General features: G+C 36.9%; 2 protein-coding genes and 1 long non-coding RNA gene across 5 annotated transcripts; 2 read left to right on the plus strand and 1 right to left on the minus strand.

Moving 5' to 3' along the window:
* Nucleotides 1-500: 500 nt before the first annotated feature.
* On the plus strand, nucleotides 501-85,502 carry cntn3a.1 (contactin 3a, tandem duplicate 1). 3 transcript variants are annotated; one of them, XM_042004884.1, is made up of 23 exons: nucleotides 501-967; nucleotides 10,431-10,568; nucleotides 18,489-18,621; nucleotides 20,763-20,938; nucleotides 29,055-29,150; nucleotides 39,591-39,794; nucleotides 40,302-40,404; nucleotides 40,534-40,718; nucleotides 43,374-43,513; nucleotides 47,676-47,808; nucleotides 49,811-49,961; nucleotides 56,506-56,633; nucleotides 72,057-72,229; nucleotides 74,502-74,619; nucleotides 75,045-75,203; nucleotides 75,423-75,572; nucleotides 75,924-75,994; nucleotides 76,486-76,720; nucleotides 77,047-77,162; nucleotides 78,683-78,869; nucleotides 79,731-79,843; nucleotides 83,338-83,506; nucleotides 84,114-85,502. In XM_042004884.1, exons 2-23 carry the CDS (start codon nucleotides 10,514-10,516, stop codon nucleotides 84,203-84,205), a joined length of 3,087 nt encoding a protein of 1,028 aa, XP_041860818.1. In that variant the 5' UTR covers nucleotides 501-967; nucleotides 10,431-10,513; the 3' UTR covers nucleotides 84,206-85,502. The 3 variants fall into 3 exon arrangements, with proteins under 3 accessions (XP_041860818.1, XP_041860820.1, XP_041860819.1); XM_042004886.1 differs by having other exon boundaries at nucleotides 47,679-47,808; XM_042004885.1 differs by lacking the exon at nucleotides 501-967 and adding an exon at nucleotides 7,559-7,604.
* On the plus strand, nucleotides 64,927-70,857 carry LOC121652230. The gene is made up of 3 exons (XR_006012578.1): nucleotides 64,927-65,004; nucleotides 67,897-67,901; nucleotides 70,847-70,857. It is a non-coding gene; the product is annotated as an uncharacterized LOC121652230 (long non-coding RNA).
* Nucleotides 85,503-87,944: 2,442 nt separating the features above from the next.
* Nucleotides 87,945-133,325, minus strand: si:dkey-178k16.1 (band 4.1-like protein 1). The gene is made up of 23 exons (XM_042004368.1): nucleotides 132,865-133,325; nucleotides 118,208-118,296; nucleotides 117,732-117,881; nucleotides 106,715-106,819; nucleotides 105,372-105,414; nucleotides 105,174-105,249; nucleotides 102,800-103,018; nucleotides 102,602-102,689; nucleotides 102,356-102,508; nucleotides 101,219-101,316; nucleotides 100,373-100,548; nucleotides 100,023-100,267; nucleotides 99,433-99,471; nucleotides 98,434-98,472; nucleotides 97,562-97,717; nucleotides 94,238-94,288; nucleotides 92,385-92,786; nucleotides 91,666-91,887; nucleotides 91,487-91,546; nucleotides 91,170-91,256; nucleotides 90,979-91,059; nucleotides 90,403-90,525; nucleotides 87,945-90,296 (listed from the first exon to the last, which is right to left on the minus strand). The coding sequence occupies exons 2-22, from the start codon at nucleotides 118,277-118,279 to the stop codon at nucleotides 90,409-90,411; spliced, it is 2,679 nt and encodes an 892-aa protein (XP_041860302.1). The 5' UTR covers nucleotides 118,280-118,296; nucleotides 132,865-133,325; the 3' UTR covers nucleotides 87,945-90,296; nucleotides 90,403-90,408.
* Nucleotides 133,326-144,179: the final 10,854 nt, after the last annotated feature.

Genomic DNA, 144,179 nt, shown 5'->3' on the forward strand with positions numbered 1-144,179 from the left:
CATTGTATTAATGCATTAATCATAAGATAGGGATAAGGAAAAGGGGGAGTAACTAAACTAGCTTACCTAAAATTAAACTAAAGACGGACCTAATCAATGATTCGTTTAAATGAGAAATTATGGAAAGGGGTTTTTAGTTACTGGTTTCCTCGTGGATATTGTAAGGCTAAATAATTCAGAAAAATGGTAAGCCGTTAACTAATAAGCCAACTAACTTCTGGTATGCTTAAAAGTAAAGAGTGCTGTTTTTATAGCCTAAATCCAAATACCCAAATGCAAAAAAAAAAAAAAAAAAAAAAAAAAAAAACAACAACAACAACAAAACGTCAGTGCAGCATCTTGAGAACAGAATGATGTCTAAACTAGAACAGTGAGCTATCATTGTGGTAACATCACCAGTGTCATTTGGAGCAGAGCAAAATGTGGTATGATCTTTGTCCCGTGTGCGCCGCTGCTGCCGCGCGCACGCAGCCACTTATCACAGTCTGATCCTCATGAGCTGCGCTCTCGGGTTGAAGACTGATCTCAGTCAGACCACGAACGCTTTCTGCTTCTAAAATGAATGAATACCATTCATAGAGGAAAATGTAAACCGCCAGTAGCGCAACAGTCCTGCTCAGACACCACAGCTCCGGGATTGGTGTGGACAGGACTTCTGTGTAACTACGTGTCTATGTCGGAGACGTGAGAAGGAGCAGGCGAAGAGACTGGACGCTATTATTCGGACTCTAGATAAACTAACTGAGGATTGGGAGCGTGCCCAATACCAAGGGTGAAAAAGCAAGTGGCGAGTTTGGGGCCATTTGCACGACAGCTTCTTCTTCCGCACTTTTGAGGAGACGAACTTAACTGTCGCTCTGGACTCAACGCTGATGGGAGCTGTTGAGCTGAAGGAGTGAGGAGATGACAAACGTAACATGGACACACTAAAGGGATCAATAACAAACGTCGCAGGAGATGTAATCAGGTAAACAATTAACCTATTTTTTTCAGTTGTCCGAACATTCCTGCTTCAATTACTGCCTGTTGTAGGTACAACTTCCACTTATATAGCATCGCATTTAATTACGCTACACTAAAAACAGTCTCAAATCAATTACCGACACAAAAGCAGTCATGATTTGCTTTTTTAATTCGCTCTCAGAAGGTACAGCATAATGCAGCACATGCATGTTTCCTGTGCATTGTCTCTTGCATGTCAGAGTATTTTCTTTTTCCATTCCTACAAAGCCATGCGTCAATTAAATAGTCTGCTAAGGCTTTGAAATCTCGTGTTTTTTTTCTTCTCCTTTCTTTTTTAAGCTCCCAGCTGAATTTAACCGCAATTTCTCATTACCGATAATAATATTTTCTGCTCCCTCTAATTGCTATGACCATCCTTTAGAGCATGCAGCTTTTTCGTGAGAGGGCACAAATCCACCTACCAAGTCTTTCTCATTTAAAACCTCTGGCAAAACTCATTGTCGCCTGTGATCAACAGGGGATTGGATTCAATCCAGTCTCATCATCTCTCCCTTTCTTTATTTCACCCTGCTTGATTGGTGGCCCAAAGTCCTTTTGACTCTGCTGGAAGTAGTTATTCTCGTGGAATCAAGTGTCCATATGTTTGAGAGGAAGCTTATAATTTTGCAGTTAAGTCAATTGAGAGTGGCTCTTCTGTGACTAATCACTCCTTCCACTCGAAATGCTTTACAATTTGTGTCATGTTGCTAATCTGCTTGCAGATGTCTGTATTTTATTTTATGCTGACAAAGAAGCATCTGCATGTTACCAGGATTAAGAAAAAAAAAAAAAATATGACTTCCCTCAACTTAACACAACTCAGGAGTACTTGCATCACATACTTTTTGTATTGAGATGCTTGGAATGGTCCAGTTACTACACATCTCCGTGGGGAAGTGTGATCATGGATGGACATGTTTCTGATGGTGTCAGTGGCTCACAGAGGGAGGTGGAGGGTGAATGTGGAGTTCATAGCCCACATAAGGGAACCCAGGCTGCATGAGGACAAAATCTGTGACTGAGGATAGCTGATGCAGGAATAATAAGTACATTCTGTCAGGTGGGAGAAGAAGGTCTGAAATTCTGCTTTCTTAGCGGGTATCATGTGGTTTCTGTTTTAGTTTTGTGCCATTGCTGTTCATCCTTCTTTACATGTAGAAACACAAGGAAAGCAACACCTGTGGATCTTAAATCTGTGATTTTTTTTCCAGATATGTGTTATATATGTGTGTAACAGCAGCAATACTAAAACCAAATGAGGATGACATCATGCTCATTTATTGCTTAAATAATTAAGATTCAAACTGGCAGCATTAATTCTCATTGGATCAGAATGAAGGTGATTTATGATTTGTTAAACTACCTTGATGCATGGATACATACAGGATGCTGTTATGCTTGTGTGTGTGTGTGTCAGATTTGCACATCAGGCATTATAAGTAAAACAACACAAAATTGCTGCATGTGGAATACATTTTGTGAACTTAGTATACCGGAACTGAGAAATGTTAGACACTTACAAGCATGTGCAGTGAAGGACTACGCTTGTGACACATTTTCCCATTAGATTAGATTTAATGGAAATTGTATCCAAAGATTTGATTGGTATTGTATTTTAGTGTATTTTCATTGTTTGAGGTTTAACCACCTAACAAAAAAAAAAAAAAGCAAAAATCTGAAAAAGTATAGATTAGTAAGGTTTTCCTGTCTAAACTTTGACACAGTGTTGTAAATAACTTGCATAGTAAGTGTCCAAATTTACATATTAGGCTTACAATGTGAATGCAGGCAGGAAGAACCTCTCAGCATACTGAGTTGCACTTGTCACAGGGGAGATTGGGATGAGTGCTTTGGTGGAGCGCCCCTGGTGCAACTTGGAGAAATGAAGAAGCTGGCATGTGTTATGTCATGCCTGCGGCTTGTGTACTTAGATCAAAACACTATTAGTCTCTTTGTCTTGTGCCACTATTTGAGGTAGACTCTTGGCTAGGGAATATGTTGGCACCGCCAACTGACTCCCATGGTGTTCCATTTGTGAGGAAGAGAAAAAAAATGCCTTGGCAAATTAAAGCTTCATCTCAAGAAAGTTTGAAGTTTATGCATTGTACGTGCATAGATTCTTGAAGAGAAAGAGAGGGAGTTAGAGCTGTCAACATTTGTCTAAAGTTTTTTTAGATTTTATGTAGAAAATTGCACAGGAAATCACGCCATCTTACTCAAATGTATGAAAACATAACTTGGTTTTAAGGGAGAATGTAGAGGTTTCTCAATAAAGGCTGAATCATATACCAAACTTATAATAGGACTATGTGTTGCATGGCAAGAAACTGTCTTGCATAATTAAGTATTTAAAAAAAGACAAATGGCACTGAAAATGTGCACTACCCAGAGGAAAAATGCCATCACATGCCTGTTTTTACTTGCTAATCATAGCATGCACACATTTAGCATAACATTAAATTGTCACAAAAGTGATATTGCACAACAATTACACGTAAAAAAAATAAAAAAATTACAAAATACATTACATTACAGACTGTAGCCCCAGATAACTAATCTTCAGCCCCATAAGACCCAATATTATCCAGGGACTTTTCATTTAAATTGGTTGTCACTTGTAGTTGGTTAGAGTGATGTCTTAATATACTACACTTAGCTTAAATTCAATATAGGTATGATTACAAGCTGCCATAATATCACAAGAATGCTGCCCAACGTAAACAAATTTAGAGTAAAACATTTACTTCTCACATTTGCATGAACTTAGAGCATGTGAGCTACCAGTCAAAAGTTTGGACACAGTTACTTATTGAATTTAATGGGAAAGCGTGTCCAAACATTTGGCTGGTACTGTACTTATTAGAAGATATAATGTGAAGGTAAAAGAAAAAAAAAATGGCTAAACAGCACTTTAGAGACTGTACAAACATGTGTCACTCAAAAAACTGAGGCATGAATGCCTCCTTAGATATGGTCAACACATATTACCAAAATATTGAACATTTAGCATCAAAGAGCCTATGAATGTGTAATCCATATGTTACAATTAGGATTTCAGTATTGCCGTCACTCATCTAAATCTTTGATGCATGTGTGCAATGGATCAAAGTGTAGAGGATTAGGAAGAAACTTCACATTTCCTACTGCTAGTCTCAACTCAAGCATCCACAGAAAATAAATTTTAAATGACCGAAGGCGCTCGGAGCTGTGAGATGAGCCACATGTGCAGGAAAACACTGATCCAGCTGGTGTCTGCAGATCAAGTGAAGTCACAGCTCAGGTGATTAAAGATGCAGCATTGTATGCTATTTTTCCTGGTCTTGTCTTGTTCCTGCAGAGTGTGGAAGTCTGGGTTCATTCATGATTCAGAGCTTGTGGGGTGGGTATAAGTGTGTGGGATGCTCATGCGTTTTGGTGTGAATTTTATCTTCATCTGAACTCTTCAATGATAGGGACCCGGAGAACCCTTCTATTAATACATTTTTGAGGCCTGAAAAATTGATGGCAGCTGAAAGATGGGGTGTAGTGGAGAGGGTCGAATCAGCTGCCATCACTGTCAGCTTATGTGCCTGACTGAACTACAATCTGTGGTTTATCAACTTCAGCTGGTGCTGTCAGAGGGAAAAAATGACAAAAGGTATCACTCTGACAACAGTGAAATTTAGAGGAGTGCTTTGTCTCCAGCAGACTGTACTTTCTTTAAAAGCAGCTGCATGTCCTTAAAAGTCAAATGAAATGAAATATTCACTTTTACATCCATATACACTTGAGCTTGTCATACAAGCCAATGATTTGCTTAGATCATTTAATCTATTATTAGATTAGCTGATGAACAGAAAATATAAACAGGTCCTGATTTTAAAGCTAAATTGCAAAACAACGAATGACTGTGACTTCTCAAATGTGAATTTTAGGTCCTGTTTTTAATCTTATGTGTAAATGTTTCGTAAAACACTACTCTCAGTTTTATGAAATTGTATTTTGAATTTCTCACTGATTTGTAATGTGTGGTAGATTCTGCTTTTAAATAAATGCTTTAAAAAAGTGAAAACACTAGTTAGTTCAGGCCCTAGAGTGATATATATTTCTGACATATACAGAACACTCTACAATAATCAAAGAAAGAAATGTCAGAAAATCATGACAAATGCACATCAGCCTGAAGTCCTAAAGCAAAGCTTTGCTAGTGCTTATTTTATGTAACAAACACTAAAATATTGAATATATTCCATTCGTTGTAACTCAGAAAACAGCTGGAAACTTTACATTTTGTTTACTTGATACATAATTTAATTGATTTTTAAAAGTGATACTCATTAATCTTTAAAAGAAACTTACACAGTAGTAAAGTTGTCACTTAAAACAGCCCATAAGCTTTTCTCAGGTCATACTGGTCTTTGGGTTTTCTTGAATAAGTTGCTGTAGTGTACATAGCTCCACAGTCTGGTGTCAGTTTTTGTCAGAAAAACATGATTTTAGCTCCTGACCTTTAACACCCCCCCTCAAGAAAGACTGATTGGTCAGAAGTGGCTGAGTTGAGGCATGCCAGACTAGCAGCTGCACAGGCATCACACATATGTGTGTCATAGTGACAGTGCTAAGTTTACTTATAACAAAGCTGGTACAACTTATATTAATTTACATTTAAATTTCCTTTGAAAACACTTTTCAGTTTGACGTGATAGCCAACTTCTGCTGTAACTATGAAAATGTTTTGGTTGGCCAATCAGATGTGCAGAACAACTAAGTGTCATGAGCTGACCAGTTTGGGGAACAGACGAAGTCAAAATGCCAAGTCAGCAATAGTGAAGAAGTGTTAGAAAATAAATAAATACATAAATAAACACAGCCAGTGTCACGGAAGACTGAGGAAGTTGACGGAATAAAGAAACAAAGCTAATATTTATATTTTATATTTTACAAAAAGGACAGCCCCATGGTGGAGCAAGTCAGAGATGCAAGTAAAACAATTGGTAGTATATACAGCCCTGCAATGAGAACAGGTTGATACACAGGGGTCAACTTTAGTCTGACCTGGAACATGTCACTGCTTCCTGGTTCCACAGAACCAGAAGAAGAAGACATGTAGAACTGTTGTAATTTGCTTTTCCGAAACCAATTTCTGTTAAAGAAAAGAAAGACAGAATTTCTTCTTCTTTCCTCTGGCTTAATTTAACATCTAAGAATACGATACCACCAACAAAAACTAACGTCTCCAAATTTGGAGAGATTACATGTGCAATTTCCACATATGGTAAACATCTGGAAATTATTATTATTATTATTTTTTATTTACACCTTTTGATGTGTCACATTATTTTTACAGGACAAAATGTTTTCTCATCAGAAAAAGAGCTAAGCTGATGTTCCTATTTACAAAACATTTTTTATATTTATGTGAGAAAAAAACTCATAATTTGAAGGACACAAGCACATTCAGCACCTTTTATTAGGATGACTGGATGTCCTCTTTTACCTGGACATGTCCTCTTCAAAATCGTATGGGGGTTTTGCCCTAACCTGGCAAAATCCTGGATGATATAACCAAATTTCAGATATGTTGACATCGGATTTGTGTTGCACTTCACTCCCCACACTGGTTTATCATTATACACTCTCAGACTGGTTGTCGTGTCACAAGAACAACAGGAGAGGGAGCGAGAGAAGGTGTCCGCAGCTTAGCAACGATTAAAGGGTTTGTGCTAAACTGCAGACAGAGTGTGGGTGTGGAACCATCTTAAAGTTAGCACCAATGACTGCTCATCAGCACGAGGGTCAGTTAGCAGTTTAACGTCTTGAAACCATGATCCACTGCCAGATGATTGATCCAGTGCAGTTTTTCTTCTGCCCCAAGTTCTCACATTTAAATTGTGTGTCCAAACACTTTGGCTTCTCCGTGTTTCTTCACCGTTTCTCCTGAGAGAAATTGTTTGTGGAAAGGTTTCTGGATGGGCAGATAAAGACTTATATAGTTAGTTGACACAGATTTAATTCGAAATTGATTGTTTTACTAATGTTACAGAGGTAAATAGGATTTAACTTTTACTATAACATTACATTATATTTCTAAAAATTAGCAGCAGCACTGCTTTTCAAACAGTGTTTCTGTTATTCTGAAGTGTCCAATCTTCAATGGAGCTACTTAAAAAAAAACAAAAAAAAAACAGTAACTATTTCTGTCTGCCATATAGTTCAGAAATACCCTCAGTTTAATCTATGCACAAAAGCATGGAATGGGTTTGTAGGTTATTAGAAACTCTTTGTTCATCATTCATAGAAAATCAGAATCATCAGTTCAAACTGCTGACAATAATAAAAAAACAAATTCTGCAAAGAAAACTATTCAAAGGATGTATATATCTCCTATCTTCTCAGCTGTTTTGCAATCTAAATATTCACATCTCCCAGCAAAGCTAGTGTATGTCAAAGTATTCAAATTAGCAGGTAAAACATGTCTTTCGGAAACTGACTTGTTCTGTCATTTTTTAAGCTGAAATATCTGTTTAATTAATGAAAATGAGTTATTCATCATAATGCTTTTCCATCACAGGGTCGGCAGCAGTGAAATCATTACCCAGAAGGAGTGAAAACATATGTGTACAGTACAGTACGTCATTTATTGCATTCATTCTCTGTTTCATTCAACATTTATACTATCTGGATTTGTAAAATCTTCTTTTTTTTTTTTTTGCTGTTACATTTAAATGCAGCTGAGTTTGTGTAGATTGGGGCAGGAAGTGCTGCAGCCAGGACTGCCATTTCAACCTTGATCATATTCCATTTTTAAAAACCATTGGCTCTTTCAGAAACATGAAAGAGGTTGGAACTTGAAAGGCGAAGTTTGAAAGCTTTTTCCTATCATTAACTTTCATCTCATACAGCAAACAAATGAGAGAATCAATTTGTGATGAAAGAAGTCATTGGTCTTGTCACTACCACTTAAGGCCACAAGGGTAATTAATTTGTATTGAGTAGGAAGTCTTATACTGACGTGGACACTCCCTGACTCCCCTAGCCATCATCTTAGTGCTGAGCTTGTGTGGATCAAAAGGATTTTCCTTTATCCTTCCCCACCAACTCTGTTGTCTGATGTGTTTTGTCTCAGGGCTAGCAGAATAATAGAGATCAAGGGATTGCTGTTAGAGGCCAACATATACCAGCTTTTATGAATGAGGGGTCTTTGAATTTCACACATCCTAGCAGAGATCACTTGCGTTGCTGTCAAGGCTGGCTATATTAATATTAGATAACCGGGCGGTAAAACATTTGCAAGGCTGACTAAACAATCACTTTAGGAGTTTTTTTGTTTTTTTTTCTTTCACCAGTGTGAAAAAAACACTGCACAAACAGGTCAATCTGCAGCCTAAGATGTCACACACTTTAACAGTCGAAACACGATCAGTATTTTTAATTACTATGTGTAATAATGTTAGACACCATACAAGCATTGACTTAACTTTCCATGTTTGCAGTCAGAAAATAATGCTTAGCCTTATTTTTAAGGCTATTAATTTTCTGTGGAGTAATTTATTCTCAGAGCAATTATTCCCCTCAAAGGCAGCGCGATCTAAAAATATCCAGAAGCACAAGACATGATTTGAAGGATTTTATGTTTTCTTGTTAAAAGCCAACAGTTACTCATGACATTTGCATCCTAGTTTTGCAAAATAAGTTGGAATACTAAGGTGCCACTCAACCTAATCTCAATAATGAGATTTAAAGGGAAAAAGTGTTGACTTTAATATTGTGGTACATGCAGGAGGAAGAGTAATGTAGACAAGCGTATCGGGGATGTGGCTGATGTATCCATATAAGCTTCCTTATGCTTGATCATGCCCTACAGTGATGCACAAATAGGATGCATGTCTACAACTGCAAAAGTATGAAAATGTAATCTTTGACTTGTCTGTGTTTTGGGGATTTTAACTTGACAAACTATACAGTGTATTCCTATTAATTTCTTCTTCTCATTTATTTCTTCATGCTGCTGGTGTGTAGAGAAAACTGGACTATTAGTCACTTAAATGTACCGGGGGGGGGGGGGGGGGGGGGGGGGGGGGGGGGGGGTCAGCTTGAGTAAAGACAATGGCTAATTTCTCTCTTTTATCGTGTTTCACTCTTTAGCCAGCCTCCCATAAGCAAATACTTACCTGCTGCATTATCAGAAAGACTCCATAAAAAGGCTGTTAGCATTTTATTATTTAGCCAAATAATTAAACAAATTGAAAAAGAAAGCACATTTGTTTATTTTAAAACATTTTTGGGGACCAAGTTTGGTTCATAGCAGAGATGAATTACAGTTTAGTGCTTGAGAAAATCAATTGTGAGTCTCCCGGGGGACAGAAAATGGGCTTGAAATGTATACAGTCAGCTCTTTATGTCAGAAATACACAATCCCTCCAGCTCAGATGAAATCTAGGATCCAGGACAGTCCTTTATTACATGTTAGGGACATGTCTGACAACCAGCCTGTGTTTTCTTTTGTCTCAGCAGGTTTGAGCATCAGCAAGCAACCCCATTATGTTACAGGCATGATCCCTATTATGCAATATTAAGTGCACTAAAGCTAACTGTGTAGCGGTGGAAGTGTTCACAGGATGCAAAGTGCATTGAAGAGTTGATAGTAAATTTCATCAAGACCTGTTGCATAAAGATTAAATCAGTTACCAACGTTTTTTGGGTCGTCAGAATAATAATGACATTCATTTTATGTCACTGGCTTGCACCTTAACATTCCTCTTATGTTAGTTTTCTGTTACCATTTCTTATGTTAATGGGTCGGTTTTGACCCGTGTCTTAAATCAGCTTTAAAATACAAAAAAATTTATTTTTTATCTCTTGTGTCTTCTGGATGATACTCCACATTGTCTTCTTCAGAAAGCCACTCATCCATATTGCTTTGTTGCTCATTTTTCAACAAAAATATTATCCAACCTCAGCTCACTGAAAATGTTCTTCTCATTTTTGCATGCTGCAAATTAGAGATGTGCACTCTGCAAGTCACCAGTTCTTCACTGAAAGCTGTACATGTCCATCTTTCTTTGTTTTGCTTTTGTGCAGGTATATTAGAAAACAATGCAAAAACAGAATCCTCTAGGTGGCAAATGACAGGGAGAGGAGCTGGCTATCAATGTACTGGATGACAGTACACTTACGATTTTAGTTTTATAATCTACATTATTTTTACACCTGGGTCAAAACAAACCCTAACAACACAAAGGTTATAATTTCAACAAGCGTGTTTTAAAATTCAGATATTTTTTTTTTTTTTTTTAATTAAATAGAGGTTCCTGACAAAGTCTAAAAGCCTCAGCGCAGTAGAGGTGCTGACCCTAACACAAGAGGAAGGTTAAATGTCTACTGTTTTAGTGAAGCTGAATGCTCCAGTTCTGAATTTTTTATGCTTCCTTCCTCCTTTTTGTTTATAGAAAAACGGTGAAACTGCTGGAAAAGACAAATCCAAAATTCTACACACCTGTGACTGAGCCTGTACTGACCAAAGACCGCTAAGATGGAGTTGCTATGGAAACTCATAATGTTGCTGTCATTGGTAGAGCATCTGTCAGGTAAGCCTCCAAAACATTTGCTTTTTAAATTATTGCGTGAAGCTTATGAATTCCTTTTGTAATGACATCTTGGCCTTTGGGTGCACTGGTGCACTTAAAAATCAAATGAAAAATAAAAAGTTTTATGTATAACAGCACCCAATTTCACAACGGTTAGTAATGGTTCACAGTGTTCTCTTTAAATTACTGGCTCAAGGCAGAAATTTCTATTTCTTTAAGTTGTGCAAAGTAAGTACCTCTGTTTTCGAGGCAAGTATGCGATTGGAAAGGAATGAGGTAGGTTTCCAACTGTCTGGCAGTTTAACATGCACTCATTCATTTTAAAGAGCGTCTTGATTGTTTCCTAATTGAGATTCTGCTGGTAGCGGTACAGAAATGTTGCCATTGATCTTGCTTTTAATGAGAGACCTAATTTTCCTCCCTTAGAAACTGTTCAGGGTCAAATTCAAGTTCTGTTCAGAATGTCACATTCTGAAGCTGAGAATAAGATGAATAAGTGCTTTGTTCCACAAGCACAGTATCTTCAGAAGTGAGTAATCTTTCATGTTGCCTTTCTCAAAATCAGCAGCCCCTCCTCACAGCTAGGATGGAAAATAATTAGCGAGTGTGTGGGCCTGCGACTGTCACTGTATGTATCCATTTGTGCAAATACTTTCTCTTTTTTAAAGTACAACAGTGTGTCGGCACCTAAATTTGCATACATGCCAATTAGCACCACTTATCACTAAATCCGCACACATCAGTGGATGCCTAATGAGGCTTTCCTCAGGGAACTGTGACTCACTATTGAATCACAATCTACACCGTAATTCTGGATCACATATTTTGTCCTAGCGTTTAGTTAAATACACAGATGTGCAGATGTCTTTGACATTCTTCAAAATCAACCTTACATGAGCGTTTTATTTAAGGAAAGCTGCAGCTATGGGTTATTTAAATCTGTCTGTTCAGCCACAAAATTCACTAATGTCATCACGAGCAGCCAAAACTACTTCATAGTTATCTATTTAAAGTCATTTAGTGCTTGACAATGGAGCAGAGGGCAAATCTTTTCTGAAAAAACATTGTGTTGCACAGCACTTGCCTCACCTCCTGAGGCTGATACTCACAGCTGAAACACAGAGTAACTGAGCATTAATATTCACAATACATTATATGTGCTCTGCTTACAAGATAAGGATAGTGCAATATAACAGTAGAGGTCTACAGCCTCTATGTCCTAGAAAAAAACATGGTAAGCTTTAAATATGCAGACCTGCAATGCTGAGTAGAGAATGTACAGTATGAGTGTGTTAGATGATTATTTCCTTGTAGGTTATTTATCTGGACTCTGAGGTGCTGCATTTTTTTTTCTTTTCCAAACAGTAGCCATTGGCTGTGTGGGAGAGTGCTAGTATTGAGGGGAAGTCATTCCCAAAGAGAGTTCATGTGAAGTTAACCACCTACTCTCCTCTTTCTCTCTGAGGGCCTGAACAGCCTGAGGCAGAGGCGTGTAGTAAATGTGTGAATGAGTGAGTAGAGCAAGAGAAGAAAAAAGGAAGGGATGGATGCTGTTTAAGCTAACTTTTATCAAACTGGTAAAATGGCTTTGTCTAAAAGTTATTATTATTATTATTATTATTATTATAGTAGTAGTAGTAGTAGCAATAGTAGTAGTATTGGGTATCCCTATTAGCTACAGCTCATAGCTGCTGCTATTCTTCCTGGGATCCAACCCATTCACAAATATTACACTAGTAATGTAATGTATGACCAAAAAAAATAGCTGGAAACACACACACACACACACACACACACACACACACACACACACACACACACACACACACACACACACTCACAGACACAGACACAGACACAGAGAAAAGAAATACTATAAAAATTTACGTCAGTATAAATTAGTTGTCCAAAACTAACAAAAAGAAAAACTCAAAATTAAATAATTTCATCACCTCATTTACATTTTATAGCAGCCAAAAACTCACATTGTGGATAACCAATGTGAATCGGGATCTGTAAGTATTACTCTTAAAATAAATAAATAAATCCTTGTCCTTAAATGCCTAGCCAAAGATGGTCACTTTGATCAAGGATAAAAAACTGCCTTTTAAAACAAATTTTATTTATGCCTCTACTTATTCCCAACCAAGTGCATTGGTATTATCATCACAGACTAAAAGGCGTGCTTTTACCGCGCTCTGTATCCTCGTGTACGAGTCCCAGAGATGAGCAGAATTTCTAATATTGACTTAAATCACTGATTCATCAGAACATGGCAAAGCCCTTTAGGATTCCTTTAGAAGGATTTTATTTAAACTCTGAAGTTATGGAAATGTTAAAACATGGACCATTTCTCTGTGAATATCGCTCCCATAGCTGGTTACTTTTTTCTTTCAACAAGGACAGAAGAATGCTCTGATTTAAACGTATTTGCATTTACACTAGTGCTGATTAAAGATCTGTAATAATTCATTAGTGCTGTGTATTGTTTTATGTAAATATGGTCCAATACTTTAAATTAAACAGTAAATTAGCATACTTGCCAGGAAAATTAAACAATTTATAAATTTTGGGGTTTGATGCATGTTATGTTTGTGTGCATGAGTGCATGTGTGTGTGAGAGAGTGAGGTTATGATCAGTAACAGTATGCCAAACTATACTATGCACTTATTATAAAAGTATGATACAACAGTAGAAGAATCCATCTGCTAATCTGGCCTTTCCTGCAATTACTCTTCACTTGTTAAACAGATTTGACACTGCAGGCAGCTAAAAGTAACAAGAATAAAATGAATTCATTTAATTAGCTATTCCCATTTATGGAACTGGATCTGTTTCCCTAGTGACCATAGTATTGAATACCGTGCACACAAGAGGTTATTGCAGATCTTATGTAATATTTACAAAAAATATGGCGACTTTCTGTCACTGTTTTTCTTTGACATGTTTAATTATTATGATGCACTTTTTAAAGCAAGCCACACAAATATTTCAAGCACTAAGATGAGATATGATAAAGCCTATATGTTCCTGGAACGACCAAGGCCCTCCATCTGCTCTGGTGTCACTGTTTGCCACTCCTGAATGAGATCCTGTAAAGGTGTACCTTATCAGTCTGGACAGAGGGGAAAGATGCTTTAAAGAGCAAGATTGTTTTTTTGTTGTTTTTTTTTTTTTTTTTTTTTTTCTTGCATAAAACCCCTTAGCTAAAATGAATGGATTTGGGGTCTTGCAAATAGCCAATACTTCCCCCACAGCTTCATGTGCCTGTTTATTCATGCTGAGGTAAGCTGGAGGAATTCATTTGCTGTCAGCTAGTATTGAATTTGAGATTAGTTTTTATTTCTGCCTCTAAAACAGCTCCCTCTGCCTTCCACTTGCTTCAGTGCTGAGTCTTGTGTTGTCAAAGGTGCCTCAGAAAGCATACACATATCACCATCTGGCAGCTGGGGACAGATATTAGCAGAGGCAGCCTTTTTTTTCTCTTTTTTGAACGCCCTCTCATAATGACCTCCATTTCTGGCCTGTGGCATTGTGTAGTCTACTAACTGTTAGGTTTACAGATCAGTCCGCTTCCCTTACTTTTTTTTTATATCCTCTTGGTTTCTTGGACCTGTCATCAAATTTCGGCATTAATTCTTTATCTATAGTTAACTTTCTGTTCCTTCCCAGCAATTCCAAACTGGCCAGTACATCACCAGCCACCCCAGTAAGGGCTGTATCAAGTTCAAAATATTTATTGTGTTCTATAGTGACATAATAGAAGTATTCTATCGGCACTGTTAGTGATAAGTATAGGGTAGAGTCTATTTGATTCCTAAGGTGACAACAACATGTAAGATAGGGGGGACTCAACTATCATAACTATGACTATTCCAATCTAAAGAAAGTCAAACATGTTGTGTGTGATGCTGGTGGCCCAATGAAGTGCAATGTCAAGTTGAAGGATGGTCCCTTTTTGGGGGTCATGTCCTTTAGAACAGGTCACTTTGATTGCTGAAGGGCTTTGGTTTTATTCCCCCACAAAATGAGTCATGATTTCAGATGGTCAGTAGTGTTTTAATAGGAAACGAGCAGTTTATTTTTCTGTTGTCCATATACCTCACAATACATTATATGTGGTGCTCAGCAAGTATAGCAAAAGAGTACACCTATTAGCAAAATGTTCAGCCCCCACTGCATTGAATTCAGCACTGTGTTAATAGATGACTGTAGATGAGTGCGATAAAAAGACATTTCCCAATGTCTTAGGCCAGACTAAGGGATTCTGGTATAGTGTGCAGCATCTCAATGTTTGATTGCACAAATCAAGGTGAAAATTACTCTGCACTCTGCTATACCTTACTTAAATTCTTGTCAGAGAAAACAAAGTGTTTCACAGAGTTTGCATCAGTTTTAGCTGAGCCCTGGGCACAGCCCCTGAAGCTCAATCCCTTCTTAATATTAACCCCGATAATACAAGTTACCATGGCAGAGATAAGGTCATTGCAGCAATATCATAACTCAGATTACACGATACAACCATATATGTTGATCCGTTTAAAATCAGCTGAATATTGAGTTTATGTTGTTTATGGATTGTTTAGGAGTGTGACTAATACAGAGGTTATGTAAACTATTCTGACAGGCATGACCCAATGTTAGTTTAGTTTATTAATGTTAGTACAAATATTGTTTATACATAAAAAATTAATTAAAAAGAGAATAAAAGTACAACAAGAAATAAAAGTGGCTCTTAATAAAAAAAAACAAAACAAAAAAAACAAAACAAAAACTCATAATTAAAAATGAAAAAAGGAGTAGGCAGAAGTAAGAACTATGCTGTCACAGACAGCGTCTTCCTCGCTGATGAAACTCTAGGTGACCCAGCTTTCCACCAGCATTTATGTGCACCATCTACACACAAAGAAGTGAGACTCTTGGAGGTGTAGAAAGAGTCTCTAAACTCCTTGAGCATTTGTAAACTGATCTAAATGTAATTTGGTCTGTGTGTACCAGGCAATTCGTTCAAACATATTTAACGATTTGTATGCGTAGAACACTTTTTGAGCATGAAACTGTTAGATTCATGGGGCTGAAGGTAAAATATTTGTGTTAAATATTAATGTTTGTGCATTTTTATAATTTATGTATGTGAAGATTTTTTTGTGTAATATCTAGATTTTTGGGTTTGCTTTTAAAATTACATTTGCAAGTACCCAAAGTCATGCACAAAATGGTTTTTAGGGTTTATAAAACATGTATTACACATACCCTAACTTACACACAAATTAGTTTACAAAGTTTGAATGAGGAATTACGCACAACTAACGTCAACTAAATCTTTTCATTTAAATGTTTTTTGGAGAGTTTGTTGGTTGTTTGATTTTAGATGTGAGAGGTTTTGCAAAAAAATCAATGTTTTTTTTTTTTTTTTAATCAGGGATTTAGTCCATTACAGTCTATTAAGTTATTATCCCTTAGATTTCTAACAGTGTCTAATCTGTTTAATTTGTTCTCCTTATGAATATGGTTTATTTAATATTCATAATTTTCCTTTTCACATTTTCTCTGCTTCTGGCTTTTGCAAAATCATTTGGCAAATTTGGACCTACACAAATTTGGAGGTGATCTGGATCACCATCGGATCCAGGGAAACTTTAAAGGATTCTTTACTATTGTGGGATGGGGATAATTATGCCATTACAGCTTCTAACTCATCAGATGATGCCTAGAATCACTGACAAAAAAATAAAACCATTGGTGCCTTTTACAAAGTGAGTGTTTAGTGTGGGGCAAATTTTAGATGGATTTTGTTTTTCCTTAGAACATTTTCACTTTGATTTAATCTTATTTATCATATATTTAAACAAATGTGTGAGATTAGAGAAAGTCTAAAAAATGGAAATGCAAATGTGCCTCAGGAGGGTTTTTTTGTTGTTGTTGTTTGTTTTTTGTTTGTTTTTTTTGTTTTGTTTTGTTTTGTTTTGTTTTGTTTTGTTTTGGTTTGGGTTTTTTTTTTGTATGTTTTAGCCCAGTCATATCAGGACACATGGAATTGGTGTGTACATTTTTCCAATAGGTAGTAGTGTCTTGACATTTGGATAATAAAATGTGTAAGCCATAGCCAGTAGATCCTTGCAACTGTCTGACCTTGTGTTTTATGTTGTGTTGACCTAATCATGCACAGTAGAAAAATAAGGTGAGTAAGGTCTTAAACCAGCAATCTTTTACAGAAAGGATTAGTGCTGTCTGGTCTTCAAGATCTACATCCTGCAATATTTTAGATGCAACCCTTCTCCAACTCACCTGAATCAACATTGCACTTTCTTACAAAGGGACATTCATGGAAATATAGGATGTTGATATGCTGACGAGTCAAAATTTTGGCTGCATTTGTACAAGCAAAACAGTAATTTGACTGTGTTTTTGAGCCACTATTGTGATTCTGTGAAAATAGAACGACAGCTGTTTCATGGTTTGCCTGTTCTGGTAATCATGTCACAACCCCTCAAATTTATTGGCCATTTACCTTCAACAGCTACACAATGATGCTTCAGCATCCAATGATGTCATAAATAATAATATATAAAGCAGAAAGACCAAACCAGTACTTTTGTTCAAACACTGATGAATGTTGACTTTGTTACTGAAATCATCTATCATTTTCAAATGGCACAGTGATCCGTCTCATGTACGCCACAAGTTTTATCATCCCGCTCGGTTGTGGACAGGAGGTGTATGGATCTGTTTTAATACAGATTGTACAAAAGTCCTCTTGCAATCAATCATTTCTCATTTTTGCTTTAAGGGACACTTCATGTAACAAAGATTGTAGTTAGGCGGCCTTTCATTTTTGGAGCTTTCTCTGAGATTTATCCATTTGGAGAGGAATGATCAGCATACACGGTTCTTTGTCAAACAACTTTCAGAGAGTTATTTTGAGTCATGAGGATAAATCTGCATGTGCCAAACTCCAGAGACTTGAAAATGATACCTGCCTCTCATGTAAACTACTTTCCCTACCTGTAGAAATTTCCTACCTCTGTGCCATTGCAGAGATGCAAATCCTTTTTTATTAAATCCAAATAAATTCTGCTTTCATCTCAGAAAGAGATGTTTATTGTAATGAGCTGTTGACTACCCAGTGGACCACTCTTACATTCTTACTCATGCATTTTAGTGTACCTTTCTGATTAACTGGGAAATGAATATCACTATAGATATGCTGTCTTTGTTGTTTTTCTTTTTTTTGTTGTTGTTGTTTTTGGTGTTTTTTTTTTTTTGTTCTTTTTCTTCTATTAAAAAATAAATTAACAATGCACTGAAAGTATTCAGGGAATTTCTAGATATTATGCTAATTTATCTATTGTGTTGTGTATTTCTTTCATGCAAAACAACACTTGATTAATAAGTGGGATAATAATAGTCCATGTACATGGAATGCATGTATGCACGGATACTGGCAAGGCCTAATTTCAACAGATTTGCAAGCAACACTTGATTTATTTGCAGTGATGTATCCAATCACTGCATTGCAGTACAAGAACTAATCTCAACTTCTACAAATTTAAATCATTTAACCTGAGGTCTAACTGAACTTTTTCTGCATGGTGGCAACTATACAGTTTGATCTTTACATTCAAGTCATATGAAAGTTAGGAGATGATTACGCGGTACCTCTGGGATATGTTAAGTTTTTTTATGACTATTATGAAAAATTCTCATGGGTTCATTCAGCTCACATGGCAGACAGATCCATTCCAAACGGAGATATTCAGAAAAGTGAATTACTCTTCTCATGTGGTGCACTTTTTCCCCCTTTGGTCCTTTTTCTGTTAGCCCTTCAATATCTGCTTTCCAACAGAGGAATGTTTAAAGTGGTAGCCAGGCTCTGCAGTACATCAAAGCTGATGTAGTGTTGTTGGTTCTCTACCCAGGAAGTGGAATCCTGCTGAGGCCTGTGTTCACCAAACAACCAGGCAGTGTGGTGTTTCCCATTCAGCCTGGTGAGATTCGTAGAGAAGTGGTGTTTAGCTGTGAGGCCCAAGGACATCCTCTGCCCTTCTACAGGTAACACCCCCAGACATGACTTGAAGCACACATCTTCAGGTAATATCTCAGAACCTCAAACTGCAATGTTTGCACTAACAGCCATTTTGGGCTAAATAAACAGCTTGGAGAAAAAAAATGGGATATGTGTACCATATGGTATGCTGCTGATAACTGGCTGCAGTGCTTAGATTCGCTGTCAGCCATAGTTAAATTGAGAATTGATTAATTTAGTGGCCTCTATTATTGGTGTATTGTGTATTAGCATTAGCTGCAAAGCAACGATCTGCAGGGTTTGCTTTGAGAGTTTCCTGTCATTTGTATCATTGACCAGTAAAAAGATCAAGTGACCCAAGAGAGTTATGCATTAAAATTCTATCTTTTAATGATGGAGATTTGTTGATGAAGAAAACAACAGTAACAAATCAGAGATGATGCTACAAAGCTTTTCTCTCCATATCTCATTTGTAAGCACCACTTCTCAAGGTGCACACACACCATGCCGCAGGGAATCTGATTTTACAGTTATTACTGCAGTATATAACAAACATGATGCAAATCAGTTGATTGACTAAAAACAGTTCTCACTAGTTGTTGTTCAGAACTGGTCTTGTGCAGTTGAGTAGTCCTCCAGCAACTGTCTCGGGCACAGACTGGTGGGTTTGTCTGCCACGACATCGGTGACAAATTAAAAAAGATAACAAGCAATGATTTGCATTAAAGTGCATTAGCTATTAATTTATTATCTGTCACATGGGGCTAACTGTTGTGCTTCTGTCAGTATAATTAAAGGCAAATTACAAAACCAAGCATTTAATGTGTATTAGGTTGAAATGAATTTTTATAATATCATTGTATCCAGCTGGTAATGTGGCTTGAAGATCCTGGATGTAATGCCTAATGGATACAAATTGAAATAAATGAACTTAATCTAATGTAATGTTCTCAGTTTTCTGTTTCTGGATTTCTTAATACTTGACTAGTTGCTCTTTTACTGTCCATAAAATACCACATTTTAAATGTAAAACAGTATTAGTTTAAATGTGTTATTTGTTCTGTTCCTTTTAAGTTTGGCTTCTGAGAGCATGACCAGTGTCATATGGAAATCCATTTTTATTTTAATTAGCTCTTTAATTATAGCAAGAGGCACCAACTGTAGCAGTCTGCATCTCAGATTGATGACAAGCTGGACTGATATTTAGCTGGACTCGCTGTGAATTTTGTTTAGTAAATAACAGTTACGTTTTCTTGTTTTTTTTTTTTTGTTTGTTTGTTTTTTTTTAAATTACCTTTTGGTCCTTGTGAAATTCAGTTGCAGACCACCAGATGCTGAGGGGGTCTTGACTGGTGCCAGCATAGGCAGGTCTATTTCAAGGCCCCCAAGGACAAATCCATTTGTTTAAGACAACCCAGCAACCCCAGTGCCATATGCCAAGTTGTTGGTGTGCCCCCTTGATTTGTCTCATGTGGGGCTCTTGGACCACTTCCAGCTGTGATTACTAAATCAGTCTAATCAGCCAATCTGCTGCCATAAAGTGCTTCACTGCATTTGTCCTCCCCTTCTCTCCATCTTTCATTCCTGTGCACCATTTGTCTTTGTCCAAATCCTTCCTGCCGAAAAAAGAGCATGAGTCAAAAATAGAAAACCAGTCGCAAGGGCGATGAAACTGATCAAGACAAACATAGTGGACATAATTTGGTGTTATTTCAGACATTAGCACATTTGCTTTATCTTTGCTTGTTTCTTCTCAGTTGAAGTACTTAATACTCTGACATAAGACAAACAATCTCAAAAATGTTTCATTTTAGCCTAGTTAAATATATCTTTATACATTAAAAACTTTCTTCAGGAGGAGTTTAATTATTTGGGCTTGTATTAAAGTATTTGCTTCACACAATTTATAGAAACTTAACCTGATAACCAACAAAGTCTGTGTTAGATTAGTGTTCATGATGTGCAGTAAACCAATCAAATTGCAGGGATCCTACATGTAAAAGTGTGTTGCTGAAAACAGTATTGATACTGAACACAGAAATGAATTGTTTGTGCATAAAGTTGACTCTGTGCGAAGCTGCTGTGTTTTCATAAGCACGAGTTTTTTTGATACAGAAAGTGGGAATGCTGTAAGAGTTTATTTATTGTCATGTGCTTTTATTTACAGGTGGAAGCTCAATGACTCTTTCATCCTGCCCAGCTCGGGATCACGTTACTCTCTAATGGGTGGAAACTTACACATCAGTCAGCTGAATAAAGAGGAAGATGTTGGTGTGTATCAGTGCCTGGCATCCAACTCCTTTGGCACAATCATCAGTAGAGAGGCCAGTCTCCATGTTGCCTGTAAGTTCATGTTATGTTTTTTTATTCACTGCCTGTTAACAGATCTTAGGGCCACAACACGACCTGTCCAGGGTGTACCCTGCCTCTCACCTGCTAAATGCTGGGTTACGCTCCAGCTTACCCGCGACTCTTAATGGACAAAGCGGTACAGTTAATGGATGGATGGATGGAGGGCCACAACACACTCCAGAGGGGGTTTTGTTTAACCTATTACATACCACATTGCCTTAAATGATGCCATTTGAGTCTACACTGTTGTGATCTGACTAATTTTCCAACATGTATTTCTTTTTCTTCAGTAAAGCATGTAGGGAAGGAAATTTTATGCTGCAATGTAAATAAGATAAATAACATCAGGGTGTTTAGTTTTAGTAATGTTTAGTAATACAAGGTCAAAATATAAACCTACTTCAGAGGAAATGTAACTTTAAATGACCAGGTTTCAGGGTTTTGGTCACAGGTTGCATGGTGCAGTTGGTAAGTGAGGCCATTCACATCTCAGCTCTGTGTCTTTGCGTTGGAATATAGAGGAGTTTATGTTTTGATGTCATCTCATGCATGCTAATATATTTCTATGTAAATGGCAGCTGCAATTTAAAAGATTAAATGGAAAACTAAATCACAATCACAATATTTGCCAGAAAATCACAATTTCTTTCTTGAAATTGCAGTTTTTGCCAGTTCAACCTAATTTCTTCTGATATTAGTTCAGACTTAGTTTTAGTTTGAAAAAGTAAAAGTTTATTGATAATCAGATGTTTCATGGAAAATGATTATTATCAGACTCAATCTTCTACTATTAATAAAAGACACAAGAAGACACAAACAGATCTAAAGATACAACACAAAGAGTTTTTGTGATTTTATCCCTTAAGCTTTGGTGTTCCTAAACTTCCCATGCCTCTGTGATGTAAACCATGTAACTGTGTGATTTGCCTTGAGAAGTACCACATACTTAATGCTTTGCAGCCTTCATCCACCCTATTTTATAAGACCTCAGTCTAAGGTATTTCTTACAGCAAGGTGAACTTTAGGCCTCCACTCTTGATGGGCAGCCCATATCAAATGACAGCTCTGATATCTTTGAACAGATGGTGCAGCTAGATTAAGTTCTGATGTCTGTTTCTCTGCCACAGCAGACACAGCAATGATCCTTGGCAAGAGAGCATCAGAGAAATCCATCTCATAGCTATTTGGTGCTTCTTTGTCACAAAGCAGCATTAAATCTTCAGCATATAGATCAAATCTGTATCCTGAGCTGCTCCTGGGCTGTTAATCATATTCACATTTCCTATCAATTTTTGAGGCCTGTTCTGGACTGTATGTCATTGTGATTGGTCTCATCCATTGCCCGGTCCTGACCGGAGACCTGCTGCTTTTGTCAACGGATGAGAACAAGCATCAGTGCTGATGTGTCATATATCTTATTTATTGCTTTTGGTTTAACTTAATTAAGTGTGCTGTGTGATTGAACGGGTCTCAGGTCAGGGGAATAACTCATGGAGGTGCAGTCTGCTATGAGAGTTAGTATCATGTCATTTGTAACAGACTCTGACTCTGGGGAGCTAAATATTCTTTTCAAATAACAAGGGGGGCTTGCAGCTCTTAGTCTTGTAATAACTGGGAGACAGAGACCAAGGTGAAAGCCATTAATGAAAAGAATGCAGGGATTTAAAGTAATACTTTACTGGTAATCATTTCAGGCCTGCTAGGCTAAAACACTTGCTTCTAGGCACAGCTGTTGAAAACAAAATGTGGAACTGTGATTACAGTGTTCTTATTATTAAAAACACAATTTTAACACCTTTAACAATGTAATTTCAAATTGTCAATTTATTCATGAAAGTCCTTGCTGATGGTGAACAAGATCAGAGTCTTTGATTTGTGCCGCCTAATGATGTTCCATATCAAATTTGCAGTGCATGGATGTGTTGTGCTTGAATAAGAATTAAGATTACATTTTTAATCCTCTGAAAGATGGATGATATGATGGTTTCTGTTACCATCTGTTATGGGCTTAATACTCTAAAAGTATAAATGTTCTTGATCCTGTTGACAATACACGCTGTTAAAAGGTTTCCCTTGCCCCCAGGGAGAGCTGGAAGGAATAATCTAGTTGTTTATCGAGCATCAAGCCAGATTGGGTTTCCTAATCCCACAGGATTTTTTTTTTTTTTTTTTTTTTTTTTTTTGGCAGCAAGTTAAATGATTTCCATTGATGCAAGATGCAGCTTTATACAGCAGATTGCCAGGCCTGCAACATAGGCAAAGTGCACCGGATGCCTGTCCTAAGGAAGAACAGGCTACAGCTGAGATTGTGTGCTACTAAGAGAGCCACAAGGGTATCACAGTGTTTAATGATGGGTGAAATAGCTGTATTTATGATAGCAATGCGGGATGTGCCTCCCTTGCATCTTGGTAGCCATGATTTCTGATGAAATTCAATCCTGTATTTGCACTTACTGCTTTTTGTGTACATTTATTTAGTCGAAATAATATCCTCATGTCCTGGACTTTTTCATTTCCATCAGCATTTTTCTCTTTGTTAATTGCTTTTGACCCAACCAGTTTGAACCTAAAGTGTATCTCTGCAATTTGGTTGTCAATTTATCTTTTAGGGGGAAATGTGGTATCTGACTGCTGCTCTTTGCGGTGTTGTAATTGTTAAGGGTTGCCAGCACTGCAAGAATGAGGCCTGTGGGATGTTGAACAGTCCCCAAAATTCATGTGTTGCACAGAAGTGAGAAGAAAAATTATGCAGACATGGATAAAAAATAAAAAAAAATAAAGAGAAAGCATTTACAGTAATGCTTATTACAGTTATTATTTCACTGCATATGTTTGCTCTCATGGGGTAACTTGTTTACTGTAACCTTGTTGACATAAATTTGCTTTAGTTTTTTTCCACATATACAGTATTAATGCATATTATGCAGCTGGTGGTTTTGTTTACACAGCTTTGCTTCATGATGAATAGACCCCATTTCCACAAATATAGGTTCTTCTTTTTTTTTCTTTTTTTTTTTCAAAATATGTATGCAGAGTAAGAAGCGATATTACATGCTAAGCATATTTACTTACCATGCTATAATCACATAAAATCTCCTATTGGTCAGCTTACATTGGTGAATATTTAAGAAGAATGTTAAATATGAAGCAGCATAATGGAGAGAATACAAACCAAGGCCAAATCATTTAAAAGCACGTAAGAAAAGTTTTAAAAACTCTTTGTGTCTTTTGTCCAGTGGCAAGGTGATAGATGTAACCACATCATAAAATGTCCTCAAGCTCACATTCTAACAGAATAGCCTCATTCTGCTTCTCTACAATTGCCTCTCATTCATTACAGAGTCACATTGGACCAGTTAGCCCAAAAATGCAAATTCTCATCCAATTTCATGGATCTGAAAGCACTCAAAATAGCCTGAACCTTGCCATGGAGAAGCACATGGAGGTGCAGAACTGTGATAGGCTTGATAAAATAATCCACGCCGTGCTGAACAGCTTGGGTTGTCAGGCATTGTTGCCTTTTACTGTGTCTAGCTCATTTATGTCCCACTCTACACCAAAGGAATATTGATCAGGAGAGATTCACTCTCAGTGTGACTTGAGCAACTTTGTTAGATATTTTTTATGTATGAGCTAAACATATTTTTAGAAAAGATTCTGTGTAGTTACTGATTACATGAATCATGTAGTGACATTGTAACTGCGGTAAAATCTATATACACACATTTTTGTTTGGGGCAGTGCTCTCAAATCCGGTGAAAATATGAATAAGAAAAACTAATTTTAATTATTATTCTGGTAACTCAGAGGATGAATCTTTATATTGAAACAGAGTTGATTCAAAATATATATTAATGTTTAGAAATTGTTCACTTTAGCAGCTGGTTTATTACCATTATCACAAAAGATACTCTCAAAGATCTTTATCTACCCTATCAAATATTTATAAAGTCACTTAAACATTGATATACAAAACCTTTAAAGGCAAAAATCTGAAAATCTTAACCAGTCATTCTTTTTTATTCAAGGGAAAAACAAAAACAACTACAAAAAAAAAAAAAAAAAAAAATATATATTCTGGGAGTTTTGTTGTTCCTTGCATTTTTGTGCCGTCATACAAATGATATCTGGTGGCCAGGGGCAATATGTTTTCTGGTATTCAGGTGCTTCATCCTCAGTGCAATAGCAGTGCTGTGTCTTTGGAAATTTGAACTCCAGAATGAGCTTGTTTTGGTGATTTATCCCTGTTACCCACATTGAATTTCATGAAATCTGTACAAATCTTAGATACAAGAATAAATTAATAAAAAGCTACAAACATGCATATCAGCTGTAAATAAGCACAGAAAGTGAGATTAGCAGTAGAATTATGTGTGTGTTGTTTGGTGTTACAATATTTATAGGAAATGTGAGCATGCATGTTTATTTGTTGTCTTTGCTGCTGATTTTTTTAACAAGCAGCCAGCAAACAATGTAAGGATGATGTTAATGAAATGAGGATCATAATCATGTTTTAACAGGTGCCTTTTGTCATCATTTGCCTTCTGTCAAAAGCAAACGATGCTCCTGACAAAGAATTTCCAAGACCTTTCATTGTTTTTCATGTGAAAATGATCATTTTGCTTCTAACAGATTTGAAATGAATGAGATAAACTTTTCTTCTGCTTATAACCTGTAGACCACAGCTGCAGTGGCTCTTTAAATCAGATTATATTTATTAACTAAATCAGTGTTTTCTGTTGAATTTTATGATCATAGCAAGGTTTTTTTTCTGTGTTGCAGCTACCTTTACTATTGCCCTGTCTTTTCTCAATAGAAATGGCAGGTGAGATTTATGTGTATTGCGGAAATTTCTAACCATATATTACAAATGTAGAAGAAGCGAAGCATAATTAAGTTTAGAAAAACTGCTTGTTTCTACATAAAGGTATAGAAAGAATATTTCATGGGAGAGACCTGTTTTTTATGTGTTAGGAAAATTTGAAGATGATAGAAAAAGGAAACCGTTCTTATGTGTTAAACTAAAATTAGAGTGGAATTAAAGAATCCATCTAATAAATATGGGAATACAAATGATCTTTTGGTACTTAGTAAAATGCTAGGTAAATTTATGAAGGAATGACATCCAAAAGGAAATTTTTTGCTGCTGCTGAATTTTATAAGTTATTATTAACAGTTGGGAACTCAACCTATCATTACATAAAGAATATATCGAGGATTAAAGGAGTGATGACTCAGCAGGATTTAGAAAAACGTGCCCATGCATCTATCTTTAGTAGACTGGACTACTGTAATGCTGTCCTCACAGGTCTCTCTAAAAAGTCCATCAGACAGCTGCAGTTAGTCCAGAACGCTGCTGCTTGAGTCCTCACTAAGACCAAGAAAGTGGATCACATATCCATATCTTCATATCACATATCTTCACACTGGCTTCCTGGCTGTCAAAGAATTGACTTCATGCTGTTAGTTTACAAAGCACTGAATGGTTTAGGACCAAAAATACAGGATCTTCTGGTTTGTTATGAACCAGCCAGGAACTATTATTTCTTTCATTTTATTTTATTTTAGCTTTTTCTATTTTCATTTAATTTATTCTTAAAGCTTTTTAATGCTTCATCTGCATCCTACTGTAATGCTTTTAATTACCTATGTAAAGCACTTTGAAATGTCGTGTACATGAAATGTGTACAAATAAACTTGCCTTGCCTTGCCAAGACTCCTGGCCCTTGTACTGTCTTTGGCTGTACACAAGGAAAATATGACCAAAGAGCAGTGTCCCTGCAGAAATATTTGGCTTTTCTGCAGATTTTCTCTCAATCTCTCTGGGTTTTTAAAATCTTGGGGGGATAAATGCCAAAGCTGTAATTTGTGTTTAGTTCATAATTTTGCTTCTATATCACACAGGTTTGATAAAGTGAAATATTTTGGTGTTTTTGCACTGATACGTCATATTTTAATTAGTGGTGGACAATGATTAAAATTTTTAATCGCGACTAATCACATGAAATGTTGTGATTAATCACATTTTTACACCCAAAATATAATTTTCCTTTAAAAGAAGGCCTACTGCTACATGAAGAAAATGCAGTAAATTTTGGTTTACAAAGCTAAATCAGGGGTCTGCAACCTCCTGCTCCGGAGCCACAATACATGCCTAAAAAAGCTAAACAACGAACTTATGTTTATATATAGATAAAATAACAAATGCAGGTCTTTCTTTAACAATTTTTCAGGTTTTTTCATGGAATAATTGCATTGAATGTCCACAATATAATGACACTAAAAGTACTATAGTACTATAATATATATATATATATATATCATTTTTTATTTTTTTTTTCCATTAGGTAGGAAACGATGGCCTTGTTTTTATTTACACCTAACCTAAAAATAGAAATAAAAATGTGGTTATTTAAAAAGGACAGCACAGAAAACAACCTTCTAAACACAGAAGGAACAATATCTGATGAATACCAGCTATCAGATGAACAGACAGAAAGCACAGCTTATAGATTGCGAAGTGAGATAAATATTCACAAAATGCACAATAACTTCCATCCATGCACCTTTAGTGTTTCATTATCCTACAAATTCTTTTAACTTTGCGTTCTTAGCTTGACTGTTTAGCTTAACCTCTTTCACCTGCACCCTCCTCTACTGGAAGTTAATGGGTTAACATCTGGTTTTACAGGTGTAACGTCAGGTCTGTAAATGTAACTATAATCATGCGTGGTATTCACTGAAAGTCCAGTTAACTTATACCCACCAGGATAAATCCCCATTTAGCTAAGAAAAGAAAAAAAAAAAAAGTGTTTCTTATTGTCTTTTAGGATCAGTTTCCACTTTTGACAGACAAAGCGAAATGTCAGTTCTTTTTCATCTTTCTTAAGTACCAGACATAAAACATCTCTTTATTTTAATAAACCCTGCTCTCTCCTAATTACATCAAACACACAGCTGCAGCAGGACCACACATGGAGGAAGAGGCATTGGACTGTAAGCCTCTACATGTGGTTTCTCTTTGATCAGAGCCAGTAAGCAAGAACTATCAGAGAGAAAAAGACAAAAAACAAAACTGCGTTAATGTGTTAAATTAACAGCATTAATTAATTAATGAGTTAACGTAAATAATTTTAATGTTTAAGCAGGACATCACGCTTACGCACACACTGAAAATATTTTTTCTCTGTCTACATTTGTAACTGCTCTCTCAGTTTGACAAAAAGCATTTATATAAAATGAGCTGCCTCACTGAAAGAGATGTAAAGATGTCTCGCTTTCCCAGTAGGACCCCAGTATATTTTTTAAGTCTGACTGGCACAATCATTGATTTAACTTGGCTACTAAAACATCCACACAATCTGTCTCTCTCTACAGCTCGAATGAAAATCATTTAATCATCTATAAATTAATTTATGAAGTGACATAGGAGCTTTTTAATAATAATTTATGAAGCGAAAAAGCATTTAAATGTGATGATATAATGCTTCCTTTACATACAGTATTTTATTGCCTACAAGATGTAATAAGATCATGAACTGTTATTATTTTGAGGCTCATCATGCTGTGCTTGTACACGGATGATGTCAGTTTTGCTGTCTTCTCCCCTGTTTGAAAATTCAGTTCTGATTATGTCACATATTTGGTTTCACTGTATGCAATATCTCCACCAGTCACAGCAGGCGTAGCAAAGTTTTTAAGGTTTCTGTCTCTATTTACTTATTTGCTTTCTCTCAGCAGGCTGTCAACAAGTAATCGGTTTCCATATAAATGATGTTTCACTCTTTGTCATGTAATTGTTATTGGTCTTTGTGCAGTGAATGAAAGACAGAAAGTGATAACAGTATGCTGTTCCAATTAAATTCACTCATGTGTGACTTATGCTTGAAGAATTACTCTCTGCTCCAGTCAGAAGTGTTTAAGACTTTACTGCACAATATCTGCATTTAGGTGAACATGTTATGAGTGCTTCATGACGAATACAGAAAACTTCTGCATTATATTGCAATCTTTGCTTAATAACTGTGGTTTGACATAAGCATTTTGTGCAATATATAATGTTTGCGCCCAATATGTTTCTTTATTGCTTTTGTGTTTCGCTCAACAGATTTGGAGAATTTCAAGACTCAGAAAAGAGGTCCAGTGAGGGTTCGCGAAGGTCAAGGAGTGGTCTTACTGTGTGGTCCACCCCCTCACTCTGGAGGTAAGATAATATGTTCATATACCATCATATACTACATGCTGCAGATTTGTGTCACTGAAGAGACACTATTTGTTTTCAGAAATGTCAACATTGTGTGGTATCATATCTCCTCATCTGACTTCTTTATCTGGATAAAGTCGAAGTCTTGTTTGAGCTTTTGTATGTGAATCTCCTAGCTGTTTGTGTTGTTGAAGTCAGCAGAGTGAGTCATTTTTACTTTGGGACACTCGGTCCTGTCAGCATGATTTTCAGTGGGGGCGAGGAAAAACTTTGGCATGCAGACTAGAGATGATGTCTTCTGCCAGGGCCCTGCCAGGCTGGGTAACGGAGCTTCTCTTTGAAGGTGCATTGTTTGCCTCACAAACTTTTTTATCAATGATGTTATCAATGGGAGTTAGAATCCAGTGCTATTAACACCTACACAGGGGTCTTAAGATGGGCTTTTAGCCAGCAAGGCTGAGTGTAATTTTCCACTGTTGGAGAGTATGGATGGCTTGTTATACTGCACACAGCAAGGGGCAAGTGGATTTTTTTTTGTTTGTTTTGGTTTTTTTTTCTACTTGAAAGCTATTGATCCCAATATGTGGTTTGTGAAATGTCTTGTTGGGCAGTTTGTATTGTTAGTAGAAAGGGAGATTAATGGACAGACAGGCATGTATACAGATGTAAAGAAAAGTGTGTTTGGAATTTTAAAAAAGTGGCTAAGGATATTATTAATTTTACAGTGCTCTTGAAAAGTAATGAGTCAATGTTTCCACATTTTCTGTTAAAAATGTGAAAAAAGTGATTTATATTTATTTATTTTTCTCAAAAGATATTCAATAGTTAACCAGTCAATCACTGAATCATTTAACTACTGACTGAACTCAAATGAGGCCAACAATGACATTGTATGCACCAGTATTAGTTATTATTACTTTGTATTGTATTACTATTAATTTATAACTTGCAAACGGAAATCACAGTTACATGCAAGCTTTATAGTTGTTCTAGATTTGCAGTGCTTTCTTCAAAATGTAACTGTGAAGTATTTCACCTTGTGTTGAGGATCAAGCCTGGAACTATGTGTCATATACTACTTTGTAATAAAAGTTTTGGACCTGTTTTTTTTTGCAAGGTATCCTCATGCTAGCACTTGTCAGTGTCAGTGATGTTGGGCTTCGAGTGTCATGACAGTGCTCAAAATAGTCCTGTTTTAAAAACTCTGCATGCATCAAATTAAATTCAACAGTGTATTTGACAAGTTGTGTCTACTGTCTTTCTAGAAATGCCGTTGTTGTCAAAGCAATTCAGCTTTCACCTTTGCTTATTTAAATCATTTCAAAGTCGAAATTGGTTCCTTTCTGTCATTGCTTCAGAAAAAAGAAAAAAAAAACTGCATTCTGTCAAAATAGGAATATTTTTGACCAATGAGAAAGAATTAGTCAACCTTGACTGACTATAGATGTAGATAGATAGATGTAGATAAGTGAGCACACATAAAGCTAATATCTAATTCATTTACTTGGTATTAATTTTTCTCTAGTCACCTGTAAATTTTCTTTGTTTGAACATAAGATGGTTGTTTTTAGGTGCAGGACAAAAAATGCTGCTGACCTTGTGCAGTGACAATAAAAGTTTAATCTCGTTTTATGAATGCCTTCAGGCATGTAAATTACTTTTTTAAAAAATGATTGGACAAGCCTTGAGTTTTTGGCAGAGAAGAAGAGGGCCCAGACTGCACCATCACTGAGGAAACAGGCAGGATTTGTGCAGCGATCCCAGTTGTTTACTGAATCATTTCTTCACACTTGTACTTTCCTCCAATACATCTGATTGAAGGAGCTAAATGATGGGGTTGTGTAATTGCAGCTCCATAAGAATATTCATGTTCATTTCTCATATTATAACCTCATCACGTTTTCTACCTGTTTACGCTCAAATGCTTTCTTTAAAGCCTTCTGCAGTGACCCATTAAAATTTCAGCGTTTTGAACACGCCAAAACCAGTTTTAAGCTTCAAATCTTTCCAGTTTCCAACTCTAAAACTACTTTCTACAGGGTTTCAGCAATTTTAAGCAATAATATGCTTCTTTAGGATTGCAGGTCACATTCATTTCAGCAGAAGACATTCACACAGCTGTTACACAGGAAAAGCTATTTTTAGTGCTCCGTGTTCATATACCATGTCTGGTGTATTGTGTCTTCTCAAACCATGCAGCACATAGGAATAATCTCAAATACATGCAGGTTTCAGATATTAAACTGTAACACAGGAGTTATTGGGCAGTGAATTTAGCTGCTTTCTGCTATTTACTACTACTTCTACTTTTTCATTTCAACTTTAGAAACTCTTCTAAAAAGGTTCCAGCAGCAGTTTTCAGCAATTTATGCCAAAGCTTCTCCTTCTTCTGCCCATTTCAGTTCAGCTATTTAGCATGAAGTTTTCTCCATGACGTTCCGCAGGAACAGCAAAGACTCATTTCATTTCATTATATTGTATTTTATCTAAATATTGTTTTGTTGAAACATTGATAGATTGAGGTACTCATAGTAATAGCTGAGTAAAAATCAATTTTCACTTTCTGCTAAAACTTATTCTGTCATTAAAGGGGCAAAACGTGAAATCATTTCACTGCTAGGTTTGCTGCACTGCCTGTTGACCAAAACACAGTGTCATGAGCCACACTTCCCTCTCTCTCTGCTCTCTGCTCCCCACCCTCGACTCGACTTGTCTGCGATTAAATGTGCAAACACACTCATCAAAACAATATCCTCACTTTGTGGAACATGGCAAAGGAATTTACAACGTTTGTGTTGTTACTACCTGTCCAGGAGAAGAGCTAGCTCTGACTCAAATTGTCGTCTCTTTAGCTCTCAGTGCTTTCCAATTTGGAAACACAAACCCAATGTTAAGCTTGGCTATGTCCCTTGCTTTATCTGACAATTTCTTCACCAACGACCAGAGGTAATGTCGGATCCTGGTCACCTGCAGGTGAACAAAAATATGAGTGGCCATTGCTCGCTTAGGGAGGGAGGGCCGGGGGGTATGAGAGGAGAGAGGAGGCAGTGATTCATATGAGCGTACATGAACACGCAAGCGGACCAACTGGTAAAAGCAGGGCTCAAGATCAGCACAGAGAGACAGTGTGTGACGTCATGCTAGAGATGAAACACCTCTAGTTCTTCTGAATTTCCACTTATTGCTACTTTAAGATCAATAAATGTACATTAAATTTTTGTTTGTTATCAGGTAAAACATAGTTTGTATTTTCATTTTATAGTGTGTGCGCTTTGGGGGAAAAATAACCAAAATGAAATTTAATTCACCTCTTTTAACTATTTGAATCATCTGTTAGTTTGTCTTCACTCTTGTGGTGTGTTATTCTTTTGGTTGCACAGCTAATGATATTTTTATGACTACAGCTGGCATTATTATGGATGATTAAATGTACTGTGTTACTTTTAACTAACAGCTGATTAGACCTGCAGGGGTTCCTATAGTCTTCTGCCTTTGTTGCTGTTGTCATGCTATAAGTGGGTTCCATTACTCCATTTAATTTGAAATAGAAATAAAACGTTTCTTATTACAAACTCATTTTCATAACTGCAGAAATTCGGCCTCTGATGCTGAGGTTTTGAAAAAAAATAAAATCTGGTGCTTCTTTGGTGACTTCTTTGTATATGTAGCAACATTATACTTCAAAGATGTTAACCAAGATGTGTGCAACAGCATGTTTGGCACAAAAATCAAAGATTACTGAAGATGTTGTTTTTGTCCTGCGAACAATGCAAATAAGAGTTTTCTTTTGTACTTCTGTAATTCTGTCTTTCATTCATTACAAATGCTTATATGAAAAAGTCCAAACTCCCATCAGACTTCCTTCTTATGGGATTTAGATCACTTGGGATAGCAGCCCTTGAGGGACTGTTGTCAGTAACACAAACTGCACCTGGCCTACATCTGTCACATGCAGTCTCACACAAAGCCTTTAACAGCTCATGAAAAAGTAATAACTACACAGTAACGTAGAGACAGAGAAGACCTATTAAGTGGTTTGCAAAGATATTTCTTTTACTTTTTTAATTTAAGGCAAAGCACAAATTCAATGCTGTTGAGCCACATTAACAAATGCTTCAAATCATACAAATAAAAAAAAAACCCTTGTCATTTTATACTTGGTAATTTACCTGGATTTATATTGATTAAATGACTGGTTTTTTAGGTGCTAAATTTTACAGGATAAAGTACCTACATTCATTGTAGGACACTGGAAGCAAGCCTGGTCAGAGTCCAGATAGTTGCTTGGGGGCAGTCTCATTTGGTCCATCTCATTTCTCTCATCAAGTCCAAATTTATCATTTTCACAATGAAAGTACATATGTCCTAAAGGTGCAAATCATTCAAAACAACGACTTAAGAGAGAGCAACTCAGATCTATATCACTTGTAATTAACCTACATTGACTTTTGACTCTGTAATTCTCTGTAGGACTCAATAATTCTTTCTGATGTAATCACTTGCATCACTGATGATATCAGCAAATAAATGACAATGCTACTTTATTAGCAAACCTAAATTAAAATGCTACAGATTAAGACTGAACTCCAGCAAAGTTAATAATTTAAGATTAACCATGAAGTCTTGGTCACTTGTGCTCATGAGAATCCTCAAATGCTGTGGTAAAAGTAACAAAAGAAATTTACACAGATCATTATTCTGTAAAGTAAGAATAGCGGTCTTCAGCTTCTTCTATGCTCTAAACATCTGTTTGCCTGTGCAGGGTTGCACAGGCCTGGATGCAAACCCAGCAGGCATTAAATGAGAGGTAACACTCACCCACAACAGGTCAAAATACTGCTGAAATAACTCCAAACTGATGCCATGGACGTTGTCAGGTACACTAAAAAGATTAACATAAAAGGCTTTTTAATGAATGTTTAAGTCATAACTAAGATAAAAACAAAATAATGCAATGCATGATCTTTTGTGACATTATAGAAAAAGAGGTATCTCCAAAAATCTGATATCTATTGTAAGAGCTTCCAGACTGTCAACAATAATTTTCTTTGGGTGAATGGTGAGCACTTACTGGTTTTGCTAAAATTCATTTCAACTGGGTCACTTAGGTTTCCTGCTGTTTCATTATACTGAAGAAATAAAGGCAAAATCAGCTATTGTTTGACTGGGTATTAATACACTCAGTGCTTTCATTTTATCTGTGTTGTGATGGAACAGATCTATTCAATGGAGACCCAGCCCCATGCTAGAAATGACCTGTTTTTTTCCAATTTGGTTTTTTTCTTCTTCTTCTTTTTTTACCTGCTGCTGTCCAGCATCATGAGAGCAGAATGATGATCTGATTGCCATGTTTTGCCAAAGAAATTTGCTTTAAAGATGTTTTTAAGATTCTGCTGTCATCAAAAATGACTCTTGTTGATGGAGATGTTGATCTTGTAAAGAAGCGGTGTGGGATGAATCATCATCAGTTTTGCATAAATGCAGAAAGCCTCAGGTTGATTATATCTGCCACAGTCAAGAACACGAGTCTTAAAACATGAGTGATTATATTCCATTTGATCTAGCTGTGCATATACCGTAATATTATAAATATAGTTTGATTATTACAGATATACTAATTCACTAGGGATGGAAAATAAGAATAGAGCCGAATGAAAATAGCATAGTAAAGTAAAAAGCTTTGTTAAACATGACTATGTTAAGACAGTTGTTGTCATGTTTTACTTTATTTAAAGCTCAATGGCTATGTTGTTGTACTTATATAGCGCTTTTATCCAAAGTGCTTTACATGTACATCACATTCACCCATTATGTTGTTGCAGACCTAAAAATATGGGTGCCGACATTTAAATTGGCAGAAACTAGCCGCGTTGTGAAAGTCTCACACTAAAGATGTTTTCCTTTGTGGTCATTGTATTGTTGTGCATGTCTCTGTCAAATAAATACAATAAAATTCAAATGTTTTGTTGACATAAACAGTGATGGGACATAATTTATGAGTGGTACTGTAATGTCACAGACAAGGATCTGCTCCCACTCCCCTTTTAAAGCTTCCAACATCCCATGCATGATTCAGGAAGCCATTATTTCATCGCAACAACACTTCAAGAACCCCAAGATATCTGCAGGATTGTGCTGCCAGTGTGCTCTAAAACTTTAACGCACCTCAAATTTATACACTAATGAAAATGTTGTGAAGTATCCAAGAGAAGGTTTGACTGACTTCTTGTCATACTTCTGTGTTATACTGTAGTTGCGTTAGATGTTGGTCTGTGTCATGTTGTGCTTTGAGATGGACTGAATGACTGAGGTTGGTTCGGGACCTAATGCATCTGACCTCCTTCCACTAATGGAAAGGGGCCTTTCAGATTTACTCAAGGCTGAAATCACTTGTTTTCTCCGTACAGTGCATCTAGAACAAAACAGAGGCTGCCTGCTGGCTAGTAACAGCACACGTAGCTTGCAGGGATTTTCCCATGTGCACGACCTAGACCATTTCATAGAGTGAATTTGTGTGTTATGAATACAGATTGGAAGTCCTGGTTAATGGCTGGCAGGGAACACACTTGCAAGTATACACTTTGACAAAAGCTGTGCATATACTTTTCTTTGACACACACTTGCGCATAAATCCACTCTTGATTCAGCATGTCCTTGGCCTGTCATGTTCCATTTCTCTTCCCCCCTCTCAGATCATTAAGTGGAAATTGATGCTGCCTGTTCATTATACAAGAACTAAATGGAACCACAATAAAAATCTGCCACTCAATGTCACTCATGATTGCATTATTCAATTACCTCCCGTCCACAGAAGGCTCTCAAGTCAATCAAATGCTACTATCAGTGCTTTTCACTTCCTATATCCTGTTTCCTGTTCCCCAACATGAATTTTTAACAAACCAATTAGAAACCGCTTATTTGTTGTTGTTGTAGATTGTCGTGCCTAGCACCTTTGAAAGATATGGTTTCAAAAACAAGCATTAAATATAAATGGCCATGTAAGGGAGTGGGTGGGGGTGGTTCCAGATGTTCCCTGTGTGTGTTGAACTGATCAAGCCAGGAATTATATTGATAAATCAGAGAAGCTGGAATGGTAGCAGAAGTAACACAAACACTAAACTTTACTTCAAGAGAATCAAAACATTTTTCTTAAAGTTTGAGCTTCAATACATTATTTATACTATGCACCATTTTTACCCTTCACTTGTAGTTGCTCTCATGACCAATAACGGTCACAAATTCTTCAAACAGAAATACAGCCCATGCCTGCTTGCAAGCAAATTCACCACAAGGGCACATTTAGTGGAGGAGGACTGTCTCATTTTTAACACAGCAATTAGCAATAAATCTACCCTCATTTACATATTTTCTGTTTTTTTTTTTCTTATATTAAAAGCAACCCATCTGTGTCAACTTGTGTTTCCTTTAAAGCACTTTCAAAATTCATGTTTTTATAATAGCAGCCTCATCTGACAAATTTTCCTTTCAAAATGTGCAGTGAATTTGTATAAACTTGTGTACATATAGTCAATTTTTTCTCACACATAGCTGTACATTGCTCAGAGCATGCATAACTGAGTTACATAAATAAGAGGTAAATTAAACATTTAAAAGCTTTACTATAAAAAGACAAAAGCAGATATTGACTGAATTGTAAGCTGAAATGTGAAATTGGATATGTGAGGAAATTTGGCCATTTATGTGCTATCAATTCATGTGACAGAGAGACAGTTTAAATACTTATGATATAATAGCACCAGTTACGAGGCTGTCTGCTTCTGCCATTTAAATTTGAAAGTAAAGTGCTCCAAGTAAATGTTTCTGCACAAAAATATTTGTAAAAATATCAAACTGAAAAGGAATTACATTGCATCTCTTAAGTGTCTGTGGTAAAATGGATTGCTGCTTTGGGACCATCTTTTAGGAGGCTGTGAGTGTGACGTGAAATTTAGACATGAGATTCAAGCAGTTCAGAAGTAAGAACATCTGGATATTATCTCCCATGTTCATGTTGCATGTTTCGGGATGGGTTTATGTAAAAATAAAAAAAAAATAAATGTTCTATACTGGTGCAAAACTGGCCATCCAGTGCCAAGAATGTTACAGTTTTCTTGGAATAGTTTATTTCTTTTTTTTTCTTGCTGACGTTAGTGAAAGACAGCAGGCTTTGCTGTTTCTTCTTTGTTATGTCCTCATATTAGCCTGCATTTTTAGCTTCTTTTTCTCTGTTTCCTTTGTTAAATTGAGCATATTCAGTAGAATTAGGTTGTTTCTAGTGTTACACCTTGTTCCCCCAACATGCAACAGTTATTTTATTAATACTAAAGCGCAATTTTGGTCAATTAATAGCCACTTTGTTTTACAAACTAAAAATATTAGGATTTTGGAAAAGAAGAAAACACTTGCTCTACTGTAAATGCATAGGAATATTTTATCACACACATCACAGGATGTCATAGCTTAGATTTAATGTTCCTAAAGTTTACCTAAATTTCAAGATTAATTCAAAAGTTTTAAAAGAAATCCAGGCTATCAAAAAACAGACTGAACTGTGCATCAGAGGGATGCTAAAGTTTACTGGCAGGAAAGATAAGGTGTCAGCCTGGCAGAGTGTAACTGATGGAATGGTGAAGTAGTAAATTAAGGGACTAACGAGCAGAGTTGGAGCAGGAGTGAGGAGGGGTGCAGCAGGCAGCATGCTGGTGGGAGTGTCTGAGACAGCAAACAGTATATGACCACAGCAGGATGAATTAAATTTGCACAAGTGTGACACAAGTTCTCAATGTTCTGATTCACTTTCTGATTCACAAGGTTGCAATATTATGTCAAAACCCAACATCCTCCCCCCTTTAGAACAGAAGCGAAGACTACTGAGTCAGTAGATGAGTGTCGCTCGCATCTCAATTACTCCCTGCACTATAGTGCAGAGTCATCACTTAGACAGGTTTTTACCAGCGGCTAAGATTGCTTTTGGGACAGGGATGCAGTATGGTCCAGAGCAATCTATCCTTGTGTCAATATGTCAAAACACCATTGTTCCTTTTTATAATGTTGCGGGTTGATAGCGTCGAGCTTTTATGACTGCGCTCCATGTGGTTGGTAGGACCGGGAGTCTTTCTCAGAATCTTATTATCATGGATGATGAATAGCAGTCAAGGCAGTAATAAACTGTATAACACGATCTGTAAAGCATTAGTTTTATAGAGCAAATCACAGTTTTGTTTTTTGTTTTTTTCCGTGAGCAGGAGCAGCAGCAGGAAGTTTATTTCAGTGTCCCCTTCTGTTACATTGCTACTACAAACAAAGATCCTAACTTTTTTGTCTGTTATAGAAGGTATACAAAATAAAGAATATTAAATAAAAATGCATGAATATACTTATTATTCTTAAAGTTTATTTTATTTGGAGAATTTCTTCTCAGAGCAAACAACATACCCTTCTATACAATGTTTTCATGCCTAGCAAACCTTCAAATTCACAAATATGCCACTAAATCTCAAACATTGGTCATATTTCATGGGGTATTAGTTTCTTTTCCTTTTAAAGTGTGAAGTGCATAGGTATTCGGTGTCTTAACTGCAGTACACATAAGTTAAGTGTTCAGTTTTCACCTAAGCTGAAGGCTATTCAGTAGGGGGCATGAGAAGGGCAATTTTTTGACTTTTAAAACACTCAAACTAAAGACGATTGAGGACCTTTACAGTGTCACTTCTGAATCAGACTATTTTGCAGCATAGATATTCTGCAAATGATAAAATGTATATTGACAAACTACTGTGTGATGCAAAGTGACACCATGTAAATTTCCATGATGCAACTTTTCCTTGAACTGCTGACATTTGAGGTTTGAATTATTAAGGACTGAGAAAATGTGGCTCTGTTCATGGTCTCCTTCTGATTAACTTATAGCTTGACTTCCCTGTCAAGACTCATTTCTGATTCACCAAACAGAAAGTGCTCTGACTGCTGTCTACTAAAGGTAACACACTGATTATTTAATATTACTACTTAAAGTCTCTTTAAGTTAGGGGTGTTTTCAACTCGTTTTCAGCTCCTCATATTTCCAGACCATAAGTAGAATAAACCATCACAGAAAACACCACAATATTCCAGCTATAAATATCTACTTCTCTGAAACGCCAATTATTCAAACTTTCAGCATCCTCACTTCAACAAAGTGGACATGAAACTTTTAACCATATTAAGGGCATTTATCCAAAACTGAGCAGGAGTAATTGCTCTTCAATTATAAATAATGTTTTTAATCATGGATGGATGGCACTCAGTCCAGTCTACTAATTGCTTTATCCCTTAGGGTATCCTCTCACACTGAAGTGATGAGACTGCTGATGAATCCCACACTGTCTGTATGATGATTTATAAGAACAGCATGTGTTTTCACCTGTTGCCCTCATCTATTCTCTTTGATTTTGTTCACAGATCTTACCTTCACATGGATCTTCAATGAGTACCCATCCTTTGTCATCCAGGACACTCGCCGATTTGTCTCCCAGAAGACAGGCAACCTTTACATCGCAAAAGTGGAGCCCTCTGACGTTGGCAACTACACATGTGTTGTGACAAACATGGTCACCAAAACCAGTGTTCAAGGACCACCAACACCTCTAGTCCTGCGGGTCGATGGTATGATGGAACCACCTCACTGAATACACAGAAAGTATAAATGCAAGCAGCTTTGTTGCTTTTAAAAAGAAAATAGAATTTCTAAATCACAGGTGGTGGGACTAATTAGCCACTGCTTGGCAAAATAACAAGCTTAATTTAACTAACTATTGGAGGCGAGTTTAATCATCTGTACCTCATTTCATGACTGAAACTTGGATCATAAAAATTGTAGGGGTTTTGTTTTTTGCAGTTGTTTGGTTCATGTGTGCACTCTCCTTTTATGGAAGATAATTAAACTTTAAATTACAATCCCAGCTGTGATCTGAAAGATTAGACTCAAGAAATTTTCCCTAAAGCCCCGAGCACATTAAAAAAATAAATAAAAAAAAATAAGGAGGGATCTCAAAGAAAGTTCGAACACACATATATCTGTATCATATTTAGAGCCCTTCTGAATACCAATGTTTTTATAGAGTTTTATGGCCTTGAACTGAACATGAACAGGGTTTTCCTTTGCAATTCCAGGTGTGATGGGTGAATACGAGCCAAAGATTGAAGTGCAGTTCCCTGAAGTTGTCCCTGTCGCTAAGAGCTCGACAGTCAAACTGGAATGTTTTGCACTCGGAAAGTATGTTCGTTGTTTTGTAACACTAATGCAAGCTGTTTGGAAATGTATAGAGGTCAATAAGCCCAGACCATCTTCACTATTATTTTTCATGTTGTGGCCTTGCTGTGTGCTGTATTTTCTTACCTCTAGCCCAGTGCCAACAATCAGCTGGAAAAGAGTGGATGGTGCCTCTTTTGGCAGGAAGGTGGACATAAATAAAGCCAGTGGAGTTTTAGAGATCCCATATTTCCAACAGGAGGATGCAGGGATATATGAATGTGTAGCTGAAAACAGCAGAGGAAGAAACTCGGTTAAAGGAAAACTTTCTTTTTATGGTGAGTACTGTAGGAGGATGGTTTTCCCGACTTTGATCTAAAACCTGTCTTGCTCCTTTACCTCCGGTCTTGGGTATAAAACCTTGTCAGCATTCAGACTCTCCGGTTTCCTCCTAACATCATGAGCCGTATAGACTTTTAGAAATCTTCTAACCCATAATTCACAACCCCTTCAGTTTTAGTATTTTAAAGCATGATCTATGATCTAAGAATGCAACTTTGGTGTAAGTCTAACAAAAAGTTTTATTTGTTGTCATGCAATCTGTAGCTTTTATTAGTGTCCATATATAACTGCATCAAATAGTGGTATGTGGTAGTAAATTAACCCATTGCCAATAGTTTATTTCTGACTAGCTCTTTTTGTGCCAACAGCTAACACAGGGCCAGAGGCTTCACAGATTTACACCTCCTCTCAGGGAGAAGTCATTTTTTCCCTCACCAGCACTGGACTTGTGGCCCATATTTCGAGAAAGCTATTAATGTCCCTTGATGACTGTTTTTTTTATGGTTTCTCTCTCCATTATGTTGCAGTTTATGCATTGATTATATCTTACATCAAGGCCCTTTAGGGAACTTCTTTACTGAAATCAAATTCAGAATATTCTTTCCTGTGAGGAAGGATGCCTTTGATATGTTAATACACATTTTTGTGGCACCTGGAAGTGAGATGAAATGCACACAGTAAATGTAGATGAGCTGAGGATTAAACCTGGTTTTCTTGAAGCAATATACCATCACAGGACCAGAAATTCCCAACTTGAAAGGCTTAACACAAAGTAAAATGATTATAAGATGGTCATTTCTAAGCAAATTAATGATTTTCAGCAACCTTTTTCTGTCACTGTCTTGATGCTAAGTTGTTCAGCCTCTTCTAAAGCTGTGTGGAAGTCATGTTTCTCCTTGTAAGATTTAGGCCTTGTCTCATCTCACAGCCTCACATACTGACTGACTGCCAGGTGATAAAAATCTGTAATCTCATTTTAAAGTCCCACAGACAGGAGCTGGTGGGACATCCATCAAGTCTACAGGAGAATAGTAGAATCAATATGGGGATGTGGTGTTTGTAAGAGCCAAACGCAGTACACGTGTGAATGGTAACTGAGGGCAGGATGTTAGTTTCTCTTTTTGATTCCTCTCTTAATTGTCAGTCTGCATTCAAGGGGATTTAAGAAATTGGTCAAATTGGTTAAATTACACCATAGTCTAGCAGTTTACTTCTTTTTAATGGGCTCAGACAGAATTAGATTGACTTTGTAGAGAAGCCACAGCAGGATGTCCCCATTTCATTATAGGAGCCTCATTTCTAATGTTGTTTACAGGGTGTCATGTAGTACAAGTTTGCCTATAGTGCTGCATTGTCAGTATAAATGTATCTATAATACCAGACAACTTGTTTTTTGACATGAAAATATTATGTAAAATCTTTTAAACAACATGTGGCTGCTAAAAATTCTTTTCCCTAAGCTTTTTTTTTTTTTTTACCTTATTTGCGTTTTTTTGTTTGTTTTTTTTTTTCTTTTTAAGAAGAAAGCTCCCCAGGAAATACATGCAGCACGCCTTAATGAAGACAGAAATTTTAAATGTAATTTATCAGCAAAAAACAATTAAAAGAAAAACAAAATGTTGCATACATTTTTCTGTCATAAGAATCTTAAAGGAAATGGCAGCTAATTTATTTTTTTTTTATTACTTGTTTATTTATTTGTTATATTTTTAATTAATGAGTGGAATATTTTTTCAACCTAAGCTTATATTTCTGCTCTGTTCAGAGGTCACAGAGAACTGTAACATTTTCCATGGGATTAAAATCCAGTTGTAGGATAACAACAATGTCTGAATTGTGACATTATCTATGACTTCACCGATGCCTAGCAACAGGGGCGACACCATATGCTCCTTCTATGTGCAGACAAAGGCTGGCTGAGGGTACTGTTGTGAGAGCTACACAGAGCAGGACAAAAAATTCTCCAAACTCAACTTTGCCCTCGCTTGGGTCCCTGGAAAGCTGTGAGATCTGATGGAGGGTTGTCAAGTGGAAAAGAAAAGACAGACAGACACAGAGTCTTTGATTTATAAGTAAGATTACATTGTTAAAGAAGCGCAGCTAGGCAAGCAGACAGACTGTCAACTACCTTTGATGCCCTTTCCCTTGACCCTGGCTGAGCTTCGTGTGGGTCCATAAATCTTCTTTAACTATTTTCAGGGATGTAACTCATATGACAGAAAAAAACACCATCATAAAAAAGAGGGATTTTATTAACAGTGTTCTGGTGATTTGTGTGACAAAAAGCAAGTATAACCTGTGTTATAAACTTATAAGATAATCAGTAAAGCTGATTACTGATTTAGATTACCATAATTAAATGTCACACTGCTTGTTCCAAATATCAGAAATAAACCTTGGTGTGAAGCACTCGCTATATTTTACCTTACAGTGAAACCTATTAAGTTTTTATTTTTTTTATAAGTAGAGGTCAGCTTCAGGTTTATTGGAAGTAGATTAATGACTTATGCCCTTGGATGCTTCTTTGGTGGACTATTTGCCTGCTTGGATGGTTCATTGATTTATTCTAAAACTGCTGCATTCAGATGTTACTCAAACATATCTGTAGTGTTACAGTGTTCATTTACAATAAGTGATTTGTGACCTCACAGCTCCACCACAGTTGATTGAGAAGCCCCAGGATGTTCAGAAGACCATTGATGACACTCTGGTTTGGGAATGCAAAGCCAACGCTAAGCCCAAGCCCTCATACCGCTGGCTGAAGAATGGAGAGCCTCTGGACCCCATGGAGGTAGGGCTTTTTATTTTTCATTACTATTATTATATTTTAAATAAAAAAATCCAAATGTAAACAAGATAATACTTCTTTAATTTCCTACTACCACACAGCACTGTTCTTCAACAAGCATATACACATTAAAGATGGCAAGAAATAAGCAGGTTTACAAAAGAGTAAAACATAAAAGATGATAAAATGATGTCTGACAGAGTCACATGATCATGTGCAACAGATATCAGATTATCATTAAAAAGTCTTCACTCATTATTTTGAGCAAAATAATCATATTTTGTCTGTTTCTCTACTAATCACAAAGCTCCACTCAGTCTTGTAATCCAAATTTGCCTTCATATCATAGATCCACAAATCCTGTCCTCACTTATCCTTTAGTTTGTATAATTTTTCCACTAAAATCAGCACAAGTTTCAGTTTTACAGGTTTTTATTTAAAGGGCTTCACCACTTTTAGCAGAATGACAATAATATTTTATTCATATATCAATTAAGTAGTCCAGTTAGTGAAAGTAAAATAATGTTTAAGATGAAAGAAGATGAGATTTCAGTATATTCAGGGCTATTTTTCTCAAAAGAAAGTGTTTGTTTTATTAATTTTTCTTGAAATCTACAAATGCTTCCAACTCATAGGCATGTACTTGGCGAGAACATGTCACTTTGAAATGGCTGTATTTGCTTGGGACTAAATTTGGCATCAAAAGGGCGCTTGTATGTGTTGGGGGAGGGTGTTTGCAAGCGTTTTGCAAAGAAGCCAAAGTGATGCCATTTTCTGCCTGTCATCAAACGGGGATTTTGTCAACAATTTAGTGCTCAATCTCTCCTATCTGCTCTCTTCAATTTGATCATTAAGTCTTTTCTCTCTGGGGAAGATAACAAAAAAAGTACCTTGTCATTTAAAGTGCATTTTAGATTTAGGCAATTTGCTTTGTTTTGGTATATTGCTCTACTAGAGTGAGCATGCTTTCTGTCGGCAGAGTGTTGACACTTCAGTCGTGGAGTTAGGTTATGAGCTTAAAACCAGACCACTGCTTTGTTGTTGGGCATCTGTTTAAATGGGGAATTGTTATTCAATATTTGAGGCACTTTATTTGTAGAGCTGAGTGGTAATGCATAAGCACTCAGTAAAACTTTTTGTTCCTTACTGTGCTTGGGTTTTCCACTTGGAGGTTGTACAATGCAGCTTCTGTAAAGGCAGCGACTCAAATTTTAATCTGGATAAATAGGTGTCATCATAAACATTTCCTCTTTCTGTCATTTCCCATTCAGTTATTGTGAAGAGCTCACAAAGGTCAATTCTTCTATTTGCCACACATCCTGAAGCACTTATCATCCCACATGTGCATCTCTAGCATTGATTTGTAAATAACGTAAAAATTCCTTTGGCAGGTGGCCGAGGTACCATATTCTCTGCATGTGGCGATATTAATGAGGTGGGGTGTTACCATTTTCAAAATGCCACCGTCAGCCGCGGCAACAGTAAATCAATTTCCAAACCCAAAGGTCAGCAATGTAGAGAGAAAGGGAGGAGGAGAAGAAGGCCAAAGAGGCCATTTGTTATTCCTCATTAGAATGGATCAGTCCTCCTGTCCCCCTCCCTCGCCTTATCTTAGCATCTCTGGTGCGCTCTTTCTGCAGCTCCCTTTAAAGCCTTTTTCTCACAGATTTAAGTCTCTCTTCACCTCATTCTTGCTCCCCTGCATGGGAATTAAATGGCAAAGAGGAGGGCTGTCACTTCAAAATGTCACCCCAGCAAAACAAGAACCCACTCATGCCTGTATTTTTCCAATACAACTCCAATCCCCACCTTTAGTTAGGTACAGTGTGAGTTTTTCCCACCATTGACCTCCAAAGTCTGCAACTTCTGGACTTTGAACTTTTGCACAGTTCCTGTTTTTGTAGAATTCATTCAGTCCAGCTGTTGCTGTAGCATGATTACATATTCAGCATACATACCAAGTGACAACAGAGCTTTCTATGATTTGCTTTTTTACAGCACAACTTGATACAGTACTGGTATCAGAGTGAAGCCACGCATAATTAAAGATGGTAATAAAGCAGACGAATGTCTTCAATTATTTGAAGTGTTAAAGAGATTGTGATTAGACCTCCACTGAGTCTGAGTGTGTTGAGAAGCTGGTATTTGTGTGATACCAACCCATCCATTTACCCAGATGCTGTTCATCTGTCTCATCCCCCTGGGCTCTTGCACTTCCTAACCTAAAAAGGACCATCTTTCATCTATTCAAAGTCACTATGGCTCTGTTCTTTCTTTCTATTTCTTCGCTATTCATCACTTTCTTTTTAAAAAGCAAAGCATTCCACCACCCAAAAATAAAAAAAGAGAAAAAACAAGTTCTTTTCTACTTGGAAACTACTTAATCTATTCTCACCCAGACCCCCTCTGGCAGAGGCCATAGCGAAAACTTAACCATGCATCCATCTGACGCATGTTTGAGCTGGCCTAAGAGGGAAATGTATTTAAGTTCTTCAGCCATGTCACTAACTAATGTTAAGGGATGGTCCTTGTCTTTTCAAGTAACTGTGCTGTAATGACTCTAGATGACAGACAGACTGGTGGCAGGACCCTGTGGACCACTTTGTCCGCGACATTAAATGTCCCAGGTACACTCAATGGAAAGATCAAGGGCAAGAACAATGAGTGCTGTCACACTTAAATTGACGTAACTATAAAAAAGAGCAGAACGCAGTGCCAAACCTTGTGAAGGTCAGAAGAGCACAAAGAAGAGAAGAACTTTTTTCAGATTTTTTAACTGTTCTGTTTGGGTCATTTTGAAACAGCATGCATTTATTTTGAAATAAACAGCATCACATGGTCAGCATATATTTTTTCTCTCTTGCTACCCTGTGATACTTGCTGGGCTACAAAACAGCCTCCAGCCTGCAGCTTCTTCCTAACTATTTCCTCCGAGGGTTGACATCACCCATTGTTTGATAATATCTCAGTGCTATATTAAGCAGAAGGTGGTTACATTAAGTTTCTGTGGGCCTATTAAGACCACAGAAAATTAACAGTGTTTCAATTATAAAACCCCCAAAGGAGAGAAAAAGTGTGGCTAAAGCTTGAATTAAATCAGGCCATTCATCAGAATGAACACACTTGGCATAGTAGTACTTAAAATGCCCATATATAGACCTAATTATCCACCATGCAGTGGTCTAAGGCTCATATTATCATAAAGATGTGATACTGTATTGACACTAATTGGACTGCTTTCACATTTCTTACAGAAAAAGGCTAATGAATGTAAATGTGTAAATAAATAAAATACCAGTCGTTGAAACACATTTGAAGTAAAAAATGAATAGATAGAACTGTAGGACAGTTCTATTAGTTTGGTGGTATATAAATAGTCAAAATGCTATTAAAAAGTATGTTTTTATTGTAGTAAAATATAACTGTTAATACCTAAGAACTTATAATAATTTAAGTGACTTAATTTTTTATTTCACTTTTTCAAATCCATTTACAGAAATGACACATAGAATGCAATTAGACACTAGTAGTAAAAAACTTTTAATACTGTAAGTATACTTTCAAGTACCTACACGTATTATACACCATTGGGAAGCTAAGATTCTTTAGATTTAATTATTGTATACCATTCCAGACTACAATCAAATATGTATATTCAGTAAAGACTTATTTCTGACCAGTCACCAATGCCATGTATCTTTGAAGTCATACTGTACTCCAGTAGCAGATGATACATCAGCAAGGGTCCAGTAGAAGTAGTCCAGCAAAATAGTAGATCCACTTCAATTCTTTTATCCATAAAACTCATTTAAGGTGAATATTTTTGCACTTTCTCACTAAGAGCAACTAGTTAAGAGTCAGGTCTTCTGCAGTCTAGCATCATATATGTTGCATGTGCACAAAGTTGCTAATTTAGCATGTTGCTTAACAGTTTTTTATGAAAAAACAGTTTTTATATTATTATTATTATTATTATTATTATTATTATTATTATTATTATTATTATTATTATTATTGTTGTTGTTGTTATTGTTGTTGTTGTTTTTAATTAATACATAAAAATTTACCAAGAACACTCTGTTGTTTTGTCTGAATAGTGCATCAGTTTTCATTTTCAGTGATTAAAGTATGTTAAATGGATGCCTTTGCATGTGTTTGTCTTTAGCAGGACAGAATTCAGGTAAATAATGGAGTGCTGACATTAAACAGCTTGAATATGGCTGACATTGGCATGTACCAGTGCGTGGCAGAGAACAAGCATGGCCGAATCTTCAGCAACGCTGAGCTACGAGTCATTGGTAAGAGCCAACACAAAAGACTTTGATGAGTTCTCTAAATTTACTCTAAGTTACATGTAAGGCTTCACAGCATCTCTTACACCCACAGGCATGTTGGCAGAACATTTGCTACACACGTCTGCAATTTTCCATCTGGAGGATAACATTTTCTTCATCTAGCATTGCTTGTTTTATTTTAAATTACTGCTATATGTAAGGTTGCCCAGTACAGATGATAAAATGACCAAAGGGATGAAAAATTTAATTCAGTGTCTATCAACAATTCTGTTCCCATCAGTTTTCATAGCATCCTGATATTAGTGTAATGATCAAGTCACTTAATTTGAGTCTGTAATCAGACAAATGTGTTGACCACATCGAAGCTTAAAGTTAGATGTTGTTTGGAACTTATTGTGGTAAATCTGTCTGATTAAATTATGCCTCTGCCATCAGAGAAGAAAGCAATCTGTTTATGAAAAACCAACAAGTATAGTTATATGGTAGATACTAGCCATGACGTGTGCAGAACATCATCTTCTGCTCTTCCTACCAATGATGCACCTATCACTATAGAAACATTTAGATCTTGATTCATCAACCACATTCCTTTTTTTCTTGCTATACATTCCAGTATTTATGCTTTCTAGCAAATTAATACTTTTATCTTTGGAAAAGAAGTTTTCTTAAGGTTACAGATTAATTTAGTACCAATACCTCCCAGTTCTTTCCAGTGGGGATAGGTTAAATCCAGGTGTAACTTTTTACTTTTTTTTATTTTTTTGCCCGACGGTGGGTTTTAGATTGTTTGGCCATTGTTGCTGCTTATGGTTTAATAATATACACAACTTTAATGATGTGCAGCATTTTGTGCAGCTCCTGTCTTTTACGAATATGGAACCAGTTATGTTATTTACTTATTCATTCACTTATTTTTATACTTAGCAATTAATCAACTAAATCATGTAATGAAAAAGGGTAAGGATCGGTACAAGGTACCGAAGGTGTTCATTGTATCAGTACAATGACAAAAAAAGACAATAATTGATTTCATTAAAATATAAATCTATGTGATGAAAAGATGTATTTTAAGTTCATTTTCTCATTTGCAATTCTGGGGAAAATTGGGGATCGACCTAGCAACTATCCAGTTAAAAGATGGCCCCTCTGAGTCTTTTGCTACAGCTGGCCCTAAAATCTTTACAGTGTCTATTTAACCATTAAACTTTTAGCTTATAGTTGAATGTTTATTTCACATGCTTCTCCACAGACTGCAACTCTGAATAAAAGCAGCAATAAAAAAATACATGAAGATCAACATATTTTATTAAAAACTATAACTCCTCTAAATCCCACTTTAAAATGTGAGTTCATTTAAATTCCACCATGTATGATAAAAAGAAAACTATGAGATCTGTCGGACATGGTGCTGCAGTTTTACATGTAGGGCCACAGTATAATGATCTGTGTAATGCATGTGTGTATCATGGGTTTTGCTTTGTATGCACATGCAGCAACATACACTGGCAAGTGCTCAGCCATGTTACTGGCATCTGGCTGTGTGTATTCACTTTGAAGAGCTTTTTGCTGAGTTGGTGCACATACAAAACAGCTCCAGACGACAGTGCATTAGTAATTAAGGCCTCAAGGAGCGGCAAAAGCCTTGTTTAACATTCTTTCATTTTTGCTTTAGAGCCCCAAAGCACAATTCTTAATGCGTAATGTCCTTCTAAGGAAAATTCATGGAATTTAAAAACCACCTTTTTTTAAAAGAAATGCTATTTTGAAATAATGTACCATCTTTGTTTTGTTGCGTTTGTGAGTCTGTCTCTGCATGTGTGAAAACAAAATCATATCTATGTAAAAAGAAAAGGATGTGGACATAGTGACCTGCATCTTTTAGGATGCTCCTCCATGGTCTTCCTTAAAAGCTCTACTCCGTTAGCACTGTCTGTCAGTTTAAACTTGCTTTTTTTCTGTTTTCCTCACAATAATCACATCACCTTCCTTCAACTCTTCCCATCAGCCATTGCTCCAGATTTCTCCCAGAACTTGTTAAAGGCTCAAACTTTGGCCAGACAGGGTGGCGACGTTCTTATTGAATGCAAGCCTAGGATGTCTCCTCGGGGTGTGATTTCATGGAGGAAGGGGAAGGAAGCCCTGCGAGAGAGCCACAGGTACCAGCTTACTTTGCATAGAGCTGTTACAGCACTGTGTGTGTGATAGTTGTTTAGTTTGTCTGCTTTACTTGCAGAATAGTATTTCATCGACTTATTTTATTGTACCCTACTTGATATTCATGATGACAAACTGGAAAGAACAGAATCACAGTGTGACACAATATAATTTGCATTGCATAACAGGTTCTGCACTCCAGCACTATCCCCGTTATCTACATTTCTTCCCTGATCTCCATTATACTTTGCTCTTCTGGCTGTGTTCAGAGCTGGTTTATTCACTGTTTACTTAAGGTTATTGGGCGTTCCTAGACTGCAGCACATGGATCGATGCACTGATCCATCAGCTCATTAGCAGCATGTAAGGCCTGGAGGGTCATTAGAGGACAAGGCAGATGGTGATCCAGACCACCACTGAGACTTAAAAGAAGTGGACGAAATGCCCAAAAGGACTGATCATTGGGTAACTACAGAGCATACGTTCTTTCGTGATAGCAGTGGCGACACCAGGGATATGAGCTGGATGCCTTGTTTTATTAGAAATCAGGTTAAACACAGATCAATGCAATGGCCCTCTGTGCTGACAGGAGATGGGAAAGAAAAACAAGTAATGAGATGAGAAGAAGCCAATCCTTCTCCTGAAAACATAATTCAAGTTAGGATAGCAGTATCTATATTGTCAGTGACTGACAGGGCTTCATACTGTTTTATTCTCTCATTCCAGTAACAGGGATTGATTTTCAGATATGGTAAAAGGCAGCTTTTAAACAACCCATTCTTTATTTGTCTGACAATTTTTCAAAGTGAAATGGAAAGATCTGCTGAATTGTAGGATCACCCACACATATAGTTCTTCTGATAGGTCACCATTTGCCAAAATTTGCTGTTGTCACAGCTCTCTTAAACACGGAACTAGATTAAACTGTGAAAAAGAGAAACATTCTGATGTGCTGCTGTGTTTTAATTGTTGATGTGCTTTTTGATGTGGGAAATTGTTCATTTACAGATGTGCTTTTCTAATCTTTCATTGTATAATACAAAGTGTGGTCTATGCAAATGACTCACTTTCTGTTTGATAACATCTTTATTTTTAGCAGAAATGTAGCAGCAGGAGGCAACGTGCACCAGCTGGCACATGCAGTGATTTAGTGGGGGTCCATATTTCTCATTTGATATGAGATTAATTGTTCAACAGGCTCAGCAGCTTTTCCACATCTAACCTCTGGTATATCCATCTTCACCACAGTTGGGGTGCCACAGATTTAGTTATGTCTCACCTCAACTTTCCAGACAACATGTTTGATAAACTGTTTGGTAAAACCAGGCCAAGACATCTTGGTTAAAGGAGTGAGATGTTTTATTGTGGGCTATCAGCTGAATCACTGCCAAGATTATATGTTGCAAACACCTGCTAAATGTTAAGCTCGGCTTGCTGATTTAAAATCCTCTAAAGTATGGAATGAGAAATATGTTCATGCTACAATGTGTGGTATCAAATCCATTATAATAGCAAGATTTTCCATTTGAAATGTTCAGCCTAATCTGAAGGGAATGAGTTGGTGCAGCATGTTAGGTTGCAACGTCTCTCACAAGGCTGTTCCCTTGTTCCTAGGTTGTTAACATTTACTTCCCTCCATTTCAAAACGGCTATGCTATTACAGCGGGGGCACATTACTAACCCATCCCACTGGCTCGACTAAAGTACCCATAATTCTTTCTAATCTTCCAGGGATAAAGTCTTCAAGGATCAGAAGTAGGAGAAAACAAATCACCCATGAACAAGGCAGAATCTGATTAGTTAATGAAATCTTGCAGGGGTGATACCTACATCAGCTCATATCCTATGCATGTATAACAAGATAGTCTTGTAATGGGGTTTCTGGGCACTTAGAGTATGCAAGGAGGTATGAGATCAACGCAGAAGTGCTGACTTTAATTAAATTTTACTGCTGACCACTACAAGCAATTGCAAAAAAAAAAGGACATAAGAAACAGCTCTCAGAATATTATCATTAAACTGAACCAATGTGTTTAGATTATGCTGCATAGTTTGCATTACATCATGGTGTAATGGGAGTCAATTTATAATCTTGGTTTTAAAACAAAGGAAATTTTTTTGTTGTGTTGCCAAAACAGAATGTGTAGATCTAGTGGATGCATTAAGCAGCACTTGAGAAAATTGCATGTTTTTTGTATAATATACTGACTTAATTATAGAATCCTTCTTAAATGGTTAAAGTAATGTTTTCGTATGCAGCCTCTCTGTTTTTGTTGCACCATGGAGAGACTTTTAGATTACCGCCAGTAGCTCACTTTAATACCAGCAAGAGAAGCTGAGGTAAAGTGCCTGTTTACTCTATTACACCACTCTGGCTTTTATGTACCCCACAAATTTCACCAATACCTTAATTGCTTTAGGGCAGGCTTAGAGAGAAACGGGATCAAGGTGAAAGCATTTCTGATAGATAATGTTTCTAACATCTGTATGTTGCACCTTTCCTTTGTAGCTTTGGTAAGGAGAAAGCCTGAAATAGGCCACTACACAGTTTAATGGCAAGTCTTGTCCCTTTGACATCTCATATCAGTAACTCTTTGTTATAGCCCATTATAAAAAAATACCCTGAGTTCAGTTAGGAGAATATACGAGTAGCTTTGTGTAGAAGAGGAACTGTAGAAGCAACTAATGTATTCTAATTTTTTCAGCCTTTAAAGTGATGCAGGTCATTTTTGGTGATTTTATGAGGTCCACACTCCTTGAAGGGATCTTTTAGAAAAAATATTGAAAGACTCCATCACACAATAATGTGCAGTTTAACAGATAAGGTGGGAGGTTCCAGTTGGGATTTCTAGAGCAACTCATTTATCAATAGGGTAATTAATTTTTAAAGATATGGCTATGGTCAGGAGGTTGATAAAAGGCAGCATTCAAGCTAGCTGACATCTAATATGATCAAATTATTATGACCTTTCTGACTGCAGCAAGATTTTTCACTCTAACTTCCCTTCATAAAAAGAGATGAAGCTGCAGCATTTTCTGCTTTTCATTCATCAGAAATGTCAATAAAACATTTGTCCTACAAGCACCAAATGTTTATACATATTTCATTCAAATAAATGTGTTGTGATTTATTTTTCTGTGACTAATTACTCTTCAACAAAGGTACCACATGGTCGTCATCACAGATATCCTCTTTTTGAAAGTTTAAACTTTGAAATCATAATCTAAGTATAACGAGCTGATTTAATTTTGCAGCTTCGTAATGAATGTCTATGCAAAGTGATAATCAGTTAAAGAAGCTGTGATTGTCGGTTTTGAGTGTAATTTGTTATTTATTTATTTTTTTCTTTGTTGGAGTTCTTTTTTTCCTCTTATCTTCATGTTTCCCCCTCTGGGGAGAGGTGAACTGGTGGACACAATCTTGCTTCAGGCCATCTCTGCTTGTCCAATACTTTGATATGACAGCTTAGGGTTGTTGTGTAGCAATAATCTGTCCTGGCTCAATTATTATACATTATATCTGCTCTCCTGAGGAAATGCAACAGCTATACAATCATTGTGTCACTTTAACACACTTAATAATTAAAAATAGAGGCACCACCTATAGAGGGAAAATTATATAGTTTAAATAATTAGACAAATTAGTCTCTCAAGCTAAACAGAGTTTTTGCTGGAATTGACCCTAGAACCACACAAGGAAATCACAGACAACAACCTGTTAAAATAATCTGAATAAACTATTTCACAAACTACATAAGATAAAATATGAGCATTTAAAGCATACATAGAAAATATGTTATTGTGATGTTCAGCCAAAGCAGTGGAAAAGTGTAGGGAAATCAAACATGAATTAATTAAAATTTGGTGTTAATTAATATGGGGGATAACGGTACACTAAAATTAAGCTAAAAACAAAAACATAAAACTGCTGGTAGTAAATTCTCCAATAAAAGATTCTTAATTAAATAAATATATCAGACGGAGTCTTGCTGCTTTGACAGAAGATCAGACACGGCTTAGGTTTCATTTTGCATCTCAGTGTTTGGATTAATGTTACAAATGTTTCTGTTTCTTCATTCCCTTATCTCGGAATATCAGATTTAGACATTTGTGAACAAATCTGTAAGTTTTATGTTGTTGAAATCATTAGCAGTGATACACTTACAGAAACACTGATCAGTTATTTAAACAGGATGAAATAAGATAAGCAACAACAAAAATAGGTGAATTTAAAGCAAAGCTATAAAATATGATAAAAGGCACATATGAAACATCGTGTAAATCTTGCTGATTTCATCTGTCTGTGCTTCTTGCATCGATATAACTATTAGAAAGGAGACATATTGATTAGACTTGACATTACTTGTACACTGGTATGCAACCCCCATCATATTTCCACAGGTTAGTTGATAACTTAGGTGATAAGCTACAGTTTTGGTTTGCGTTGATCAGCTCATGAATGGCTCTACTGGCAGATTGATGAGGAATGTTTCTCAGAGCCATTTTTAAGTTGTCTCAAAACTCCCGTATTCAAACCAATGATTTAGTGGCAGACAAAAGTGTTCTCTGTCAGGAAAAGCCAATCCTCTGGTCATCAATTTAAAATCCAACTGTGACATTTGTTGATCGATAAAATTCTAAAGCATGGCGTCTCAGGTATGTGTCTCTTTTTGCTGGGTCCCTTTCTTCCACCAGCATCCGCTACAATTGAAACAATTAATACTTGTTTAAATGATCCATGCTCTCTCTATGATGGAAGATTTTTTTTTCAATATATTTGCTTCCATTCTGAAAGCAGAAAGGATCTAACAATGTGTCAGTTTATGAAAAGTAAAATTCCTTTGACCAGCAATGAATGTCAGCTAGGAAATGTTTGATGTCAGATTTCAAGAAATGTCAGCCTGCAAAGGACTTTGGATTTTCATTTTATTTGAAATTTTCTATTTAATAATGAACTCAATAAGCAGTCCAACAGTATGAGTTATATTGCTTTAATAATTATTAATAATAATAATAATAATAATAATAATAATAATAATAATAATAATAATAATAATAATAATAATAATGTTTTATTACATTCTATTAAACTTTAACCTACGACATATCAAAAGTAATAACTCAGCACAATAAATACTATAAGAACACACAAATGCATGTTTTTATGGACTTTAAAGTATAAATAAGGATTAAACATGTTTTAGGTAAGTCCTAAAGAGACAGAATAAGGAAATATGTTTTCTAAAACACGTAAAATGTCCTTTTAAAGTGAGTACTAAACAACAAATTGTGAACTGTGTGTATTTGAACTCAATTATTTTGAAAGAAATAAATTAAATTTATTGAATTTATGCTGTGGTTTCATGCTAAATATGTGCACAGAGCCTTTGACACACCATATTGTCAATTTTTCTGTTTTTCTTTCTTTTTTTCTTTTTTTTTTTGGCATTACATTTTTGGTCAGTCACCTGTAACCTTATCATCCATTCCTATTTTATTAAGTGTGTATAAAAGAGTTTGAACCTCAGTAACCAAGTTTCCATTTAAATGTTTTCTTTTATGCACCTTTTATCCTTGACTCTGTATTAAAAATGCAACATGGTGAGAGTCATTGATTTCTTCTTTCATGCTACATTTGCCCATGTTTTTACGAAATTGTTAGTATTAACATGCTGTAAGGACCCTTTTACATTTAAGAGTTTTGATGCTCACAAGGTGTGCATCAACATGTCTATTAGTTTTCTTCTTCTCCATCTTCTTTGGCATCTTCTTCTCCTTTTCCTTCTTCTTTTTTTATTATTTTTTCTTCTTCTACATTTTGTTATTCTTCTTATTAGCTGTAAGCAGTAATTGGGTATGACATTTTCTGACCTAAATTTAAGGTTAAGTTGACTTATTTTAGGCTTTGTTAATTGCTTTACTAAATCCCCCCCATGTATTATGTGTGTTAGTGTCTCCTATCCATCATGTAGTATTAGGGTGTCTGGTGCATTTGTGTGTGCCGAATCAATATTTCGCATAATCCACTTTAATATCCCCCATTAATTCAAAAAGACTTTTGTTCCATAAAGTGACTTTGTGCTTTCCTTAAAGCAGCACTATATAATATTTTGACTTTAAAACTGTGCTTCTGACTTGTTTTGATAGCACAGTGACATTTATTATGTACACTCCTGTAGCTGTTATTACCCAGAAGCATCCAGAAGGTGAAAAACTGCACTTTACAATGTTTTCTTTTTGTTGTTGAGAAGTGCCCTGCAGCATCACTTTACTGCAGCATTTCGCTTTACGGTTCCTCGTCACACACTAGCAACTGGATATCAGTTTAGTAGTTTGGCTTTAACAACTTGCCTGTGACAAATCAAACGTTTTGCAATGAGCTTCTGCTAAAGTTATTTTACACTAACCCACAATGAGTAAATTAAACTTCACTGATATCAACTCCAGCTATGGGTTTAAATGTTTTAGGACACTGTGTATTTACAGTCCATGTATGAAGGCCAATAATCTATTTCATTCATCTTTTCTTTTTAATTTTTTTTACAGAGTCACAGTGTTGGATAATGGAAGCCTACGGATATCCAACGTTACTAAAATGGATGCAGGACTGTACACTTGCGTAGCCAGAAATCAGTTTGGAGTAGCGAGCAGTGCTGGGAGCCTTTTGGTTAAAGGTAAGCTAATTAACTACATCTAAATGTACGTGGCACACTTCCACGGCAAAAAAAAAAGCTGCCATGCCTTCAGAATTATGATTTTTTTTTCCAGATGCTTACATATGTGAATTATACTGTATGAATGGATCCATTTGAACATAAAGGATATATTTGCACACATTTATGGACCATAGCAAGAGTGTGAAATTATACTCAGGAAATGTGACACTGCCCTGCAAATAACTTAATTTTGAAAAACGAACAAGTCTCGACTTCCTGTCCAGTTCTGCTGCAGCTCATGAGTCAGTGGTGGCAAAGAGGTGATAGAGCGGAGTAATTCTCACATGTAAGACCAAGGAAAATATTTGTTTTGGTCTGGTCAATTCATCTTCCACAAGAAGCTTCATTCGCAATGGGGAGGGGATTACTGGGAGGGGTGGGGTCTGTGTCTTTATGTGCAATGAACAATTGACCCAGTTACTTTATATTTAACATGACATTTTGTCTGTGGCAGGGCTGGGTTGAGCATGCGGTGGTGGCCATGTCTTTAAATGCCAAATGTGATGTATACATTTTCACACTTTCTCAACACCTCGATTAGCTGTTCATTAAATAAGTCTCATAAGATGACGAGTGGGGGAGAGAAGAGTGGTAGGGCAGAGCAGGAGAGACCAGCAGGGAAGCTGTGGCGGACTTTCTGTACAGGAGAACATAGAGCTCTTCAGAATCAAGTGTTGCAAAGCCCTCCTCCACAGTTTCCAAAACTCCTGGAGGAAACCCTGCCTGTCTTCTGCTTTTGACCTCACACATAGTATACTATTCTGTTTACTGTCTATACTCCATAAATAAACTTCTCAGCCTATATATAAAACAAGTCAGTTCTGGCAGTGAGCAGTTTTCACTAATCCTTTGGTTTAATGACTCAGTTTTGTTTTCATTCTGTAGCTGCCGTTTGCTTTATTCCAAGATTAGTTGTACAACTTAAAATGTTATTAACTTAGTTCAAGGTAATTTAATTTTAACATCAGTCACAGTGTACTAAATGTTGTGTAGGTTTTAGCACTGACCTGCTGGGATATGAAAAGGGCACCCATGGGAGTGTCCTCTTGTTCTTGTCTTGTCTTGTTCCATGGATGGATCAGATTCATTCTGGTGCGTCCAACAGAAGTTTGATTGGTTTGGGATTTGTGGAGTCTGGAGGCTCAGTCTAGAGCTTTGGCTGGCTGTTGCAGTCCTTGAGTATTTTTTAAAAATAGTTTTAATGATATGATGGGCTTTGTAGTCCTGCTGGAGGATTCTGCTGATATGGGAGTGCTTTTGCCTTAAGGTGTGTACTTGGTCTGCAACAATGTTAAGGTGGATGGTAAATATAGCATCTACTGTATATGGATGTGAAGAGCTAAGGTTTCTCACCAGAATGTTGCATTGTAAGGTAATGACTTGTGAACCCACTGGGGGTTCAAAATGGGAAGGGTCAGGTGAGGAGGTTCTGCAGGGTTGGATGAGATTGTGATAGCTTGATAAAGCATTGGATAGGTCATATTGAAGTGGGTTCTTTCCAGTTCTTTTAAAGAGGTGGAAAAATCTTTGCCTTTTCTTCCATACCTCCTTCATCTGTTGTATAAATTTATGAGACATATTAACTTTAAAAATTGATAATAATAATAAGCAAGGCTTTCTAGTCTCTTATTTTAAGTGGATACACAAGGTAAATCTATTGTTGCCTATGATGGGATCATCTTTGACTACATTTTTAAAACAATTATTATTTATTTTCTGCACTGCATAATAAACTGAATTGGACGTTGTTAGAACAGTTCATTTCAGCACATTTTTTTATGATTTATGTTATTTTGTTTCCCTTAAAATGACTAGTTTAAATCATGCTTCACGCAGCTATGGGTAATATATCTCCTCTTTTAGACTTTTTTTTTAGGAGAAGCTTACATTTAACTAAATTCTATGTCATTTTTCTGTACAAAATATCTGCCTCCAAGTGAGCAAACTTATATTTAGAAAAAATATGCCCTAGAGGAAAAGCCCACCACACAAAGATGGCCATTCTGCAGGCGACTCACATTTGCCAATAGGTTCTCAGCATAAACTATGAAAATGAGCACCATGTTGCAAAGTGTTGCAACAGCTTTCTGTACCATCAAAGCTGACAACAGAGGCGCCCATGCAGAAATTGTCTGTGGAAATGGAAATATGCATGTCTGTCTGAAGAAGCTACACACTGTTAAGGGCAAGAAGAAGCAAGAAGAGCTTGTTTGAAGTTGATTTGGGACTTCAAGCAAGTCCTAAAAAATTAAAAATAAAAGGGATATTGTGAGTCTGAAAGACAGTTTTAGAATAATTAAATTCTATTAGGATGTGTCTAGAAGAGTCTGACAAAGCAGTGGAATATTTATTGTGATATTTCACCGTAGATATCAACACCACACCTTCCTTACAGCACCTCCACTATAGTTCTTGAGAAAGACATTAAGTTACATTAGATTCAGTAGACTACTCTTTTCATTGTAAGCAGCTATCTCTTAGAAGTTTTCCTTCTTTTGAATACGTGGCACTTCAGCTTCAGAGTCATGTTTTTAAATATTTACAAGCCCAGTGGACACTGCACAGCATTTTATGATGGTTTTAGTGAACTGCTGGCTACAATGTGTGTAGATTTTGACTGTGTAATTATTGCTGGTGGTTTTAACATCCATATAGACAACCCTCAGGACAAAGGGACTAAAGACCTGAGTAACACTCTGGACAAATTTGGGCTGACTCAGCATTTAATAGAGACCACACACAATAAAGGACACATTATAGATTTACTGATTTTAAAGGTTTAGGACATTTCAAAGGTTACTGTGTGTGATGTGGGCCTGTCTGATCATTTCTGTGTTTTCTTTGAGAGTTTGATTACTGTTCACACAAATGTCTCAATGAAGGTGATCACAAAACGGTGTATAACTGAAATCAAGAGTGGGATGTTTAACCAGGTTTTCTCTTTAACACCTGCACTGTCAAGGGGTTCAGTCAATGAGCTTGTCTCTAGTTTCTAAAATCTCAAGTGTTATGGATATTATTCCTCCCACTAAGGTCTCTGGAAGGAAAAAGCCTCCATGGAGAATTTCCATACTATTGAAAAAATAAAGAAAGATAGTATTGCAAAGCTAAGTGCAGATGCAGACAAACAAATCTACAGATTCATTTTGACATTCATAAACAGAAACTTCAATCTAATAATTTACAACTAATGCAAGGAAGTCCTATTTCTCTGACATTATTAGAAAAAACTGTTATAATGCTCGAGTCTTATTTGCTGCAGTCGACAGCCTCTCCTGTTTCGATAGCACTTTAATGTTATTCCACCAACACCTGCAATGAGTTTACCAAATTTTTCTCAGACAAAATCCAGAATATCAGAATATCAGAACCAGCAGCTGGTTCATCAACAGCAGGTTCAGGAAATATACTGTGACCATTGCAAACCAGTTTAAACACCGTGACACAGTTTCATCCCATTAACAGCAAACATCTGGAAGGCATACGTCAGCTGAACTCCTCCCCGTGCTGTTTGGACATCCTGCCCACAGGTTTTTTCAGAAAGGTCTCAAAGGCTATGGAGCCAGATCTTTTACAGATTGTGAACTTGTCTTTAATTTCGGGCATCTTTCCAGAGCTGCTGTAATCAAGCCTCTGCTTAAAAAGAAAAATCTAGACAAGACACAAATGAACAACTACAGGCCAATCTCAAGTCTTCCTTTGGAAAACATCATTGAAAAAAGCTGTTTTTCATCAGCGAAATGACTTTTTAACACAAAACAACTGCTATGGTGTCTGTAAATGCGGTTTTAGACAGTACAACAGCACTGAGACTGCTCTGACCAAAGCGATACATGACATATGTCCACAATATATTACTCAAACGACTGGGAACTGGGTGGGGTTCTGTACCAAACTGTACTAAGCTACTTAATGAATCAAACCATCCATTAAATAGCTCTCTGGCTCTTTACAAACCTGGTTCAAAACATGCTTAGAAAACAGGAAGTACTTTGTCTCATTAGGTAACTTTACATCTGAGCAGACAAGTATTTCAAGTGGAGTTCTCCAAGGTTCCATCCTGGGGCCTCTTCTGTTCGACATCTATATGCTCCCACTGGCACAGGTCATAAAGAAAAACAAAATAAGTTCCAATAGCTACACAGATGACATGCAGATTTACAATGTCAGTCCCATACAGGCTCTTGATAAATGCATTGAAGAGATCAATGACTGGATGTGCCTGAACTTTCTTCAGTTAAACAAAAACAAAACTGAATGATTGTCTTTGGAGCCAAAGAGAAACAATTAAAGGTCACCACAGAGCTTCAGTCTATACACTCAAAAACTTCCAAATCTAGGTGTATTGTTGAACTCAGGCCCAAATTTTGTAAAACACATTAAGGGAATCACAAAGTCAGCCTACCATCACCTTAAAAATATATCAAGGGTAAAAGATCTTATGTCACAGCAGGACCTGGAAAAACTAGTACGTGCGTTCATCTTTAGTCGGCTTAATTTTTTTAACATTGTTTTTACAGGTCTGCCTAAAAAATCAATTAGACACCTGCAGAACTTTGCTGCTCGAGTCCTCATAAGACCAAGAAAATGGACCAGTCTTTTCATGGCTGCCTGTCCGTCAGAGAATAGCCTTTATAGTTCTGCTGCTGGTCTATAAAGCTCTGAATGGTTTAGGATCAAACTACATCAGTGACCTCTTGATCCAGTATAAACCTGCCAGACCTCTCAGGTCATCTGGAGCTGGTTTTTTATCAGTTCCCAGAGTTAGAATCAGACATGTAGCAGTTTCTATGCTCCACATGTCTGGAACAAACTCCCAGAAAGCCTCAGATCAGCTGAAACCCTCAGTTTATTTAAATAAAGGTTAAAGACCCACCTGTTCTCTGCTGCATTTGAATAGTTTTTTATTTAAATGTTCAAATCGGCACTTTTTCTTTTAAGCTTGAATTTTTAAACATGTTTTTAATACAGTTTTTTATCTAATGTTCTTTCTTTTTCTTTTCTCTTTTACTTTTAATTTTAAATTATAATTCCCTTTTTCCTGATGTTTTAATGTCTCTGTAAAGCACTTTGAATCATCCTATCATTAAATTGTGCTTTATAAATAAATTTTACTTGCCCAGTGAAAAAGTTAATAACACATTCAAACAGTAAAAATATCCAATTTTGAAATTCTGGGAAAAAAAACATCTGGCAAAGAGGAAGAAGGCTTTTCAGTTGTTAACAAGAATGCAATATGAAGTCAACATTGACTGATCTGGTGACAAAGAGCAGACAGAGAATGTGAATTTCACTGACAGTGGTAGCTGTGGATGAATTTATCTACAGTGACCTTGGTAGAGATTTAAACTGAATGTATAACAAAGCAGATAAGTGGATATTTGCAGTATAAGTCTGTACAAAGGAGCTACAGACATAAGAGAGGTAGTGTTGGTATGCAGGGATTGGACTGCACTGTCATTGAGGAGAAATTGCTGTGAGGGCTGATAAGGTTTTCATTTTGGTTCCAATGCTGTTTCTGCAGCTGACAACCTGGGAGGTTTTTTATTCCATTCATTTACTTATTTTTTGGTGTTGCTGTTTTTTTTTTTTTTTTTTTTTTTTTTTTGCAAAGATAAATTAGGTCGTGGGAGAATTCAGGTAGGAAATAGATCCTGTTCAAGACAAAAACTGGCCAAAGATAATCAAAGACTGAGGAGTAGCTTATATTTTAAAAGATGTGGATCTGCAGATTTTTCAAAAATTACTGATCCCCCATATAGAAAAGGTGCTTTTTATTTTCATGTATTGATCTAGCACTATAAAACAATAATGTTTAGGATCAATATAAAATAATCAATATAAAATATGAATTATTACTATTAATATCTGGAAACCTCGGAGCACCACCAAGCTTTTTCTCTTAATGGAAGCATGGAAAACCATTAAAGTCCTAAATTAATTAATTAAATAAATGAATTAACTAAACTTAATCAAATCAAATCAGTCTCAATACGCTAATTATGCAAGTTCTTGTTCGAAGAGAAGCCAAGGCATGATTTAAAAGAAAAATCACAAACAACAACTAGTTAAATAAATGTGAATATTTATGAATTAGTCTACATAGTACATAAGATAAATATTAAAGGTAATGTTTACAAAAGGAAGGTAAGCATAAATCAAACAAACATTGCAAATGCAAGTGGTTCAAACCAGACTATTATGGTAAGGCAATGTAAAATGTGGAGCAAAATGAAAACAGAACAAAAATGAATTAAACTGTGATGTGAATTTATGTAGGAAAAGGACAAAAGGTCTGTTTAAGACGGAAACCTACCTCAGCTCCTGAAAAAAGCAAATTAGTTCACTATCACCGATTCTGTGAGACAACCAACCATACTTCTTAGCAGTTAAGTCGAGAGGAGACTGGTGGTACTCGTCCAGTTCCCTTTGGACTGAGTCGACCTACTTATGACTGTTTTTGATGAACAACTCTGGTGCATAGAGGAAGCCTTGCTGGTGGTTGAGTTCCGTCTAAAGCTCCCAGGAGGCCAAGGGTCCGTCAAATGTGGCAGTCCGCAGGTTTTGAGCCTGCAGTCTAAAGTGTCTACAGATGGTGTATAGTAAAAGGTAGCTGTTGTGTTACTCATGGAGGGATCGCAAAAGATCAAAAAGTCCAGCTTTAAGAGTCAAAAAGGGAAACTAGCGTTGTAGCTGAAAAAGCTCACAGTTACAAAAATATAAAAAGGGAAAAACATTAAACTAAACAGAGTTTAACTAGTTACAAAAGAAAAAGAACATAACAAAATCGGAGATTAAGCATGTGCAGAGATGGATTCTGCACCTCGGGTTTGACCATGTTCTTGATGAACTTTTCCTGTCTAAGCAGGCGTCGTCATGCATGTTAAAATGCAGGTTCTGCTTAGTTCCTACATTCTTCATTCTGGTTCCGTTTCTTCAACTCTGTGTGAAAAGAGCAAATAATCGCAAGACAATAAAAATGAAGAGAACAGTAAAAAGTGAAGAAAAGAAGTACATGTCTGTGGGCAACTTCTGAGTTGTTGGAGGCAGTCCACTCCCACAGTGTGGGTTACTCTTTCCAGCCAATGAGAGCAGGCTCTGGGCAGCTTGGCTAGAGGTCAAATAATCTTCATGAAGATTTGGTTTAGTGTTAAACCTTTCTGATTTCTTTTGTTTTGAAGTATCATATAAATATTTGTAAACACATCTGTACTTTATAAGCTGTTAAAGTCATTAAGTGATGTCATTGTTAAACCATTGATCAACCATTCAAGCAGGATAGATAATCCATATGTGATTATATCAACAATGCTATAAAACATTAAAGAACAAGAAAGAATGATAAGGCTCAGAGAGTAAATGGATCAACTCCCATTGATTAAACATTATACAAATCCTGATGACTTGAATGGTCTTCGCTTGGCTGAAGGAGGGCAGCGATTTTTGCCTCATCACGCAAGTTCCATATAAAATGAATGGAGAAGGAGCGACGTCGCCTCCCACGTGTCAAGGCCATTACATAGCCAGAAGAGAAAGTCATGTATTTTCCAAAGAAGGTGAAGACTGGATACCAGAAAAAAAAGAAAGAAAAAAACATACGGTAAGAAAATGAATTGAGGATCAGCAGCTTCTTTTTAATTTCTTAGAGGACAGAGGTGAGCAACTAACACACAGTTTGAGCTGATAGCAGCAGCAGTTGTCTGTAGGCAACATATTAGGAATAATTTAGGGACAACACATTTTGATCACAATCAGAAATTCATCTATGTTACTACAAATCATTTGACTTTACGGACCTTTCGATGAAAAACAGTTCCACTTTATATAGATATTTTAGCCCTTTCCTAGTGATAAATCATGACATATTTTATATCAATTGATTCCTTGTAATTGGCATCATGTTATCTGAAAAACAGAGTGCACCAGACCCTAAACTCTGTAATGTTAATAACAAATTATCTACCATTATCTTTTTTTAATTAATAAAATGAAACAGGAGGAAAATTTCCCAACTTTAAGGCCACAGTGACTGATGAATAAGTCAAGAGTCTGATTATTATAACCCCTACTGTTGGTGCTTACAAGGCAGGAGGTGCAAAGTATGAGTCATGTATTTGTTGGTGTAGCCTAGCAAAAAACAATCATGTAGCAGAGAGAGAGAGATTGAAGATTCAAGTGAAGAAATGGGAAGTGGAGGTTGCTCTAAAAGTAGTGAGGAGGTTGAGGAACCTGAGAGAAGCCATTTTGCCATTAAGAGGTTAAACTCAGATCATATTTATTATCTCTGTCTTATACAATGGGAAAAATATGTGTGAGAACTATTGATCAAGTCCAGATAGGGGCCCACCAACAAGGTTTGTACATAGGGCCCAGGATTTTGTGCTATGCCCCTGCCATTGATCAACTGGATTTTTCAGTAATAATAAAAAAGGAGCAATTATTAATTTCTAACTCTAAATCATTGTTATGTGATTAGATTGAAAAGAGAAGGATCTCATTAATAAAAACTGGGAATCACCAAACCGTAGCAACTTTCCTTTTTAATGTACCAAGTACAAAATCTTGCTCAGTTTTTGCAGGTTTTTACCAGGAGGCTTTTGAAAAACACAAGTGCCTCCAGCCTTAAATAAAGTCTTAATAACTTTAATTCCTAAGAAGGAAAAATGTATAACAAATCCTTCCAATTATAGACCCATTAGTCTTCTCTGTGTGGATTGTAAACAATTAAAATAAAGACAGTGCTTTATCTTAAGTCCTGTATCGCATTGTACACTTTCAGGGGGCTTAATAAAGAAATGGGTCTTCCACAGACATCATAAGAACATTTGTTTGCATCTAATATGTCTGAGCCCATTTTTAAAAAAGTGCCATGTCCTTAGATTCTATAAAGGATTACAGTTAATCCAATTTATTGGGATTCCTCCTTTCCATTTTGTCTCATTCTGTAGCACTGGGTCACACCCGTAGTGGCAGATCTGATTATACCTCTCCAAAGAAGGAATTTTGTACACAATAGTATATCAGGATCCTTTCTTGACAGCATAAGACAATTATTTTAAATTTTATAAGCCCCCATCCCCCACCATTTTAGTGGTTTCCCACAGTTCTCCTCTATTTACACAGGGGCATGCACGGCTACACATTGAAACAGTGTTGATTAAATGATGGTATTTCACTGGTCAGAATTCAACCATAATACAAATGATTTAATGATATGTTTTCAACATTTATCAGTCTAACCAAAGATCAACCATTTTCACCCTAAATCAACATTGAATTTACATCTTCTGCTAATTGGGTCTGTTGTTCTCAAGCTAAGCAAGCACTCATGTTTCCAGGCTTTTTGATTTTCCTAAATGTGTACACAAGCATCAGTTTGAAAGTCTGATCCACCTCAGCTGGAAGGAAATTCATTACAGACTTTATCTCTTTTTTTATCACATTTTTAGTTCCAGGAAATTGTCATCTCCGGTCAAATACCTGCAAGTACAGACACACACACACAGAAACACACATACACAGAATCACCTTCCTTTTACTTTAAAAGTTATTTCATTCTTTAAAAGGATAAAGGAACTAATCCTCTGTAAGCTAAAAAGCTGCTATGCAACATTAAAGCTTCTGTTTTTTGTGTTTCCTCTCTTGTGTCTTTTCCTGGTGGAAGTCTTTTCCCCACTGCTTCCCCCCTCTTCATTTTGATCTTCTGTTTGAGTTGGGATACAAAAAGATTTACTTTCCAGAACATCACTTTCAAGAAAATATCTCACTCTGTTGCTGGTCCTACCTCTTATACATCCTCTTTCACATTTACCTTGCCTGAAATCTGTCCTACCAGCATCCTGCCTGGCAACAGCAATGTGAGCAGGTACAATCCATCATACAAGATATTACTGACATTCTTTAAACAGCTTCAACAATTATATTTTGTTCTGGGAACCTGATATGACACACTAGATCTTTTTATTCTTTGTTTGTTAGATTTTTTTTTCATCTGGGAAGTTCACTGTAAAAACATTTTAAGATAGGGCAGGCATTTTTATGAAAATGATCCAATTAGGTGAACCAAGCCAAACTATTTGTCAGTCACTTGAAGCTGCTTTTTTTTTGTTGTTGCACCTTAAACTCACCCACAGCTACCAATTACAAATAATGACCAGTGTCGGGTAGTAACGCGTTACTGCAATGAACTAATACTCTAATGCATTACTCTTTAAACAAAGATACCGCTACCATACGGTGTGTTACTTCGTTACTAGCTATTTTAATACATTTTGTCCAGCAGTTGTGAGCTTCTTCCTGTTTACTGCGGTACGACATGGACAGTGTTGCTCGGTCCGCTTGTTGAGCTTGTTTTCTGTGAAGTAGCAGGTAAATATTTTCACTCGCGGGTTGAGGCCTCTCTGCTTCCTTCGTATAACCCTCCTGATTCTCTCACAGCTGTCCACAAAGCAATAACCCCTGGTTGCAGAACGGAAACGTGAATGCAACAATCCTTCTTTTCAGGGGCTAATGTCTGCTGCCCCGTTACCTTGGTTACCGCAGGTGTCCGAAAGGGCACGCCCCTAACGTACTTCTGTACTTGCTAGTATGCCCACGAGTAACTAAGGAAATATGTACACAAAAATAACAAAGTAAGAGAAGGATGCCCAGACAATGCCCAAATGTTCACATATATAAATATCAGTATGTAAAGATATGATACTAGAACAATACAGAAATGGTTTGGAATAAAAATATTATTATTATTATTATTATTATTATTATTATTATTGTTGTTGTTGTTGTTGTTATTACTGCATGACTCAATCATTGTAATTAATTGTTTTAAACTTATTGATTATATAAACATGATAATATTATCATTACTATTATTATTACCATTGTTGTTGGTGGTGGTGCAATTATTATTAATGTTTAACTCAATGACAAAAATATATTCTTTATAGTATATACTGAATATTTTTAATATTACTATTGTTTTATTATGAGATTATGTAATGCCTAATAGTTAATGATGATGTGATTATGGCATAAATTGGATAGTTTGTTTTTCTTCTACCCAACTTTACAATAAATAAAAGGCCATTTCACTACTTGCGATGACATCCATAGAATTCCCACATCGTAGGGTTGTCTGCATCAAACTGCTTCTCTGCATCCACCTACTTTTCATACTTTTTATTTTATTTTGTCTGATAATAAATCTTAGGATGTGAACTAGTCATGGTGTGATTCCAAACTCTTAAATAACAGTTCATTTCTTGACTTTATTCACTTCAGTGTGGTAATCATTCAGAGGTGTTTCTGGCTGACCAGTCAGAGTAGAAACAAACTAACACATCATCTTTCACAGCTATTTCTTTCAATGGCTCCACATACTGCATAAAAACTAAGAAATGACCACAAGGGTTGGTGAGACAGATGCCTTGTTATGATTCAATTTACAGAAATAACAACTTTCTTGGAATGAAAATTACATCAACAAGATGAACTTGTCACTTGCTAATTATTAGTCAGGGGAAATAAAACAAATAGGATGTTGGTTGACTGACAGTGGCTGCGGGTAGTGAAACATGAGGCTCATTGCCTTCATGTGCTGCAATGTTTAATTCATGCGTTTATTGCACTGTGGCTTATAGCCTTGCTTGGTTTGTTTAAGATTTCAATCCATTTAAATCACACACTTCTGCAGAGCCAGGCATTTCCTGGGTCCTTTTAAAAAGCAGAGTCAACAACACTTCTCTATTAAAATACCTTTTGGTGATTCCTTTTTCCTTTTTTTTTAACTACAAATCATTTTATATTGAATCCCAATTAGTTCTTTTTTCTTTCTCAGCTTATTTACATTTACAGTTTAATATAACAGTATTAATATATATTTATGTTTAGAAATCTATGCTAATTCATTAACTTTGTAACAGCTGAAAGGCAATATACATCAATTTATTTAGCATATTTAGCTTTTATGTACATTTGTACAGTAGAAATATAGATATTATGTAATGTGTGATTAATCTAATCATCACTAAATGCTACCAGCTACTGTACGTCTTATAGGACTTTGTATCAGCAATCAGTATTTGACAAAAAAGGCTATTTGTATCTGTTGGCGAGGACTGTTAACTAATTAATATGTAAATTTATTTTAATCATTTCTTCTGTCATTTGATTGTTTAGTGTATCTGAAGTTAAACACTGAAAAAAACACTGTTTGTAAAACTGTAGAAACCAGACAAAATAGATGCAGTCAGTAACCATTTGGTGGACATAGAGATCTATTACAGTTTAAAATGAGTTTTCTGAGGTTAAGAAAAAGATAGAAAATATATCTAAAAGATAATAAATGTTGTCTTTTATTATTTATTCATCATCAGACTACAAGCACAAAACCAAATGAATGATAATGTTAATGTTATAATGAATATTCTGGTTGGTTACATCACTCCTGGTATGTCAAACTGATTTTTACTGAGAAATTATTTCTGTTTCACTGAATCTCGGGTACGTTGTTGAGGTTTCAATACATCACTATGTTGACATTAGTTATAATGACACATCTTAGCAGTTCCTTTGCTAATACAAATGAAGATATCTGCATCTATTTAAAGCAGTTTCTGATTAATGTAGTAATATAGCTCTTTCTAGTTATTTGAATATATGATGTGACACTCTAGGTAATTTGGGAGCCCACAACTGAATTCTTCTCCAGTCACAACAATAAATAAGCAAGTTTACAATTGTAAATAGCAAGTTTTGCAAACACATTTTGCAACTAGTGCAAACTTTCCCAAGACTTACCTGGAATAAAATGCCAAGGCTAGTCGGTTTTCTAGGGGGTTGCAAGATAAACAATCTGGCTTGTTTTGACAGAGCTGAATATAGACCTTTACTCTATCTGACATGCTGCATTGGCTTGCCTGTCCATTAGATGCTTATGACATGCATGCATAATTTAGAGTGGAGTGGTTTATAGGCCTTTCAGCCGGAGAGGAATTTTCTGAGCAGCACTGCTGTTGAATGAGACGTCCAGCTGAGACGACCAAGAGATTATGTTGATGTGCACCACACAGAGGATGAAATAGGATGTTTTTTTTTTGTTTTTTGTTTTTTTTTGTCTCACACTAACAAAACAATTTACGGATGTACAACTGAGCTGCCATAATGGGGCTGGAGTTATTCTTTTTTTCTCTTTCTCTGTTGTTAGAGACTTTCAGCCCCCTGCTTTAGTGAAACTCAAAGAAAGTGATGTAATTTAAGGTTGCTGCCAGGCTCAAAAGTAATTTGCTTGGTTAACTTCTTGGATAGGATTTTACAAAGAACGCAATGTAAGGGTGGAATAGTTAGGTAATTATGCACCAAAGTTCAGACATAAAATATTAACTAACACTTTCATTTTGCCTGCATTACTGCATTTGACTGCATAGACAGTCTTGAGGTTATATCAGTTCTAATTGCATTAATCCATTTAATTTATCAGGTGGCAAAAATATGTGGTTGTCGCATGGGAATTCCTTCCTGATATTTTGAGCATTTACAGCAGCATAACAGCAATTTGACCTTTTTTTTTATTTTTATTTAACCTTTATTTAACCAGGTAAAAAAATGTTTGAGAACTAGTTCTCATTTACAAACATGACCTGGCCAAGAGGCCCCAGCAGGAATAAATAACGTACATACATATAAACAGACAACTGTGCATACACAGGACCACAATACAACAATACAATACAAATAAAAAAAAACGCAGAGTGAGTACAAATATATAAAAATGAAAGGGGGAAAGGGAGTAGAACACAGTGTATAAGACGGATTTATGTGAGAGAAAAAGTAGTGGGTAAATGTTTGTATATAAGGGCGAGTCAGCATCGTCAGCAGGAACAAGTATCTACAATAATCTGTTGAAGTCTCTGTCTAAACAGAGAAACAGATATCAGAGCTGGAAGTTTGAGAGTGTTCTGCAGTGTATTCCAGTCATATGCAGCGGCAAAGTGGAAGGCGTTACGGCCAAAAACAGTGGCGGTTTTGGGAATGATGAGCTTAATAAATTCGGTTGACCTGGTGTGATAAGTGCTGCGAGCGAGGTGGAGAAGAGATGAGAGATAGAAAGGTGTCTTGTGTAAGATTGACTTGTAAATAAAAAGAAACCAATGATGGAGTCGCCGAGTGTGAAGGGAGGGCCAGCCCACCAATTTATAGAGATCACAGTGGTGGGTGTGGAAAGGGGCGTTTGTGGCAAAGCGTATGGCTGAGTGGTAGAGAGTGTCTAGTTTTTTAAGGGCTGAGCTTGGTGCCATTTTATAAATGATGTCGCCATAGTCAAAAATTGGGAGTAAAGTCAGTTTGACTAAAGTGCATTTGGTTGCGTAAGTGAAAGAGGCTTTATTACGGAAAAGAAACGCTAGTCTGGCTTTTATTTTGGCTTGGAGATTATTTATGTGGGTGACGAATGACAGAGATGAATCCAGCCAGATGCCCAGGTACTTATAGGAGTTGACATAATCCAAAGCCGTGCCGTCTAGGCAGGTGAGTATTGGTAGGGTGTCAGCGCCAGTTTTCCGACTAAAAAGGATGCACTTTGTTTTACTGGAGTTGAGGCGAAGGTGAAGGTTGTGGAAGGACACTGCTGATACATACCTTCATGGTATGTATCCCTTTCAGCAAAGCTCATTTACACTGCTGCATGGATTCATCCATGATAATAAACCACAGCATCAAGACATTTTCTCAGCTTCTAAGCCCGACGGATCAAAGAAAACTGGTTTAATTATATCTGTATTTTCAACTGCTCTCATCTATCACAATTTTATTAGTCAGAATGCAAGATGTTTTGTTATGATTTTTTTTTTTTAATGGCAAAATGACTTACTTTTTAAGGTCTCAAAGGTTGTGTGTTGGTGCAATTTCTTTTTCTAATGGACAACAGGGACAATGTGAAGAAGGTGTTCTCAAGTGAAATGAACATGTTTTCTCAAGTTGATAATGATTACACTGTTTATGTGGTACAGTTAAAACCTCAAAAAATGTGGAAGTTATATCTTCAGCAGCGTCTATTCCCCACCACCGTACTGCATGTTTGCTATGCTAATCTGTTATGGCAGTACAACCTGATATGAGAAAATCTCTCATTCTATAGAGACTCTTGTTATACCTCTTTTCATGTTGTGTCCATTCAAATTGGGAAATATACACAGACTGTGGCTCCTTCCATAACTTCCACTGAAATAGGCTTAAAGAATATTAATGGAGAAGTGCTGAGTGTCTGCATTACTGAATGCCATCACTGTGACAGACTCATGAAGCCATCAACATTATGTCTGTCATGTGAAAAGGGCTTAAGATGACGTGACACACCCTTTCTAAATATATATTCTCGGTTTACAGAGACAACTGTGATCACCAGTCCAGCCGGCTACCTGGATGTGACGGTGGGGGAAAGCGTCGTGCTCCCCTGTCAGGTTTCACATGACCCAACTCTGGACCTCAAGTTCACCTGGTTCTTCAACGAGCAGCTCATCCATTTTGGAAGCCACGCATACTTTGAAAAAGTTGGAGGGGTATGTTTATCCATGTATATCTTGCAATTGACAATAAAGTTTAATTTGATTTGAATTGTTCCTCTTAGTTTCTTTCAGGTAAGATCTTATATAAGAAAAAGTTATTTTATGATTTTAAGTTGTTTAAGGGCTTTAGGACTAGAACTGGTACATATGGTCATGAAATGGAAAGTAACATTTCATGAGATTAAAGAGAAATATCTCTTATTTCCTCTTAAAGAAAATGGTGTCTCCTATCGATGGCCATGACTCTGCTTTTGATTTTACCACAAAGAGAGCTTTCTACATGCTGAGAGAAAGTTAAATCAAAGCTCAAATGAATATATTATTTGTATTAGAAAAAACACATTTCCTTTGATGTTGTTCATACCAATCAAAACTCTCCACATACTATTTACTATAGCTGTTTTAGGGAAGCAGTTTGTCCATTATTAAGATAAAATACTGCAGAATATTAAAGTGTCATTCCTTCTAATCTTAATTTTGGCTAAAGGTGTAACACATATTAAAATTAATTCTACAGGTTTGATCCATTTCTTGCTCTTTTTACTCATTAACAGATTAAATGTATTCACCTGGTTTGTTAGTTAATAATAGAATAAAATTCCTCCATTAACAAAGGCAGCAAACAAGGAAGCCACAATGCAGGATAGTCGTTTGAACAGGACAAACAGTAATTATCCCACCCCTTCTCTTTCTCTGGCATGAGAGAACTTTATAATTGTCTGTTGTTTTGCATTAAACTGAAATATTAAATCCTCATCTGGCACACTCTGATAGCAGATCTACACTCTACCGCACAGCTGTTAGCCAAGTGATTATCTGACCTCGTCATATTTTATGGATATTTTGTAACTCAGCTCTGCAAAAACTTGGATGTTTTGCTAATTTAATCATTTTAGGCGATACATCTTTTTTAAATAAGGTTGCTCTTCACTGAAAGTTTGTGAACAGAAACTGACAGGCGCTGAGGATGGAAATCTCATTTCAATTATTGAATAGAAAAGTGGCTGAAAAATTCATTGAATATTTTCAAAAGGCCAGACATGTTATTTCATTGTTATTTGATGGCTTGCTGCAAACCTAATCAGTACCTAATAGCTGTGTATGTGTATATATGTATAAGAACCACTTTTCCTTTGTTAAATGTTAATAATTAAGTTCAATTCTGTTAAAAGCTTCTTTTTCAGATGTAAAATTAGACCTTATACTATGATTGACCTGAAAATTGTGCAATGTTGTGACATTTAAATTATAAATGGCCATACAATATTTTTATTTCTGACATTTCACGATTGATGCTGATTGATATTCAGTGAATCATATTATGGGTTCAAAGCAAAAAAAGCTTCAACATGCAGCAGTGGTGAATGTGAATAATCAGCATAGCTACTGTGAGGTCCAAATACTGTGCCTACATACAATTATTAATTTGATTTAGATAAAATGTATGCTTCTCACTCCAGCACAGCATCACCCAAAAAGAGTCTTTTTTTTAATTCAGAGTTTGAAAATAGATGTTGTGTTTTAGATCTTAAATTAGTTTTTCTACAATCTGATTATTGGAATTTCTATTTATCTCATTTTAATCTAATTCCTCTTTGACAAAATTATGACAGCATACCATGGTGTAAGGACACTCTGGACAAAACAAAGAGTTACATATACGTTCTAAAAATGTCTAAGATGCACGCTGTATATGATCACTTTTTTTTTTATAAGACTTTGTCATTGATTGAAGCTTTTTTTTTCCTGCTGCATATAATCCGTTCTATCCCAGTTATACTATTTTAATGATGGCAGGGAGTTTCAAAGAGTGAATGATTTGGAGCAACTGAATTTTGATCCCCATAAAATGTCCCTGATTATACATCAAAGTCCTTATAGAGTCTCTTTCTTTGCTTCACAGCTCCTTACTTTTACAGATGAGGCATCAAGTTAACATTAGCTGTAACTTTAAAGTTCAAAGTTAATAATGTGTTTGGCATTGAATGGCTGTCTGTACAGTTAATGGAATCAAGGAGAATAGCTGGGATAAAGCTGAAAGAGCTTTTTTATTTTATCAAAAAGATCTGTACTCAATAAATTTGTGTGTCCCTGGACTTGGGTTGTGTTCTTTGTTCTCTCCCTTAATTAAATTAACTGAATGGCAGCAGAAATCACTAATACTTGTTTTTGCAGTCATTTTACTTTTGCAACTTTGCCAATCTACTGTGTTTTTTCCCCTTATTTCATCATTTTGTGTTGTTTTTATTCTAATTTGTACCAACAGCGTTCAGCTGGAGATATTATGATCCGTAACATTCAACTGAGGCATGCTGGGAAATACACATGTGCCGTTCAGACTAAAGTGGACAGTGTGTCCATTGCCACAGATGTGGTTGTCAGAGGTAAGGATGCCCCATTTCAGGCATTAAATGCACTTAATGAGTTGGGAGGAGAGAAAGCCAAGTGATAAAAAAAAGACTAAGAGAAACGACAAGTGTCAACACATCTGACTTAATGAGCCTTACTAATGCTTACAAAGGCAAACTTTCTTGTTGTGCACTATGTTATAAAATTAATAAGGAATATAAACAAAGTCACTCATGGTTAATAACAATTAAACAGTTGTGTGTCTTAATATACACAATCTACACACAATATGACCACAATTTATTAATAGTTCAGGAAAGGAGAGATCTCTCTGTGTGTCACATTAGCTCCGAGCATGGCTCAATCACTCTGTGCCGCCATCCTCCTTCCTCTCTTCTTCATTAATCTCAGCAGTATTTATCATTTTCTGTGTGTGAATTGGGATGAATAATCCTTTCAGGTCCTCCAGGCCCGCCTGTGGACTGCCGGGTGACTGAGATGACTGAGACCACTGCCTCTGTATCCTGGGGACCTGGATTGGACAACCACAGCCCCATCCTCAGCTACACCATCCAGGCCAGAACGCCTTTCTCTCTAGGCTGGCAAGCCGTTACCACAGGTAAGCTTCCTTCATCTTCTTCATGAGACTGCATATAAGTTGCTTAAATTAGACATTTGCCGTGTAGATAAAAAGAAAAAGAGTGTGTGGGTGCGACTGGTATCCTGTTCGAATATCACAAATGAGATGACAGTAAATAACACATCAGGAGCTTGGCTAGTTGTCAGTGGCATGTTTTGCATGGCTGTGATAAAAGGTTATCTGTGTGATGTCTCTCAGTTCCCAGACTGCTAAGGGGGAAGCAGCTGTCAGCCACTGTCGTTGAATTGAGTCCCTGGGTGGAGTATGAGTTCAGAGTTTTAGCAACAAACGACATAGGGACAGGAGAGCCCAGCAAACCCTCCACAAAGGCCCGTACCAAAGAGATGCGTATGTATCACACACTTCTTAAATTACAGACATTAACACAAACCATTTTAGGTTTGTACACATGATAGTTATAATCAGTTTCAAGCAGTAGGTACATCACTACAAAGAGTTTTATTACAAGTACTGACTTTTCATTGGAACGAAGGATGATGGAACACTAAAAACAGATGAGCAGCTGTGCATCACAGCTTCAAATTTTTAGAGCCTCTCCAACCTCTTTTTTATCTTTATTCCAAGTTTTTATCATCTGTCTATCAATTAACATAAAGATAAAGGTTAGAAACTTCATTCTCCATGTTGTAAGTTGCAGCTACAAGCTACAGCTAAAACTATAAATGTTTACCTCGTCAGTTCCCAGAGTGACCCCAGCAAGGGTGAACGGAGGTGGTGGAGGACGTTCAGAACTGGTCATTACTTGGGAAGTAAGTATGAAAACATCTCAGTATCTGTGATGTTAGTTAGATTTTGTTGTTTGAGTTGCATTTGTGTTCCATATTCAAGCACATAGGGTTTTTATTGAAGAAGAAACTTAACATAATTCTACTAAATGTGCCTGTTTATATTTAGCGTAGCGAAAATAACAACAGTAGTGTAATACTGGATGTTTAGATTTGGCTGTTTGTTTTGCTTTTTGCCTTTTTGTGTGTCTGATATTAATTTGGTTAAGATTAGAAAATACGAGGAATATTTCTCCATCTTTGTTTGGATTTTTTTTCTCCTCTGTATAAAAACACTGAATCAGACAAGCTAATGAACTCATGGAAAACTTGCTTGTACAGAAATGTGCTCAGCACAATTTCTCTTAATGTTCTGTTCCAAAATGCAGTTTTTATAAAGGTATTAATATCTCTAAGGTCAGTCAAGCTTGTGTCTCTCTTGAGTCATCCTTCTGAATCATCTTATACCCCCTTAGCCCGTCCCTGAGGAGCTGCAGAGCGGTCCTGGATTTGGATATGTGGTGGCTTTCCGCCCACTCGGAGCACCAGGCTGGATGCAGGCTGCTGTCACATCCCCAGATGCTTCTAGATATGTCTTCAAGAATGAGAGCATCCCTCCATTCTCCCCATACCAGGTTAAAGTTGGGGTTTACAACAACAAGGGAGAAGGCCCTTTCAGTCCAGTGACCACTATCTACTCAGCAGAGGAAGGTTTGTGTGTGCAAAGATCCAGCAAAGCATGTCTTATTTTAGCTTTAGACTGTAACAACAGTCAAACAACAGACAAATTATATCTGCTAAACCAAATCAAGTGAAGATTAAGATCAACATGCTTGAGTCCTTCATCATTCTCCCATTTAGAATAAAGACATAATATGAAACTATGAAAAAAGTAAAGCTATCTTTCCAGTGAAAACTTTTCCTCATCTAGTTTTATAGATAAATTGGATAAAGCTGCAGGATATTAAATAAATCATTAAGTGAACGTGGGTGCAGTGAATCCATGTATTCCTGATTTTTCTGTGTGTGTGTTTCAGAGCCCAGCAGAACTCCGGGAAGGCTCAGAGCGAGGAGTGTGTCAGCATCTGAGGTAGAGGTCACCTGGAAGCCGTTGGCTTGGAGCAACAACCGCAGACGCATCCTGGGCTACGAGGTCAAAGCAGCAGATGCCCACACAATCTGACATGAACAAACATAATGAAGAGTGCCAACAGCTAGTGGCATTATTATTTCATTTAAATTACACTATATGACGGGCCTCCATGGTTCATACCAGGGCCGGTTCTAGGAATGCATACATGAGGGGGCAGGCATAAATTTGAAGGGGGCATTATGAGTACATACTTCAGCATTTTCTTGTTGTTGTTTTTTAAGTGTTTCTTTAACGGAACTGTGCTGTTAGTGGAGTCCAACTTCAAAGAAATGGATTGCACTTTGTCAGGCCTCTACTCTAAGACCTGTCCAGCTTGGGTGTCCCACCTGAAACCAAAGCTCCTGCTGGTATAGCTCTTAGAGTCACTGAGGCACGCAAACCCCCTGACCACAATAAGGTGGCAATCCCTCAGGGGGGGAACAGAAAATATCAATAACAAAATGAAGTAAGAAAAAAGAAAAGAATGATCCATTATCAAAGCTTTAACAACCAACAAAATAACAATTGCCCTATTGGACAGCCATTAGATGTCTAAGCATTTTGAATAAATTTGAAACTAATAACAATAAACTCAACTATCTGTGTGTTTGTTTCTGTCTGTATATAGACCATAATGATTAAAGAATCATAACTATCAAGCACAACAATAACAGAGCAAAAAATTAAACCCCCTACCAAAATAAGGCAGTGAACCTTCAGGGGGAAATAATGATAATAATAAATGAAAATGAGTAAAAACTAAATGATCCTTCATCAAAATTTTAAGAACCAACAAGGCATACATGAAGCTCTGAGCTGAACTGCTGAAAGCAGCGGGAATGTAGAGTGAAACTTTCTGTTATTTTTTTCTTTAAACTAGCATGCTGAACTAAAGGCTGGGCGGAGCTTGAGGGGTCTCATATGCGCAGCTCGTTTTCCCTCAGTCTGTATTGTACCGAGGAGGCAGTCACATCTATGGCCCGTGCGTGATTGATCACTGCTCCTACTAACAGGCGTAGACACGTTTAAATAGAACAGAAACAAACCCCAGTTGACAGAATAGATGCAATAAATACGTCTGTTATTATAAGTATTTATTCAGTATCGCTACAACACATTTAACAGAGCTTTACTCTATAAGTTTTACCGCTGGAGCTCAGCAGCCGCTCTCTCTACGAGGGGGAGAAATATGACACCGCAAGATCAGGCTGTATGTCAACTCATTTGCATACTAAACACTGATTGGTTGTTTTCTGTGGTGGTGGGAAGGACTTGTTGAAGACAGTACAATGGATCCTGTGAAGCTCCGACACACAGAGTTCAGTACAGAGGGGAGAGAGCGTTTGGAGAGATTTGCCCATTTCGGCGCATTTGATTGAGGGGGCAGAATGTTTGTTTGAGGGGGCACTGCCCCCTCTTGCCCCTGCGTAAAGCCGGCCTTGGTTCATACTCACATTTGTATTGTGGGGGAGCAAGCAGATTTGTGCAAGAAATCAGACGGAGTGATGATGAAATGTAACCTTGGAATCTCTTGTTTTTAGCTGCGGTACTGGGGAGAGAAGGAAAATCAGGATGCAGCAAGTGTGATCAGGACTGTGGGGAATAAAACTTCAGTTCTCATCAGGGATCTGGAGGGCAGCAGTACCTATTACGTGTCCCTACGGGCCTATAACAGCGCTGGAATCGGTCCACAGAGCACCATAGTCAATGTCACTACTAAGAAACCACGTAAGGACCCCGCTTACAGAGACCCTGTTAGAAACTGACAATATCCTTTTATGTTTCATTTTCTTTGTAGTTTCTTTTTCTTCACTTTGCTCTCACTTTAGGGGCGTAGACCATTCAGTACATATTAAATTAATAAAAGTAGGATGTGTACTTCTCTTTCTGTATCATTGTTATTTTTTTACATTGTGTCTCAACAAGTTGTTTTACATAGGTCTAACTTAGACCTAAACTCTGTTAAAGGCTTTCTAATATTTACAAAGCCACTGGTTGACATTTTTTTCTGAGCTATGTAATTTACTGTATCACCATGTTTATATAATTTACTTTTCTTTCTTCTTGCCAGACATGTAGCATCATTTATAACCATTTTTAAATGTAACTGCCAGTTTAATTTATTGTAACTGAGTGATTTGACGTGGAGATCTAACTGGTGAAAGATTTTTCTTCTGTTTTTCATGACACACATGCATCAATCATACTTTATGGTGTCTGCAGTTTGGGGGCAGTGTGTATCATGTTGTCAGTGTGCAAATATTTCTGCAAGAAATAATACAAAACAGGATCTACTTGTCATAACTCAGGCATTGTATATGTGAATAGTCTAAAAATATAAGAAGTTAGGGTTTTGTTATAATATAATACGCATTTTATCCACCCCCAACAATACCAGCCAAGCATATGACTGTTCTCACTCCCCCACATACATTTGTGAAGTCACTGCTTGCTCCTAACAATGGAATAATAAAGTGATAATAAGAAATCTCCTTCATGCAGTGTTGGTTCTGGATTGCTTATTGACTGGACCTCCTGTTGTTTTTCTCCCCCTGCTCATATTGTCCTACCCTGCTTGTCATCTTCCAGCACCCAGCCAAGCGCCAGTCAAAATCATGTGGAACACTTCCAATTCCAAGGTCATCCTAAGGTGGGACCAAGTGCACGCCCTGGAGAATGAGTCAGAAGTCACAGGATATAAGGTAAAAAAAAAGAAAATTTAGACCTCTTTTATTAAAAATGAATGTGATGAAATCACTGCAAAGGTTTGTCATATATACTAGAATAAAACAAGGAATAGCAGACTCATACTTTATGTGAACACAATGTAATTTACTTTTCTTTTCTGTCTTGTATTTTGGCCAGTTTTTACTTTTCAGTGTTATCATGTATTAAGCCATGTTTTTCATATCAAAAGTTTGTGAATTGTGTAGCCAAATACAAAGTTAAATGTTCATGCGCCCATAATGTTCTTTGAACTAGCAAGCTAAATAATATCTCCTTGAAATGTTTCCAGAACATTTCCAGATCATCACAAGTAGTAGCCTTTTTAATCAGATAAGAGAGACATTCAGGGAACATTTAATAGGGCTTTCCTTCATTCACATAACATTAGCCTGACCTTCAGCGAAATTTCAAGAACCCTTAGGGGTTCAACTTAAAATGCTCCTTTGTGGTCATACATGGCTCCTGACATAACCTTCCTATAATATTATGCAGAACTTTAAGTGGCATTAAAGAAACCTTTTTTGGAGACCTAAAGAAGTCCCTAAATACCAATACTTATACTTAATACTAAATACCATTTCTTAAAATAACAGACACTCAGATGCAGACAACTCAGTAGATTCAATGTGACCTTTCAAGAGGTCTTTGCTGACAGTGCAAAATATTGTGCACAAAGACCAGTCCAGCACCATGAAGAATTAAACCAAGAAACAAGGCAGGATTCTGGCAAAGGACTGAGGTGAACTGAGCTGGGGTTAAAAAGCCCAGACACCGTGTAGCAGCAGGAAGATGCTGGCCTGGAGAGGAGCCAGAGTAGGGATAGATGAGCTGGAAAGACAGACAGGAGCTAAAATGACAAAAAAAAAGCAAGAAAACAAGAAACCGTGCATGCACATTGCCACATTTACCTTATAAAACATGTAAAAGCAAAACATCCTCTGCTTTTCTGCTCTTGTAAATTATTCTGCTGATCAGAATGTTAAATGTTTCAGTTGTAGGCATGCTGGAGGCTACTGGATATCTGGTTGCACTAATCTAAAATAAGATAATTGATCATAGCATTTCTGTTTATAATGGTATACGTTATATCTCTGAGACTGTGGGGAAAAGTAATCATTTGAAATCACTTTGTTTGAAAATGTCCTTATACTTATCAAGGTTCCTGTGAAGGTTAATTATGACTCAGTATATTTAATCAAAATGTCTGATAAACACACTGACATTTAATGATCAAACCATGGAGGTGTCTACATAACAGGCAGGGTGCCATACATGACTTAGATAATCAAAAATGTTGCCTCCTGTTATGCACCTTACATCTCCACAAAACTCCAGTTATTTAAGCTTGAGCCTATTTGTTTATGTTCTACCCAAACCCTCCTGCCTTCATGAAGCGTTCTTAACATTCCTGTAAAATTGACTTTACATACTTTTCACTAGTGCACATCAGACTTATAGCTTCTTTAAATTAATGCAATTTTTTAGTTGTATTTATTTCACCCAATACTCATTTGCTGTCATAACTGCAATATTCCTGTCATGTAATTTTTCTGTTAATGTTTAAAGTTAAATACAAAAATTTTCATATTCTTGTAGAATGATGGAGCGTGACCTGTTGCCAAATGGTAAAGGTGCTTGTATGTTTTACACTTTATTATCACCATGATAATATTTTCTTATTTCCAAAAAACTTTGTGCAGCTTTATAAAGTTGTAATGTGATCATAAAATAAATAAGATGTTATTTTGTGAAATAATCATAAGGGTAACTTTGAAAGCAGTATTGTCATAACCAAGGTCTTCCACTGGTTCTTTCAAACCAAACATGGCAAAATCACTGCTGCACTCTGAAGTCCATTATTTTCAATGGCTATAATGATCAATAATCCCAGCAGGTTTTTGGACCAAGCAAAGCCCATTTGAACCAAAGTGCATAGCTTGACAAGAGGCATCCAACCAGACACAGAAGGCAAAGTCGTGTGATATAGTTCACAATTTGGCAGTTGTAGGAGAAAAAAGATGTGTTGATATGTAGAAAAAGATGCATTTGTGATGCTGGTTACACACTGTTTAGACTTCACAAAGACATGGGAAGTAGGACCCGTTTTGAGTGCTTTAAGAAATTAGTCATGTAATTTGATTAAACATTTATCACCATCTAGAATAGCATGAATAAATTCCCAACTATTAGACCAAAGAAGTGTTTCCGAGGAGCCAGTAAGTTAACATGATTTTATTATTTGTCTGTTAATACTTTTAAAAAATCCACCAATATAAAGTGCTTATCATGTGAGTTTGGTGTTTTGACATCAAATGTATAGCTTTTAGTCTGGAAAGATGGATTATTTCACTCAAGAATCCGGCCGCCTCACAAAATAAAGAAACTGCCTCATTTCCAAGTTCTCTAACCCAAATTCCAAGTAATTTCAGCCAAAAGAAATCAATAAAGACAATTTTTCTTTAAGGGTGTTATCACCGAAAATGGAATATTTGCGTGGTCATCTTCTCTGATTTTAATATTTGATTTCCTTCATAAAATTTAATCACCAACTCATCTCCTTTTTGTTTTATTTTGTTTTTTTGTTGTTGTTTTCTTTTCTTTTTACATGAAATAAATCATGTTACACCTTATGCTGCTTGGTGTAAGTTTACACATTTGCCTTGTTTAAAATGTGTGAATGTGTAAATCAGCTCCTGCTGCAGCTGCTCATGCTTAACTTTACTGAGATGATGCCGTGTTAGCAGACAAGTTCTGTTGCTGATGGTGGATAAACCCCAGCTCTTATGAGTTTTCCTCATTGGTTCCTTTGTTTGTTTACATATTAAATGCTGTTTGTCAAGATGCATATGTATGAGACCGTCTTTGGAGTGCTGCTGTTCCTACACAAAAATGCTATAAAATCAACTATATTACGGAGGGCTTATATGTTTTCGTTCATATAACAGAGCTCCATTTGGACATTTTAACAATCCAACCATGTACATTTTCAGTAGATGAAGTAATGATTCATGGGATTGTATTTCAGTGTTGAAAAAACACAGGGACATCAATTCACTGCCTCCGAAACTGAAAAGCTGGACATTTGTATAATAGACACTTAGAAGCACCTCGCATTATTCCCACTACATTAAAAATGTCCCTTGGAAGTGGATTTTAGTGGATGTTAAAGGTGCAGGTGCATCCATAATCCATTTTCCAGTAGAAAAAAATCAGGACTGATGGATCTCTACACAGGCTTTATCTCTGTTGCACCCGCTCCTCTGGTGATTCATCACAGTCAAGTGCAGATACCCACAGCATAAGATTCATCCTTGTTAGTTTCTGAGACAGCTCATTCCATCTCATAGAACTGGAATTCACACTTGGATTTTCTTGCCAGTGTATAAGGCAAGCTCACCACTCATATGATGCATTGTGTGTGGAGTGACTTTATGCCATGACACACACTTTCACACTCTGTTTCCTGCAGGTGATGTACAGCCAGGACAAACACAGCCATCCCAGTGTGGTGGAGACCAACAGCACCTCCTTGGAGCTGTCGCTGCCGGTCAACCAAGACTATGTGATCCAGATTAAACCCTTCAGTGAGGGAGGAGAAGGCATCAGCAGCCGCCAGATAACTATTCCTAAGGTTGAAGGTGGGACAAGTTTTGACACATACAAATATAAAAACAATGTTTGTCTACCTGCAGATATCCATACACACAAATTGTGCTTACTTCACATTTAAGTAGTCTTATCTACACCTCTATTGGTTTCTAAGTTCCCCCAGTACTTACAGGAGAATAAAGAAGACTTTATAGCAATGAATTAAGTCACAAGTGAGAAAAGGCATGCAAATACTTAGAACTCAACTAATCCAACAACTCCATTTAATAGACACATTATCTCTGAGTGAGTCATTTTGATGATGAATATATATATAAAATATATGTTTTATATGTTATGGATGTTTCTCTTGTGAAACTGTGTTTCTGTGGCTACTTCGCTTGCCCAGTTCTTTAAAGCCTCCATAACTGAGCTTGTTGTACTACTGCCATCTACTGATATTCATGTGTACTCACCATGCTGTCCTACTGAATTAGTTGCATTATGTTGCTGTTTCGTGACGATCCATGTTTAACCTTCATGTTCCCTAATTCAAACTCATTGAAACTTTTTTTTTTTTTCATTTTAGACCACACCAAACATTAAAAATCTTTTTTTTAAAAAATAGTTGAATTCTGTTTTAATTATGTTTTTCAGGCTCCATAGCCATGGGAGCAGCTCCAGGGTCCTTGGCATTTTCATCGGTGAACCTTGCAGCCCTAATCCTCACAGCCAGAACGGTGCTATGACAAACATGCAGACACTACAGCTACCTATTCAGAGGAAAAAACACCAGGTCAAAGACGACACAAGGCCGACAGCTGCGTTTCAACCTGCTCCCTCCCCTACCCGTGTCTTTCCTCTTTGCTCCACAAAGAGGTTTCTGTGAGGAAGATTTTTTTCCACCACCTTTCTTAAGAGGTTACTGAAAGAAACCAGTTCTTTCAGAAGTTGCTTTTATGGAACTGAAAGGATGCCGTGATTTGACTGACTGCAGTCTCTTTGACGATCCACCTCCTTTTCTAACCAGCGAATATTCTAATTTGGTTATGACCTTGGAGGATGCATTAGGACATTTATATGTTTTCTCTGTGGGACTGTGTGGGTTCTGTTAAAAGGATAAGTACTGTTTGTACCACTGAACTTTTCTTCAATGACTGAATTTAAACATAACTGAAAGCTGAGGGGACCCAATTGTGTGTTTAAGTGGATGATGTTCGGTTTGAGCTTGCTTTATGACAGGAAGTGCTGCTTCTTTTATAGGAAACTGCATCATCTGAGAAAGAAATCCAACTGGTTCTCATCCCTGCCCCAAAAAAATATAAATAAAAAAATTTAAAAAAAAAAGAGAAAGAAAGAACAAAGAAAAAAAGTGTTAAGCCTCATTGCTTTATGACAAACCATAATTTGGGACCTTCCTGACTTTGCCTGGATTGTATTGGTATTTTTACATACATGTCACTATTAAACTGACTGAACCAAAGGAATGAAGACAGCAAGGTTCACTTCAACCTGTTCTATCATCATGAAAGGTAACCTGTTGACCCAATGTGTGACTTCATTGTAAAACAGCTAACCCATGTTGATAGTCAGTCTCACCTTCCTCCCTCATCCACGATAAGTGTGTAACAAAGGCACGTATGTATGAAATCCTCAGGTCCCAAATGCGCCTTAAGTCTTATGATTATAATCCATGTTGTGATTATTCAAGAGAGGTATTATTTATTTCCCTTTCCTGTTTTCCGTTTATCAACATTGTATTTTGGTTTTCTTGTGATTTTTCACTTTTACTAATTTTTAAATCATATCTTTGTGTGTTTTGGCTCAGAACAAACAGGCTTTTCTCTCATGTCTGTCCTGATGAGCATTGTAACTCAGTAAGTGACAGTGATTTCTGACTTTTCTAACATAGCTCATTACAAGTAGGGACATTTTTTTGCTAACAGTATTTCACTGTTTAGCATGAGATTTGTCTGTGTATGTTCTTTGCTGAGGGTGTTTGAATGGATGAACCTGCTTTTAATAAAGATAATGCCATTTTCCTCATTTTTTTTCCTCAAAGTCACAAGTGGCTACAAGATTATGTAGTAGTGAACCAAGTCCTGCTTTAAACAGGCTGCGCAATTTCACATAAATCTTTTAGACGGCTGGGTTTAATTTTCACATTTCTAATGGAGCCCTGTAAAATGTCGGTTCAGTATAAAAATCATTAATCCATTTTCCACCACATTTTATTATCTTTTTTTACCCTTAGTGGTATTTATTTTACAAGAAAACTAAAAAGCAAAAACATATTTTAGTTGTAGTGCTCCACTGGTAACTAATAAACTTGCATCCAAGGCCTGGAACACACATAAAGATTATCGAGCTGTTTTTGTCCTGATTTTGCCTCTTCCCAACCAAGGACGACAAACACCTGATTATTTTGGAACTTATAAGATTTTCCTATAAAATTACTACTTTGTCTAAGGGTGTTTAGAGTGAACTTGTCTCAATAATCGGTTTGGAAACAGGTTGTGGCCGACAATTGGAAATATTAAACATGTTTAATATTTACCACAAAATATCTTTATGCGTGTGAGGAAAGTCGACGACTCCTGAGCTGTGATTGTGTGGATTGTGACATGAAACGGAATGTAGCCAATCAGAGAGCGAGCTGACTGGGGAACAAGGAAGGATTTAAAGTCTGTCTTCTTGCTGTCTCCAGTTTGAGTTCTGGCTTTTTCTGTTAACAATAGTTGCAAGACCACCATCATTCCCTCATCCTGTATATCCTCTTCCATGCTGGGTGTTGTGTTTTCCAGGTGTTGCTATGTTTCTTCTTCTACGTTTCTGTTAGATTACATTTGGTCACGCAAGATTTCTGGCTCGGAGGACTAGATTCTAGCTCAGTTGCAGGACAGCATCGTTATGTGTGTGTTGTTCTGTGATGAGATTATCAGAGCACACCCCACACAGTATGATCAAAACTTTTACATGCCTGATTTTTTCTCCCCATGTGTGAGGTCTCGACCAGATAAAAAAAATCTCATTAGATTAAAAAAAACTTCATGTGTGTACCAGCCCTTAGATAATAATCATGATATTTAACTTGATGTCAAGGTCACTTATAAAAATACGTGGCCAGAGTTCCGCTGAAAAGATCATGACACTTTCCTAAAGCTGTTAGAAAAAAATCATCCAAACCACTGAAATCTCCTGCATTTTCTCATATTTGCAGTATGGTGATTAAAAACAGATGCAACCAAAAAAAAGTTGAGGTGTCTATGATGAAATCAGTCACAGGTGAGCACCTTGTCTGAACTGGTGGAAACCCTGCAGCACTAAGTCTCTGTCCTCTACCCAGCACAGAAGATAGAGGCTGAACAGTCCAGCTCTTTTTTAAGCTAGGAAGACTGTGTTAAGTGCTTATGCCAAACTGTACTGCAATCTTCAGTTCAGCTTAAAATGACAGGTGTGATTTGGCAAAGCCAGGAAAGTTCATTTTAATTTCCTTAAGCCATTTTGTTGCACACCATCACAGTATGTGACTAAGCTTCTATTTCATACGTCAGTAAGAGAAAAGAACAATGTTTATTTTTATTTGTTCACTACTGCAGATTGTGAAAAGAGATACTTTAAACGCAGGCAATGCCTGGAAATCTATGCAAAAAAATTGCAAGTTTAATTCTTACAAGGGCGTTAAAACAAAATGCTGTATGACTTGATTCTTATACCCTTTCAAAACGTTGTGGGTGCTGAATTAAAATACATAATTAGTAATGAACAGTAACTTAAAAGGGCAGATCACTTCTAACATACCTGGGAACAATAACACTGAAATATATAACTTCACTTTTATTAAATCGGGTATTAATGCACATTATGGTTTGTGTGATTTGTAAATCCAGATGCATATTTTTTTAAATGGCAAGATGTACCTACAATTTAATACCTGCATATAAACAGTCTTATTTAAATGCATCGGCATTTATAACAAAAAGGTTTTTTTTTTCTTTCACATGGTTGCAAACTACAGCAGCTTCACCTATAATCACTATTGAGGACGGCTACATATACACACATAATTTATAAGAGAGCAAATGTTTTACAGGGCCCAAACAGAGGGATTTACTTCTTGTTAATTTCCCCTTGTCTTTATTGATTTTTGAAGGAATGCAAGAACAATGTACAGCAAAGACACAGCACCAAGCAATGTAGAGCAGCAGAGCAGAAGAGATGAAGTGGAGGGGGAGAGGTTTAAGGTTCAACCACAGGTCATCCAATCAGAGTATGACAAGATGTCACAGCAAAGTATCTGTGATTACTCACACTCTGCTTATTATGTGTCAGGCGTTCTTGAACAGGTCTTTTCTGGACATTGGATTGGGTTCTTTTTTCCTTACAGGTTGATCTGAGGAGTTTGGGGATTATTTTTGCCATTTAATGAGGGATGGTGAGGATTCCAGCATGGTATGCTCTATGCAAAGCTCGCTTCTTTTAGGTAACTGGTGCCCTCTAGTGTGCATCAAACCAAAGGCCATCTACTACTTCACATCTTTACAATCCACCAAACCGCACCAAATAAAAAGTACAAGGTGTGCATGGTATTTTTTTTTTTTGTCTTCTTCAACCTTCTAGTTTGACACCCACTTCCATCATTAACCATCACTTTAAACAATTTGGAACCAAACTCTTAAATACAACAGGAGTTACACTAGACATGTAAACATTGACTGTAAAATTTAGTTTCTAAAAGCCAAAGTTATACCTCAGTATTACCCTCATAAACTTGGCATGACTGTTTGTAACATTGTTTTTATCAATTGAATCAACTGAATGATGCTGAATATGTTGATTTGTATATAAAATATGACTTTTGCAAGTAGACAGAAGAAGTGTTACTTTTTTTGTTGTTGTTTTATATGTTAGACAACATATTCAGAGGGGATCCTTGTCATGCTAAGTTTATGTATTTGACTCTCTGGCACTTTTGTAATTAAAAGTTTGTTTATATAAAGTTATTTCTTACAAAACTGGTTTTTACAATTTGAATTCTACCTTAGTTGGCACATTACATGTCTGTGGCATCCCTCTAACAAGCATTTTCTAAATCCCACACAGCTAAAAGTTCAAAGATGTTTTTCCTACTTTATAGCTTATTTATAAGTACGTACTTTACAGAGTGCTGGAATAGCTCTGATGCATATTACCATTTCAGTAACTTGAATAACAAATTAGTTGTAAATTAACATAAAAAAACAGTAACTACAACAGTATGTGGCTCTAACTGGGCACATTACTGTTCCTTCACAGACAAAATTAAATGAAAAGCAAACTGATATGTTCAGATATATTGTACAGCACCGGTGCCCTTAAATCAGATGAAAATACAAAATGGTTGAAACAAATAGAAATAACAACTTCAGCCAATGCTTCATTATTGGGTTAATAATACAGGGATTTTAATATTTCCAATAATTGTCTGAATCTTATTCTTAATTTCCTCTCAGCAAACCTAATTTCCTTCTACTAGTCAGACTTCAGATTGTGAACAGTTCAGCCTCTGCAGCTTACATTTTGTCAAAGTGTTTCTATCATGATCCTGGAAATATTCTGGATCAACATCTATTTTACTTGATTCCAATCCAATAATGCAAGAAATTATCATGCAAACGTTTGCTGAAATATTACTTTTACTGATACAACTGGGGTGTAGGCCTACTCTATGTATTTACCGCACAAAATGGTCAAAGTGGCATTACATCCAGCTGAACTCTGAAAGCATATCTAAAAGACTGGGAGAGGATGGAAACTGGGCTAATTCTGAGACATGGCATGCTCAGAAACTACATTGCCACCATTTCAAATAAATACAACACATACACTCTTTGCAACAGCTCCTAATATCACCTATAGTACTGTATATGCATATCCTTGCACACTTGCCACCCACATGTCAAAGTAAAACACACCAAACAGAAGAAGTATTAAAAGTGAAACAGATGAAGGGAAGTATAGTGATTGCACCTGCTGAATGAGCAACTTCAGAGGACAATGATTCTCTATAATCAATGCAACCTCATCGTGCAGTGAGATGGAGTAAAACAAAGCTCATTTGTTCATCTGACTTGCTACGCAGGAGGGAAAACTATACTGAAGATTTCTAATTCTTCTGCTCTCATTAAACCCTACCTCACTAGATGCTTCAACAATATTGGGGCTACATTTAATGAAGTATTTTAGTCATCAACAAAGTATAAACAGTCACAGCAAGTTTGTCCAGTAGGTTTTTTTTCTCTTTTTTTTACATATAAATCAGGGATCACATAAGACACCCCATATTCCTGATTTCCCAAATAATGCATTCTACCTAGGATGCATGCCTTCATGACAGATGACCTTGGATTGTTCCACAGTGAATGAGGATGCAGATTATCTAAACATATCCCTTCTACATTAATTCCCTTTGACCTTTAAGGAATACTTAAGCAAGTTGTTTTATTATAGTTACCCTGAGAGATTTGCAGGGAATTTCGTTGGATTTTGTCTTTAATTCTTGCAGATGTTTGGATTTCTGTGGCAAGTTATTGACCATTTAAAGACACAAAAGAATGTTTGTTTGTTTGTCTTTTGCAGCTTCACTGTGAAACAACGCTGCTTCATTCTGAATGCATTCGGGTAGATGCTTGGATAAAAATAAAATGCCAGAATGTGAGAGTAGTCCTGTTTCAGCATAAACTTGGACAAGAGGTTCCTTCAGAGCTCTGCTGGCAGTCATCATTTGGGATGGTGGGTGGCAATTTCAAGTCGGGTACTGACACCTGTGGTCCAAAGGGGGGCGCTCTTAGCAAACAAAGACTAAAGAGATGAAGAGAAGACAGTCAGCCATAATCAGTGAAGCTTAAAGGATGTTAAAAGAGTCCAAATAATGGAGAGGTATTAACACTAAGAGCTAAGATGCCACCTGAATCTACGATGCACCATGTCGATCCTCAGTGGATGATTCTGTTTCCCTGACAACAACTGCCTTGGTCACCTGCATGTCTGGATGTTGCTGCTTGGCTTCCTGTATTGCAATAGCCAGAGCCTGCAAAGACAGATTGAGCTATGTCTTGAATTAGATTTAGGCCAGACAAAAAAATAAAAAATGTATAAATAAATAAAAAATGAATGCAGTGTTTAAACCTTCATAGTGTCAAACAGGGCCTTTCAGCTCCTGTCAAATTCCATTTGAAGTTTCTGTGCTACATTGTAACACAAGCGAAAGTACAGTGTTTAATGTCTATAAATAGAGCTGAAGTGACAAGTCTTCTTTATATTTGTCTTTAGAGCAAAATATTATCACCACTTTATTTAAAAAATAAGTGTTTCTGTTGCTTTTCTTTCATGTCCAGCTAAATAAAGTGGTTTGTGTAACTAATCTAAACTATAATCCTCTAATCTCTTTGTCAGTCTTATTTTGCAAGTGATGTTATAAGGTTGTTGGTGATTTTGTTCACTGGTTTCGACTTTACTGTTACTGCTAATTTGTCAGTCTCACCTGCTCTTGGTCTACATCGTCATCTCCCGTGATAATGATCCTCTTCTCTATCCTTGTCTCCGAGTATCCTCCTTTCACCGTCTGCAAAACACAGTTTGTTTTCCCTTTAATAGCCTTCAGTAGAACTAACATGAACCAATTTAATTCTAACAAATGCACATTTCCTTTGTAAGTTTTGTAAGGCTCTGTACCTTTGTGACGTGAGTGGTTGCTGAGGTAACATTTTCAGTGACAAGGATAGGCGAACCTGGCGTCTCTCTTCCAAGACTCTTGTGCACCTGATAAAGCAGAACAGCTGGAAGCATTAAGCAAATAAACACACATTTGCACGTACCGTCACAGAGTAAAACATATACAGTGAATTTGATACTTTAAGATATTCTGTCAAGGCTCATTTTCATGGAGTTCACATCTGTGGTCTTTGTAAGTAGGTTTAAACCCTAGAGAGCTGGAGGGAGGTGGATGCAGGTTGAGTTAAAAATGGAGAGGTCATCCTGTGTGTACTCACTGGGGATACACTCTGTCTCGTAGAGTAAGAAACCTCACTTAGGCCGGTGATGCCATGATCCTGAAACAGACAGGTTCAGGGCATGACCACACGACTTGTTTTATTAAGAACAATAAACATACAGCTTCATAACTGGGCAGGGAGAAGTCTTCAGCACTAGTGTTGAGTATAAAGCCAACCTGATCTGTGAACTCCACAATTGTGGTGGTGACCTCTGACCCGTTGGGTTGAGTCTCCGTTCTGACATCCGTTTTCCTCACCACTGGAGTGGGCATGACATCACTGGCTTCTCTGCTCAGAGGTGCAGTGGTGGAGACGTGACTGGATTCTCTGTGTGAGTGATCTCTGTCCACTGATGATGACACTGGTACTGACCTCTTTGGCTTTTTGGGAACAACAGGCTAAAGAGAAGAAAAAAGATAGTTATGGCTTCAAAACAGAGAACAAGTTGAGTGGGTGGGATTGTTTTCTTAAATTACCTGAAAGAACATTTTTAATCAATCTTCAATTCACAGAAACATAAAATGCAGATGAGGCAAATCAGAGCTTAAAAGCTTATATGAAATCATTAGGAGCTCTTTTTGGCCGTCTGTCGTTCCTTTTGGGCATTGCAAAGTGGTGTGTTATATGATGAGAGTCAGGCTGGGAGGATAGAAGTTTACTCATTTCTTGTTGTTTTGGCTAAATACTCGCCCCATTGTTTGCTGCTCACATGTTTCCATAATAGTGTAAAATATAATAAGACACGGATATAAAACACTTGATTTAACTGAATTGAAGATTCACTTTGGTGCATTGCTTTCCTAATCTAGACAACTTTTCATATGTTCACATTTTATATAACCTAAAACAAACTTGCGTATTTTTTTCTGTAAAGATGTGAAAGTTTTTTTTCTACCTGCCCTTCAGGCCTCTTCACCTCTGGTCGGGATTCTTCAGGCTGGATAGGTCTGGCAGGAGGGCTGCTGGTGGGCCCTTTGGACGGAGGTGCTGACACTGTGGGAGGAGGCGGTTCAGGGGGGCCATGTTGCTGAAGCAAATCGATACCCAGGCACAGTCCTCCATCAGGTGACAGATCCCTCTCTCCTAACTCCGACATACCCCTAGAGAACTCCTCCATGCCCGTTTGCAGGTCTGTGAGGACTGTAAAATCTACCTCGGCCTCTAGGCTGGATGTAGAACTAACTGTGATGCTGGAACATTTGCGCTCAATGCCCAGGTGAGTTTCCTTCAGGTATAAGATCTCATGGTCCTGATCATCCTCGGATACGGAGCCGAGACGTCTCTCCCATGGTTCCCTCTACAAAGAAGAAAAAGACTTACAATTAATTAATAAATCTTTCAGTGCTGCTAGAAACACTGTGGAAAAAAACATTATCTATGTTTAAGTATATGAACCCTTGACAGTGGAGTCAGAGGGTGTTTTTCTGTGTGTGAATGGGCAAATAGTCTTTCTTGAAGGGCAGGGATCATTTGACATTAGATTTTCATCAAATCTTTGTAGATGTATCATGTAATAAACACAAGACTCCACCAAACCACAGGAATTAAGTAAGTCTTTCAGACTGTGTCCAAATTTAATATGCTTAACTTTTCCATTACTGGATGACCAACAAAACACAAGATGTGCAATTGTCTAAAGTCCAAAGAAGCCCTGGGTAATGTTTAGACTATAAAACGTCTCTGTCTTGCAGACTTATGTTAATGTTCAAGTGTCAATCATTGGAAGTTCACTGAGCAACAACGGTGTGTCTGGCAAGGATGCAAGGAGAAAGCTCACACTGTGACCTTTTGACTGTTTGCTAAAGATCATGTGGACAAGCCAGGTGGCTGCTTAAAAAAGTCCATAAACGAGACAATCATTGAAAAAGGAAGAAAACAACCTAATTCAATTTAAGAGCCTTATACCCTTTGTGAAACACCAGTTTTACTTTTTGTATCATGATTTGAGTCTGTTTTCCTGCATCAAGGACAGGAAGCAAATAATGAAATAACAAATTAGGAATAATATGAAGATGTAAAAAAAAAAAAAAAATCAGGAGATCCTGACAGACTGTATCATGCCACAAAACAACAACGTTAAACACACAAGTTATTCTGCCAAATTATCATTATTAAAATTATAAAGTTAATTTATTGGAGTGGCCAAGTAAATTCCTGATTTTAATACAACAGAAACATTGTAAGTTTTCATAAAGGTTTCATAAAAAAACTATTTTATGCAGAGAATTCCTCCAACTATTATTGGAAATATTTAGCCAAAGTTTATGCTAAAATCAGTCTCATGAGTGACTGAAGACAAAGGTTCATATATGGCCAGTAGAATATTAGATTGTTTCTTTAGTGCTGAAATTGGGATCTCTTTTATTTACACGTAAGATTTGTATAAAAACATTATCATATCTTTGGTCCTATTTGTGCTGAAAAACAGAGATAAAGCACATCTTTATCTCCACATAGTTATTTCAGATCTCTTCAAATACATAAAAAAGAAAACAGATCTCGACAGTGAGTTGTATATTCATTTTAAGAGATTCTCTTCTACTTTAGTTCCTTTTATCCTTTCATTACATAAGGAATCCAGACAATGCATTTAATGAAATACCAGCAGTGACATTATTTCAATTCAACATTCAAAACATGTTTCCTGATCATTTTAAACATTCTGGGAAAAGAATTCTCAAGTAGTTTGTTGATTTATTGCTTTAAGTGTGGCCAAACAGATAAAAAAGAAGCTGCGTGATGACTCACTGAAGCTTCGCTGAGAGGCTCCTCGTAGATCGCAGGTGTAGGAGGAGTTTCCTTTGGAAAAGAAAAGCAGAAAATAGGCCAACATTAATACAAAAATATTAAAGATGTGTACAAGCATTTCAGAAAACAAAAGTACATAATGTTTAAATTTTACTACTTTACTTATTACTACTTTAGAGTGTAAGAATAACATGTTCCAATTTTCTCCACTTTCAGCTTTCAAGCTAACTTCCTTCTCAGTGGATGGTAATTACTTGTAGATTTCTTTTTATAAAAATAAATCCACAGTTCCTTCATAACTTCTTCATCCGAAGGACTCCAAAGCCTAAGACTAGTGTCAGATGCATGCATATAAGTTATAACTCAGAGGTTGACATCATTAAAAATGACTGTAAGTGCAGTGGTGATGCCATGCACTGGAAGGTTGGAATTTTTCAAAAGAGAGAGATATTAAGAAATGCAGTGTGTGAATGCCTCAGCCCTGAAGAGGTTTGGCAGCTCTGCAGCTCCTGATTACCTCTAATCGCCTTTTTCATTTTCTGCTGTAGCTACAGAGGTGCCAAGGTTGAACATTTGGTTTAAATGCCCTTCACAGCCATTTACAAAAGGGATTTAAATTATGTGGAAAAAAAGAGGTTTCAAAGAAAGATGGTAGAAAGGTCTTGCACTCCTTGCAACAGCAGCCACCTTGACTCTGTGAGGATGTTGGAAGGAGAGACCAGGTGTTAAAGTGACAAGTTAAGGTGTGATAAAAGAGGACGCCTGAAGCTTAAGCAATGAAAACTTTGCTTAAAGGCCCACAGCGTTCTGAAATGGCCAAGCAGATGTCAAGCTTTGCAGAGGAAATAAAGGAAAGCAAAACGCTCCCAGGGCCATGGACGTGAATTGAGTTGGTCAATGGTGCGATGCACAGGAACGTGAACTTTTGCTTTCTCATAAACAGCCGCATGAGATTTAAAGTATATGTGTGCTAAATGTTTTTATTTTTATTTGTAGATGGTAAAAAACAAGATCTGCACGACATCGCCTGAAGCTCATGCAATGTTTTACTTTCCGATGATGGACAAACAGGTTAGGGGGCAGGTGGTTTACCGCTTGCTTCCTCTTGGCTGCTTCTTGGGTCCGGACGTGGATGTGGCTGCTGTCCATGTTGCACAGCCTGTCTCGAGACCATTGGGTTTTCAGAGGGAGAGAGCGTGGGGGAGCTGTTGGAAACTTTAGGCTTAAATCTGGGACGTTCTGAAAATTATCTTCATGAAGAATGCCTCCTCTTGTTGTGTCCCTGCAGTCTCTGAGCTCCTGCTGTGCAAACTCAGTCTTACTCTGTTGGTGAAGTGGCGTTTGCTGCTGATACAACCCTGCAGATTGCTGTACAGTATAATCATCCAGCTTTGTTCTTGACTCGCAGCATGACTTTGTCATTTCTACATCCCCAGCTGCACCAAAGGTGCTTCTGTCAGACTGGCACTGAGTTTGAGGATTTACAACATCTTTGTTCTCCTTATTCAAAGACTTCTTTGATCTCTGTGGCTTTAGAGGAACTATTTTGGTGATTTCTGAATGTATGCTACCAGTTTTGTTACAATCTTTGTCTTCCATGGGGCTTGGATCTTTAATTTTCCAAACCTCATGATGCCTTGTGCCACAGTCACTTCTGGTCCTATTGCCTCTAGGTAAAGAATCCACAGCCACCAGAGTTTCAAAGTTCTTGGCTCTCTCAAGATGCTCATATTTATAACATTTTGAGTCTTTGCTCATTTCACTTGTCAGTTTGCCAGGTGGAGAGCCATATCCATTTTCATGACATGCATCCTTTGCTAGTATGGAATTGTGATGTCCATTAGCTGCTACAGTAACATCCATCACGTTTAAATCCCTCATTCCAGCTCCAGTAATTATTGCTGCTCCATGTCTAGTTCTTGAAGATGCTTGGCAGTTGTTCATAACTGCTTCAGTTCCAGATGAGACTGCAAACATGTCCGTATCCACTGAGGAGGTTTTACTCTTTTCTGCTTTAGGGTAAGAATCCAGTGTTCCCTCATGAGCATCCTGCTTGTCAATCAATTTGGCATCACTGGTTGCCTATGTTGACATAGAGTAGACAGTTGTATTAGCCTAACTAGATTAACTACTCCATTACTCTGTGATATTGTTATAATCCCATATCATTATTGCATAAATAGTAAAGAAAATTATTTATTTTGGGAAATTTTACTCTGTAAATGTTTAAAATGTTTGTCACTCTGCCTTGGCTTTGTGAAATTGTAATTTTGCAAAGGAATGTGAAGAACAGCCAAGAATGTTTAAAAATAGGTCAAACCATTCCAACTCAATGAACCCTCACAATTCATTGCCAAAATTTTCTTAAGCTCAAGGGATTTGAACTTAAAGGCACTAAGTTTTCATATACTTTTAGTTGTGTTTTAGTTCTGTGAATTTAGCTCAAAGTAAATGTAATTATTATTATTTTATATAATAATTAATAATATTATTATTATTACCAGATTCTTTCTAAACCTCACCATTTGCTTACATACGACAACAGGTGAAAAATCTTCATTTAAAAAGCAAATAGGTATCATCACAGGCTTTTGTTCTGTAGCAGTAATGCTATAACATCAAAGGTTATTTGATCCAGTTTGACAAAAATAGCTGCCACAAAATTTGGAAGTATAGAAGTATTTTATATGTTTGCTTTAATTTGCTTCCTATTCCTGCAGAAATAATATATCAAGCTATTTCCCTGCAATGAGACATAAAACTGAACGTAATTAATTTATGTTATTCTGTCCAAATGAGAAGTAAATGCACTGCACTTCCTAATGGCTGTAATATTCATTTAGTTGGTTTAAATAAGTTCTAATAATGAGCATAAAAAAGAATATCTGTTTTCACATTATCAAATAGTGAATTTAATTTCAGTGCTCATATTAGATCGTGTTAATTTACTTAATAAAATGACCAGTGAGTGTTGGTCTCACGCACAGAGAAATTAATTTCTTTTTATTGTTTTGATTACTGTAAACAATAAGCAATAACTTTAATGTACATATTGTCCCTAAGGTCTTGTGGATGTTCAGTAAAAAATTGCAACCTAATTCAGTCAAAAATTAGCAACTGGTGAGGTTTAAAATCACAAAATATTGGCAAATGAAGCTTGGTGGGCCAATACTGTATATGAGAGGAGATTTTAGTTTATATACTTTTACAAAGTAAAATGATTTTAGTTGGAATGGTTTTCACGTTGGCAGGAAATGACCCATGTGCTTGTAAAGTAAAAGAATGCCAGTATAGTGAGTATTGTGAACAGGATTAGACTCTTACTGATTTCCTCTCAGGGGTTCCTCCAGGAGGAGTGGCTGAGGAGAGGCGCTTCTCCCTCTGGGCCATCTTGCTGTTGGGTTGCTTCAAAGCCCTCTTCAACTCATTGATGCTGGCCTGGTGCTTTTGTAAAACATCCTCTGGCTTATCCAAAAACTGCTTCTCACACAGTAAAAAACAGGGACAGAAATTAACATGAGTTCAAAATCTGCTTTTAAGTCTGTTACAATTGATCTTTATGTGAATTTTAACTGAAAATAAGCCTGCATGTTTTTTGTTTTCCTTACACATAAAAAACTGTGTACAGAAATGGACAACACAGTTTTTCCAGATGGCGACACATAAATATTGACCATTTCATAATACAGATCAATGCAACATTTTTTTCTTACTTTACTGCATTGTAGAAGAAAAGAAAACTTTTAAAAGGGCTGGAGGTCTAATATCAGCTACAAACTTTAAAATATACTACCAGTCAAAAATTTGGATACATTTACTCATTGAATTTAATGGGGAAGTGTGTCTGAACCTTTGAGTGGTACTGTACACCTTAAACATTTCAGTAAGTTAACATTAGCACCTTGTTTTATTCAGCACCAAAATGTCTGGTAGAATAAAGCCAGAACGAATTGAATCTTGAATTATTTGCGAATCAATGGCTGGACAACAAAAGAAGGCTTTAACTTGAAAATGTCTGAGAGACAGACATTCAGAAACTATGATTATATGCACAGTAGGAAAAAACAAACAAACATGAGCTTCATTGTTTTTGCTTTGCTCTAACGATAAGTGACAGGTGTGCATATAAACAAGTCAACACAGAACACCTAGAGACGTTCATACACAGCACATGCCAAAAAGAGGACAAGCAGTACCTCCTGTTTGGGTCGAAGTGGGACCAGATCCTTGTCCGACTGATGAAGTGGGGCAAGTGAGATGAAGTGAACAGTTTTGAGCAAAGCAGGAGGTTGAGAATTTGAGGGAGGGGAGAACAGATGCGTGCAGAGACAGAGAGGTAAAATGCTGCAGGTGAGTCAAAAAGGCAGGCGGCCAGACTGACAAACAAACAGTTTTGACACCATTGGGGGTGAGGGGCTTTGGACTCAGACTGTTAAGCCGAATAATGTTCTGCCAAGAAGACAGGGACAATCCATTTCAGTGTTAGCCAAATGATAATTAATGTAGTCTTTTATTGACTAGGACTAAGTGTTTAGAAGAGGATTAATCCCATACTTCTTTATCCAAAGATTTGATGAGAAGACATTTAAAAACCACAAATGCAATGCCAATATTTCTCACAGCATCCAAAACACTGACACATGTCTGCATATAAGATTGTTAAAAGTAACAGTGTATTTTCACAAAGCCAGATTTGAACAAAGAAAGTTATTCGCATTTAATTTACAGGGAAATAAAGATGCTGATTTACAAAGTGGGGACCCACTGATTAACAGGATTATCAATGCTTGAGGGTCATCTGTTTGTCCCTTTATTGTCACACTAACAAACTGTATGACGCATTCTGTTTAGTGTGTTTTGTCACTTAGAAAGACATCATTTTAGTGTTTAAGGAACTCTGAATAAGTTACAAATGTTAAGTGAAATTACATGTAAATTTTCACCGAAGCTATTTTCCAGGGTGCCAAAAGTAAAAAATAAAAATAAACATTTATCAAGCATTTCCCGTCTATCTTTCTGAAGATCGGATCATGCCGTTTCCACGGATTTTACTTGGTAGAATCTTGGAAACCGTGACAATAACATGTCCTCAGACAAACAATAAGCACAACAAAAGTTTGTGCTTAAACGCGCAGTTCTGGTGCATGACCTTAAACCACCACACAGACAGACACAATGAACCATGGCCAAAATACCTCTGGCTTTGAGTCTACAGGCGAGCCTGCCTCCTCACCCTGCAGGAGAGAACAAGGTAAGGGACAAAAATGTAAGAGAAAGCAAGCTGAGGTTAGCAAAGTGTGTTACCACTGCAGCAGCAAGAAAAGACAAGATCTGTTAGAAGGCAGGGTGCTGGGTTAGAAAAATATCATCTCCAACAAAGAAGTCGGGTTAGATTTAGAGGGATTTTAAGAAAAAAGGAGTCATACTGAGAAGTCTTATGATACTAAAGAGAATATGAAATGTTAAGCCAAAAAGAGAAAAAATGGGGATGGTGATTAAAGTCTTTGGTGAAAAAAAATGTGAGAAAGATGAATAATCAAAGTTCTTGCAGGATTTTTTGACCTAGGTGCAAAAGGGGCAGTAGACTTTTTCAGCTAAGCACCTTATTTCTCTTTCTTGTCCTTAAAATTGCTATGAAGTTCACAAATTCATACTTTTAAAAGATGAGGGCTCATTTTATTTACACTGTTGAATGACTGAATAAATCCATTTAAATAGCTGTAAACTATAGCAACCAGAGCAGGGATAAAACCAGGTCTCCATACATTTGCAGTACATGATGTACCTTGAGCTCCAAAGTCTTGATCGGCGTTGAAACGTGGACACCAAACATTTGCTTCTGATCTTTCCTTTCATGATGTTCCAATTCCTGATCTGCATGCTGGTCCTGGTCTTGGTCCTGGTAGTGATAGTGATCGTGATCCAGGTCAAGGCTACCTTCTTGGTCCAGGTCTTCTCTGGACATGAATTGTGTGCGTTCACTGGAGCTTCTCTGGGACAGCTGGTCCATACTATCACCTAAAGCTGAGGCTGGTAAAAAATTATGAGAGAGTAACAATAAAATACGTGGAGACCAGTGTTAAGGGTTTTTAATAACATATCAACATTAAAAAACACAAGTGTCTGGACTTGTACCTCCATCTATGCTTCGAGGCAGCATGTACCGCTTGCTAACGGACCTATCGAACTGTGGGGCAGGCCTGTCAATTAGAGCACTGGCCTGTCTGGTCTGGGCTTGGGTCCGCCCGCTGTAACGGAACTTGGAGCCAATCACTAGAAAGCCCTTGGGAGGTGGCTCTGGGGAAACCAACCTGTGAAAAGATTCAATTTATGAAAATGTACCACAGATATTCGGTATGGCTTCACTCCTAATAGTCTCATAGGAGGTTTAGTACAGAATGAGCTTTGGTATAAGTTATTGAGACAATTAATACAACTGTCTCGAGCTCATACAGTAGCAGTCAAAAGTTTGGACACCCTTTCCCATTATTTCCAATGGGTAAATGTGTCCAAACCATTGAATGGTTATGTATGTGTGAATTTCCAGACTGGCATTTTCCTATTCCATATTCCTATCTTTTATACTGTCCGTTAAAGAATCATGTGCAGCCTTTTAGCTTAACTTATTATAAAGACTGGAATAACCAATTCTGCTTCTGTCCAAAAGTAATAAAATCACCCATCTTGTCACTTTAAAAATTCATTGGGTTAATGTACCCAACCCGCCTCCAGACTTCTCTGGAAAACACAGGTACTAAAATCAAAGAAGTAGACTTTCCCTGTATGCCATCTTTACACTTTACACTCTTTGAGCCATTTCCCAGCTAGGTGAACCAATAGAAATAAACGCATCTGTGCCATGAACATCATTTGAAGGGTATTGCAGCTCTAATGTGCCAAGTGTAAACTATTCATGCAAGGTGCAGTCAATTCAGTGCAGAGAGAGTGCATCTGTCCGTGTACCTGAGTAACAAGTCCTACCTGAAGAAGGTGTGGTGCTCAATGCAGACTTTCCACAATCGCTTTGAGGCCCGATGGTTGGGCAGCTTGAAGCCTATGGTGCTCTCAAACTGCTCATACTGTGATGTGATGGAAAGGAGTGGTGGAGGTGGAGGTATTGGGGGTGGGGTGAAGAAGAAAAAGGAGAGTGAAGGAACGAAGTGCATGGAAAGATGGATGGACGGCAGCAGGGTGAATTGTGTTTACTCCGCAGCAATGGCAAAATCAATCTTTTTCTGTTTACTCAAGGAAGTATATTCTCTCATGTCCTGTGGCCACGTCAGGTAAGTTTCCCATCTATAGACAACCTACAAATAATTTGCTCATGCACTCACTCCATCAGATAGTCAGTGGTGTGAAGAGAAAAAAATGTCTTCAAATCAATAGGTTATTAACAACAACAGGCCTTTAAAGACTATGAGAAGTCCATTCCATTCCAAGACGAAGCCAACTATTCTTCCACACAAAGAATTTGTAGGGAAGAGTGTTGAATAAAAGACATTTAAAATGCTGTTACCTCTCCTGGCACCTCTCCTCTCCTTAAGAGAGTTTAACAGTAAATAAAAAGCACAATGCAGATATCTGAATGCCAAAGACAAAAGGACTAATCATAATAATTATAGAAATATTAAAACCAACGTGTGTTTAACGTGGCTTGAATACTTATAAGTAAAATCATTGTAGAAAATGTAATTCCTTAACATAGAAGAAGAGAGAAGGAGGACAAGGATAAAAAAAACATGATCTCATAACCTCCCCTTTAGATTGGTATCTCAGAGGACTATAAATAATGTAAAAAAAAAAACCCTATTGGCAGATGTCACATGGTTTGCAGGAGATAAATGACAGCTGTAACACTTTTATCAAACCATGAAATGACTATTTATGCTGTTTGGAATAAGTCAAAAAAGGCAATGGTGTAATTTTAACAACTGTGAAGCCATGAAATAGAAATGCTCAGTTGGCTCCTTGCCTGAGGATCCTTTATTCCACGTGTCTCAGCTTTGCTACAGTGACCATGAGCTGTTCTTGTGAGGTTATGCATGCAAAAGTATGCAAAGTGAACTCTCACTAGACCAAGCAAATGCAAAAGAAAAGATAATGATAATTTTTATTTACCTCTCCGGGGCGGATTTTGATGTAGAAGTTGCTTCTTTTATAGGAGATCTTAAGAATTTTAGGCCAGGCGAATCGATTGATCCTGAGGCGGTCGCGGTAGATGAGCAAACCGTTGGCACTCACACCGAGCATTATGTCAATTCCTTCTGAATCCTGGTAAATGCAGGCATGGAGTATCAAAGAACATTAAAAAGTGTATTGACATAAAAAGTATGAGAAGAAACCCTCAGAGTATCATCTCCTCACCTTAGCGTGATGCAAATCAACTCCATACATTGAGAGCTTCTTGGCATTCTCAAGAAAGTTAATCTCTGCTTCTGCTGGACTCATCCCTCTACAGAAAAAGTCCCACAGCATTTAATATTTTAGCATCTCTGTATAATCATTATTTTAAAAGAATCAAAACACATGAAATCTCGTTGTATTCCCAATGTTTTCTCTGACCTGTAATTACGGTGCAGCTCCATCACTCTCTCCTCCAGCTCACGTGTTTGGTTAGGGGCAAAATGAAAGTCACTGACATAGTCTGGACCATGTTCCTCAGGCTCGTAGTCTCCCAGTTCAGCTTGGACAGTGTAGGAGCCCAGTAGGGCATGAGTGACAAATGAGCAGGGGAGGCGACCGGACAGGATGTCATCCCTCAACTGCAGGCACAGATAGTACCTTAAGAAACACAAGGGGCAAAATGCAGAGATGAACCCAAAACGTAATTTCAAGAGTAGAATCAACATTATGAAGCAACTGCTGGGTTTGGCCTCAGTCTCAGTCTTTTATAGGTTGAGACAGAGTTTTAACCAGTGATGGTCACGAAATGAAACTAAAATAATAAGCATGGAAAACATCACACCTAAACATGAGCATATGGCATTTGTAAATATTCAAAAATTAAATTTGTTATTATGGAAAACCCCTTGAGATGTAACACCTCATTTGCAAGGGGTACCAAAAGAAACATAAAGACACTGACATAACAATAGACAAAACAGTATTACTATATACCAAACATACTGTGTATAAAGGACAATACACGATACAACGATTAGCACTTGCTTGCTTACACAACCCAACTTCTACCAAAACTATATAGAAACGACACAGAGTTTGTGTCAGTTGCAGTTTACACAATTTCAAATTAACAGATAAACACATAAACACATAAGGATGAGGAAATGAGTAATTTGGTTTAAACATTTAGTTCTCAGGACCCTTTATTAATATTATTTCACAACATTTCTGACTTGTCACAACAGATTCACACCATTTCTCTTCCTATAATATCAAAAGGCAGCTGACAGATTTTTTTATTGTTGAGTGGCAAAAGGAAGTGTGGGAGATTGTTCTGAGAATTCCTTTCCCGGTCCAACACAAATGTGATGGAATTTTGTTTTCGATGTTTTAAAAGAAAAAGAGATGGGGAAAAACCCAACAGCAACTTCTCTCACAAACCTCATCATTTTTGCATTTGGAAAGAACACAAGTGGGTACATGTCACAGCAACAGTCCCACACCAATAACATAACATTAAATAACTAATAGCTGTCCTCGGTGTCCACTGAGATGCTCTTACAGTTAAATTACTTTAAGGGACTTTAATAAACTGAAGTGTGCCACCCATTCTCTGGTCAGCCCATTCAGTAAGACTTGACAACAAACACAACAGCAAGAGAGTCTTTTTATATTTTATAATGATTTACTAGCTTATGCTTTTAGAAAGAAAGAAACTTACAAGTGAGAAACTAATATCCAAACTCAAGTACCATAAGAAAGCTTGGTCATTAAAAATACTTCAATCAAGTGGAATCATTAGAAAAGTTGATGATTTTGTAACAAATACAAAAACAAAAAAAAAAAAAGGTTTTAATGGATCAGAAATATAATTTGTTATATTCTGTCTTTGGCTATTTTACATGTCAGCATTCAAGAAGGTTCTGGCATCTCTGCAAAGAAAATCTGGGTTTGATTCACTTTGAGCTTATTTTCTGTTTTAGTCCAGATTACGCAGCTTGGCGGATCTTTGTCTTGACACATTCCTGTCTTGCAGGTCTGTGGACAGTTCGTTCAACCCTGACACTTTCACAATAGCAACGTGAACTGTGAGGCATTAGTTAGACAGTTGTGTGCCTTCTTAATTAGGCCCAGTTGATTATCTTAGGAACAAATGGACTCCAGTAAAGACAAGAGAAGCATCTAAACGACTTTTTGACAAGCATCTGATCCATCATATCTTGAGTGTGAGTGTCATAGTTAAGAGTCTGGATATTTATATAAATGGCATGTTTTTAAAAAGATAATAGTAAAATAAAAAAAAATTATTTTGTTTTGTCATTGTGTAGATTAATGCCATAAAAGTGGTTGAATCCACTTTAAGATTAAAAAGCTTATGTTGGCCCAGTTTATTCCACCATTCATATGGCTACCATTTAGTTTAGTAACATATAAATGTGAAGCAGGTGGTAGGAGGTGAAAGCTTTCGTTAGATCTGACTTTAAAGTATAAGCATACTTGAAGATTAAAGTCAGCTTTATAGCAGCTGAACATAGTGAGCAGATCCAGCACGTTTTAAATCTGTAAACGAACCGGCAGAAATGTTTCTTCAAAATTTATTTTATTCTATTTTATGTTTTACCAGCATTACTTCCAACAGGGCCTTAATTTTGATCAGGCATGGTTACTACTTTGGCTTCTCAAAAAAGGAAAATTTAACAGATAAAACTTAGGTATTCAGCATGGTGGCTTGAATTCAGACAACAAAACAAATTTGTCCTGAAACAAAAGAAAAGACAAAGAATTTAATTTTTATCGTAACAATCAGGCCTACCTTGTGATGTCTTCAATGAGCACAGATGGGTCTGGAGGGTAAAATTTGACAGAGAACCCCAAAACCCAGGCACCAACTGTGGGCAAAACACCAGAAAAGTTGATTTAAGAAGTGTATCTGCATGGTAAAAATGCTATGTGAGTAAATTGTAAGTGACTGTGTGTGTATGCATGTTAGTAGTTTGTCTACCGCACTTACCCCGAATTTGCTTCTTAATCTCTTTGGAGGGATCCAACCAATTCTGATAAAGAAAGAAAGAGACAAACCCCTTTAAGAAAATCTACTGACAGAAAAGCATCTATATTCACATTTTTAGAGCCCTTTTGAATGCTGTACCTCTTTGACTGCTCTTCCCTTTTTAAATCTATTCGCCTTGTTGAAAGTCTAATATATTCATGCCACAACAGGCTTGATGGAGGCTTCTGTAAACACTGACAGCACCAATACTGGAGCTATAATTGTAAGCTGATTCTAATTCTGTCATGTTAATGTCACTAAAGCTTTCATGGTGCTCTGTAGGCCCTACATACCATCTTTGAAATGCCATGCAGCCTAATCATATTTTAAAATGTTAAAGGCCATGTAGGTCACTGTTTAGCTATAAGTGGTTAATCAGTATTAAAAGGCCAATCAGGGTCTTACTGCTTCATTACTAGAGAAACAAGCTTGTTAAATGGGCCAATCAGCTGAAAAAATGGTTGACTTTTGCTCTGATATTGGGTGAGAAAATCCAACCAAAACAGTAAATATTCTCTCAAAACTACAAATTTTATTATTAACAGTATTTTGTTTAAACCCTTAAAAAAGCAACATAAAATTACATCACTCCCTAATCACATTCACAGCTGCTGTGGTACTAAAAGAAAATATGCTAATGGTGTTTACACAGTGCTCATTATGACACAGCAGTAGAGTAAAACCTTAAATAAGTCAGATAGCAGGCAAAATTAATATCACTAATGACTCTTTACAATGACTATTTGTTCTTATGTGTTATTCTAATCTCTTTTTTTCTATTACTCAATTGTTTAGTGTAACAATCTAACTCCCCCTTTGCAATGAAATAAGTATTATTCAATAAATTTCAAACTTTGTCACATTTGAAGATCAATAAAAGCATGAGGAGTGTTTTCAAATAGTCTGAAAGTTTCCAAATAACTTAAAGCTGCCCAATAAAAACCAGTACTGCATGTCTCAGCTTTTAAAAAATATAGAAATATGAAGTAAAAACAAAAATGAGATGTTAATCCATCAGCTTTATTTGTAAATAGTTTATTTCACCCTTGCGCTTATTTTATAGAAAAAAGTCTTTGTCTTTGTGTCTCTGGAAAATCTAAAAGTCAAAGCACACACAGCGTCTGTTGTGCATTTGTAGCTGTCTTGGACTTAAGATTCTAACTGTGGGCCAAAATGGTGTCCTGCAGCTTCACATGGCAACAGATAAGAGTTTCAGTTACAGTTCTTACACTTAATAAAAGTGAATTATTTCTTAAAGTAAGCTATCATATTTGTCTGTATATTTGTGCTTTTGTGTGTCTGACCTTAGAGTTATCTGTGTCCAAGAAAGTCAGGCCAAAGTAGTCTCTCTCCAGCAGGTTCAGATGGCCACACACCATGTCCAGCAGGGTCTGGCCCTTAGTAAATTTCTGTGGCACACACACACATGCAGACAAGTATATATATAAATGAACATGCAGCAAGTGGGAAGGCAAGAAGGTCCAGATTCAGGCTGTGCAAAAATAACATGCTGCAAGATGACACAAAAGACAGAGCAGTTTGTTGAAAGATGTTGAAGACTTTGATGGAGGATAGTGCTGAAGTCCCTGATCATATAATTGATTTCCACTGGTTTCTATACAGGAACTTTGTTGCATGGCCAACCGTTCTTTCTCCTCTTTATCTTTCTTTGTCAGTATCTACGCCATCATAGAGCATGGATTTACAGAAATGCACAGAGCATCAAAGAGAATTTTCAATGATACAGAAGCGCATATCCTATAACAAGTAGCCTGATTTGTATTTGTATTTTCTTTAATAAGCCCAAAACTACAGAAATATCACTGACATTAAAATTCATGGTAGCTGTGATCTGAGGGATACTTCCAGTTTGTCATCCTCCCTGCTGAGTAGGAGGAGCTACGGAGGACTCTTTATGCCTATATAAGGGGATGAAAAGTGTTTTGCATCTGTCGTGTTTCAACAGACCACGCCTATTTTCTTCCCAGCCCTTTAGCACTGAAATCAAGGTCTGCGAGGGTTGTGCAGGCAGCCTTACAAGATGCTCTGTCCACACAAGCAAGCATACACACACACATACACCTACACACACGCACGCACACTCACACACACCAGATTCATCTCCTAGGGAGACCTGGCTCTTACAGCGACAAAGCAACCAAGCAGCTGTTACCATGGAAACAGAAGTAATAGCCCCCTTCTGTATGTGTGTGCATGCCCTCTCACTTTCTCTATCTCTGGTTACCACAAGGCCATCATAAACCTTTGTTCAACTCTTGTGAGAAAAGCTTGCCATAAAGTCAGCATAACTTAAAAATTTAAGAAGGGTAATTAATGAAGTGTAACAAAATAATTTATCTCTCTGTCATGCAAATAAAAAATAATTTAAACCCTGCAGTGAGGAAATAATGCTGATAAAACAGATAGAGGATGCAACATTTTTTGCGGAGCAGTGCATATTTTCCCTCAAAATGAAATTGCAACACACATTTCAGGAGGTCCCTAAAGCATGGCAACCAATTCAGATGCTGTTGATGAGATTTCGTTGTCGCCCCAAATGGATCAAATCACATTTCTGTCACTAGTTATGTGGCCTGATTGTGTTAGCAGCCATTTGGTGTAATCCTAGAAATCCATTCTGCTGATTACCTCACCCATGCAAACAAGATGAAGACAGAAAGTGTGAATGAATAAGTTAAAGGCTCACCAAGGAGAAAGTAAATCTATTGAACTTTGTCATTAACTAATACACAACAAAGGATAGCACTGGAATCAAATACTGTGAGGACAAATGTGAGACGATCTAACAGCATAGCTTTGTACTGTCCTCAAACTCCACTATTCAATGTTGTTTTTTGGCAGTAATTTCAATCAGAGTGACAACTATCCAAAAGTAGTCTTCTTAAAAAGTCAGTCATGATACAGTCAGTGAGGGAAAAGTCCACAGCCAAGAGAAAAAATGGTTGCAACTAATGGTACTTAGGATTCATGGTACCACTATGGTGGAAGTATAGGTTCTCCATTAAAAAATCTCGATCCAGAACTTATGGCTGACGAGTGTTCCATAAAAAATGTGTCTTCCACAAAAAACTGTCTTTTTGTTGTTTATTAAGCAATGCATTAACATGCACAGAACTTTAGTATTTTAACACAAATTAACATGTATTAACATTGTCAGAAAAGTGGTGAGCTCTCCTCATGTTCTCATAACCACTTCAGAGTGACTTCACACAGTCGGCCTATAAACTATAAAGGTACAGGCGCTCATTATCTGTCCATCTACTTCTAACACTTATCTGACTCAACACAAAAATATTAACCAAAATTAAACAATAGTGCAAATAAAACCCCAGCAATAAATATCACTGAGATTAATTATTTTTAAATGTAACCAAATAATAAAACTAGGATTAAATTCAAACATACTTAACTGAAATTACTGCAAAGCAGATAGGTGATGCATATGGCACCTACAGGAAGTATCTGACCCCATGTACCAAATATTAGGCTGCTGTTCTGCCTCAAGCATGAGACATCATTTATTTGAGTTTACTTTGTAGATTATTCATTATAAATTCAAAGTAAGAAGGTTAATGGTTCCCAGATTTGTTTTCACTATTCTGTCATCCGATTTTACTTGTTTTCATATCTTTCTGTAAACTATCTGTCATCTTACTGAAAAACAAAAGCTTTCATAATGCTTAGATAATCAAATGTAAGTTGATGTATGTCAATTTAATCTTTAAACAGCCTTATAGTTACTAACATTTGTTGGCATTATTGTGACTTTAAACACAAATCTGTTGCACTTCTGTAATGAAAACTAGCCACAAAGCTCTCACAAACGTGCTCTTTTGATGAAAACTGTAGCTTTATAATTAACTTAATTAAAAATGGGATTTTGATTTGCAAAATAAGTGACGCTCCAAATGGCTCCCTCCAGTTTCCTGTAACTGACTCAGTCTTATTCAGTCTTGCAGAGCGGTATGTTTGTAGCTTTCATGCTAGGTTAGCCAGTGTGTACAGATCTATTTTACATGTATTTTCTTAAGTTTTATGTAACATGTTTAGCTGCCATATGGCAGTGATTGTGTGTTTGGTGAAAAACATATTTTAAAAAATGTCTGAGAGTTATGTCAGAGGAAATGTTTGCAGTTTAAGACCCAGCTATGTGAAATTGCTAGGTCATGATGTAGATCGAAGACATTTCAATGCAGCAAAACTTTCAAGTCTAAGCCAGTGACATGAAACACCACACTGTGGGCTACTACAGTGTTATGCCTGCTACAGATAATCATCTTAATGTCTTCTAGATTCTGAACTCACACTTAGTTCTTCTACGAAGACAACACACAAATTCTCTACTCATAATATGAGGTAAACAGAGGTAAATATTTTTCATAAATTCTGTCAGATCATTTTTACATTAACTCTAACCAAGAAACCCGCTGAACAGAAAATACAAACATTTTCCAAATGGAACATCTGCACCAACCAAAAGAATAACCATAGTTCTGTGTATAGCTAAACTATGATTAGTTTGGTCAATAAATAGGCTAAGCTAAAACCCATTTTGAACAATTTGCTCCACATACTCTAACATATACCTAGCAGATAAAACCACTTAGAGTTTCTGACTGCTTCATGCATACTCTCTGGGGCTCTTTGGCAGAAAGTGGCTGCATATGTTTATATTCCAACAGGTGAATCAGGCTGGCCCACGCAAGCTGTCAGCACACTCGTAACACAACTCATTCTTGACAAGTCAGCTTTGACTTAGATTTGGATAGACTTTGGGTATGTTTAACCTAAATTTAGTTAAAATAAAGACTGTTCTACATCAGTTTTCACACTCCGCTCAACTTCTATATGTTTCTTGAGCCAAATTAATTTTTCTGGCCTACCATATTTGGGTCATCATTTTTGGCAACTTGAGCTTGTTAGACTGAATGGATCCATTCATTCAATACTTAAATATAATATAATATGTAAGCTAAAAGTTAAATATAATTATCTTTTTGAGTTCTTATCTTTTGTTTGCTTGATATGATCATTGGTAATGCTGATATTTTATAAGCTTTGCTAAAAAGGAATGTGTCTAAAAAATGCTTTAACAAATTTCACATATATTCTAGCTCATATCAGTTTACAATACCCTAAAATACTTCTTTTTCTAATAATCTAAAAATAGTAAAATACCACTTTTCTCTTTATTCTTAAACAGCTCATTTACCTAATTTAATCTTCCTTTTCATTGTTTTCTATCTGTTTGGAGCCCATGTCAGTTTTATCCATGTTTAAAAAAAAATCTATGACATGCCATTTTTTATCATAGTTTCAGAAAAGGAAAATTAGAAAGAAAAAACTTTGCTTGACACTTAATACATATACTTGTATACTTATAGTACTAGTGGCATCCATGAGGAGGTGGAAATATGTGACATTATAAAATCTAACAAGTTGGTTTTACTGTCAAAATATGTTGAAAAGGTTACATAAATAACAATAATCCAAATCAATCATTTTTAAGAAACATTATTTTACTTTGTTTGAGAAAGAATGTATTAAAAACATAACTTAATTCAGATTTTTACATTTAATCGTCTATTATACGCATATCTGCAGTAAAAGCACATTTCTTACTTCTGAGTTTAGTGATCCTGCTACCTGTAAATTTTAGGAAGTTAACATCTTGTTTGGCTAATAAATTACACAGGATGATTTACGAAATGTCGAACCACCAAACATAAACAACCTTTCAATCAGACAAACTCAAGGATTGGTAATTATACATTCTTAAAATGCAAAAGCAAAGTACTGAAAATATTCAGTCAGTGAACTTTTAGTAAGAGAGGTTTTTATAAGGATGCATATTAGATTAATGTTGTTATAATGATAAGCAACAATGCAGAATTTATTCTAGACTTTGGGATATTATCATCATTTTTTAAAGGAGGCAGATTTTTTTCCCAGTCATTACAGTATACCATAAGTAAACCATAAGATAACAGTAATGGAGCTTGGGGTTTTCTCCATGATGAAAGTATGGTGGTCACTACATGAAAGGTTTAATACTTGGAATTTTCCATATCTCAGCGTCTGTTAAGTGCATCACAGCTGCATACCTCAATTGAAGAGAAAGCCTTTGGAAAAGCAAAACAAATTGACTGACAATGACCAGTTCACATAACATGCATGTCTTTGAACTGCATGAGGAAGCTAGAGTGCCTGAAGAACATAAAGATGCTCTCCCACTGCGCTGCATAAGATACTTGCAAACATTTTTCATTATTGCTATCATCAACTTGGTTACCAACAGCATTTTTGTTCAGCATGAGCAGCTAAACGCTATTAATAAACTCATCTATGTTCAAATGCACATACAAATATCTAGAAATCACAAACATAAAAAATAAATACATGCACAAATTACAAAAATGAACACACATTAATATTTTACACACAAATTTCCCACCCTTAGTCTAATAAATCAAAAGGTTTTGTGTTCAAAAAGGCTCTTACACATACATATTGTTAAAGGGATAATAAGTGGAAATTCATCATTTCTAGATTAAAAGAAATTAAAAAAAAATGGCTATATGAAGAACAAGAGGCGTAATTTAATCTGGAGTATAGCATGACGTCACAAACTGTCTCTCTGTGTTGATCTCCAGTCTCGTGTTTACCAGCCGGTCCGGCTGCACATTCATGTACATTAATGTGAATTGCTGCCTCCTCTCGGAACCCTCGGCCCTCCCTCCCTTTAAAAGGCCTCAGCATACAAGCAATGGAAACTTAACGAAAAAGGTGTGGTGCATGACACACTTTGTTTTGGTCTACAGCAAGCGGCAACCTCCGGCGGTGAAATGTGAAGCCTATGCGGCAGTTCAAAAGATTGCAGTTCACCCCGCATCCGCTAGGGGCTGGCTCCAAAACAGAGCAAATCCCCAAAAGGCCAGCTTCACAGCAGAAATAAACATGTTTAAAGCTTGGTACGAAAATCCATTTTAGGATTGATAGGTCAAGTTTACCGTCATGACAACTGTGAGGGGGGGAATTTTTTTTCTAACTCATCCATTTGGATGTTTTTTAATCTTGAAATTCGGCATAATTAGGGGCGTGTCCTTTTGATTGACATGTATCCAATATCTACCCCCACCCTCACAGCCCCCCTCGCAGCTCCGCCACTTTGCCGATTTTTGTATTTTCCGGGAGCGACGGCAGGCGTGACGCTCCCAAGGTGGCGATGGTAGGAACCGCCCAACAAACTTCACTTCTGCTTTTCAGAAACCTACGGTTGACATCACGGAGGCTCCATCCATCGTTTATATACAGTCTATGGTCTACAGGCAGTGCACAACATCAAACCTTGCAGTGAAACGAATCAGCTTTTTCCTTAAAATACATGTGCACAAATTGCCTGGTACGCACAGACAAAACTGTATTTATGTCCAGATCAGTTTAGAAGCGCTCAAGGGGTTTTGAGACACTTCATACTTTCAACAGCCAAACAGCTTCGTGAGTCGTGAGTACACATAGCATTTAAGTACTGCTGGAAAGCTGGGTCATCTGATTTTCCCGTCTAATTATTTCGAAGTGGGAAAGACACTGTCTATGACAGAATAGTTTGCCCTTCATGACAGACAGACAGACAGACAGACAGACAGACAGATAGATAGATAGATAGAAATAGTTTATATGGTTTACAAACCATGTATAACACTCACAATGATATTGAACTGATTTTCTCTCCATAGCTGTCTCCCTCATAAAGTAGAAACCTTTTATCCATCCATCTATTTTGTATCTGATTCATCCAAATTCAAGAGGGGAGGGGCTGGAGCCTTTCCCAGTTGCTATCAGGCAGGGTATACCCTAGATAGGTCGCCAGTTTATTACAAGGCCTACACAGAACTAAATAAATTGGAACTTCATTAACTAAATTAAAGCATTGCAAAGCACTGAAAATTGTGTACAGCTAAATTACATCTGAAACACTGGAATACATGTCCTATGATGTCTACACTATTTTACCTGAAATATAAAATGCTTCCTTGAAGATGGTTTTGAAATCATGTGAATTTCTGTGTGAGCTTGAAGCTATTTTAGTACTACATGTGAGTAGATTTTCTTGCTATACCAGCATGGCTTTGGGTTATGAACTGGCCACAGTAAATGCACTGACCGCGGTCAATAGCTTTAATGTTGTGAGCCAAACATCAATAAGTGGTTCAGGCTGCTTCCCTGCCTGTTTTTTATCATCACTGCCAATTTGGTTGGTGGACATTATGACTCTAATTAAAGTAATGATTTCACTGCATTTATCATTCTGTCCTTGCTTGCATTTTTCCCACTCCAAACAAACTGGTTAATTCATTCACACTACAGTGTTCAAACAAGCACTCCCTTCTTCTTCCACCTCTCCATCTTCCTCTGCATCTCTTACTCCACTCTTCATCTTTTCCTCTTTGTCTTTCATTCCCCCATTCTATTTTCTCCCCAGTCAAACATAAGAGCACTAATCGGTCAACTATATGGATTTCCTGTCAAAGTCCACTGCCTCAAGTGTCACTTCCCAGATGACCTGAAGAAATGTGTGTGTATGCATCCATGTAACTAAGGCAGCGGAAAAGATGGGGGGGATGGGTTGAAGGACAATGTATGTATGTGCAATGCCCACTCGCTGTTTGATGTCAGTTGGATGGCAGGGAGCCATAAAAGGAATAGAGTTGACACGAGCTGAGCTTAGGGGCCGATAAGCTCATTCTCAGCCACATCATATTCCATCATCAGCTGCAGCTAATAAGGCTTCAGTGTTGCTTTAAATGTAGATAAAGGTCTGCCCAGGATCTTCCAAGGGTGTGAAACATCCCCTCTGACATCCCCTAAGGAGTAAATTCAGAAAAGTAAATTAATTTTCTACAGTATTTTATCATGACGAATGTGTTACCTACTGTGAAATTCAAATAAGCCAAGTGCAATGGGGATTCACCGAGCTGCACCTGTTTGTTTACAAACATAAAAGGCTACAGAGTCACGATGTATGGAAGCTGGGGATTGCACATTCGAGTTTTCCATCCCCCACATTGCAGAGCGCATCACCTAACCTCATCCATCACTTCCTTCTCCCACTGAGAACAGCAACAGAACTGCCTTTCCCTACTCAGTAACATACTCTAAAGACAGACTAAATCCCTCTGTGGTCTACAGTTGTCATGCTGAGTCATCAGCTCTGTTAACATACAGAAGACTGACTTATTAAATGCTAAAGATATATAGATTTTAAGCATATGGTATGTGTTTTTAGGGCAGACAAAACAGTCAAACTGTTTTAAACTTTGAAATGATCCTCTCTAATTATATTTCTGCTTGTTTACAGAATTCTTAATAGTGAAGCTACTTACTCAAGTACAGCTTTTTAAAAAAGGAAGCTGCAAACCAGAGAACAGTTAGACTTTTGTAGTTTTCGACATGGCTATATCTTGAAACCACTAAAATACTTCATGTAAGAACAGTGATATCTCTGCAACAAAGACTAATGGAGCAAAAAAGGGAATCAAATTATCAGAAAGATTGCAGACTAGTCCTGATCCAGGAGGATACAAACTCATGGAGCCCAGGGGACCTAAATGAGTAGGAGTGAGGCTTAAGCATGGAGAAAAATTATGTCAGGTATCTGTAACAAAAGCATTTTAAATCCACTAGAACACAGTCACCACTTTGCTGACAGAACAAAATGGAATTTGCTAATATGTTCCATTGCTATTGTTTTATGGTCTCCTGATATTTTCCCCAGTTTGGTGTTGTTGCACAGAGAAGCCAACAAATGCATACTTTCATCTATTGTTACACAAATGTTATAATGTGCACTCAGCTACCATCATGCCACTTTTGACAAAAGGAATTCTCCCAATCTAATTTTTTCCTGAATTTTCTTAGATTTCAGGTATGAAAAGAACCTTGAATCGTGTGTAAGCCTTGCCTTTTTACCCACAATGTGTGTTTTCATTATTAAGTTTACGTTTGAACAATAGTAGTAGGTGCACCTCAGATGAAAAAATACTTTTTTATGATAGCTAGTAATGTTGTCTTTTAGTTTTGCAAATCAAGAAATTCATAACTTATTGCTTTGTCAATTAAGCCCTGCGTCATTTGTCATTTGCACGTGTTGGCATAAAAAATAAACAATACAAGAAAGAAAGAAGGAAAAAAAGACAGAGAGGGTGAGAGAAAGAAAATACGCAACACCCTCCATGTCTCTTTTATTCAGCATTAAGACCTGCAAACGTCAGTCAGCATGAGCAGGCTCCTCAGCAGATGGCAAAGAGAATAGTGTTTGGTCATGAAAGTTTTCACAAAATATTTGAGGTTGTTGTTAAAAAAGGACAAAAGAAGTGAAGGTAAAATTCATATTGTGCCTCATTCAAAATAATTCTCCAGATGGAATCCCGGTTATTCCTAAGGTGCTACAACCCCACAATAACAGCAGCTTGATTTCAACTCAGCTATAGCTGAATAAGGAGGAGATGCTACTAACCACAACAGAATCTCTATCTCCTTATGAGATTCTGTATATGATCATCAATTAAATCTTATTAAGCTATATTAACTGAGCACCCAATGCTTGATCTTGAGCATATTTGTAAGCATAATCATTAATAAGACACTATAAGAAAGGGTAATGTGTCTGTCATTCCTGTTATTAGCCTGCAGAGCTTTAGGTTATAAACCATAAAACAGACTTATGTAATAGAGTTGAGCAGACAGAGCAGTCAAAAGGAAAGTTTTACTTTGAAGTTTATTGTGTTACATCACCATAGGTGGTGGTATTAAGAACACAGCAGGTTTAATAAGCTGCATTCATTCACTGGGACAGAATGGCCATTGGACATACCGGGCATTTTCCCGGTAAGCTAACATGTTTTTTAGCTGGCACGTCTTTTTTTATTGGTCAGACTGGTCCATAAAACTCAGTAGATCAGCGGCCCAACTAACAGTGCATCAGCCCGCTGAATTTTTAATCATCCTCTTTTGCTGTGGTCCCTGTACTTGAGTAATTCGTGCAACCAGATTGTCAGCACAGAATTTTTTTTCCTGACCACTGGCCCATGAAACACTTTAAACACGTTAACCTGCAGCCCATTGGTTCTTTCTTAAATGACACCAGGCTGAACCAATTAGATACTTCAGACCCCCTTTGGCTCTGTGCCAGCGGATGCAGCTGCATGTCAGAACTGAGAAGAGGAGGTGTAAAGAAAATGCACCATAAAAGAAAAAAAAAGACATAGCCAAATGTCTAAAACTGATTGACATGTTTGCCACAGCAGCACCTTCATCAGCTGCCATTGAGCATGATGATGATAATGGTAGAAGCTGTGGTAAGCCACACTGCTGTCTCATCACTGAGGTTCTGTTTTGAGTAAAGAGACCCATTAAACCCAGTATGTCTGAGCCATACAAACCAGTTAGTGGTGAACACACTAGCTGTTTACAAAATTATGATGAAGTGATAAAAACACAAAAACAAAACAGCTGTTTTATTACCACATTAGTTTGTCTTGTTCCATTTTTTTAATTAGTTGATGAGGTTGGTGTTTCCAGCAAGACAACAGCTAGTTTAACTGGTTATGCTGACTGGTTAACTGGTTGTGTTCACTGCTTAAAACAGCAGATCTTAAATGTAGTTATATTATGTCTAACATCTTATTGAAAACAAGAACATTATTTAATTTTTAACCATCATTCATCAACAATAACAGTGAGTCAGCACATTTCTGAATTTCTTTATTAGCCTTTTTCTTATTGGTTGTGGGCTGCCAGATACTTTTGGACTAAAATGTGTTAGAGGTAGCTTCTGGGTCGGTGTTTATGGACAGTACACAGAAATTAAAAACTAAGATTTGTAGTGTGTATGATTGTATGTGGGCCAGTCTGAGTCCAAATTTATGTTCCCGTCTGCCCCTGGTTACAAGTGATGTGAGGAATCCAAAAAAAACTGTGGGGCATGCACAGTTTTAACCTGTATTATTTACAATCCCTGAGTAGCCTGGAGCAGCTAGGTTTGCGTTATGACTTTCAGTAACTTTTGTAACAATAAAAGGTCCCAAATCTGGCTGTTTAGTTTTAAACCTTTACAATTACCTAGTAGCTTATATCCCTGACTGAACTAAGATCCCAGATATCAACACATTTGTTGGATGAACAAAACCATAAAAGTAACACCTGAGCTTAAGTCCTTTTAAAACACAGATTCTTTTTTAAAGCCTTGTTCTGGTATTGCTTAGTCATTCTCTATTTGCTAATGAAAAATAAGTACCATACCTCAACTGCAGTCTCATAATCTGAGCCGTCAAGTAGAGTGACTTTGACAGGGACGGTCTTGAGGCGTTTGCTACTTTTCTGGGGGGATTTGGAGGCTTTGCTGGGGGTTTTCTCTGAACTATCATCCATTTCCCCATGGTCCTCTGGAACCTAGAAGAGAAAAAAGCATCTTTAAGTGACTGACTATAAAGCCACTGCAGTTTTTTCTTGTATTTACAGTAAATATTTGAATTCCAGGTCTCAAGAGAGGATTACATATTTGTTCCACAAATTTTTCAGTCCAGACTTTTCATTATAGGAAGCAATCATCAAATGGATGATGTAGTGAGAGCTGCTGCTCTAAGATATTAAGTTATTGGCACTGACAGGAGAACTAGGCGCCTTGCATATCAAACAGAAAGCTGGAAGGCCCCTAAGTGATTGAGAGTCCTGAGTAAAATGATCTACAGCTGCTGCAAGCTCCACAATGTTCCCACCTGATTGGTTTTCCTGGTGTCACCCTCCATTGCCGTCTTCATTTCCCCAGCCAAAGCCTTCTCTGTTGTCATAGAAATGGGTTACAGTCCTGGAACCATACATAAAGACATTCAGTCAACAAGAAATCTTTTCCTGTCCCTAGAATCAGCATGAAGTATTTAGTGCTGTTAAAAGTCAAATCAGCCTTTTGACTCTATTAGACTGAAGAGCTGAGAGCAAAGCACTTTGCAGCACATGGGCTTGACTTAAACTAACATTTGGTGGAATGAATGGCTGCAGAGCAATACCTGCAGTGACGTCACATCCAATTTCCTTTGCAGCTGACAGCTACTATGCGGTAGCTTTAATTATCCTGTGCCATCATGCAGATTGAGCATCTTTTTTATGCATGCATGGTCACTGCGTTGTGTGCAGAATGATCGGAAAAGGGAGAGAAAGGGTATAGCTCAGTCAGTGCTGGCTCACTGCCTCCCACAGGAGAACTCTGCATGAAGAGTGTTGGCTTCAGGACACTCTCCTCTCACACTAGCGAAGGAGATAGCATAAATTACATCAGGCAGAGAGCCCTGCAGCACCGCACGAGACAGCAGACACACTGAGATAGGGAAAGAGAGAGGGAGACGACAAGGAAGGAGAGGGCACAGAGAATATGTCTGAGGATGAGACAGAAGGAAGGAAGGAGCAGAACAGAATCAAAAGTAAGTGAGAGGAGAGAGACAAGAATGTAAGACATACAAGGATGTTGCAATATGTGAGTTGGAGACAGATGAGGCCTATCGTTTGAAGGTTACCACAGCTATACCGGTGCCAGATTCTTATGCAGCACTATTTCTTTGGTGACACAGAGTAAAATGACTGATATTCAGATTACACGTTACAGCCAAGAGAAAGGAATTATCCAAGATGAGGCTCTGAGCAAATTTAGCTTTACTGCACAAGGTAGCAATGGGGTCACTGGCTTATTTAAGCTTTATAGTCAGCTGAAGTTTCAGATAAAATGAGAATGTATTATAGGTTCTTCAAATAACACCTTTTTAACAGATTTTAAGAAAAGTTTAAGAAAGTTTGGCATGATGGAGCTACAGTAATGTATTCAATTTCCTTCACAACCATGTTAAGTGGTAATTACTGTTTCTCTTCTTTCTAGAACATATTAATTAGTTTGGAATATTCCCCTTTCCAATCATAAGAGAGGATATAAGCAAAAAAAAGAAAAAAAAACTTTGTAGTGTGAATAGGAAAAACAGATTTTCACAAGTCATCAAACAAAACATGATGTTAATGAAAGCACAAGAGCATAAGAAGGTGACACTGGAAGCACTGATAAAGGTTTGAAAGCTTCCAAGAAAAACTGTCTTTGGAAAGGAGCAAAACAGAAGCACAGTTTGATTTTAAAATGGCCAACAAAGTCTTTGTCAACCAAGAAAGCGTACGGCAGTACTGTAGCTCAAAAGGGGAAGAATTTAATTAACTGTTTTTTGTTTCCCCAACCTGCTCTCCAAGAACACTACTGTGTTTGCAGTTTGAGAAGCTGGAACACAGCACGCCTCAGCTTTCATGATAGGTCAGTCTCAGTTTGCTGCATAATGAAGCTGGATCAAAGCAGTGTAGTCTGGCTCCTAGAAGGCTGCAGATGTCACACACTCTGTTCAGTGCTCTTCCACAACTTTGAAGAGGCCTTTTGAATTAATTTATTCTGTGAATGATAATGTAAATGTTCACAGTGTATTATCATAACACTTCATTTGTGCGGAACAAAAAGTGATTTTTGAGCTTATCAAACCATTACGACACAATCATTTTGGTGATCACATAGCTTCATTGTTTTTTCTTTTCTATCTTTTTTTTTCATGTCCAACTAAATTAAATATAACCAACCAGCAGTTGCTTTGCATTCGACAACTTTAGAAACTTCATGGTGTCATAGGTACACCATTGCATTAATAATCTATAATCCCTTTTAATTGTAATAAGTCAGAGTATGCATATTATCAGGTAACTCCAGCATCATAGGGATCAATACTCAAAACTCACATTATCTATGCACAGTGATAAGGCAGTCAGAAAACGCAGGGTGAGTGATTTGCAATAGAGGTTTATGTAATAACAACACTGAGAAAGTCTCTTAAATGTCAAGGCCTCAAACCATCATAAAGTTTTAAATGTGTTCTAAGAAATACAATCATCTCAAACAAAAGCAGCTACTGTAATGTGATGAGAAGCACAGTTAAGAGGTATTGAAATTCAAAGTACATTGTTTAATCATGACATCTATCTCTAATCTGATTTCTTATACCCTGACTCATGTAAGCCAATCAGATCTGTTCACTATAATACAACCACTCAGTGCCAACCCCACAAAGCAGCTGTCAGGACAATGTGTCTGTGAATCACAAGTGAGCTCCAGAAGAATCCTTGTGGATCAGTGTCAGAGACTTCAGGCTGCTCATTTTGCACACATCATGATTGTGAAACTAATCAATTCTTTCATTTAGGTCAATTTATGATTCAATCACTCCAGGTCTGCATCAGTTCTGGCCTCTGCACACCTAATCATCTGTGTAAGCGAGATGATGGAGACTGAGTTTGTGGGGGCTCAAAGTCAAGATTCAGTATCTTCAAACAGACTCCCATTAAAGGTTGTTCTCTGAATCATCTGAGCTCTTTGGTTCATGAACTTCAATGAGCTCAAAGCAAAGTTTGAAGTATGACAGGATCATGGTTGAAACAATGTGAGATACTAAAAATAGTCACATTACATGAGTCAACACAGAAATACATCTTTTATTTCCCCCAAACTTCAGAATTAAAACAGACAAAATCTGGGAAACTGGATGATTATACAGCCACTGTACTGCATGCCACTGAATACTGACAAAAGGGTACCACAGAGTTCAAACAACAGTTTGAATTGCAGATAAGAAAAAAAGTCCCAGACAGCTTTTCTCTCGGCAATTTTGTGGCTGCTGTTATGTGTGTGTGTATGTGGGTGTGTTGTAAATGTGTTTCTGACCTGATAAAAAAATAAAAAAATGTTGCTGCAGATAACTGTGGTTGGAGCAGATCCAAAGTACCTCAGGTGGCAGTTGTGTCTGACATCAAAAGAGAGAAACCAGAACCAGGCTGACAGAAGTCAGACGAATGCACCAATCACAATTTAGCTTGATAAGAATCGCAATACTATGACGGTTCAGCAACACTGTCTACAAAAGTGTCAGGTAATGATTCACACAATCAAGAACACACACACACACAAAAAAAAATTAAAACATATATATATATATATATATATATATATATATATATATATATATATATTTTTTTTTTTTTTTAAATGTAATATGACAAAGTAGCTTACAAATGTTGATTAATGAGTAATTTTTTCAGCTTATTTTGGTGATAATGTAAAACCATTATCAAAGCAGTGCAATCAGGGTAATCTTTTTATCTGTATTTACTTTCTATGTTTTAATTCATATAAAGCAGGAGTATAAAATGTTTCTATTAAAATTAATTTCTGTCACATTACAGCCCATATGTAAAAAATGCTGCAGTTTAAGAGTGTCATGAAACTCTGTACATTTCAGAGAATGTTCATATCTGTAATAACTTTCCAGCAAAATATTAGCAAGACATTTTATGTCAGCCAGCAATGACTGGATTACCAGAGCTGGAGAGGGGAATGACAGCCGCAACAGACAAGGAGTATATTCGGAAAGTATATCATACCACAAACTAAACAGTCAGTCAGTGACAGGGAGAATTACAGCCGTTATTTTAAAGAAAAGTTTACTTTCTTTTTCTCTATTATTATGGTTTTAGATAACCTATATTATCCTGTTCAGTCTAGACAGTAAACTGTTTTAGCCCATGATGCCTTACGAACCAAATAATTAGTTTCAGAAGGCATGATTTTATCTCACTGTCTTTTACAATCGTCCACACAAATTCAAAACTATCATTTCCACTCAAAACTTTTGTTAGAAGCTTGTTCTTCATTTTCCATAGCCTCTTCATCCAGGCCAGGTTAACAGGTGTGCTGGAGCCTATCCCATCTGCTGTCAGACGAGAAGCAAGGCAAACCTTAAACATGTTGTCAGTCAATCACTGGGCCAGCACAGAGACCAAGAAAAGAGCCATGCTTGCTCACACTCACTCCTGGCATAAATTTAGAGTCACCAATTAATTCACCATTGAGGTTTTCTGACGTGGGAGGAAACCAGAGTACCCAAAGACAACCCACACACACACTGCTGAGATTCACTTGAACATTTCTTGCTGTGAGACGAAAGAACTCACCACAACATCACCAAGCAGCCCTCAAGTTCTTTTAGGTTTCCTCTCGCTTTACAACGGTCACCTTTTTACTACAGCTTTCCTATTCTGCTCTGAACACCACTTAAATAGGCGTTGCCAGATATCGTGACAGAAACAAGCAATTCACTGTGTGAAAAATAACTAAATGCTCCATATAGCTTAATTTGGTTATTGCTTACGCCAAATATGGCCTTATTTGGGTTAAGCTGGGTGATCAGAAACTGCTGTTCACATAGCTGTGTCCTATTTAGAGCAAGGTCTTCACTCTGTTGGTATGAGAGGACTGCTGTACATGTAATTGTAGCCATTTAATTGATTTTCTTATTGCTATATGTGCATCACATATAAGCTATATGATCTAGATAACCTTGGCTAATAACCTTGATAATAGGGTTGTTATCTTTATAACTTGGTTATTTATATCATACAATAATGCTACCACACTAGCACTGTTCATAATCGTTTCAGGTGCTGGTTTTACAAACATATTAACTGGTTAACAGTAGAGCTAACAAATGCACATGTATATACATTCTGTATTTCAGCCAGGATGGGAGGGAGCCATGAGTCACTTCCACCTCCTGGGCTGACTTTCCCAGTAAAGGAGCATACAGATGGTCCTACACTGTTGTATACTTTTGCAGCATTTTTTTCAACTAATGTTGGTGCAGTGTCTCTGACAGTCAAAGAGAACAAGATTGTATCTTCAAATCAAATAAATGAGCTTTGTCTCCATGAGGAGCTCTACCTTGCTGCACATATTACTGAGATAAGATGAGCTCAGCTGATCAGTCACGGTTATTGAAAATCTTTTTTGACAAGATACAGATAAACAAAATTCAGTTAGACATACACACCATTCTCATAGTCCTACATACACATGCACACAGCATTCACTATCGCTGAGTCCTCTCATCCAGGACTCTATCAGCCGTTTCATGTCAGTCTATCTCAGGAGATGACCTCTTATGGGCTCTACATTTGAGCCCACATGCAATATCATTACAGAGAACTGCTGATCTTCTGGATCAACCACAAGACTCTTTACAGATGCTAGCTGACTGCACAAAAAGGTTTGAAATAGCAGAACTCAGAACACAGACAATGCAACACCCCAAAAAGATTACTGTATGCAACTGAAAGCCTTAGATAGATTGTTTGATAGTAAAACACATGATGACTGATGATTTAGGACAAAATTATGCCCAGAATGCACCATTTACTGCAGCCTGCCTGAGCACATTTTTCTTCATGCCATTTCTCAGACAATGAGTCTGTCAGTACTGAAGCCCATGAAATTGATGTGTCTTCAGGCAGGCATCAGTTGCCCACAGGCCCATCCTTCATCAGTGCATGGAGAGAAGAAATTTATCAAATGTAGCATCTCAAAAATATGTCAGAGCAGACAGGGATAACGTAGAAATGACAGCTTATGGATTCCTCTCACTTCTCAAAAACAGTATGCTGTCTAGAAACAACACATGTGCTACTAGCGTCAGGTGACTGCTTTCTCCACCGTAAATTGGTGAAGGAAATTAAGTCTAGTACACAGAGGCTGAGGTAAAACACAGAGAAAAGCAGGAATCAACAGAGCGTGGTCAACACCTATTTTGGTCTAAAAAATCAAAGCTTTGCAAGAAAAGTGTAGGAATTTTGGAACAAATTTATGAAAATTCAACAAGTTAAACAAGGAAACAATGCTGTATTGAGCTTGATTTACATGTGCTTGAATGGTTTTAAGCAGAATAAACAGACCTATACAGTATTGTACTGTTATTCCAAATAGAAACAGCATTATTTCTGGAAAAAAAAAAAGAAAGAAAAAAAGAAAAACACAGATCCTAAAATATCTCTCATTATTTGGTGTCGGGTTTTAAGCGTGTCATCAGCACATCAGAGTTTTGTCTGGATGCAATTTTACAGCTTTGAGATCAAACTGCAGCATTTAACTTTATAGATAAGACCTGCCTGCTTAAACGAGTACAGATGAGTATTTGCCCAGTTCATTTTTAACAAATCCTGTTCTGTTGTTGTTGAAAGAAAAGCAACATTCCTCACTATAGCCCTCAGGGGTTTTATTCCTGTAGTGTATTTCATTATTTGTTTCAACTTCGGATCCAAATTTCAAATGCAGTATTCATTCCCATTCAAACCAGTGATTGCAGCAGCAGGTTACAGAGCTTTTATTATTAATTGATAAAAAAAAAAATAATGCAATTTAAAGGTTGTTTTTTTGTTCAATTTGAAGACCCATGGCATGTTTTTTTTTTTAACATTTTTTGGTTTTGCTGTGTAAAAATAATATATTAGCAACACCCAAAGCTAAAAAAAGCAATAAGATATGTGCATATTTCATTTATTGGGTTTATAGTCCAGTAATCTCAATTTCATATTGTTTGTAATATCCTGACTATCACATCATAGTTTGTTTATTTTCAATTACTGCAGGCAGTGCACCCCAAGCAGAGCATGCACATTACCCCCTGCCACAATTTTTAAGGGGTAATAAACTGGCTTTGCTGAGAGAATGACTATTAATATCAAAACTAAAGGTAAATACAAAAGGACATTAATCTGAACCTTAGGCTTTGTGCCAGCATTAGCCATATGAATTGATTTTAGTACCATCATGGATACATGAGTAAAAAGGCAGTTATAGAAGCTAGCAGTACTTTGTGTTAATACATCTGGCAACCAAACGAGTCCATTTGTTGCTTCTACAACTCTGTTCTTATTTATCTTTTACACAGCATTCCAACATGTTTGGAATTAGGGGTTGTAGAATGTACTACACTGCTCAAAAATAAAGGGAACACAAGATTATTGCCATGTAACTCAAAGTTAGTCTCTTCAGGGATATCAGTCTGTGCAGTTAGGAAGTAACACTGATTGTCAATCAATTTCACCTGCTGTTGTACTAATGAAACAGACAACAGGTGCAAATGAGAGGCAATTAACAAGACAACCCCTATAAGGAATGGTCCTGCAGGTGGTAGCCACAGACCATTTCCCTGTCTTCATCTTCTCTGGCTGCTTTTTGGTCATGTTTGCATTTTGCCAGTGCCCTCACAACGAGAGGTAACACAGGGCAAAACATTCTCTGTTCTACTTGTCATGGATGCATGATTATGCATTAACTGACGTACAGGGTGCCTTCATTGAATCTTATAGAACTCTCTGCATGTTGGTAATTGACAACATGAGAATGTAGAGGAGGACTCTGTTCCTGTATTTTGGAATGATCCTTTCACAGATTATGTATTTGTATGTTTTACTTTTTGTCCATTGGACTTCAACTTTAACATATATTATCCACACAGACAAAAGCATTTGGGCCACACAGACCTTCATGTACTAGCCAGAGGTAACATGGCATTAGGTCGTAAGATAAGATCGTCAGACCCATTGTGAAACCATGCACCAGATCTGAAACCAATCACGCACCTCTGTGACATCGTGTCTTATTCTGTCCACCGCCGCCACATAACACAATAAGTGTCCAGAAGTTGGCTGATCCAGGTCTGGGAGGAGACCCCTCAGGAGAACATCGGTTGTCTCATCAGGAGCATGCCCAGTAGAGGTACAGAGATTCATGTCTCGTTTCCATGTCTCAGTGGTCCAAGTTAAATCAATTATTACATTGTTTATTTCCTCTGCACCCATTTTTTTGAAGTGCCTTGAACGCATCATCACTATCTTTATCACTATATTTGTGTTTGTTATTAAAACATACAGTAGCCAGGTGGCGCAGCCATAGTAAACAGCAAACCTGAAGGAAAACAAGAGGGTAATATGATTTAATGTAAAATACAAAAGATTAAACCATGTGCTGAAACTTGCATTATGACCCTTTAGGATTGCATTTACAGCTAAAGCATAAAGCCTACTGGACATGGAAAATAAAATATAAATACCATTTGCACACAATAACTTTCATCCATGCACATTGGTAGTACATATAAGATTCCTTATCTATGAATTCTACTAATTAAAAATATCAGCTTTACAGTTAAGCTGAATTAGACAGCTTTAATTGAATATAATTCAGGTTATCTGTATTTATTTTCAGCCTCTTGAAACCCAGGTAGTCATCAGGAGGACAGACTGAGCTGCTCAGAGCTAATTTAGCTTCTGAATTATTTGAACTACCTCCTGCTGTCTTGGTCTCTTCTTTACCCTTCCTGTTTTTTATTTCTGTCCTTTGTTACTGCTAGATAGAGAATTTGTTTTTTAAGCAACGTATGTAGTATAAACCAAGTTGAAGTACAGACACTAACATCCACAGAAAGTACCCACTCTAGTGGACAAATTGCTGAACATACCTAAAAAAAAAAACTGGTTATTTTATCATACATCTCCTTCCATATCTTTACATCAAATGCCTCCCTTCTAATGATCTAAACAACCAGTCTATCAATCCTGGCTGAGTCAACAGTGGCTCAAGGAAACCAGGTACAGTATAGGATGGTGGGGGTAGGGTACAAGGCAGTGGTGAGATGCCCTTGCTCAGAAGAAACCACATAAACAAACTCCAAACCTGTGGCACTCAGCAATCTTGGAAGCAGATTGCATAGCACAACTGTTTAGTTTCCTGTAAATCATGTCACCCATAACCGAGATTAATGATACAAGATCCAAACCAATGAGGCTGCAAGTTCATCCTCCCAAAGAGAAAGAAAGCCCCAGGGAGCACTGTCCTACCCATGTCTACAAACGTATAAGCACAAAGCCCTCTCTTGTTACAGTCTGCACTACTAAACAGAGGGAATTACAGTTTATACACTTCATCTGAAATCCTTTGTTCCCCTCTCTATGAGCTGGTATGAAAACAGATTATGAGCAAACATATCTGTGTTTGCTTCATCATTGCTTTTAATTCAAAGGAGGTGGAAAGTACGCATAAAAAATTATTAGAGCAGGGAGTTAAGGGCGGATTCCTGTGAAGTTAATCCTCATTGATTAAAACAAATCAACCACTGAAATCCCTTAAAATGAGCTGTCAAAATGCATGATTTGATTTATGTGAGGAATGGCTTATATATTAATCAGTATATGTGAAGGAGCCAGATTCTTTAATCCTGGACCACAAAGTTATCTTAGATGTATTTTGTAGACAGATGTTGCTACAGATGTTAAAAGATATGGGTATTTGAAGGTCAAAAGTTATTTGAATGGACAGAAATAGAAAATTTATGAGTTATTTTATTTATATTTCTCTTTTAAATAACATTATTTTCAAAACTCAGAAGAAATTAATGTGGGAGACCAATCACAAGACTTGTTAAGGTGGTAATGATACACTCTGACAAAAATAATGCAAATTTATTGCAGCAGTTCACATTTACTAAGAGACAGAACAAGCCAGAGATGCAGCTATTTGTATACTGTCAGGTGTGCAAAATCACTGAGTTTAATAAAGCAGTTTGCTCCATTATAATTGACAATAATAGTGAATTAATACCTTCTTAACACATCCATACCAAAATATAAGTATGATCTTTGCATATTACATAGCTTGCATATTAACTAACCAAGTGTATAACATAGCATGTTTACCTCCTGAATTTAATATGGCAGTCATGAACACCAGATAAAATAAAAAGCTATATTACAGTCCATCACAACAGCAATTTTATTTAATTTATCTATATTATATATTTTTTTTATTTTTATTCATTTATTTTTGTAATATTTTATAATATTGCTGCAGGGATTAATAAAGTATCTTTTTTTCATTTAATGTCAATTATTTATTTAAACATGACAAAGGGAGCATGTTCATAATAAACTCTCTCATTTTTTTCTCTAAAATCAAACCTAAAGTAAGCTTCTTACTTCACCCATTAACAGGAAAATGACAGGTGCCATGCTGTGTTGGCTACAGTTAATTGATTCATTTATTTGTTTATTTTCTATCTGACGAAAGAAGGGAGTGTTGCCACCAACAATAGTTAACACAAAGACATCAGACTTGCCTGTTTAATATGCAGTTACCATGGGAACTCTAGCCTAACATCGTCTGTCAAGCATATCAAAATATGATAATAAAAAAAAAAAAAAAAAAAAAAAAAGGGAGGAAGAGAGAACAGCCTGCAGGGATTGTTTTACTGGTTGACACATACACATGTGTGAGGGAGGGAGGAAGAGCTGAACCATCACATGGCACTGTGCTGAAGAATGTGACAGTTCATGTAGAGAAACGAGCACTGATGTGACACAGTGGAGACAGTGGTGGGGTGGTTGGAAAAGGGGGACCAAAAATTTGAAGAACTATCCCCTTTTCCAGACTCTTAGTATAGTAGAGTAATTGTATAACTTTTTGAGGGGACAATATAATTGTTAAAGAATCAAAAATGTAGTTAGACCAGTCAGATCTAAGATAAAATATGTCATAGTATCACAGTATAATTGGTGAGGTTGCTGATGCAGGTTGTTGAAGCAGAATTTTGTGTATTTGTATTTGATACTTATTACCAATATGTGCACATATGTAATAATAATAATAATAATAATAATAATAATAATAATCATAATAATAATAATAATAATAATCATAATAATAATAATAATAATCATAATAATAATAATAATAATAATGAGAATAGGGCTTGATAACATTTTGATTTAACAGATAATTTTACTTTTTGTTTCTGGATGATACAAAAGGAAATCACTCAAGCTGCCTTTTTTGTTTTTTAATACGACCAGCTACATCGTTTTCCAGCAACACTGCAGACAGGACAGATGTATGAAATTACAGCAACACCAGAGTCTCACATCAGGAAAGACAAATGGTACTTTGATAGTGATTTTCCAGTCAGCTTGACCACTCAAAGCGCTTTACACTGCATGTCACATTCACCTATTCACACACACACACACACACACACTCATACCCTGATAGACACAGCAAGCGACAATGCAGGGTTCAGTGTATTGTCCAAGGACACTTAGGCAAGCAGCATCATTGCCAGAAATGTTGGAAGACCCTGGGGGACACCAAAAGCTAAAGGTTGCTAAACAGAAAAAAAAAAACAAAAAAAAAAAAAAACAGATACAATACAAGGGGTATACCTCAGCATGCAAATAGCTGAAAACACCCAAAGACAAAAAGGCCACATTATACTTTGTATGACAACATCTTAGTAAGCCTGTTCACTTCTGATAGAACATTCCTTGGAAGAAATCATGACTGGCTTGTACCTGAACAATGGGAAGAAACAATTATGGAGAGGGAATGGTCAGTGGTCCAAATGCCTTATCAGTCAAACATATGACAATGGCACATATGGCTGCTAGTGGAAATGGGTCATTGGTATTTATTAATATATAACTACTGAGAGAAGAGGCATCATGAATTTGGTATTGTGTTGGTATTTAATGTCTGCTCAGATTCAGTAAAATGCCTTAAAACATATTGTATAAATGTATGAATGGACTGTATAAATGGATAATGACTCCAATCACACCATTACAACGGCATATGGGTTCAGCAAAGTAAATGGAATGGCCAAATCAATCACATTGCATCAACTTAAGTCAGCATCTTTTTGCTCACTAATGTTTAAACTGAAGACAGAAATTAGGCATTTGGGGGTGTCCATGTATGTCAGGCCTCAGGTGTATATTGATTCATTATTTTGTTATTTGACTGTAAAAGAGGCTAATGACTCATTAGTAGATGAAACAATACTTGTCTTTGACCCTTTGTATTAAAGCTGAAAGTCTACATATCGATAGCTTCACTTCAAATCTGATGTGATGATGCATGTAGAAGATACATAAACAACAAATTGTCTAAACTTATCGATACAATTTTAATTTTCGTTCATGTCTTCAGTGAGTCTAATCATATAACCACATTTTCTTTTTTCTTTGCTCTTCTCATGCCAACTCATTACTCTCATAGCCACTCATTTTTACTAGCTCTCAGCAATCCCACTGATATCCTTCAAAAAGCCATTACCGAAGAAGTCTCTTCTTGTGATAACATGTGTGTTGCCTTATGAATGTAACACTATCTAACCGAGCTGCCAGTTTTAACTTTAATATGTTCATTTGTGCATCATTTGTGGCGATAATTCACAAGTGGCAGTTTATTGCATGCTGTAATCTTCGATATGCCTTTGAGAACTTGTCTGACTTCAAAGCTTGTTTGCATTTATCCAGCAGAGGGTTCCAGGTTAGCTGTGAACACACACTGGCTGTGCTTCAATGAGCTATTACAAATCGATCATACAGCAGGATGACTTAACAGAGGCCTCGAGGGAGAATTGTATCAAAGTGTGTTACCTTAAACAAGCATCCATGCTGAATTTACATGAGAAAAAACCACATGTGCAAAGGGGCAGCCAGCTGATTGATGGCATATGGGCTAGTACTTGGGTTATGTGCACTGACCGGTGAAAGATTAGAAGTTACACATTAGCCTAAAAGTATGACATCACAATCTGTGTGCAACATGTGTACATTTTCCACATAGCCTTGCTAATCTGTGTTTATTAATAAATTTGTTTGGATTATGATAGATCTTACCTAGTCAAACTATCTTGACACAGTTTTAAAAAAATATATTTGTCAATTATTATTTTTCCTGCCAGTGTGTAGATAACATGTACGCACACAAAGAGACACAGCCCCTTTAGTGTGTACCAGTAAAGAGGCGCGCCACCCTGTCTATGGTTAAATATCAAGAAGGCTTAAAGTGGAGCAGGTAAAAGGAAAATTAGATTGGGGGATGCATGGAGGGACAGAGACATGGATGGACAGATGGATGGATTGTAGATCTAATTTGCCCCCTCCCTGACTGCCTCCACAAACTGAGAGTCTGGGTGATATTGTAGCCTGCGGTGTGATTGCAAAGGAGCCAGATACTCAAGGGCTCACAGTCTGTTTGAGTGTGAAGGGGATGAACAGAAGGATGCATTACTGATGCTGAGAACTTAGTTTAATTTCTTTGGAGATGTTGAAACTCACTGACTACTGCAATATGTTCTAGTTATTGCAAAATACTCATTTGTTAGAGCATTACAATAAGAAAGTGAGTACACATGTTTGTTTTTTGGCACACTAGCATCTCCTGTAGCCTGTAGTTTTTATTTAACCCATTAAGGCCCGACCCATGAAAAAATGGTAAGAAAAGTCAATTTTTTAAAAAAATATGAGGTCTTTATTTGGCCCTTTAACAAAATGTAACAAAAGATTAATAGCTTTTTTTTGGGGGGGGGATATCTACCATTTATTACTATGTGATAGTTTAAAAATATTTTGTGGTTTTCTGCTTCTATGTATCTATTAGGGGACAGAAGACAGTATCAGATTGTGTTCAACAGGATTTTGAGCATGTCTCAGAAATGTCTCAGAAACTGTATGTGACAAATATGTCACACCGGGCTCTTATGGGTTAAGTGCAATATGTAATTTTACTTTTGATTTCAACTATGTGACAGTCAGATAAATGATCCTACAAAAGGGAAAGACATAAAACAATCTCTGCTTCAGTACACAAAGGAATTCTACTTTAGTTTTTAACTAGTTTCACGCTTGTATAAAAAAAGGGGGTGGGTGGGGGGCAGTCTGCTTGGCTTTATGAACAACTATGACGCCTTATTATCTTTATTAATTCTATTTGAAATGTCATTCCAAGAAAGGCGATCTAATAAGTTGGATCACAGTCAGGGCGCCCCCGTGTATCACTGGTACGTGCTCGGCCAGTTTCCCTTGAAACAGACTACACTAGTTTGAGGAATTAAATGACCACATTCTTACAAAGGCATTCACTCTTTCAGAAGACCTTCCGATGGCCGAGTCACACACGCCTGCCCCCTCTGCCACACCCGCGCCAATACACTCCTTCAATTAGCTTATTATCTTGAGCATCAGCTGTTGTTAGCCTATATGGGTCCACACAGAGAAATCATAATCCTACCACACACTACATGTGCAAGAATAGGTCTGAAAGATTTGTACGTGGGTAGGATATGCTCGTCATGAGGCGTTTTGAGATCCACCAAGACTATGAAGATGCACCTGCTTCCATACTGGGCCTTGATATGCATGAAATAAAGGATGCCCTCATTCTGAGCAGCTTATTAAATCAGCCTGCCGACCATATTGGTCTTATTAAAGCTGTGTGGCAACACCCTCTGCATCGTCCATGGTACTCGAGGCACAATAGCCGTGTTTTTGGAGAGCATTTAAAAACGCGCAAGCCATTCGAGCAACGCTTGTCACCGGTATGAGAGATGCTTCTCCTCCTTTCCCAATGTCACTTCGCAGTAACCGGTAAATGCAGCATGCACCTGTTCCGCTGTATCAGACAAACAAATAAACTGCATACCTGCCCTGTCAGGTCCGGGTGTCAAGCCTCAGTCCAGACTGTGATCATAGAGATTGCAGGAAACACGAGGACGGACACTGCCACCGCCCCGGAGCGTCTTGTTCTCTGCCGCGGGAGATGCAGCGCTGCAGGCTGGGACAGGAGACAGACACAAGCCGGCAGGGATGGCTAACAGTCGGGAGGGATAGGAGGACAGTGGAGGGGCGTTTTCACGAGGAAGGGAACTCCTAGCGTCGTGCGTAATGTGCGAGAACCGCTATGCACATGACACGCAGCTTGTCTTATCGCTCGCTTCGCTAAATTTCTGTCCGTCTTTCCCACAGTTAAGATCAGTGGTGTTGGGGGGTTTTGGCAGAAGATGCTCAGGCTTAGAAAAAGATATTTTGTAACCCATTTAAAGCCACTTAGAATTTTATCTTATGTAAATAAAAACAGAATCCAGTGAATAAGGATATTCTAACAACTTTCGTTTTTTGTAAGAGACACTTTTCCCTCTCTTTTTTTTTTGACATGCTGTAAATTCTTGCTCTTGCTCAGTGAATATGTTTTGAAAATCTTTGGGGGAAAAATAACACTGGCCTAATAAAAAAATATATTGTTAATGAACCAGAAAAGAAAATCCAGATTCACTAACAATACAATCATATTAATCAAAGTCGTTTGTGAGAGAAACCAATGCTTAACGCTTTTCAGCCTTACAGGAAGCCTGATCAGTGAGAGCACCGTGCAAGGAAACCGTCAAGTTCTCTCCAAGTTGGAAGGAGTTAGACTAGGTGGAAAAGTAGAGGGATATCAGCACTGAAGCAGATCCTACATATCCCACAATCGTTCCCAGGGGCTGAAGCCAAAGCCAGCCCTTCTTAAAGAGGGACAGACTCCTGCTGAATTGTTCTTAAAGCCCTGAGTGAGGAGCAGAAATGCAATTTATCCCTGGCAGAGCTCCTTCGTGCCATACGGAGCTGTTATTTCATAATACTAGACAATATACACTTCAATAACTGCGAATCTATTCTTTTTGCACTGATAGCTGTATAATATCCATGTTTATATGTAGTGTGTTTCTTTGCGCGCTGTCCAGTGAAATAACTTTTTTTTTTTTTTTTTTTTTTTTTTTTGACGTTAATGCACATGAAAGGCCATTTTTAACTCACAACATCCCATAAAGGTTGTCACCCATTCTATACAAGCAGTGTGTTGAAAAGATGAAGGTTAAGTGGGTGATGCATTGCACTGATGACTCATAGGAACCTTCTGTACTGAACGCCCTCTTGGCATTCATGCACAAGTGTTCTGTTGAAATGCAAATATTCATACAGGAAAATCAATTCCTGTCACGCTTCATTGAGTCTCCTTCAGATAGATGGGCAAAAAAAGTGCATATGGTAATATATGGAGCTTAAACCAATGCCTAATGATGTGTCTGAATCTTTTATTCCTCCAATAAATTATTGAGTGTGGCCTTCAACAATCACAAACCTATTTCAAAATTATTTAAAATATCAATGGATTATTTACTTGTGAACATATGGGGCAAGGACTCGTTCCAAGAAGTTGTGATGAGATTCTCCACATGGTGGCAGTCAGACACCATCTTCACACTCACCACAAGCACGATAACAGCTTACATTATGTAAACTGTACGTTTCACACTTAACAGAAAGCACATGTACAGGGGAGTGGAACCTAGTGTTGAAAAAGCATCTGATGTGTTAAAAAATATGTGAGGAGTGGTATCCCAGTGGTTATAGAGGTGGGCTTGGGGTCAGGGGAACCTAGGTTCACGTCCTGGTACAGTCTAGATCTAGTGATGCGGTAGACGTGGAGCCAAACTTCCCGATTGGGATTAATACAGTAAAAAGTGATTGATTATGTTAGGCTCTTGAAATAATTTAATTCACTTTGCACCTGCTTTTTACGATGTGATCATTCATATTTTTTGGCAGTCCCAGCACAAACCATCCCCAGGATTCCATACAAGAAAAATCTGACAACTATCTCTGTCTCTCATTGTGAAGTCTTGGCATTTTTAATATGATTAGAGACAGAGCAGCACCTCAGCTCGCTCTTATTTGAGCTATTAGGAGAGAAGGGGGGGTGGGTGTGAAAACATGTCATCAGCATGTCCTATATGACATGATTTATCACAACTAATTTTAGATTTCAACACCTTTTTCATTGAAAGTGAAAGAACAGTGAAAGAGCTATGCATTCTTTTGAACATGCAGTGGTTTAAGCTCATTATATTTATTTTTTTCAAGACCACAGGAGAGGGTTATTTAAAAAAAATAGATGGGAATTCATTTGCAGCTTTGTAAAATGCAAAAGAGATTTTTTGCACCTCTTTTTTGTCTAAGTGGTTTTATTATTGAATGTTAATTCCCTTTAATTCTGATAAGAATTAATGGTAAAGGCATTATCATTTTTAACGACGCATGACTAGTGTTGCACAAATTGAATGAAGGTGATTCCTGTTCAGGTGCACATGATTTACAGTCTATGAAGTGCAACAAAGAACACTTTTAAGTCTGTGTTTGTCTTCATTTTTGGTCTGTCTCGGGACTCCTTTATGTTAATACTATATCTATTTCCAATCAAACATAAGCAATAACCTAAAACAATCAGTTTATGACAATGTTGATGAGGTTGAGCTTAAAATGATCCAGATCAAGTGAAGTAAGCCATGCTCAAAAATCTAGAAAGATTTCATACAAATCCACCCATAAAACGTCTAAGAATCCTGCTACCAAACAAAAACACAAACAAGCAAACTGAACTTTCCACACAATCTCCTGGTGGGTTGTAATGACATGTTCTTTACATTGAAATCAATTAAGTTTTATTCATTTTCCATTTGTGCTAGACAGAAATGTTCCAAAGCAAATCCATGCTCTAAGTGTGCTACTTTTGTGGGAGAGAATTTATCGGTGTGACCTAGTGATAAAGAAAATAAAGCAGAAAACAAGATTTTGTTTACATCAGATGCTGAATATGAAATCTGAATCTGATCCAATTTGATGTTTAATGAAGAAAAGTCTTAAATTTACACCTCAGCAATCTCAGCAAAGGATTCAAAATAATGGCAATTATGGTCTGCCCTGTTTCACACCCTACTAAAGTCAAGTCTACTGTAAGTGACATACAAACAAATATTGGAATGATAACAGAACTATGGACCAAATCACACTAATTAAACTAATCATAAAAATGATGCAACAAGCATGTCTTTGCAACCTAAATCTTGGACAAAGACACATTATGCATTTCTTACACTTGACCACTGTGTTTGAGAAATCTCAACATTTCTAAGATAAAATGCACATGTGTTTTCTGAAAGGTGATATATACTCTTTTATATTTTTCTCTTTTCTGGCACTTTCATATCAAATACAGCAATACAGCTGCGAGTGAAAGAACCACAGCCACATGTTTGTATGATGACAGCTTCTGAATGCAACAAAACTCAAACAGATTCAGTCTTCTTTTTCTTTTCCAGGGATGAAGCAGCCCTTTCTGCTGAGTCACAAACTGAATTAGAGAAAAACAGTAGCAGGTGAGGGTTTAAGAATGTGAGAAAAAGTAATCCAGAGGGTTGATGTGGATTACAGTGTTTGTGGATTGTTGTTAATGTAGAGGTTAGCCTAAGGTGGACAAGAGCAAGTCACTCTTTGCTCACAGAGTGAAGTGCCACCTTGTCAATGACTAGACCTTACACCTGTGCAAACAAACATGAATGCACATGGTACACACATATTTTCTTGCTCATCTTATCCTTTCTGACAGGCTGATTATCATAGAACTTTGATGTGTCCTCATTTCAAGACCACCAGCCTGCCAAGATCAGCTGAATGCTGCCATCTTTTCTTCTCTGAGGTCTCACTCATTTTAGACTAAGGAAGAAACACAGAGATCATTATGGTGCTTCTCATGGCTGTACATGCAAATTAAGCTCACATCTGGATCCCAGTAATACTGAAAGTCACGCTCCTTAAAGTAAAGTCATTTTTGCAATCACACTGCAGAGGTGGCCCCCGGAACATGTAGAAGTGAACATAAACATGAATACTTTTGATTGATCATTTATGTTTCAGAATGACTTTTTTCAAATTTTAATGTAATTAGTTTTATCTTTTTTTTTACTGGCATGTAGTTGATGCTGCATCAGCTGCGCATGCCAGTTAAAGTCGCATGCCAGTGTCATATGTCATCACTACAATCAACCATGAATCCCATGGGTTTTTAAAGACATGGAGATTAATACAAAGCCACAGCAACAAAGTTAAAAGGAAAATATTTACCACATTATTCAGCTGAATTGTTTTAACAATAAGTGTGTTATAATGTATTCCATAAAAATTCAAGGACTTAAAACATCTGTTGCTCTAACAAAATGTCTTGGTTATGAATAGAGCAAGAGGAAGGGGTAAGCCTTCTAAAGAAATCTCAAGACAGAAAAAAACACACATTAAATTACAGCGAAATAAAGCTGAGTGCCTAAGAGGGAGTAATACTGTTATTGATTACATTTTAAACCTTAGATGATTTATGGATAAAATGCACATGTGTATGCATCGCATAACTTTTGGATCTTTAAAGCTTGAAGTAAAAATATATACACTGAGTGATTTGTACAGTATGTTTGTTTAGGAAAAGATCACGATTTGGCTAAAAGGTACAGTGTGGAAAAATTACTGACATTTAATTGTAACAATAGATGGGCATAAAAATGATTTCAAATGCCACAGTTATGAATGGACAGTGGCCGACAGTGACCAAAATTCTTCCAGAGATAAGCATGTAAACATAACCACCTATCAAAATGTTTATATATTATTAGTGTTCCGCACTTTCAGTACCTACTGTTTTTAAAGTGCTTTATAAATAAAGTTGGCTTGGCATGCTTTTGTTTTTTAAGGATTTCTTTTGGCTTTAGCGGCCTGGACATGAAAGGGGTCAGAGAGAGCGGGGAATGACATGCAGCAAAGAGCCCCAGGCCGAGACGTGAACGTGGGCTTCACAGAGGAGCTGTAGCCTCTTTACATGGGACGGCTTTACACGTGGCAACCAGTTGAGCTACATACTGCCCCGACATAAACATGTTTTTATTTGCAAGTGGATCCAGTCTCAGGAGCAGCGATGATTGCACTACATGTACTACACGTGCTGAATTACATGTTATGTAATGTGTACTTTCGTCTTCTAGCGGTACTTATTCCAAATGGTGCTCTACCAATCAAACAAAGTCAGTACTGCAGTTTTAAAACTCAGATGGCTCTCACTTTAGTTAAGCTTTGAGTTGTTTGTCTATTTAGAGACACCGTAGTAATGGTGGCACAAATATGGCAGGCGCCACATATGTAGATCCATGTCAAGTAGATATAAATGAGTCATTCTAACACAATAAAGCACAACAGTTACTTTAGTACAGTGATATGATACCAACAGAAACACAGTTTTTAATGAAATATGGAATTTTTCTAAATTTATTATATAATTTTTCTGAAAGAATAATATAAAAACTATGGAAGGAGCTGTATACTATTTTATTTATATATTTTTTTTATTTATTTGATCAACTTTTTTAATGCAGTTGGTCAAAATTGTTCTGAAATATATTCCATGTTCCATTGGCCTCAGTACTGCCTTCATGCTGTTTACTGTTTCCCTGCATGTTGCATTTTACACAAAACCACATAATCGGTGAGTCCCATCGCTGTCACTCACGTAAAAACTCCTGGCTGCAACCATTTCACCACTTGTGGCTGCCATTCCAGGGGAAGAAAAATAAGAAAACAGTTTTTTTCTCCCATAATAGCTGTTAACATACTTTCTCAAAATTGAGTAATCTTTTAAGAAACTTTACCACAGTGGAATGAAAATGGAGCTCATCAACAGTGTCATTTCTTTAAAATTGTAAATGTCCCGCTGAGGTGAACTGCAATATATCTGATTGTTGGGCAGATAAGGCTGTTGGAGAGGAACATTAATCAAGTCTAAATGTGATTAAATTCTTTCAGGAATTATCATGCACAACATCTGCTTGCAGCAGGTGTGGTGTTACAACATGCACTGATACACTGCTAAACACTTCTCAGCTCCCTGTGGGTATATCACCAAATAAAGCTCTGACAGACATGTCTGTTTCAAAAAATGAGATTCTAACCATCATCCAAAGAAGCTTGATTTTACAAGTGCAAACAGTTCAACTTCTCAATGATAAACTTTCTTTCACTTAATTTTATTTTAGTGTCGTTAATGATACGTCTGTGGCTGTTTTTTCCTTTTTTAGGCCACTTATTTTGTTGCTGAGATTTTTTATGCTTTTGCAGGAAATGAACAGCTGAACTGGGATTTTAAAGAAAAGAAAATGCAGAAAATGGAATATAAATTGGACTTTAGTCACTGCCCTAAAAATGAACTAAAACAGTCTGAATATCACTTTTTCTCCTTCTAGCTTATTTTCCCTTACAATTTATTATCATTTAAACTGTCAAAATAAGCTATTTTACTCAAACTCTTATTTCACTTATGGTAACAGATTTTTACACAAAAGGTTTTAAAGCCGTTAGAAATATGATATATTAAAGGGGAACTGTTTTAACATTTATTGCTCCTGATAAATGAATATTTAAAAATGCTTTATAACATCTTTGAGAGCTATATATCTGTATTTCAACAGTCAAAAACAGATTACATTTTTTATCAGAGCTGATTGGATCTCCTTGAGATTTGACAGGTATAGTGACCCACCAGCTATACAACATCACTCTTTTTAAAGGGAATTCCTTACTCCACTGAGAGGAGCAAAGAGGATAAAAAAATTAAGAAAAATATCTCAAATATGAAATAACCAGACCTGTTCAATCTTTTGGAGAAAATAACAAAATAAGTCAACATAAATTTAAATATTACAGACGTCATATTTTTCATCAAAACGAAAAGAAAAACAAAAACTTTGTATGAGGTGGCCAGGTGGCTGGCTTTCTTCAAGTCATCTAGAACTGAAGTGTACTTGAAGCTATAATTGGGCTGTATGGTAAAGTTAGGGCCTGTCAAACATGTTTTATTTTACCATTGCCATGCAAGATCTTTTTTTTTTTTTTTTTTTTTTTTTTATATGTCTTGGATTTTGATTCCTAACTCTGAAAGTTTCAAGTAGTTTTTTGTCACATGCAAGATGGCAGTGAAATGCAGTCCTATATGCATCCAAGGCTGAGCACATCCATTTACCATAGTGAAAAACAAAAACAACAACACAGTAATAAACTAAAAAAAAGACTATAAATATAATAAGCCACAGTACAATGACTGTGCATGCTATACAGACTGACTATATATATATACACTTTGACTTATCTGTTCAGAAGACTTCAGCGTCTAATATAGATTATAGATAGATAGATATAATATAGATAGCTCTTTGCCCGCCTCTTCTACTTGTTTTTTTGGTGGGGTGTAAGTCAGTGTTTGTTTTTTCTTGAAACTGTGCTGTCTCCTATTTGTCTTTGAACAGTTGATGTAGACACTGCAGTTGGATGTGTCATCAACTGAGCTGTCAGCTGAGGTTCAGTTAAGCATTGGTCATTAAAGTTACCGAGAATATTCAGCCTTCAAAAGTCCTTCAAAAGACCCTTGAGTATAGTCTCAACAATTAAGATATCTGCTACAGAACTAATTCAAAATAACAACCAGTGCTTCATTAGTTTGTGATGGATGAGGTCACTAAGTGTGAACAGCTCAGATGAGAACACTCCTCACATTCCACAGCTTAACAAACAAGTGTTTGCATGTCACCTTGTCCCTCAGGTGAGGTGAAATTTGACTCTGAGCTGTTAATTGAGTCAGTTTTTATGAAAGACTTTGCCCCCGTGTGATTCACCTTTGTGGTAAATTCTGAGGAATAACGCCCAAGGACAGCAAGTGTTTCTTTCTCGTATGTTCTTAGACAAACTTCCTCATCCAAGGACAGGAAGTATGCAGCTCTGTAATATATCTGAATGTGTGAAAATATTTAGCATAAATCAAGATTGTTTGCCCTTTTGTCTCTCAAAGCTTTCACACTTCATCATTGTTTCCTTTCTTGCATGCCAGTCAGCTTGCTCTACTCCTCGACCACCACCCTACCTGTAAACCTGGGCTTCAATCACACCAATTCAGATTCACCTACCTGCTCAATCTTCACAGCTTTTCCCACCAGCTCAGCCTCAGTCGCCAGCTTTTTTAGACTCAACACACAATCAACAACTTAGTTTTGAGGTAAAAACTTTTAAATCTCTTCTGTGGTCAAGGTCTGAATTTGGATCTAAAACAAATTTGAAATATTTCCTGTCCCCAAGTGTTCAAAAGGTAATGGATTGAGCTTCAAAGTATACTTACAGCTATTTTAATCTATCAAGATGTGATGCCACAAAGGAATGCAACTTAGGAATAGCAGATTCCCCAGTGAACTACTCAGGTCAGAATGAGTTATGGCTTTATTTGTGGTGATCGTGAAGATAAGTTGTTTTAAGTGGTTTTACAGCCTAACTTTTGTCTGATTTTGCCACATACACAGGAAATGAGTTGCAAAAAATACTGCCCACAGCACTGTAATGTTCCTTGGATGCATAATTTCAAAGATTAAAGTAAAAAAAAAACTAATAAAAAGGCCCCTTGACATAGATCAGAGGGCATATGTATACTGAGAACACCTAAAATTTATGCTTTTCATTTAGTCTTTTTATTTTTATTTACTGAGTACAACATAGTAAAATGGAACAATGCTATGAGGCTAATACACTGGAAATGAAATTAACATTTCAACATACATATGTACATACAGAAATTAATGTCACCAAAACACAAAATGATCTGAAAGTTAAAGTCTTGTTAATTTATTTAAAACCTAAATACTGAACTCTGGCCTGGTGCACATTCAAGACAGCCAGTATGGTGATATCCAGATGCTAGCATGTGACACGGAACGTGATGCTAAATGCAAGCTGTGAAGTTATGCACCAGGATAGGAAAACAAGTGTTGAATTGCCCTGTCTCAGCCTGCTGCTGGCCAACGATGGCTCCAGAAATGTGCATAATTAAGGTTACTGTGAGTTTTAAAGTCATAAAATGTTATGATCTGTGTGTTTTGGTTTAGTTTTACTGTCCTATGTTCATTGTCTTGTCTGGTCGCCTGTTTTATTTTTGTAGCTCCTTCTCTGGTGTGTTGCATTCTGTTTTATTTTCCTGATCATTAGCTCAACTGGTTCTAATTGTTAATTTGCTTTACCTGTTTCTTGCTAGCTCTCCTGTATATATATACCCCTTGGTTTCATTTATTCTCTGCCAGTCCATTGTAGAGTTCATGTCTTGTTTTGCTCATGTACTCTTTAGCTCTTGTAGTCTTCATGCCATATTTTGTCTGTGTAGTCTTGTTTAGTTTATTTGTTGTTTAAAACTAATTTCCTGCATCTGTTTGCCTCCTGCCTCCTAAGCCTGTGCTTGTGTCCTTACCTCCACCTCAACCTGTGACATAAAGTTGTGTAGTACTTCTTTAATGGTCTAACAACAGTTAATAAACTAGAAACTGTATCAGTTGCACACATTGACTGAATTATTATGAGTAAGTCAAAAATCTTGGTATAATGTTGAACACTGATCTCGGTTTTCAATGTCACACCACCCAATACCACCAGAAATGTACTACTATTGTAAATACAATGAAATTAAGCCCATTTATATCCTGTAGCTATTCACAAAATTAGATCCAAATGTGTTAAGGGGCTTGTAATTGCTGTGGTCCTGCTATCTGACAGCACCCTGCTGACCTGAGGTCCAGAACTATTTTGTCCACATTCAAAAACAACCTCATAACTTTTTTATCCTCCCAAGCCAATTATAGATAACTGACTTCATCTGTGTGTGTGTGAGTATTTACTGTATATTATAGCCTTTTATACAGATTGTGTGTTGCTGTTTCACTACATAGATGTGTTTTGCTATATGATATATTTTATGACCTACACCTACAAGAGTCAACCAGGATTTGTCCCATCCGTCTTGATCCTTGTACTCTTTTGCATGTGATCTCATCACACAAACACATAATTTTTAAAAATGTCTGATTTTAAAACTCAAATATCACTGATTTGTTTTATAACACTCCTCTGTAGCTAATAAATTCAGAAATATGTACAATAAGTCAAAAGTAATATTTGAGTATAACATCGAAGTAGCTGGGTAGCATTTGATTGGAGTGATTTAATATCTTTCACTGAGAAAGACGTGGGTCTACTTCCTGCTGCATGATTCAGGAAAAGTGTCACTCAAAATGCACATGAAGATGTTTCACTAAGAAACAACACAGGAGGCTGCTTAAATTATTCACACCAGCCATCGTTCAGTTGGCCAGTTTTTCATAAATCATACAGTAGCACTTTGAACAATTCCAGTCTTGTTGAAGCTACCTTGAACATGTGCTTCTGTTTCATGTTTGCAAATGTCAGTTTGGAGTTTGAATGGATATTTAAAGGCAAGCATCACAAAATAAGAAAATATTGATGGAAAATACCATTTCAAAAGACCACTGTGGAACTATTGGAAAGAAATGTTTAGTTCATTGCTTGCTAAGGAATGTTAGCAGCTACGCTTTTCATTACTGCATCATCCCTACAAAAATAAAAATGGCACACCTACCCAAAAGAATAACTTAGGTATTTTAACAATATTTAGACTTGATTTTTTTTTCAATTAATATCCATGCAACAAATTGTGACTATAGTGTATTGTAGGCCAAGCACTAGATGCTCTTAAGACACCACATTTAAACTGATAGATTATACGGTCTAGATGATTTATGTCCCAAGTCTAACATAAAATAAAATATTTACCTGACTATTTTGAATTCTTGTGTTACAGAAAAACTCTGTACTGTCTTTCTGCTGTAGGTGACTAGGAAAGGTTCTGTGCATGACACAAAGGGTCTATTTACCTAACTAGAGCATAAACAACAAACTTTAAGCCACAGTAGGGGCCCTGAACCTGCCATCGCATGGTCAGGATGTCTGCACAGAAGTATTTCCCAGGGAGTACTGTGGGAATAAGGCCTTGCTGACTGCAGAGGGTTTACACTGAGGCTCCAGGGCAGGCTTATTTAGGCTGGAATTAGTGTGGCATTCCAGAATGATAAGTGGTATTAGGGTTTCAAAGGTCCAGTTCATTTCACATTTTGTTTATAAAGGAGACAGGTGTTTTTACATTAAAAATGCAAATAACAACTAAATGTATCATGTATAAGTTCCAAAAGTACAACAGCAAAAAGGAGAAATGGTTACAGTTCTTAC

The sequence above is a fragment of the Melanotaenia boesemani genome, chromosome 13 (genome assembly GCF_017639745.1).
Source record: "Melanotaenia boesemani isolate fMelBoe1 chromosome 13, fMelBoe1.pri, whole genome shotgun sequence".
NCBI classification, from domain to species: Eukaryota; Metazoa; Chordata; class Actinopteri; order Atheriniformes; family Melanotaeniidae; genus Melanotaenia; species Melanotaenia boesemani.

Excerpts from the sequence above, each read along its gene's own strand:
- cntn3a.1 (XM_042004884.1), top strand. The coding sequence starts at position 10,514 with ATGGAGTTGCTATGGAAACTCATAATGTTGCTGTCATTGGTAGAGCAT. Across the intron at positions 18,622-20,762 it reads CATCCTCTGCCCTTCTACAG|GTGGAAGCTCAATGACTCTT; the intron begins GTAACACCCCCA and ends TTTTATTTACAG. Across the intron at positions 40,719-43,373 it reads AGGAAAACTTTCTTTTTATG|CTCCACCACAGTTGATTGAG; the intron begins GTGAGTACTGTA and ends GTGACCTCACAG.
- si:dkey-178k16.1 (XM_042004368.1), bottom strand. The coding sequence starts at position 118,279 with ATGACAACAGAGAAGGCTTTGGCTGGGGAAATGAAGACGGCAATGGAG. Across the intron at positions 98,473-99,432 it reads CTGTAGACTCAAAGCCAGAG|TCGGACAAGGATCTGGTCCC; the intron begins GTATTTTGGCCA and ends CCACTTCATCAG. Across the intron at positions 92,787-94,237 it reads AGCCTCTCAGCGAAGCTTCA|AGGGAACCATGGGAGAGACG; the intron begins GTGAGTCATCAC and ends TCTTCTTTGTAG.